This window comes from Gobio gobio, assembly GCF_949357685.1.
Source record: "Gobio gobio genome assembly, chromosome: 4".
NCBI lineage: Eukaryota > Metazoa > Chordata > Actinopteri > Cypriniformes > Gobionidae > Gobio > Gobio gobio.
The window spans coordinates 39156723-39285857 of record NC_137100.1 but is presented as its reverse complement, the minus strand read 5'-3'; the positions used below and the strand labels follow the sequence as shown (position 1 = coordinate 39285857).

General features: G+C 40.7%; 2 protein-coding genes across 3 annotated transcripts; one reads left to right on the top strand and one right to left on the bottom strand.

The window, feature by feature from the left end:
• Nucleotides 1-51748: 51748 nt before the first annotated feature.
• On the top strand, nucleotides 51749-66867 carry LOC307125700 (membrane-spanning 4-domains subfamily A member 8). Its single transcript, XM_079815766.1, has 7 exons — nucleotides 51749-51819; nucleotides 52102-52288; nucleotides 52428-52547; nucleotides 52633-52689; nucleotides 54276-54392; nucleotides 65666-65796; nucleotides 66133-66867. Exons 2-7 carry the CDS (start codon nucleotides 52130-52132, stop codon nucleotides 66149-66151), a joined length of 603 nt encoding a protein of 200 aa, XP_079671892.1. The 5' UTR covers nucleotides 51749-51819; nucleotides 52102-52129; the 3' UTR covers nucleotides 66152-66867.
• A 1379-nt stretch (nucleotides 66868-68246) lies between these two features.
• On the bottom strand, nucleotides 68247-128330 carry LOC307125697 (carboxyl-terminal PDZ ligand of neuronal nitric oxide synthase protein). Of its 2 annotated transcripts, XR_013816410.1 has the most exons (12): nucleotides 127795-128330; nucleotides 121142-121213; nucleotides 90633-90725; nucleotides 90415-90473; nucleotides 90210-90318; nucleotides 87632-87785; nucleotides 87306-87451; nucleotides 83911-84066; nucleotides 82523-82688; nucleotides 80219-80510; nucleotides 74668-74865; nucleotides 69045-70391 (listed from the first exon to the last, which is right to left on the bottom strand). XR_013816410.1 is itself a non-coding variant. In XM_079815762.1 (11 exons), the coding sequence occupies exons 1-11, from the start codon at nucleotides 127897-127899 to the stop codon at nucleotides 69851-69853; spliced, it is 1893 nt and encodes a 630-aa protein (XP_079671888.1). In that variant the 5' UTR covers nucleotides 127900-128330; the 3' UTR covers nucleotides 68247-69850. The 2 variants fall into 2 exon arrangements, 1 of the variants encoding a protein (XP_079671888.1); XM_079815762.1 differs by lacking the exon at nucleotides 74668-74865 and having other exon boundaries at nucleotides 68247-70391.
• Nucleotides 128331-129135: the final 805 nt, after the last annotated feature.

Sequence of the window (129135 nt, the reverse complement as noted above, 5' to 3'; positions counted from 1 at the left end):
ACGCGCAATGCTCCTCTGTGCGAGTCCTCCGTTCACTTTCAAAATAAGAGTCCCAATCTCATTTAGCAAAAAAAATATGAGTTATACTTGACAGTTTACATATAAAATATAAGCAACAATGTAAAATAGTATATGGAAAATAAACTTTTTCTCCCAAAATCACAATACCCAAAATACTTTAGGGTGTCACATCCTCCCTGACAAAATGAAACAGGCTCCAGTTTCAAAAACTCTCGATCCTTTTTATTTAACACATCACTTTTTTCAATATACTGGAATTGTAGATGTGAAAGGTCTAAATGTGTTTATGTCAGTGAAAGGTGTAATCTGAAAGGAATGTGGTGCAGGATAAGGTGTTGCCCACACAGGTAAGTATGGTAGTGTATAAGCTGCTACACTGTTGAGTGTGGTTTGGGGTTGTATTGAGGGTTGACCCAGTGACTCATATGTGAACATTCTCTTGGGTTGTCTTTCTCGTGCAGATCGTCTTAGTATAATCGGATCTTCTTCCTCAGGATATTCTCTTGCATCACTCATCCGAAGACTCTCGATTTCACAGTCTTCTTCACTCATTGGTGAGGATATGGAGCAGTGAACAGGTTCGTACACTGACTGATAACTGCTTTGGGAATCTCTCCCTTGTAGTGACACGCGTCTTTGATCTTGCTCTCCACTTGCAGGTGCTGGTGGTGCCACATCTACCTGAGGATTCTCCTGACTTGGTTCTGGACTTGACAGGTAAGTATTCTCTCTTCTAAGTTCGGCCCAACTTGAAGGGATCCTCAGCCAATACTCTCCAGTGTCATCCTCATCCGAATCAGCCTCTTCTCCTCCGTGGTAAGCAAGCTCCTTGATCTGTGTCTCTCTGTCCCTTTGTCCATTTTGCTTCTGTTTCAAAGGTTTCCCAGGATCCGATGGAGTTTCCACAGGTAAGTCATTTACCAACAACAGCAGGTTTCGATGTAGAGTGCGTGTTCCCTTCTTAACTCCGTTCTCAGGGCTCACCCTATACACTGGGTTGTAAGCCACTTGCTCTTTGACCACATAGATGCTTTTCTCCCAGTTGGTCTGAGTTTTCCTGGACCTCCACGCTCACTGAGATTTCTGACTAATACCCTGTCTCCGGGTCTTAGCACTACACCTTTGACTTTAAGGTCGTACTGGGCTTTGCCTCGTGCACTTGCCTGCTTGCTGTTCTCACTCGCTATTTGGTATGCCTCACCCATTCTCCCAGCCCACTGTTCAGCAAATCCATTGGGCGTTTGCCCCTCGTCTTCTTCAACTAGTCCAAATATCAAGTCAATAGGAAGGTGAGGATGTCGTCCAAACAACAGGTAGAATGGGGAATACCCAGTTGACTCGTGACGGGTGCAATTGTAGGCGTGTACAATCTGGGGCAGGTGATCTTTCCACTTTGCTTTTTCTTTCTCAGCCATTGTTCGGAGCATCTGCAGGAGAGTCCGGTTAAATCTCTCAGCTGGGTTCCCTTGAGGGTGGTATGGAGATGTTCTCGAGTGACGCACTCCAGCCAGTTGTCAGAGATTTCGAAAAAGCTCATTCTCAAACTCTCTGCCCTGGTCATGATGTAGCTTTCCTGGGTAGCCAAAGCGAGGGATGTAGTCGTTGAACAACCGCTCAGCCGCTGTCCGTCTGGACTTGTTTCTCGTAGGGTAAGCTTGAGCGAATCGTGTGAAATGATCAATGACAACTAGTATGTACTCATATCCTCCCTGACTCTGCTCCAGATGCAGATAATCGATGCAGACAAGTTCCAATGGCTGGAAGTTATGGAAGTTATACTCCCCATGGGTGCTCGGACATGAGTTACTGTTTTTTTTTGCTTTGATGCAAGGGCACCTTCTGATGATGTATTCTTCTACTTCTCTCTTCATATGCGGCCAGTAGAACCTCTCCCTCATTAAGTGGATTACTCTTTCTTGGCTTACATGTCCCATCCTATCATGCAATTGCTCCAGAGCAAGTTGTCTATACTTGGTTGGCAGAACCATCTGTTTCCTTCCAGCCACGCGCCTATACAGGCATCCATCTTCCAAAGACAGCTTGCTCCACTCTCGCAAGAGTTTCCTGGCAGGACCAATCACTCTTCTCCTACTGTCTTCATCCGGCACCTCATCGATCTCTTTCATCTCCATTATCTTAGAGGTCACTGGATCATCCCTTTGAGCTTTAGCGAGTTCGACCTTGCTTACGGGTGGCAACAAGGGGGCAGATGAGTATTGGTTTATGTCTCCGTTGGTCATTCTGAGTGCTGCAACCCAAGCCGCATCCTTCTTCCTGGCGGCTTGAGTCCCGCCCCAGACCGCTCGTACCACCTCTGGTGACAGGTCCTCTGTGCACTCTTTGACATATTTCTCCATGTCAAGAGGAAGGCGTGATAGCGTGTCTGCATCAATGTTCGCTTTGCCAGGTCGATGCTTAATCTCAAAGCGAAAATCTGACAGTTCTCCCACCCAGCGATGGCCTACCGCATTCAGTTTTGCAGTGCTCATAACATAGGTCAAGGGATTATTGTCAGTGTAAATGGTAAAGTGAGGGGCGTAGAACAAATAGTCTCTAAACTTCTCGCATACTGCCCACTTTAATGCCAGAAACTCCAGCTTTCTACTATGCAGTCGGTAGTTCTTTTCAGCTGGAGAAAGGGTCCTGGAGCCGTATGCAATGACCCGTAAACCTCCATCCTGGTGCTGATAAAGGATAGCCCCGAGGCCCTTTTCTGATGCATCAGTGTGTAGCACGAATGGGAGGTTAAAGTCTGGGTAAGCCAAGACCGGGGGATTCACCAGCATGTCAATCAGGAGGTTGTGCGTTTTCTGGTGCTCACTGGTCCATTCCACATGCGTCCGAGAGGGCATCTGGGGCCCCTTTCTCTTCCTTTGGCTGTGCTGATTCGTTGTTGCCCCTGGCTGAGTCTGGAGTAATTCATAGATTGGTTTAGCCACACGTGAAAAATCTTGTAAGAATGGGCGATAGTATCCGAGGAATCCAAGGAGTCTCCGCACCTCTCCTACTGTCTGGGGTCTGTTATTCTTGAGTGCTATCACTGCTTCAAGATCGTGAGGATCTATTCTTACTCCTTTAGCAGACACCAGGCGACCCACGTACCGGACTTCTTGGCGGAATAGTTCACACTTCTCAGGCCTAAGTTTTACTCCATAGCGCCAAAAGGTCTGAAGAACTTTTTGAATTACTCCTACATGTTCCTCAAATGACCGAGCATAACACAGCACATCATCAAGATATGGGGCACAGCACTCATCTCTAAGGTCATCCAGCATCCCCTCCATGCTGCGCTGGAACGCTGCAGGTGCATTGGACAGGCCAAATGGAATCCTCACCCACTTATATGGCCCCACGGAGTGATAAAGGCGTTCATGTGTCTCGACCCCTCGGCTATGAAGCCCTGGTGGTAGGCTTTTCCCTGGTCGAGGATGCTAAACCAAGAATACCCTCCCAGGGTGTCAATCAGGTCTTGAATCCTCGGCAAGGGGTGCCTGTCTGGTACGGCCTTCCGATTGAGGAGACGATAGTCCACACAAGCGCAGTGAGCTATCCTTTTTCCGAACACAGACTACTGGGGCAGAGTAAGGGGATTTAGATTTTACAATCCACCCTTTTGCCAGAAGGTCTTGGATATAGTCTTTGACCTCTTTGAACAATGGCTTGGGTATTGAGGAATAGGCACGTTGTACTGGAATGTCATCTTTAAGATTGATAGACATTTGGAGACCTGGGATGCAGCCAACATCATTTCCATCCCGGGCAAAGGATGCAGACTCCGCGTACAGCATTTGCCTAACCACTGCTTGCTGATCGTCATTCAGATGGTTGAGACTGACAGGTGGGTGCCACAAGGTTGGGCTTTCATCCATCGCTGCCACAGATGCACCATGAACCTTCCAACTGGCCGTTGTTTCCTTAGACCTATTCGCTTCCAACACCGTTTCAACAGGATGGACGTACCCTAGGATTGTGTTACGAGGCAGGGTAATGTCGCATGTAGAGTGATTGCCGATAGGTACCGCAACGTATGAGCCCTTTAATTCCAAAACTCCTTCACCTATATCCAACTGCTCCAGCTGCACATTGTCCTCATCTGGCTCAAACAGAGCTACTTTGCAAGACTGATCCATTTTTGGAGGTACCTTGCACTTTACCCATGCTACCTGACCTGCCGGTATCAAAACACTGTCTCGGTTTACCCTCAAACACCCCCACTGTCCACTGTGCTCGGGAGTCTGTACAAAACTAACCAGGGTCTGGGCTTCCTCACTTGATACTGCTATTGTACTGGAGAGCAATGAAACTAAGGTTGGAACTAAACGCTCTGGTTGGCCCTGAATTAGCTCTTCCACCACATTAAAACCAAGCAGCGGCCTCTCGATTGGAATGTGGCTTACCAGAAAAGGAACATTAATTGAGAGGTTGGGGTTGTCATTTCCTTGCAAGTTGACGGAAATGACAGCCCACCCATCAAAGGGTATTAGATCTCCATTGATGGCATAAACTTCTAACTTTTCTGTCATTCCCATTAGTTCCACAAGAGGCCTAACTTCTATAGTGGGTAAGTATTTGTCTTTCCAGACTCGATCGATCATGCTTACTTGAGCCCCGGTATCAAGTAAAGCAGTCACCGCATGGCCATTGAGATTACACTGGGCCAGTGCTTACTTCCCTATCAATTTAACAATATTTTCTTTTTTTGTTCCGGGTGGCGATGGGCTGTCAATTTGCTGATTCATTCCTGTGTCACTGTGGGTCTGGTTGTTACAGCGAGGAGGTGCTCTTGTGGATTTATAATTCACGAAATCAGATTTGACAGCTGAAATGGAGTCCTCAGAGTTTTGGGACATAGGAGACTCGGTCACTGGTTGTCCCTTAGCAGTGGCCGTTTTCCGTTTCCCTGCGGTCTTTGCCTCCGGAGACAACCTTGAGCCCGGTGCCCCTCTTCGCCACAGAAAAAACAATGAGTGCAGTTCTGATGTCCGGCTTCGACACACTTGGGGCAACCCCGGAGTTTTGCTCCTCGCTGTGGAGGGTGACCTCTCAAGAAACATTGACAGGTATGTTCAGGTTGTGGCCTTAGTGTTGACTGGTGCATGGAATCTACCATACCGGCAAGTGCGTCGATGCGAGCAGTGAGTTGTAATATTGGGTCGTTTTTAATTTTCTGACCAGGCACCTCTTTAACTCCTCTGTCAGGTTCACTTTCAAGTTGGGCAGAGCTTGCATTGCTTTGCTTGGGACGAGTTACTGGACCCAACCTTCTCACTCGCTCGTTTTCATCATTAGTGATTTTCATCACATTTCTCACGATTGCTTCATCTGTGATACTGTGGTCAGCCAGCAGAGGTTTAAGCTCACTTCTGACATCTTTATACTTGTGCCTCAGGCCCTGATATACATTATGAAGGAACACATCTTGGATTGTGGCTGGGCTGTACCTCACATCTGTGTTAGACTGTTTAATAGCAAAGAGTATTTTCTGCTTAAGGCCTATTACCCTGTACAGGAACTGTTGAGGAGTTTCGGTCTCCATCTGTTTTGCACACATAAGTTCCTGAAATAACATGAAATGCGCTGCTTTTGTCCCCTAGGTGTGACTGAAGGAATCTCTTAAGCTCTTCCACTGTCATATCTTCCTTATTCATAATCATTTCTTTGAAGTTACCTGGTTTGATTGCACGTAATATTCCCCTGACTAGTTCAGCTTCATTGAAATTCTCTTTGACTCCGTCGTCAATCTGTCGGCACACATTGGCGTATGTATCAGATGCATAGTCACCAATTTGCCCCCCTTGTATCTTAAATTTACGGCGTTGCAGGCAGGAGAGGTCTCGTAACGAGACTAATTTTTCAGTGGTTCCCTGTGAGGTACGTTCCACATTATTACTATTCATTGGTGTGTCACTGTTGTGTATCATGGGTGGGCTAGTGGTGGAGTATGTGGCTGTGTATGTGGTGTAAGGTACTGAATGAGTTTCCTGCTCAGCTCTTCGAAATCTGAATACCTGTCAGTAGGACTGATGCTGGGATCTGTATCTAACCCTCTAGCTTTCCCCAAGTCAGATGCAGTTTTAAGTGATTCTACATGTACAGTGTCTGTAGTGATCATGTGACCTGTAGAGGTGCGTGTTTATGAAGTAGGAACAGGGCATACATCAACAGCAACATCAACATTACTCTCAACCTCACCATGACGATGACAAGGTGCGGGAGCACCATGCTCTTGTACGACAGCCTCCACAGTCCCTTGTAAAACCAAAAGTTCAGTCATACCTCTGTCCTCTGATTCTAACAGGTGAGTGCTGTACATGAAGGCATTGATGTATTCAAGACAGCCCTCTTGGTCTTCAGCATCAAGTTCGGAGAAGTCCCTTTCTGGTATTGGACCGATGCTTTGGGCGACTTGGAACAGTTCAACAGCGGACAGGTTGAGTAGCCTTTTCCTGATGTCCCAGACCAGGCCTTTGCGAACTCGATCAGTCATGATGACCTCTTTTCCACAGTCCCTCGAGCCACTCGCGCAGTCACCAGCTTTCTAGACCCCTCTCCGCACTGATGTTCTTGCCTAATGGATCACTGCATCAGTGACACTCTGTTGGTCCTCAGGATCAGTTTTATGGATCGACTTCCGTTGGCATCAGGAGCCGATCCCGGACGAGCCCCCACAAATCTGTTACAGGCCCCGTGCAGAGGGCCGTGTTGGCAGATTAGAAAACTCCTGTGAAAACAGGAAGAGAAATAAGGAGACAGGAGCGAATGCGTGTGTGTCGCACATAATCCCCAGCAATTGTGAGGGCGCCGACGCGCAATGCTCCTATGTGCGAGTCCTCCGTTCACTTTCAAAATAAGAGTCCCAATCTCATTTAGCAAAAAAAATATTTTTAAACTTGACAGTTTATATATAAAATATAAGCAACAATGTAAAATAGTATATGGAAAATAAACTTTTTCTTCCAAAATCACAATACCCAAAATGTGTACATACTTTAGGGTGTCACAGAAGCATCAAGACTTTCCTTCACTGACAGTAAGGGGCCTAGCCCAACCCCTGAAAACAGTCCCATACCATTATCCCTCCTCCTCCATCAAACTTTACAGTTGGCATAATGCAGTCAGGCAGGTAACATTCTCATGGTGTTCACAAAATCCAGACTCGCCCATCAGACTGTCAAATAGATAAGCTTGATTTGTCCCTCCACAGAACACATTTCCACTGCTCCAGAGCCCAGTGCTTTACACTACTCCATCTGACGCTTGGGATTGTACTTGGTGATGTGAGACTTGCATACAGCTGCTCAGTCATGGAAACCCATTCCATGAAGCTCCCACTGCACAGTATTTGTGCTGATATTAATGCCAGTGGAAGTTTAGAACTCTTTAGCTATGTAATCTGCAGTGTGTTGGCGGCTTTTATGCACCATGTGCCTCAGCACTAGGGCTGTACGATTAATCAAAAAATAACCGAAACCGACATTCAGAACCTCTAACCGACGTATTTTTCCCATGTCGGTTATTTCGGTTTTCACATGACTCCGCCCCGTCAGTCACATCAAGTGCAGTTTGCAGGCACACAGAGATGCAAGAGCAGTTATCTGTGTTTACAGATGCCCAGAATCACTATAGTAACTGCATGTTTTACACAGTTTATATACAGGTCAGTTAATCACCGTTCTTATAGCCTATATGCGCTGCCGCCGACACACACACACACACACACACACACACAGATGGCGCGCGCAAGCCCTGAAGCCGCTTTTACTTTCGTGCTCATAAAGTTTGTCAAGTAAATGCGTTTAAAGGCGTGCCAGTTTCAACATTTAAAGCGATTGTGCACTATTCAAAAATAACAATACGTATCCGTTCAGTGCTCAGCTTCTTTCTGCGACACAGAGAGCCGAGCCGTGTCACGTCTCTGACAACGCGCGCGCGTCCTCAACTGCGTCCTCACAAAGCCATTTGTCATTTGTATGTGTTTTAAGCCCTGCCAGTTTAAACATTAAAGCGAGTTTAGACCATCAGATGTGATTATGTTGAACCAATGCCTGATATATTGTGACAAACGAACACTCAGACAGAAGCTTGCACATCACGTGAAGATCGAGCGCAAAGCAGCGCAGAAACGCAGTTTCAACACTGTCCTGTGACTAAAGTAAAGTCACTAAAGTAGCTTAGAAACTCAACCGTTATAGCATATAATACCTTTGAAGCATTTTAATACCTTTGAAGTAGGCTAAGTACAAACCACAGCTTCATAATGAATAGAGACGGTAATGAGTAATTCACACACAATCACTCTCTCATTAATGCATTCAAATAAATGTAATGTAGGCCTACTGTGTTAATGTATCTGTATCTGATGTACAACAAGCAGAAATCTGCCCCATAGATAATAACTGCTGAAAGTGAACTGTTTCCTTCAAGTGTTTTAAAATCACAAAGAAATGCACTTTTTCACTCAAAATTCCACCTTTAATAGTAGAAAATATTTACAGTAAAAACCTTATCAGAAAAATTACTCAAAAACCTTACGAGGGCAAAAAAAGCCCCCCCCAAAAAGCAAAATAATCGTTCATTAATCGTAATCGAGGTAAAATGTTCAATTAATCGAGGTTTTTATTTACGGTCAAATCGTTACAGCCCTACTCAGCACTCTGCTCTGTGTCTTTAGGCTATACTAGGTCGGCAATAGTTCCCTTTCAGTCAGTCACTACGCTTTACGTCAGTGACTGGCGGAATGGGGGTTACGCTTAGAAGCCAATTGCCTTCAAGTTCTACAAAACGAGCCAATGGAATGACGGATGACGCCATGTTGATCGCCTCATCACAAGGAGGGCTGGATTCCTCTGGAGATGAGGATTCGGCTGTGCTGCCTCCCACGGGAGTCCCAGCATTGCCCGAGTCTGATCCAGAGTTCACGGCCATGCTTGCCCAGGCAGCTGAGAGCATCGGACTTGGCATGCACAAAGGTAATGCTGACCCTGCTTTAATGCAGACAAGTCAGCAGTGACTGCGCTTGCTCGCTCGTAAGCTGCGTGTACATGGTGACTGTGTCGATTTTCATACAGATAAAAGAGATCCTCTGCATGGGGGAGAGTTTGCTCTTTTCAAAGTTGACCCGAAGGCCCAGACGGACACGATGCCGGAACACCAGATCCCTGTGTTTGCAAACCATCAAGAGAGTTCAGGATGCGAACCCCGTGCTGCCTGAGTGGCACAAGGGCTGCCTCGAAGACTTTCGTGAAGATGCAAGGTGACAGAGCTAACCCAATTGGAAGAACCGTGTACTGGTATGCCTACTCCTCAAATGCAAACCGTAGAAATGGTCTGTGTCGAGGAAGAATGGAGACATGAAAGTATGCATACAAGTGGACATCACCTGACCAAGAGAACGTGCAGTAACCTTCGTCGCCCATAGGGTGAGGTCGGTTGCTGCACGTTCTCTTGGTCAGGTGATGTCCACTTGTGTGGTCCAGGAATGTCATCTTTGGCTCAACCTGGCGGATATGCGAGAGGCTGACAGAAGGAAGTTCCTCAACTCTCCTATCTCCCAGGCTGGGCTCTTTGGCCTGCTCCCCGTCAAGGGCGCCCTCCTGCGGCTCCCACCCCTCCCGCCCGGCCTTCACCCGGGCCAGGGCACGCAGGAGGTTGCAGGAAGGTCGCAGGAAGGCGGCCCAGCCCGTCTCTGCTCCTAAGCCTGCTAAACTGCTAAGCGGCGATCCTGAGACGGGCAGCTCGGAGGTGAACACGGTCTTTCTCAGGGGAGGGTGACAGGATTTTACACAATTTTACATCTCCCGCCGCTGGCCTCACGGCCTGCACCACCCTATTCATGGTTAAAAAAAATCTGACATGTTCACCTCCGAGCCCCAAGAGGGCGCAGTTGACAGTATGCGCCGCAATGCCTCGCTGCTCCCATCCCTCTCTGTCACCAGACCCCTGTCAGAGCAGGCCGCAGTGGAACGCTGATCCTTTCCTGGCCCCCTATGTCAGGGCGCGTAATATGACCCCTCCCACACCTCGGGACGCTCCAATGCCTCCTATGTCTGGTTCGGTCACTCCGCTTCGCTGCCCCATCCTGGGTACGCCTGTGGTTCGTATGACATTTCTGGGAATCTGGCTAGAGCTTCTGAATCTGTCCGGCTGGCTCGCTCGTACGATCAGGCTTGGCTATGCGATTCAGTTCGCTTCGGGCCGTTCACATCCCGGGAATTGAATTGAATCGTGCAGCCGACAAGCTCTCACTGTTTCAGCCACTTTCAGGGGAATGGAGACTCCATCCCCAGTCGGTTCAGCTGATTTGGGAACAGTTTGGCGATGCACAGATCGATCTGTTTGCCTGCCATGACACTTCCCATTGCCGCTGGTTTTACTCCCTGACCGAGGGGACCCTCAGCACGGATGCACTAGCGCACAGTTGGCCGCGGGGCCTACGCAAGTATGCGTTTCCCGCAGTTAGCCTTCTCGCACTGGTCCTGTGCAAGATCAGGGAGGATGAGGAGCAGGTCCTTTTGGTCGCCCCATATTGGCCCAGCAGGACCTGGTTCTCCGAACTCATACTCCTTGCAACAGCCCCTCCCTGGTCAATCCCTCTGAGGAAGGACCTCCTTTCTGAGATCTGGTGACTGTGGGGGCCATTTTAGTACAGTGAACTCATTGTCATGTTCAAGAAACCAATTTGAAATGATTCGAGCTTTGTGACATGGTGCATTATCCTGCTGGAAGTAGCCATCAGAGGATGGGTACATGGTGGTCATAAAGGGATGGACATGGTCAGAAACAATGCTCAGGTAGGCTGTAGCATTTAAACGATGCCCAATTGGCACTAAAGGGCCTAAAGTGTGCCAAGAAAACATCCCCCACACCATTACACCACCACCACCAGCCTGCACAGTGGTAACAAGGCATGATGGATCCATGTTCTCATTCTGTTTACGCCAAATTCTGACTCTACCATCTGAATGTCTCAACAGAAATCGAGACTCATCAGACCAGGCAACATTTTTCCAGTCTTCAACTGTCCAATTTTGGTGAGCTTGTGCAAATTGTAGCCTCTTTTTCCTATTTGTAGTGGAGATGAGTGGTACCCGGTGGGGTCTTCTGCTGTTGTAGCCCATCCGCCTCAAAGTTGTGCGTGTTGTGGCTTCACAAATGCTTTGCTGCATACCTCGGTTGTAACGAGTGGTTATTTCAGTCAAAGTTGCTCTTCTATCAGTCGGCCCATTCTCCTCTGACCTCTAGCATCAACAAGGCATTTTCGCCCACAGGACTGCCGCATACTGGATGTTTTTCCCTTTTCACACCATTCTTTGTAAACCCTAGAAATGGTTGTGCGTGAAAATCCCAGTAACTGAGCAGATTGTGAAATTTGTCCTTTATGGACAAAAGTTTGGGAACCACTGCCTTAGAGGAGCCTCACCCTTTACAGATGCCCTCTTGGGACCTCGCAGTGGTTATTTTTTCCCTGCAGAGAGCTTCCGCTATTGAGCTTAAGTTCCCCTCTATAAAGACGGCGCTCTTGGTCTTTGGCCTCTATCAAGAGGGTAGGGGACCTGCAGGCATTTTCGGTTGACGAAGCGTGCCTGGAATTCGAGCCGGCTAACTCTCACGTTATCCTGAGACCCCCGCGGATACGTGCCCAAGGTTCCCACCACTCCTTTTAGGGACCAGGTGGTAAACCTGCAAGTGCTGCCCCTGGAAGAGGCAGACCCAGCCTTGGCACTACTCTGTCCAGTACGCGCCCTTCGCGTTTACGTAGATTAGACGCAGTGTTTCAGGACCTCAGACCAGCTCTTTGTCTGTTACGGAGGGCAGAAGAAAGGGAAGGCTCTCTCCATGCAGAAGTTGTCTCATTGAATCGTGTCCTGGCATACCAGGTTCAGGGACTGCCATGCCCCCTAGGGGTAAGAGCACACTCCCCGAGGAGTGTGGCTTCCTCTTGGGCTTTAGCGCATGGCGCCTCGCTGACAGACATATGCAGAGCTGCATGCTGGGCGACACCCAACACTTTTGATTCTATAATCTCTGTGTTGAGCCAGTGTTCTCTCGTGTACTCGCTCCAAATAGCCAGTAATGGACAGGCTCAGGTGTCATTGCTTGCTGCGCCATTCCACTCCACGCACTGGATGCCTGCGCTTATTCCCTCAGGTGAGTTTCTCAGTCCAGCACTGTTGACGCCGACACCAGAGTGCATGCCCGGTTGGTCAGCCCTCGTATTAGGCTAGGTGCCTCCATGTGCATGGTTCTCCCTTTGGGCAACCCCCACATGTGTATTTCCACGGTAAGTCTTTACGAGCATGTGTCTTCCTTGGCAAGACACCTTGCCAACCCTGGGGTTGAAACATTCCACCCTGCGGGATGGATACCTCAGTGTGCTCCATATGCAGCCCTTACTCGGGTCATATGTGTATTCTAAGTCCTCCCTGCGGGCAGGCATTGTGTTGCATGTTTCCACATGGGATATGCTTTCCAGTGTACCTTGTTATTGCCGTTGAGCCTAGCCCCTCATTTGTGTTAATTTCACGGCAGGGAGCTCAGGTCAGCGCAGGATGCTGGAAGACAGCCATTGTGGCAAGATTAGATTGGGGACCCCCATTCCATCAGTCACTGACGTAACATGTAGTCACTGACTGAAAGGGAACATCTCGGTTACGTATGTAAGCCTCGTTCCCTGAAGGAGGGAACGGAGACGTTACGTCCTCCTGCCACAACCGCTGTACCGCTGGTATGACCGGGGCGCTCAGCCTCGGCTCCTCAGCAGGTAACATAATGCGAGATTGCACGTGCAGCTCCTTATATACCCACGAGGTGGGGCGAAGTCGCGCTATGCATATTCTACAGACCCATGGCATTGTCTTGCCATTTGCTCGTTTTGTAGAACTCGAAGGTGAGTTCTGTCAGTGACTGACATAACGTCTCCGTTCCCTCCTTCAGGGAACGAAGGTTACATATGATACAGAGACGTTTTCATGGGTTTATTTTGATTGACAAGTGTTATGGTACCATGAGCAAAGATGGATTTCAAATCACATACTTCCAGGGCCCTTTGACAGCCATTGAGATGAATGGGAATGCTAGCAGATATCTTTCTCCAGGTGAGCTACTATAGATGTCCTTGGATGAATACCATAATATTTTTTTTTTATTGTTATTGTGAAATGTAGTTGTTGAGTCAGTGCTAAATGAGTCATGTAAGTCCAGCTGGAATGTGGAATTGTACATTCGATTATTGAGCTCAATTTATGTAGAAATGCAAGTATAGTCTCTGTGTTCTCTGCTAAATTCTCCTACTTCCATAAACATTCAGTGGTAATTATGCATTTTCTCAAAGATCAAGCGAGAACACACACGCGCACACACACACGTTGGGTTTTCATGCTTTATGGGCCCTTTCCATAGGCGTAATGGTTTTTATACCGTACATACCGTATATTCTATCCCCCTACACTGCCCCTACCCCTAAACCTACCCATCACATGCATTTTTACATTTTCAAAAAACATCACTTAGTCTGATTTATAAGATGTTTTCCTCATGGGGACCTAAAAATGTCCCCACAAGGATGAGGATTTCGGATATTGCCATCTTTGTGGGGACATTTTGTCCCCATAACGTAGGGATTCCCAGTCCACGCACACACACACACACACACACACACACACACACACACACACACACACACACACACACACACACACACACACACACACACACACACACACACACACACACACCTTCCAAAGTGAAATTTTTCCACTGACATGGGGTGCTTGTTTTGATGTTCCACCCAGGGTGCATTTCTGCTCAGACAGTCTTAAGGTTAATCCTTGAACCAAAACACACACACACACACACACACACACACACACACACACACACACACACACACACACACACACTCACACACACACACCCACACACACATATGAACACACATACTGGGTACATTGTGTCCCTGGGGCATCTGGAGGAAAGATGAGAGCTACTAAGAGATTAATTAGACTCACTTCAATAAGTCATTGAGATTCGCATGCACTCACGCTCTGCTTCCCTCTTTTTCTCTCCCACTCTCCTTTTCACCTCCTACCCACTCCTGGCAGTACCATTTGCATGAGTTTCATCTTTACCAGAACTTTTTGTCATGTCTTCATCGCTGACCTCTTTAAGAACACTGCCATAGCAACCGTGAGTACATTTGGTGCACTTGACCCCTCCAGCTGGTCACTATGTGCCCGCCATAGGCCCTAAACTAGAGCTGGTATTACTGAGTACTTCATTATAAGATTATTACTGGAGGAGAATACATGAATGTGGATGAAACGGTCATTCATTTTGATTGAACAAGGACAAATCTAATAAATGAATGCATTAGAGATGGAGACACTTTCCTGAATAAATGTGGCCAATGAGCCTTGACATGCTACAAACAATAACAATTTTAATGTGGGAAAACATTATGCATTTAACACATCTTTTATGTCAATTATCACAGGAATAACAAGTAGAGGTACATTTATATGAGAGTAAATGGGACAAATAGGTAGATTAGATTGGATTGAATTTACATGACTTTTTTTTTGTTAATCATGGTAACTGGATAACTATTTATTTAATCATTTTGTAAGGGAACATTTTGATTCAGCTGAACATTCTCATAAAATAAGATCCAACAGGTTGATCAGGGCCACAATGCCGATCTGTGTTTCACCAGAATATTATCTTAAATCTTCAGCCAAGAGGAAAAAAAAGTCCATTACATTGTATCAACCTAGCAAGAAGATACACTGAAAAGCATTACATTAAATGAAATAATAAATAATGATTAGAAATTGTTAGAAAATTAAGCACAAGTTTGAGGAAGTGCCGCAAAACAGGACAAAGCAATATTGATGATATCCACCTTTACACTAACTGTATCTATAGATTATGGAGCTCATTACAAATATGTTATGTTTTAATATTCTAAAAAGTTACTTTTACTATAGTTAATAATATATACATCAATCAGGCATTACATTATGACCATATTGTGTTGGTCCCCCTTTTGCTGCCAAAACAGCCCTGACCCGTCGAGGCATGAGGCGTTTCTCAATGTCAAGGAAGGATCCTCGGAAGCCAGAATAGACCACTGAAGGTATGCCAAGATGTTAGAAGCAGATCCTTTAAGTCCTGTAAGTTGCGAGGTGGGGCCTACATGGATCGGACTTGTTTGTTCAGCACATCCCACATCCTATCTGGGGAATTTGGAGGCCAAGTCAACCCCTCAAACTCGTTATTGTGCTCCTCAAATCATTCCTGAACCATTTTTGCTTTGTGGCAGGGCGCATTATCCTGCTGAAAGAGGCCACAGCCACCAGGGAATACAGTTTCCATGAAAGGCTGTACATGGTCTGCAACAATGCTTAGGTAGGTGGTACGTGTCAAAGTAACATCCACATGGATGGCAGGTCCCAAGGTTTCCCAGCAGAACATTCTCCAAAGCATCACACTGCCTCTGCCGGCTTGCCTTCTTCCATAGTGCATCCTGGTGCCATGTATTCCCCAGGTAAGTGACACACACGCACCCGGCCATCCATGTGATGTAAAACAAAACGTGATTTATCAGACCAGGCCACATTCTTCCATTGCTCCGTGGTCCAGTTCTGGTGCTCATGTGCCAACTGTTGGTGCTTTCGCCAGTGGACAGGGGTCAGCATGGTCACCTTGACTGGTCTGCGGCTATGCAGCCCCATACACAACAAACTGCGATGCACTGTGTATTCTGACACATTTCTATCAGAACCAGCAAAAACTTGAGCAATTTGGACCTTTTTTGATAGATACTGACCACTGCAGACTGGGAACACCCCACAAGAGCTGCAGTTTTGGAGATGCTCCGACCCAGTCGTCTAGCCATCACAATTTGTCCCTTGTCAAACTCGCTCAAATCCTTACGCCTGCCCATTTGTCCTGCTTCTAACACATCAACTTTGAGGAAAAAATGTTCACTTGCTGCCTAATATATCCCACTCATTAACAGGTGTCTTGATGAAGAGATAATCAGTGTTATTCACTTCACCTGTCATAATATTATGCCTGATTGGCGTATATCCATTCCTCTCGTTTTCATCCATGTCTGAAATTTGTACATATCTCCTTTCTTACCTTACAAACCCTTGCAAGACAAAGTCAGCCTGCCCAGCTCTCCTCTCTGTTTTGGTATTAATGTCTCAGTTAGCAGATGGGATGTTATGTGTACTTTCTATCATATTCATAATATCATTCCAATGTTGCATTTCTTCATAATTTGCCGAGCCAATCCCAAAACTCATCCACATAAAAACTCTCTCACACACATACACCCACACTGAGCCAAGCCGAACACTGACTCCTCAATTGGGAACTCAGATTAATGCAAATTCTTTTGGCTACAATTGGCCAAAGTGCTGAGAAATCAATCTCATTTTCATCATTTACCATGCAAGGAAAGACATCCAGTACATTAAAAGGCAGCTGGCTTTAATACAGACATGCAGAAGATATTTCTGTGCACCTTTCTGTTTGGGATCACAAGTGTGGTCATCCAATCTCAAAGGTCACACTAAATCATCTATGACAGATTTGAGGAATGTAACCACTTGCTTTCCATAATGGATGGGCTCAAGAATGAAGTCCAGGATAACGGAGGAGATAAAGTGGTGAATTCTGCTTTTTTCCTCCATTTATAAATCAAAGGTCAATTAAAGGTTTGGACACACTTACTCATTATTTAATATTGGTATTCCACGTTAAGACATCAAAGCAATCAAATTACAAAAATGCTTCCAATCATAAACTAATAAAGAGCAGTAAAATAGTACAAAATGCATTTAAAACATCTAAGCAGAAACCTTTGGATCAAAAGGGCTTTGAAGTTCATGAGAAGCAAAATTCAGTCAAAACTGTCTGTCTTTTGACTGGTACTGAGTATGTCTACAATTATAATATTGTGGCACTGCTGGTTACCCAGCATGCTTTGAAGCTGGGGTCAAATTAAATTGAGTTTGAGATGATTACTTGCAAGGACTATAAACGTTTTAGGAAGGTATTCATAGTTGGATGAAGATTTACGTTTTGCTGTAATATTGCGTTTTTATGTGTGTTTATGTGTTACCATTGTTGAGATTTATAGTCCAAAATCTGAAGTTCAAGTTAGTTTTCAGATTTAATTGAATTACTTGAATTCTAATTCTGATAACAATTAAAGAATTTTATTAAGTTTCATATCTGGCCTCTGAGGTGAGTTTATTCTGTTCACGTCCAGATGTGTTTTTGGCTCTAACAAACTAACGCATTTAGAAGAAATGAGCAGGAAAAGAAAGGAGGGTGAGAGAGAAATAAAGGAGACAAGCAGGTAGAATGAATGATAGATCGTGACGCATTCAGTTTTGTGCCATCTGCTACATTCAGACAACCATGCCATGAGGTTAAACTAAGGTCGTAGTAGAGTCTGGCTCTCCATCTCTGATAATGCACACACTCACATTCATGTGCTGTTCCTTCACACATTATGCATTTCATCTCTGTGCAGTATGATGGAGGCTGAACTATTGTCCTGTGTGTATTGTTTTGCTTTAGTCTATAATGGCTGTAATTTTCCCATGGGAAGATCACCATAGCAACATGAACTTGTAAGTGAAATGTGTGTGTGTGATTTTGACTTTTGATGTAGGGCTTATTGTATGTGACATTAACACCAGGCGCGTGTGATCTGTAAAGAAACCAAAGAGAAACAATGTACAACTGAACATGAAGTTGAGTGCCCTTCATGCTGAAAGTAGTTAGATTCAATATATAATTCTGTCAAATGAATTTGACTGTCATATGACGGTCCTTGTGAAGAGTCTTTGTATTTGGGGAAAAAAATGGAACAACTTTTTTTTGAACAATAATAATCTAACAGCATGTGATTGCCTGAAAGAACATAGACCTGATGAATGTTTATTTTATGTTAAAACCCTCTATGGTACGCTAAATGATTTCAATGAGGAAAAAAATATTTGTGGTGTTTTTCCTGCTTAAAATAGGACACTATAACAATAGCAATACAAATTTTCATATTTTTTTTTTTTTTTTTAAGTTTGTTGCCTCAAGGCAACATTGTAGGCTACTACAACAGACAAATTGAAACACTTGACATTTTCATGTAGAAAAAAGAAATATATTTATTGAAAACATCAATTTCTTTAACCAGACACCTGAACAAACATATCTATCCAGTTTATAATGTATTACAAATGTAATATTTAATGAAAATTAACATTTCAAATTCAGCTGTTGCTCTCAGGCTACATTGTATTACCAAACCATCACATCAAGTTATCATGTCAAATTATCATATCAAGTTATCATATCCATCTTCATCCTTATCTCCATCTTCAATCTCACCCTCACTCTCTCCCTTCCGGATTGTCACTATGACCTCATCTTCCTCATCACATGACACCTCATCCTCATCCTCATCCTCATCAGTTGTCTTTTATACCTTTTTTTAAGTGCTATAGAAAATGTGCAGATCATAATATGTGCAGTTTTAGTATGGGAATTACTATTCTTATACGTGCATTACAAAACCATGCACAAATTCAAATATATTTCCAGAATTCTAACTCTTTTCCTTACAAATATACAATATTTGTATCCAACCTATGTGTCTGGTATGGCCTTATGCGATTCCATTATGGTACAATGTTGCCTTGAGGCAACATACAGTTTTTTGTTACTTACTCTAAAACATTTGATGATATATAATGTAAAGTTCTTGAAAATACTACAATACTACAATTCAAAATATGGAGCCATGTGACCTGTGCACATGTGCTGAAACAGGACACAAAATGGACCCCACATGTGGGTCTTTCATTGATTAGTATTTGACTTCTTCTTTCCTGAGATAGGTTTGAACAATAAATTGGTGTTTCATTTTATTAAAAATAAACTAAAATAGACTATATTGCCTGGAGGCAACACTGTACCATAGAGGGTTAAAAGAAGTAGTTTCTTTCTTTCTTCAGTCGAAAAGAATCCCAGACGAGGAATAAGGGTCTTATCTAGCGAAAAAAGATTGGCCAATTTCTAAAAAATATTAAAATATATATACTTTTTAACCATAAATCCAGCGTATAGCGTTAGTTCTGGCAGGGCACGTTAGTCAAGCTTGCATCAGCTGACTGTCAGCTGATCACGTCTACCTAGGAATAGGATGCCTATCACAGCATGCATATATAAGCTCCTTCAGTATTATCAGCTGCTATCGCATTCTCCGGAGCTAATTACCCTCCTCCATCCCCAGCTCTTCCACTCGTCAGTCAGGATTTGGCTTTCTGATTCCCCCTGAATCAGACTAAATTCCCGAATTAGGTTGTACATTTTAATATTGACATTAATGCTATCTGCAATACATCGTTGCTTCTGTTCTGTTTACCCTAATGGGGGTTTATCACTGCTCTCCCTGCTCTTATCCATGCTAGGCTGCATGGATGCGCAGGGAGTTCTTGCCCAGAACAGAACCATACCGCCAATCTAAACTATATGCAAATTGTCTATCACTTTGACGATAGTGATCCTGACAGAAGTGCTCTTTTTGCTCTAATCTGAGATTCGCCATGCATTACGTCATCACGTTGAAAAGGCCACACGGGACATATACAAAAGTACTGATCAATTGTTTACAAAGAGAATGTGCAAAGACTAAGTCAAACACCCTTCACAAAAAAGGTAAAACAACGATGTTGGGCGATTTTGAAGTTGGAGGAGAAAATTAGATTTTCAGTTTTTCACCCTACCGCAATATTTGTGAAGGTGAATTAAATGAATATTATGCATAATATGGAAAAATAGGTAATTGTGTTTCTAATAGCTAACTAAATCTTGAAAGGCAGAAAATTAACTTGAGTTTGGCTGTCTGTGTCAGAACTGGGCTATAATGTTCATTAAATAACTCGTATGGCAGGTTCAATCTCTCTTTTTGACACACACATTTTCACCAACATAAATATACTTTTCTTTACAGTATACCATGAACAGTGCTTTCTGGATGCCACATCAACCACCATTTGTAGAACCATTATGATGGGCAGAAATATGTGCACTTGATTGACCCCATTATATAACAACTGTTCAAGCTCAGAAGGTGCAGCATTTATAGTGTTCACTGTAAACAAATGACATTTTGCAAGGTTGTCATGCCTCTTCTTTGTAGTCTGGTGATGCTGAAATGTGCCGTATGTGAACTCAAGAGTCAATGCTGTCCTTTGCCCTCCCCTCTGTCATAAACAAGAGGAACTGTTTGCATTGTTCTCAATAATGGCACTAACACTATAAAACTTATAAAAGGTCATATACTGAAGATAACGTTTTATCAATCACTTATACTCATATGTGGGCAATGGGGTTTGAATCTTCTTTCTCGCCTTTCACCCTCTTGCCCTTTGTGGCGCGTGTGTATGTCCAACACCCTGACACAGCACACTCAAAGTGAGAAATTACATTTCTCATCCCCTTAAGAACTGCCGCATCTGCATTTTCACAGCATTGTATATTTATTTGCAAACACACACACACACACACACACACACACACACACACACACACACACACACACACACACACACACAGAGCGCTAAATAACATGCTATTAAGTGAAGCCATAGTTTTATGGGGAACAAGGGAGCCACTCTCCTCCAATTGTTAAAAATAGCCCGTGCGCGTGTGTTATTTGTGTGTGTGGTGCAGGTACTCAGTGTAAAGCCTCTCTTGCTTCTCTCTTTCCATTTGTTAACCTATAATGGACAAGGTTTACATCTAATGAGGTGTAATTTGCATGTAATTTCGACTATACGATCAACCAGCACAACAGAAAAACAACTTGCTCTCTCTAAAGGTTAAATGGTCCTATTACAAAAAAGCACTCCGGTGAAGAAACCCCTTTATTTTAGTTGGTGAATAATTAATTGATGCTAGAGTTCCTATAACAAATAAAAAATAAGAGAGCATGTGCAATGTTAGCTCACCATCATTTTGTATTGGGCAGTAACGCATTACTACTTAGTAACATGTTACTGTAATTAGATTTCGTTTTTAGTAACGGAGTAATTTAACGCGTTAAAATTTCCCAAATAGTAATTAGAGTAGTTCCAAGCCCAGGTCACTGTACGTTACAGCTGTGTTACATCATTGCCGACAGAATGCAGTGTTTTAACATCTAGATTATAAAAAAGAGAAATAGCTTTGTTCAAGTAAGTCTCGCACACGCAACGTCATCTAAAATCGAGGGAGCGAGGGTCTGTCCATATAAACTTCCCTTAACGAAGTGGAACACACTTCAAAATGGCGGTGGGGATTCCCCTGAGGGTAAGTGCTTAGGGAAGTTTGTAAGTGCGTGTCTAAAAGTAGAGTGGAATGCAGCTCTAAAGTTAATGCAGCAGGCTAAAGAGGTTATTATATTATTTTTTCTGAGGGGGCTAGTAACGTAAACAGTAATGTAACCAATTACTTTTGAAATAAAGTAATCAGAGCAGTAACACGATTACTTTTAAAAGGAGCAATCAGTAATTTAACTACATTTTCAGAGTAACTTGCCCAACACTGTTCACTATTGACTGTTCTCTCTGCCTCATTGTTGTCATTGTATTGATTGTGGTGAAAAGCTGGATCAACAAACACTCTCTTCCTCCTTCTAAGCAGGGTACTTGGAGATTGACAATGTGTTGATTTAAAAAATAATTATTTTATTGTCATAATAAGCCATTAATTGTCTTCACACTGCTATAGAGCTGTTAAAAAGGGTTGCTCGTCTGCCTCATTTCCCGTGCTGCTAAAATACACGCCACAGGGGGGTGCCAGGATATTAAATGCTGCTTAGATTAACAAACAAATCTGAAGAATCAAATCTACAATATTTTCTAAATGTTATACTTACAAGTGTTACATTCTTCATACATATTTGAGTAAAATACGCCTTCATTTTGAATCTATCAGCTAGCCAAAATCTAAAATGTCAAAAATGTCCTAATGATTTTTGAAAGTGAATGGGCTATACCCATACTTTCAAAATGTTCTATGATAGAAATATTAGAACATCTCTGTCACTGTCTGCTTATTTGGTCTTCCTGTTGTTTTTTTAATTCTGTCACCTTTTCCCGCCACTTGTCTGTTTCCTAGGTAACCCTCATTAGTTTAGTTCTGTTCAGCTGTTTAGTTAATTATCTCGTTTCTGTCTGCTATTTAAGTTCCTCTTGTTCACTCAGTCTTTGTCTAATCACTGTTATGTAAGGTTGTGTTTCTGTTGTCTGCAGGTTCCTATGAAGTTAAGATTTAAGTTTATGTTTATTATGATCTTATGAGTCTTCAGCCTGTTCCTGGGTCACCAACCGTGACAACCTCCAAATAACTGACACAGTTTTATTTAATTCTGTAGGATATATGATATCACAAAACATATTTACAGTATGTATATTAAATACTATATTTAATTTTTTTTGGGAAAATTACAAAAATGCAATATCAGGCGTACATATGGAATTTCACAAAATATTAGTTGCAATCCAAATTATTCAACCCCTTGACCTACAAGGCATTTTGCTGCCAAGAACACAATTTGATGAAAACAAATCAACAAACAAAGGCATCAATAAACTATTTAAAGTTTATTAACACACATTTGAGTGATTCTGAGAGCTTAAAGATGATGAGAAATGAAAAAAATCAAATTGGCTTTAAACATTCATGTTCAAAATTAGTGAACCCCCAAAAGTCAAATTTTGTGCAGAATCTTTTATTCTTTATAACCTCTGTCCGTAAGTGCTTAGAAGCTTCTGCCACATCTCTACTACTATCTTGGCCCATTCCTCGCTTGCCATCCATGGGTCCAAAAAGTTCCAGTTTGGTCACAAAACATTCTAACATTCTTCCATCATGAAGGCCATGCTTGTCTAGTGTTCTTCTTATTCTCTGCATTGAATGTTTTTTTCTTCCTTTCATTATGTCATCTTGCAAGTCTCAGTTAGCCTAGAAATCTAGACGCACCCTAGCAGCAGAACATTTATTTTTCCGTGAGTGTAGTCTTGCAACTCTCGGTAGACCTGAAAGCTGGAAAAACCAAACTCTGGTCAGGCCAATCACAGCGTGTGTAGAGTCGATGGGCGGGCTTAACATAATGACGGCACGTCACGGCAGAGTTGTGGAGGTTCTGCATGCTACTCGTAAACAAAGAAGCTGATGAACAGCTGTCTTTTGAATCGGCTTTGTCCGCGACTCTGGAAGACTTGGAGTTAAGCTTTTCTTTGAGAAAAGAACAAAGAACAGCTCTGACGTCATTCTTAAAGAGGTGGTAAACCACGATTTCACTATTCTAACTTTAGCTAGCGTGTAATTTGCTTTTAAAGAAATCAATTTCTAAGGACTACAGTAAACGGCCGGTAAACTAAGTAGGCGACTACAGACATTCCTCCAGGGTTGGTGACATCACCAGCCCCAATATTTACATAAACCCCTCCTCCGAGAATAGTAAATAAGGGGGGGCGTGTCCATTTTGTATCGCTGCCTTGTTGTGGTTAGGCTGGAGTGGTGTTGCTGCAATGCCGACGAAACGCTGTTATTTTCATCCGGATTGCAGGTCTGGGGTACTTGCTTTGTTCAGCCTTGCTAGGGACGGGGGTGCGTTGCAGTGCGTTTAACATACAGTATATGCACGTGTGTATGAGACAGAGGGGAACAGGTCGCAGATATATGCTGCCCATCATAAATCAAAGCATGAGACAGACAGGGGTCGGAGGAGAAAACTGGAAAATGTGACATAATGGACAATATTCGGTAACGCTTTAGATTACGGCCCGGAAAGTACTGTGTAATTAAAACGAATTTACAGCCTAACTTTCTGTAATTATACTGTTACTATAAAATATGTACATGTAGGTATAAGGGAACAATATGTAATATTTGGGTAATAAATGGGTAACTACCTAGCCTGGGAAAACCCAGATAACTTCCGGCAAATTTAGATTTGCTCTGCAAGTAGTCTGGCAAAGACCCCATTCAAACCCATTTCTAAACCCTAGAAATCGCGGCACCAATTAGAAACGTTGGGGCGGGCTTTAGACGATGACGACAGCGCAGCGCCATTGAAGTAGATTTGCCGCTGTGGAGCATCACTCGTTCGAATCAGCTATCGCGTCTGTTTTAAGCGATTTAAACTTTTCCTTTTCGTTAAAACCCGAGCAAAGAACAACACTCGAAGCCTTCATATCTAAAAAAGATGTTATCGCTGTCTTACCGACTGGATTCGGCAAAAGTCTGATACCAGCTTGGCCCTTTGGTGGCTAAACGAATGGGTCTTAGCGAGAGCCCTCTGGTAGTGTTAATGTTTTACAAAATATAGTTTTAAGTCCTTTTCAGGCGTGAATATAGTTGTTTAAAGCTCAAATATGTGGTTTATTTATAAAGAGAGCGCCTTTTTTTATTTTATCTGCCGTTTTCGGAGTTGTGAGCGCCAGTGGTTCAGCGGCGCTCAATTGATCATTGAGCCCGCCGAGAGGCGCCTTTCCTCGGCCAGTCCTTCTGCCGTCTGCCGCTGGCTCTGATGTCTCTGTAGTGGTTAAACCGTCTCGTCTTGTGTAGATCTAACGGCTGATCTTTGCTCTCATTAATCTATAATTTGTTCCTAGACAGATCGTTTTGTCTGTGGGCAAAGTGAAGTTTCATAACTTAATATTTTTAAGATATTAAACTTTACCGTTGTAGTCTCCTAGCGCTGACTTTGACTGAATTGCTTTATTTATTGTATAGCTTCTTATACCTTTTACTTATACTTTTATGATTGCTATGGATGATCACACATAAACTGACATTTAACAAAAAGAGACTGGGTTGTGTTTTGTGTCATATTTAATTTATTACAGTGATAATCATAGCCTATATTGTGTGTGTGTGTGTGTGTGTGTGTGTGTGTGTGTGTGTGTGTGTGTGTGTGTGTGTGTGTGTGTGTGTGTGTGTGTGTGTGTGTGTGTGTGTGTGTGTGTGTGTGTGTGTGTGTGTGTGTGTGTGTGTGTGTGTGTGTGTGTGTGTGTGTGTGTGTGTGTGTGTGTGTGTGTGTGTGTGTGTGTGTGTGTGTGTGTGTGTGTGTGTGTTTAAATGTAAACGAAAAGAGGCTGGGTTTTTTTATATTTCGTTTTGTTATAAACATGCATTGAAGATAATATGCATTGCCTGCACTACATATACAAATATATACTGAGTTATACTGTCAAGAACGCTGCTTGTCCATTAGCAGACTAGGCGGACTAGTTTCCTCCCGTCCTCGGGAGTTCATTCTCCGGAGTCAAACTTGGTAAGTCACGGAAGCAAGTCAGAAGTTCGCGTACGAAATATGTCATAAAAAACACCACTGCCTCATTTCATAATTTTTTTTTATAATAATTAAACATAATAATAGCCACACGAATGTGGTTCAGGCAACGCATAGCTAGGCCTACATTGATTATCTTATATATTTATAATAAAACGAAGTATAAAACACCATGCCTCTTTTCGTTTACATTTTAAAAATAATATATTAAACATTAATATGTGGTTTAGGTAAAGTGACCAGATTTCTGAAATGGAAACCGGGGACATTTCCTATTTGAGAACACAAGTACAGACAAGAACGCATATTGAGAAACGGCCAGAGTCTCAGGTGTTTCTTCGTCGCTCTGCATACGTCATCTCCCTCATCGCTCTGATTGGTTTGAGGTCTATCCAATTCCGCCGAGAGGCATTTGAGCGACGCCCGTTGGTGACGCCCCTTTGGAAATGATTTGTCTATGAAGCTTTGCCAGACCATAACTCAGTTACTACTGAGAATGGTCTGGTTTTAAAAAGGCTAGTAACTACCAGGAAAATTAACAAATTATTTATACTGTAAGTATTTTTTAATTAAGGGTTAATTATCCATGTAGTTACAGGGTAAGTGTGAATCTGCGGCTGTAAATTAAAGTGGTGCTTGTTCCCCTCTTGTTTCAAAACACGTACACAATTTGATATCACTCTGAAATCTTTATTTGAAAAACAACTTTCAAAACAGATTTACAACACCAGAAATATCCACGCCGTTTACTCGTCTTTTACCCTCATGCCATCCGAGATGTATACGACTTTCTTTCTTCAGATGAACACAGAAAAATAAATAATCTCTGCTAATGAAAACTCATTTGGGATCCTAAAAGTTGAAAGCTTGAAGCTTCACGTTACTCATGTTGCACGAGCTGGTAACAGTTGGTCAGAAGCGAAAATATAAGTCAATTATGAGAGCATTTCTGGGTGTACTTTTTATTTAAATAAATATTAATACACAATAGTAAAAGACATGGGATTCCTTCAGTGGAAATAATGAAAATGAAGGAGAACAAGAAGAGGAGAAGCCAAGCAAGAGAAACAAAAAAGGGACAAAACATGCTTTTTTCTTTAAGGACGTTAGTATTTGAAATGAAACTTTTTTTTTTATTTTGTTTTATGAATAAGAAGTGTCATAAATCTGTTTTCAAATAAAAAAACACGTACACAATCTGATATCACTCAGAAACATTTATGGTATTTACCCTGTAACTACACAAATAATTACCCCTTAATTAAAAAAATACTTACAGTATAAATAATTTGTTAATTTTCCTGGTAGTTATCCCTTTAGTCCCCAAATATTACATATTGTTCCCTTATTCCTACACATACATAATTTATAATTACCGGAAGTTACACTGTAACATTGTTTTACTTACACAGTACTTTCCGGGCCATAATCTAAAGCGTTACCCAATATTCTTCTGTATTTGCAATTCATGAGCCGTGGTTCAGCTGCGCGAGATAAACACTGCCAGTGTGAATCATGCACGACTCAGTGTTCAGGACTGAACAGGTTCTGCTCGATCATCTTCACTAAAATGTTCTGGGTCTGATTCGGGCTCAGATTGGTATGGTTTTATTGACACCATTGTTTCTAATACTACCCAAAGCACAGTCTACCGGTAAAGGTAAGGGGCGTGATGTTTCCGACAAACGTGCACTGCGGTTAGCGAATCACAACACACTGGGCCAGCTAACCAATCTGAGCCCATTGCGTATTTTTGAGGGACCGTCTTCATACTACCCGGAAACCATCAGACCGTTTTTACAAGGAGGGACAGAGCAGTGTAGAATAAAGGTCAAATATATGAAAAATAATGCAATTTTTTAAAACCGAAGCATGAACACATATTACAGTGCACCCCACAAACACAATCAAGCCTTCAAAAGAATGTGTTTTACCACCCCTTTAAGAAAAGAAGATATGTTCGAAGTTTTGCCTACTGGATACGGCGAAAGTCTATCAACTAACGTTAGCTCGGCTTCACCATCTTTGCTCTGGTTGGTTGTGGCATTCATGACGCTATCCAATTGCGTGCAGAGGGAATTTGAAAGACAACCGTTTATCCCGCCCCTCGGATTGAGCCCTGTCAATGGTGAGTTTCCAGACCCAACATCTTGATGTGGGTCTGGCTTGTCAGGCTAAGTCTCAGTTGCTCTGATCAAACATTTTGTTCCCCTTAAAGGGGTCATAGAATGGTACATGCACTTTTACAAGTTGATTATACGGAAATGTGTGTTGGCAGTGCCTGTACACAACCATCCTATAATGATAAAAATACATCCAGTGTTTTTTTTTAATCTCCTTATATATTTTCCCCTGTCTCAAATCAGCAAATCAGACAGCAGCGTTTCAACACAGACCCGCCCTGAGCGAGCTGTCATCAGTCCGCCATTGTTGATACTCTGGAGCAGAATGGCGTCTAAGCGATTGTGGTGTTGTGTTGTTGGGTGTAATAACGAACACAGCAGTCATTTTGATGTTCCTAAATCCGAACTGCTGAAGACCCAGTGGCTGCTGAGTTTTGTTTTAGAAGGGAATATTCCCCCCGATCAACGTCAATGTTTGCGCGAATCATTTCTCAGCAGACTGCTCTATAAACGAGCGTCAGTATAAAGCAGGTTTTGCTAATAAGCTGCTCTTGAAAAAAGGATCGTGTTCCTGCTGCACCTCAGGAAGATGTGAGTGTAACGTTTTATTAACCTTTATATTAATCTTTGCAAATCGCTTGCATGCTTCACGATGAATGAGGCTAAAGTTTACAGGGTAAGTTACATTACGGCATGCTTTCTGTGTATGATGTTCTCAATATAATTCATAATCCCACGTTTATAATTAACAACGCGTTATGTTTGTTATTACAAACTGTGTACTCGGGTGATAAAGTTAACGTGGTAACACTACACTAAGCTTACTTTTGTACATGGTTTATAACGGTGTCTGTTACTGATTAAGAAGTAATGTAAAAAAAAAAAATCTTATAACATAACATCAATCTGTCAATGAACTAACACATCAGTAAACACATAGCAACTACACAACTCTGCCAGTACAAAGATAGATCAAAGTGACATGACGTTAACCAACCATTCAGAAACGTCCTGTTCGAACTTCGATGGGTTCGTCATCTTGTTCCTAGTCCGACTCCGGTTCAAAATGATAAGGTTGCTCAGATGTGTCCTCAGAGACTCCCGTTGCCATTATTTCTCGAAAATATACCATCAAATGTTGTCAAGGCAACACTCCACGTGTGTTGTGGTGTTGTGTCGGGTCGAACCGAACGCCCCACAGAGCAGAGGGGGCGGGGTGAGCAAAGCTCATTATCATTTAAAGTCACATGCACTGAAATGACTTGCTGAAAACTGAGCTGGTTTTGACCAGGTAAAATGAGTGTTTTCTTACAATACTAATGAGAATTTTTAATTAAAGTATATTACAAACTTTTCATTTAGACACTAAAGAATCATATTAACTTGTACAAAAATGTCATTCTATGACCCCTTTAATGATATTGTGCTTTTTCTTCAGCACCCTCAAAGGTTTTCTGCTACAACACATTTTAAACTTATAAGGCTGCTAGCTGTGTCTCTAGGAACTTTTAGTGTTTTGTAAATGTTCATGTAGCCATAGACTTTCTAATGTAATAAAACATTTTGTTCTCTTTAGCTTTTGTGAGAGCTCTTTTGACTTGTGTCACGGGTGATGAATTTCGAAAACGGGGAGGAACTTAAAATGGAGCCTGAGTTTCTGTGGGGAGCGCTTCCGGAGGGGGACCGAGGAGGCTGCCGGGTTCCGGTTGTATGGGCAAATGACGGGATTGATGACTGGAATTACAATCAGGTGCAGGAGCAAGAAGAACAGAGCGACGATTGGGGCGCGTGCTGTAGGAGAGTATAAAAGGGCATTGTGATTGAGTTCAGGCAAGAAGAGTTATTCGTGTGGAAGAGGAAGAGAGATTTGGACCCGGGCAAGAAGGAGGACGGGCTGGAGGAAAAAGTGAGAAACTGAACTGCGTTCCATCTAACCTAACATCAGCGAGTGGTGGACGAGACCCCATGCCTACGCCTTCTCTTTGCAGAAGACACTAAAAGCTGTGAAAGCCCGTTGATGTGGTTGAAAATATTCATCTTTTCTCTCTGTTTGCATCCAGTTGCATAAGACACTAAAAGCTGTGAAAGCCCGTTGATGTGGTCGAAAACACTCATCTCTTTCTCTGTTTGCATATAGTTGCTGAAAACGCTAAAAGCTGTGAAAGCCCGTTGATGTGGTTGAAAATACTCATCTTTCTCTCTGTTTGAACCCAGTTGTAGGAAACATTAAAAGCAGTGAAAGTCTGTTGATGTGGTTGAAAATACTAATCTTTCTCTGTTTGAGTTCAGTGAAGAGTGTGTTAAAGCTGTGAAGTACACGTACCCTCCTCTCTGTCTTGAGTCCAGTGAAGAGTCTGCTAAAGCTGTGAAGTACACGTACCCTCCTCTCTGTCTTGAGTCCAGTGAAGAGTCTGTTAAAGCTGTGAAGTACACGTACCCTCCTCTCCATCTGAGTCCAGTGAAGAGTCTGTTAAAGCTGTGAAGTACACGTACCCTCCTCTCTGTCTGAACCCAGTGAAGAGCCTGCTAAAGCGGTGAAGTATACGTACCCTCCTCTCCGTCTGAGCCCAACAAAGAGTCTGCTAAAGCTGTGAAGTACACATACCCTCCTTTCCGTCTGAGTCCAGTGAAGAGCCTGCTAAAGCTGTGAAGTACACGTACCCTCCTCTCCATCTGAGCCCAACAAAGAGTCTGCTAAAGCTGTGAAGTATACGTACCCTCCTCTCCGTCTGAGTCCAGTGAAGAGTCTGCTAAAGCTGTGAAGTACACGTACCCTCCTCTCCATCTGAGCCCAACAAAGAGTCTGTTAAAGCTGTTAAGTATACGTACCCTCCTCTCTGCCTGAGCCCAACAAAGAGTCTGCTAAAGCTGTGAAGTACACGTACCCTCCTCTCCGTCTGAGTCCAGTGAAGAGTCTGCTAAAGCTGTGAAGTACACGTACCCTCCTTTCCGTCTGAGTCCAGTGAAGAGCCTGCTAAAGCTGTGAAGTACACGTACCCTCCTCTCCATCTGAGCCCAACAAAGAGTCTGTTAAAGCTGTTAAGTATACGTACCCTCCTCTCCGTCTGAGTCCATTGAAGAGTCTGCTAAAGCTGTGAAGTAAACATACCCTCCGCTCCGTCTGAGTCCAGTGAAGAGCCTGCTAAAGCTGTGAAGAATATGTACCCTCCTCTCCGTCTGAGCCCAACAAAAAGTCTGCTAAAGCTGTGAAGTACACGTACCCTCCTTTCTGTCTGAGTCCAGTGAAGAGTCTGCTAAAGCTGTGAAGTACACGTACCCTCCTTTCTGTCTGAGTCCAGTGAAGAGTCTGCTAAAGCTGTGAAGTACACGTACCCTCCTTTCCATCAGAGTCCAGTGAAAAGTCTGCTAAAGCCGTGAAGTACACTTACCCTCCTCTCCGTCTGAGCCCAACAAAGAGTCTGCTAAAGCTGTGAAGTACACGTACCTTCCTTTCCGTCTGAGTCCAGTGAAGAGTCTGCTAAAGCGGTGAAGACCACGTACCCTCCTCTCCGTCTGAGTCCAGTGAAGAGCCTGCTAAAGCGGTGAAGTACACGTACCCTCCTCTCCATCTGAGCCCAACAAAGAGTCTGCTAAAGCGGTGAAGTACACGCACCCTCCTCTCCGTCTGAGCCCAGTGAAGAGCCTGCTAAAGCGGTGATGAATACGTACCCTCCTCTCCATCTGAGTCCAGTGAAGAGTCTGTTAAAGCTGTGAAGTACACGTACCCTCCTTTCCGTCTGAGTCCAGTGAAGAGTCTGCTAAAGTGGTGAAGTATACGTACCCTCCTCTCCGTCTGAGCCCAACAAAGAGTCTGCTAATGCTGTGAAGTACACGTACCTTCCTCTTTGTCCTAGTCCCGTGAAGAGCCTGCTAAAGGTGTGAAACATATTCACCTCCATTCGGATCCTATTGAAGAGAATGTTAAAGCCACTACAGTAATTGGTCTAAAGAGATGTTTTAAAGTAAATAAAGAGATTTTTATACTTACCTTCTGTTGTCCCGTCTGCTGTGTCCTGTGGTGCAGCTCCTCACGGTGGTGTGCAAGTTAGGGGTGACGGCCGGTCGTTTACAGTTTTTCTCGATCGCTAAGACACATTTCTTGAAAGCTGCTCTCCTTTTTTCTAAACTGTGAACACAAAACCCAATTTTCAAGCTACATTCACAAAACCTCAGACTCTTCTTGCAAAACCAAACTTTCACCTCAAAACAGTTCAATCTGTGCTCAAAACTGAACTATGTTGTCAAATCGTGCCCCGTGTCAATCAAAATTAAAAACACTACTGAACAGTCACTAAACACTACGTAGAAAAATAGAAAACGCAATGCTCAGGACATGAAGCTGGAGAAATAAATGTTTATTGTTCACTGTAGGCTAAATGCATGTTGCAAAACAAAACAAAAAACCTGTTCATTTAGCACTTGTACAAAAAGACAAAACAGAAATCTTATGCATTTGCCACTTGTGTACAGTAAGCCCATGTGAAAATAAAGTACAAAAATATACATGGAATACTTGGCCTACGAACAGTTAGACCAACCCTCCATTACAATACTACAGTATATGGTACAGTGATGTACTGAAACATATATTTACTTACAGTATACTGTAGTACAGTATATAGTATGGCATACAGTAATTGCTATCAACATTTACATACTGTACTATAATGTCAAAAAAAGGTAATTACCTGTTCTCTTGGACACAGTGGACACAGTGAATCTACTGATGTTTGGTTGTACCCTTTGTCCAGCCTCCCTCATGCTCATACCATGGACAAGAACATGGTCAATTACAGTAGCTCTAATTTCATCAGGAATTACTGTTCTTTGTCTTCGCTGATCACCTCGACCACCTTGACCTCCTCTCACACGAACTCTTCCTCTCAGATTTCTATCCATTGTAGGGCCTCACAAACCAGTGCTCTCTGAACTGGCTTACTGTATATAGCCGCGTTTCCACCGAAATTACCCGGAACTATTTGTACCAGGAACTTTTTTCCCAGGAACTTTTTCTCCCCCAGACGTGCTACTTTCTGCGTTTCCACCGCGGTCTAAAGTACCGGGGAGATTTAGCAAATTAGCCCGGTGACGCGAGAATGCGCGCGGCTGCTCCTCCCAGTCACCGACGGACATAAATCACTTTTGCGCGATACTGTCTGCAACAATAACAAGTGGAGAAGATGCAAGCAGCGCTGCTTTTGCATACACATTACCAACACTGCTTATTTAAACGTGCACTTTCACCTGGTTTGACCATTTTAATGCAAAATGGGATGATGGGCAATCCAAAATCTGAATGTGTTGTAATAGCTCAATTCCAAAATATTTTCTATAAAAGGATAATGAGGTCAGTCATTCATGACAGATGTGTGAAAAGTTAATTGAATGAAAACAATAGACTGAATTAAGCGGTTGAAAGATTAGGTACTAGACTGCAAGTATTTATTTATCACAATAACATCTCAGCATTCACTAAAAAAAAAAAAAATCACATGACTAGTATTACAATATGCTTCATTAAATGCATAATTTTAGAGACTTCTTCCTCAAATTTGAAATGAAGCAGGACCACACGTATGGCTTCACTTAAGTTGTGGTTATAAGTTATTATACTACATTCACATAGTTATACATTTAAAAATATAATATTTGGGTTTTCTAGATATGTTTATGTGCATATTCAGAAAGACTTGCGAGCAGCAGCCCTTTTATTTGCTTCCAACACTACAATTAGAAAGTGGTTATATAGTTAGAATGTGGAAATTAAAAAGACACAGTGACATTTTACACATTTGACTTTATTTTAGACAGATTAGTTCTTACAAAATTAAAATAAGTGTGCAAAGACAAATAAATTACTAGAACAATAAAATGAAATTATAAAATGTGAAAACAACAATATAAAAAAAGTGTATTTTTCAGTAACCTGTCCAAGAGCTGTGCCAACACGTACAATATATAAAGTACAAATGTGGTAGAGCAAATGCTTCATTCAAGCGGCTGGTCATTGTGGCTACTTCTTGAACAACTGGACAAACTGTCCAAGAACAGACAGAAACCCGGTCTGAAAGTCCCTCTGCTGCCGTCAGCTTTCTTCCGCTTCTGACTGGTGGAATGCCAGCTCTTGCCTCCTCATCTCTCCTCGGCCTGGCTCTCCAGTAACAGCTGAATATATTGGTCTCGCTGTTCTTGTCCATGCTGCAGGACGGCCCGGTTAGCATCCTCCATGTCCCTCAGTGCATCAAGAAAAGTCAGTCCCTTTTCCTTTTCCCTAAGTAGAAAAATTGCACAGAAACACATGGAAATTAATACACAAGGCAACCATGAAACAATAGAAACCATCAATTAATTATTTAGTGTTTTCACTACAAATAATGAACAATTGCTTGCCCAGCTTGAACAATGCCCAGTGTGCAATTTCTATCATTGGCAATTTAAGTTTACAATTAAAAACAACAAAACTACTCAAAACCATTATGGATTACACATCAGTTTTTAAATATATACACATTTTGTCAGCTTTATACCTCTGGCATGTGTGTGTTTCGGCAGGAGACACGGGACGAGGGCTAACGTGTACTGGTGACCGCGGGGGAAAACACGCTGGTCTCCGTTGCCTGCAATTCATCAGGGCCACCCGTTACGTCTGGAAAAGCACGTTGAAAAAAGTTACTGCAACGTTACACTGCAACGAGTTTAATAGATGATACCAAGATGAGATATTTACCTTCAACCCACTCGGATTCCGGGATGGTTTCCAACAACGCATTAGCCGAGTCTCTCGTTACCGCTGCCCTAGAAAAGGACGGTCTGTCCCAACAACGCGTCCAGGCGGTCATGCCACTTGTTGATACGCCGGTTGGAACCGCTCCGGTTGTTATGATCCTTTAATTTCTTGTAATCTTGTCTTAATTTCTTTAACTTCTCTCTGCACTGTTTTCCAGTGTGACTGGAACCGAGTCGATATCTTCAGGTAACGTTATACCTTTTCATTGCGGGTCGCCGTTTCCAGTTCCCGCTGGATTTCCTCCTCCGCATATATGCTCAAAGCCTGAACCTAGTCGTCGGTCGAATTTTTTTGTTGAACTCCATTGTTGCAAAGAAAATATTTACTGAACGCAGAACCCACCTCGCAAAAAACTTGTAAAAATGGCGGTGGGGAAAAGAATGCTGCAAGAGCTCAACCAATCAGCATGTTCAGCGCCCAAGTCCCACCCCCGAAAGTTCCCGACCTTTTCAAAAGTACCACCTCGCAAGCAGGGCCGTTTGGAGGGGGAAATATTGACCCGGAACTTCATTTAGACCCTAGTTCCTGCGGTCGAAACACACAGAGGCTGTGTTCGAAATCGCCCCCTATACCCTTAAATAGGGCACTATTTGAGTGAACATCCATTTTTAGGGGCGTCCGAAACAATAGTGGACGTTTTTGAGTGCACTCATTCAATCCCACCATGCACCGCAATAACGAGTGTACATTAGATGTACGCGCTGGAGAATATGCTTGTTCGTTGCCCGATCGGCGTATGACAGCAAAGTCCCGCGAGAGCATTTCGAGAGCAAACGAGAAACAACTCCTTATGCTTTTGAAACGTTCTCTCACTCAACCAGACGGTGTACTCTCAACGCACTGTGAGAGCCGCGCCCTGGTGAATGAACTTACCGCTGTCCGATTCGCCCTATGTACCCTCATTCTCCATTACTCCACTACTCCAAAAACGAGCCAACAAGCTTAAAGTTAACCCTATAACTCTTTACTTGTGTGGCACTGAACTTACTTGGAAAGGGGAATAATAAAGTAACGAATAAGCATTTAATTATAAAAATAACAATAATATTTGTATATACCGTAGTAGGCCTATATATGTCATACTTTATAGTAGGCTACTATTTATATTATGGGCGTCAGAAGCAAAAAAAAATGTCGGTGGGTCCTTTAACAGAAACATTTTACTGGAGTAGATGCAATTTACAAAAAATATACTTAAATATATCGGCTTGTTTAAACGTCTGGTTGACGAAGACACACCTACGGAATACACAATCTTCATCAGCAGCAATAGTGTAGAGGTAAGACGCATGGCATTAAAATTTGACGCAAATTGATCAGAGGTTCGAATCCGTCTTTTACCAAACTCGCACTGATCCTTTTTTCCATCATATATCAGATCGGAAAGGAATTTATTTTCTATGAATATGAAGAAAATATTAGAAAAGTGAAAATAAAGCTACTAACGCGTTTAATCAGTGTTTATCAGGGTATGTAAATAGACGTGCTCAATTAGAGACGATACAAGTGAGTGCGCCCAATATCATTGGTCTTAAAAAGTGTGTGAGTCGATGCCATCTCCTGGCGAAACGCGGGAATTCATTCAATGCACGGCGCGACTCTCGCAGTGCATTATGGGTATTCTCTAGCCGTCGAGCATACATCGGTTGCAAACTCGTTATTGTGGTGCATTGTGGGATTGTATGAGTGCACTTACAGTTTTTTCTGAATGCTTAAGCGCTAATCGTGATTCTTGTAGCACAATTTCTAAAACTATTAATACGTATAGCAAAACCACTCACTGAGTTTGCAAAACTAAAAGCACAAACACTGCTTTGCACTCAGTTTGCAATTTTGTAACACACACTTTGCAAAACTGTAGGCACAATTCACTGCACAACACTCTTTTTGCAGAACTTTAAACACAACTCACTGCTTACACTCAATTACCAAATTTCCAACTCACTCCTAGCAAAATTATACACATGTATGGCTATCATTAACACTATTTTGCCAACTGTCTGGCACACTTTCACATGTGAAAACTGTTTTAGATAATTAGTTCACTTTGCAATCAGCCCATCAACAGGTAGCCCTTTTACAGGCAATGGAGGAGGCATGTGGAGATATTGACCAGGCATCATGTCAGGCCTGGATACAGCATTCAAGGAAATATTTTCACCGGTGCCTTGGACTGGAGGATATCGCATGCGATGTGGACGAAATTTTGTGGCCGGACCCAGAAAGACGACATGATGTAGGCTGATTGTTTTTTTGTTGTTGTTTTTTTTTTGTGAAATTACTATTTTGTGTTCTGACTTTGTCTTGGTTTTGATGATTGTGAATAAACTGCAATACTTGAAGTTTGGATCCTTGTATGTTTACATGACACTATGACAAAAGTATGTCCTCAAATTGACATCTGTACACAGAGAAAGCAAAAGCCAGATGTGTTTTGTATTCATACCATCAGTGTGTAGTTGGCACATTGTGTGCTTAGTAGATGATGGCTTGTGTTTACTGTTTGATACGAAAACACCATTTTTACGAAGGTGTGAAGAGTTAATCTAGCTGTGTTTGCTTTTGCAAGAGAACTACAATGTTTTGATAATTGGGTGAAAGGTTTTCTTATTTGTGTGTAGAGTTTTGCAAAAATAGCCAATAGTTACAAAAAAATTGCTTAAGCATTTAGAAAAAACTGTAATAACGTCCACTATGGTTTCGGACACCACTAAATGGCTGTTCCCTCAAATAGTGCCCACAGCTGAATCAATCATCCATCCATCTTCCGAACCGCACTGGTCCAGCCCAATATCATACATACAGGTATAAATGATCCTTTTTAAGATGATTATTATATTGTTTGATTAAGGTTACATGCTAGTTTCCGTAGCAGAGTTCAGGATAAATCTTTTCATTATTACTGGAGCTGCCAAACAGCAAGCACAAACTGCAAAAACGGCAGCCTTTCCGGCGCACTGTCCGAAATCACTCACTCGTTTTCGAAGTGGACTACATCAGTGGACTAATGTAGGGAATAGTGAATGAGGGTATAGGGGGCGATTTCGGAAACAGCCCGAGTTCCCCCCCAAAGTTCCTGGTTCCGGGGGAAAGTTCCTGCGGTGGAAACGCGGCTTATGTTCCCTCACAGCATTAGCCACAAGTGTGATAAATTTTGAGTTGTTGTGTTCAAGTGGTGACATCTGTGCTTTAATTGTGTTTGACTTTTGTCACCTGTGCTCACCATTTTGCAGCACGGGTGCATCACAATGAAAATGTGTTGGCAAGTTGTGTCTAAACAGGTGAAAAGTGCTTATGGTTTTGCCAAAAGAGTGATTGATTCAATCAGTGGGTTCAGGCAACTGAGCATTTGGTTCAGACAATAGGGTTTAGTGTTTTAGCAATTGAGAAAAACTGTAAGTGCCCACCCCGACCTGTGACACTTGGCCATACTTGCTGCTCAGCTTTAGCAAATGCATTAGTTAAATGTACGTTATGTAGGCCTATGTGTTACAACACAAACTAATTCAGTTTTATTATAGTTTCCATAATACAAACTATACAAGTACCATACCATACAAACAACTTAAAAACGGCAGGGTTGAATATAGGGGTTGAATAATTATGACATAGCTGTATTACAAAAAATATATATATAACTCAAAAGCATTAGCCTACTTTATATATTGACATAATCATGTTTAATTTACCACTAAACTGTTATACATGTAATTAAAAATATGAATCATTTTGTATAAAACTGTATTTGATAAAAATGTATCAAAAAATGTCCTAATCATTTTGAAAATAATCACTACTTTAAAGGGGTGGTAAAACACATTCTTTTGAAGGCTTGGCTGTGTTTGTGGGGTGCACTGTAACATGTGTTCATGCTTCGTTTAAAAAAAAAATTGCCTTATTTTTCATATATTTGACCTTTATTCTACACTGCTCTGTCCCTCCTTGTAAAACGGTCTGATGCTTTCCGGGTTGTATGAATCCAGTCCCTCAAAAATACGCAATGGGCTCAGATTGGTTAGCTGGCCCAGTGTGTTGTGATTCGCTAACCGCAGTGCACGTCGGAAACGTCACGCCCCTTACCGGAGGCTGTTCAGTATTAGAAACAACGGCGTCAATAAAATCATATGAGCTCGAATCAGACCCAGAACATTTGAGTGAAGATGATCGAGCAGAACCTGTTCAGTCCTCAAGAGTAAAGACTGCGGATCTATAATGATCGCTACTGAATGGCACTTTGACTTTTGTATTTTTAGAACGATTATAGCCAAATATCTGTCGCAAGAACTAACGTTAACCCAAAACGAACACTAAGCACTGGCTTTAACTAGTAAGTTAGCCAAATCACACACAGAACCATGTTTAGCAAGCCTGTAGATAAACAATACATAAAAGCTCTTATCAAAGAATCATTTACACTAATGCCAGGTTCGCTGTTGAGATTTTAACGTTAATGTTTATACACGTTACGTTAGGTGTTCGTCGGATAACGTTAAGTATGAATGAGCATTTAACAGACTGCAGAACAGTGCTGTCATCTGTTTACTTCCTTGCTACAACCTATTACAGGAAAACACATCGATGAAAAATAAATCAGACTTACATGTTGTGGCCCGTAAACAGCTTCTGTTTGTAAATCCAGCTTTCAGGACAAGCCGTTGTGCATATCCTGTATTGAACTCGCGAAGTTTGTGGAAGTTTGTGTTGTCCTCCGTGAAATGTGCAGCGTGCGCGTCGTGCATCCACGCACCGGCAGTGTTTTTTTCACGCAGCTGACGTTGTGCAAATCTGGCATTGAAATCGCGAAGACGGTGGATGTTTCCCTCTGTTAGATGTGCTGCAGGGAGCCCTGCGCGCGCCTGATTCCCCGCTGACTCAAACACACGTGCATATAACATGCTGTATGTTAAACGCTCAGCAACGCACCCCCGTCCCAAGGAAGGCTGAACAGAGCAAGTACCCCAGACCTGCAATCCGGATGAAAATAACAGCGTTTCCTCTGCATCGCGGCAACAACACTCCAGCCTACTAACCACAACAGCGCCGCGATACAAAATGGCCTCATCCCCCCCCTTATTTAATATTCTCGGAGGAGGGGTTTATGTAAATATTGAGCCTGTTGATGTCACCAACCCTGGAGGAATGTGTGTAGTCGCCTACTGGCCGTTTGCTGTAGTTCTTAGAAACTGATTTCTTTAAAAGCAAATATCTCCCTTTGCTTTAAACTTTGAACGTTGTAACTTTGCAGATGTTGTTTATGCTCAAGCAGCAACATTACACGCTAGCTAAAGTTAGAATAGTGAAATCGTTGTTTACCACCCCTTTAAGACAAAATAATCATTTATATTACAGTAGCCCTTTTAAGAAAATCCAGGTTCATTTTAGGTGCACAAAACAAGTTGAAAGTGTTCTACAGCTAGACACAGGCATACAATTTTCCTCTTTTAGAAATAGGGTTAAATGCTGGGACAAATCCATTACATCTTCTCTGGGAGTAAGCTGAGAATTGATTGTGAGGAGAGCCTCTTTGTGGGTGGTATTGATCTGCTCAACTTCTTAACAAAAACAAGTTCAGCTTTTGGTCCAGACATTAGTTCTTGCATTTTCTGACCCAGAAACATATCTGGGGTGGTCAGTGCTTGGCTATTATGAAAACAAGATTGCAAAGCCTTAGAAAAGCAAAGACTGTCATCTTAAAAGGGAGACACAGTTAGGCACAGCGGACACCCATATCCAGATCAATGCTCCTAAGAGAGAGAGAGAGAGAGAGAGAGAGAGAGAGAGAGCAATCAATCATTGGAGAGAGGTCAGCAGGTCCCAATATAGTAGATGCCTGTTTGATTTTTACAGGACTATGGGCCAGATTTACTAACATTTTGCACCAGCGTAAAAAAAAAATACTGTCAGGATTTACTAAAGGCATGCAGTGAAAAATTAGCGCTGAAAAGGCATGGACAGTTATTTTTACGGCTGAACTTATTGCATATGCATTTGTAGGAATTTCCTTTTCAGGCGCAAAATTTATGGGAGGAGAGTATTTAAATTAATCATGAAAAGTGATTTACTAAGATTTGTGCTCGCCAATTTAAGTCCTCAATTTGTGTTTGCGCCTTTTTTACCATCCAAAAAAAGCAAGTCTTAAACCAGACAACAACTGGTAGATTGCATTGGTCATCATGGCAATGATCCGGCTGCGTCTGTGTTCATTAATTAATTCAGAATTGTCCACTTCCACCAACGCTTTTATGGAATTGCACTCTCACGCTAATTTGCCCTGTTTAGTAAATCTGGCCCTATGTGAGATATTTAAAAAGAGGCTGTGCTTATTTACGGCAGCGGGTACCAAAACTTAGACAAGGGTGAAACAATGTGCGCTTCAGTGTACACAAAAAAGGCTTTTTTATTTGTTATATATATATATATATATATATATATATATATATATATATATATATATATATATATATATATATATATATATATATATATATATATATATATATATATATATATATATATATATTATATAAATGTATATTATATATATTATATAAATGTATAATCTTCCCAACTCAAAATTTTCTAGTGACTGGTCACATCTAAAATTTTCAATTGGCCTAATTGAATTTCTGTGAATTTAATTTTATCCATTGTGGCAACAGTCTGTTAACATGGGCTCAATTAGAAATCATATGTTGAGCCAATGGAAAAATGTAACTTACCAAAACTGTAAAAAATGTCAGGCCTCTCCAATTTAAAATTTTCTATGACCGATCACATAAAAATTTTTCTCACTGTACCAAAAGACAAAAATGACTAAAAACATAAATATATTAAGCAAAATACAGAAACAGACAACAGGGTTGACATTTTATCACATTACTTTATTAACAAGTAAATTCCATCACAGGATATTTGGGTGAAAATACCTTATTTTCAATAAGGAAAAACTCTGAATACATTTAAAAAGTCTTCTGCATAACAGGATGTCTTAATGTGGTGAAGAAAATGCGGCACTGCAGGCTAAAAACCTCCAAATAAAAATAAAGACTAACATTAATGACAAAGCTCCCCTGCATCACATCTGGCAAGAGACAGAACAGAAGTTTCTTCATTATATAGTGAGGATGAGACGAATGAATGGACATAAGAAAATCACGAGCTTGACGTGTTTAATATTAAAAGGCAATAACTCAAGCCCTGAAAGAGGCCGACGCCAAACGCACCGTGTTCAACAGTCGCATGCCGCGCATATCACACAAATGACTTAATTTCCTTATTACCTATTGTTTTAGACATATAAGACATGAGGAAAATAAAGCTATTGGCTACAGGCTACCATTAGATAATTATGTGGTAAACGAGAACACACTCATGAAACCAATGAATGCATGAACTCGTGATTCTACAAAATGTCTTTTAAACTTCATACCCGGTCATAAAGCAAAACTTTGGAGAATAATTTCAGTGCAAAATACTCTTTGTGAGATGAATATCTCTATTCTCTTGGGAATGTCTGTTTCGGTCTTCAGCACCTGCTGGTTCGGCTCCGCTTGCGCTGCCGCTCCCGCGCTCCGCATTTGAAATCTCCACACGAACGGTTCCCTTTCGAAAGGGAACTCTCGCTGCGTCTAGCTGACGCTATGGGGAACGCCCTCGGCGTGACTGGTGTCTGAAGCTACTATCGAATCACGGCAAAGTCTTTGACCGACGTCAGCCCATGACGTCATCAACGTGCGACCCGGAAGTATAAAAGGGCGCCATGCCAACACATACACATCTTTTTCGTCTGAAGGGACTGTTTGTTTGAAGCGGTATCTGCAGATCTGGTAAAGTATTACTAAACTAGGAAAAGGATGAAACGCACAGAGAAGAGGCAGAGCTTTAGAAAGTGTGTTGACCCGTGTCAGAGATTTCTGACACCGGGAGACACACATTCTCTGTGCGTTTATTGCCTGGGCGAAGAGCATGCACAGGCAGTTCTCGAGGGAGCTGCCTGTGCAAACTGTGAGCAATTTCCAGTTAGAACGCTCCGTTCTCGTCTGGCCCTCTTCTCGAGGGAAGAGGGTGCAACATCTGGGGCTGCTGATGTGAGTTCCGCTCGCGCTGAGGCGGAGCGGCGGCGCACTTCATGGGGTTCCCAGATGGAGCTCGCTGATCGTCTGGAGAGAGGTGTGGTACTCTCGGACGATCAAACGGCTGACGAGAGCGACCTGCAGGTCGATGTGGAGAACGATGGTTCTCCGCCGAGACCTGCAGCGGGTGCTCTTCGGGACGGGCAGGAGATGCCTGAGGAGAATGATGAGAGCGACCAGGACCTGCCTGGACCCTCTCAGCCACCCTGTCCCGCGTATGCCGAGTTGCTGGATGCTATGGAGCGCGCCACGGACAGGCTGAGGCTGCCCTGGCGGCGCGCTGGGGGAGAGGTCGCTCGTGGACGGCTCGACGATCGATTTCTCCCCGGTCATACACCAGCACCTCAGATGAGCCTTCCATTCCTACCGGACCTCCATACTGAGGTCCAGGCGGCATGGAAGAACCCGTTCTCTGCCCGCATTCACCGACATCAGCGGGCAAGCTTTGCTGATGTCGAGGGAGTGGGTAAGCACGGGTATGTGTCGATGCCTCCCATAGACGAGACGTTTGCGAACTATCTCGTCTCTGGGCAGGTGTCGACACTGAGAGCTCCATCTCTGCCATCCAAACCGCTGAAAACTACCTCGCGGTTAGGGCATACGCGGCAGCAGGTCAGGCTGGTGCGACCCTGCACACGATGGCGGTGTTGCAGGCGTACCAGGCGGACCTGCTGGAGGATCTCGACCAGGGGGCCGGGCTGTCCCCTGAGGCGGTTGCTGAGCTGCGCCGCACCACAGATCTGTCTCTCCGGGCCACCAAGCAGACTGCTGCTGCTATCGGCCGCTCTATGGCGGCTATGGTGGTTACGGAGAGGCATCTGTGGTTGGGCCTGGCTGATATCGGGGAGAAAGAAAAGGGTTTTCTCCTCGATTCACCGGTTTCGCCTACTGAGCTTTTCGGCACCTCCGTGGAGGCGGTGGTTGGAAAGTTCAGGGAGGCGAAGGCGCGCTCAGCGGCATTTAAAACATGCATACCGCTGAGATCCGCGCCCCCACCCAGGCAGGCGGGACCTGGTCCTTCACGGTCTGAGGACCGTAGGCAGGACCAGAGGGCTAGCGTCTCCTCTCGTGCCCCCCCTCCTTGGAGGAGCAGGGCACAGAGGAGACGGGACTCCCGCGGGGGGAAAAAGGATTTAAGGGAGGTGATCCAGGACAAACGTTCCCAACGAAGGCGTTGGTAATGGGTCACTTCCCTTGAGGGCGGTTACATCATAGCCCTCTCCTTTTTCCTTTCTATGTCTTTTTATGACTTTTTACCCAGGCGCTTCTTACATCAGGCCTGAGGCGGGCCTATGATGAGTAGTACTATGTTCTGATGGCCCGCCCGGAAAGTGAGAACGCCCCTTTCAGGCATTCATGGGCGGTAGAACATGGTGGTGAGAACTGCACAATGAGTCTTCGCTCAGCATGCCGCAGGTGAGAGTGGTCTTTTTTGTATGTTATACTAAAAATATGTATTTCTTACAGACCCCAGGTTCCTGTATAGAGTTGGGTATTCATCAGAGAGAACTGTCTTTCCCCTGCTTAGTTAGGCTTCAACACAGCACCATTATCTGGGCTATGTGTGTGAGCGTGTGTTGGCTTTCCCTGGTTGGTCAAGATGGCGCCAGATAGGCCACCGCTTATGGTTATCAGAAGATGGGCCTCCTCTCATTTGAGAGTATTGTTAGGCCGCCGCTCTTTTCTTTGAAATGTTTGCGGATTACTAGGCGGTAGCACACTTTTCTGTTAGAATGTAGTGGTTGTCTACCGCCTAGGGTTATTATGTGTCTTCGGTCCCCTAAGCCACTGCAGGTTGGATTAGTTTGTCTCTGTTACGACTGAGCGCTCCGGCGTCAGTTGGTATGTGGGTAAAGGAGGCGCGTTGCTGAGGCACCGTCACCTTTTGTGTTGTACTTAGATCAGAGGCCTCCTCTCATTGAGAGTCGTTGGGTTTAATAGCAGTCAGTTTGTTTGTCTGGCAGTTATTTCTCGTTTTTGCGAAACTCGTACAGCTTGTAGGTTTCTACAAGCCTCCCTGGAACGGGTCCCCATTGTAATGGGTAGCTATCATGTGTTAGGCCTCAGCAGGCCTCCATGAAAACGAGCCGTTGGGTCTAATATTACTACAACCCACATTTTTCAAACATGGCTGTCCCAGTTAGCAGGAAGGATTGCACCGTTCTCAAGAATAACGGTGATAGTGGTAGGCCTTATCAGGCCTCTAGTAAGGCAGGTGACAATGCTTAAGCATCAAGGTACTACTAGCCTAGCTGGCTATCAGGTTAAATAGGGGTGAATACGCTCTCCTGAAGGTCGGCTGTCAATTGTAGGCCTCAGTAGGCCTCTTGAACAAGGCGCATTATCAGTTGGAAGGCCTCAAACAGGCCTCACTGGAGGTATGTACCGATGTGCGCATCAGGACAGCTAGCCTGGAGGCTATCAGGTTGTAGGCCCCATCAGGCCTCCCCGAAGGCCCGCTGGTAGGTGTAAGGCCTTACTAGGCCTCCTTGAGGGTGAGCTCTCAGGTTGTGATCACTACCAGAAGCAGGTTGTAGGCCTCATCAGGCCTCCCTGAAAGGCCTGCTGTTAACTCTAAGACCTTACTAGGCTTTCCTGAGGGTGAGTTCCCGGATTGTGGTCACTCTCAGAGGCAGGTTGTAGGCCTCATCAGGCCTCCCTGAGAGCCTGCTGTTAATTCTAGGCCTTAATAGGCCTCCCTGACTCGAACAAGGTAGTAGGCCCCATCAGGCCTCCCTAAGGTGTTCCTGGGGTCCAGTCATCTGAAAACAGTTAGCACGCATTGCATACAGGTAGCAGGCCTCTCCAGGCCTCCCTGAAGGCTGCTTATCAGGTAGTAGGCCTTAATAGGCCTCCCTTGAGGGCGAGTTCCTTAATCAGGATGCTCGAAAAGCCTGCGTAGCTTGACTGTCGAGTCCCAGATGGTGGTCACTCGAACGAGGTAGTAGGCCCCATCAGGCCTCCCTGAGGTGTTCCTGGGACCCAGTCATTTGGCACGTATTGCAATCAGGTAGTAGGCCTCTCCAGGCCTCCCTAAAGGCTGGTTATCAGGTAGTAGGCCTTAATAGGCCTCCCTTGAGGACGGGTTCCTTAAACAGGATGCCCGACTAGCCTGCGTAGCTTGACTGTCAAGTAGTAGGCCTCCATTAGGCCTCCTTGAGAAAACAAGGGTAACCTCAGCAGGCGGTATTGCTGTCAGGTAGTAGGCCTCACTAAGGCCTCCCTAAGGACGGAGTCCCGAGCCTGGATGCTTGGGTTTCCAGCATGGCTTGCGGTTAGGTAGTAGGCCTCTATAGGCCTCCCTGGAATACCCGCTATCAAGTAGTAGGCCCACAGGGCCTCCTTGAAGTTGAAGTTCCTGAGCTAGGCACTTTGATTACCAGTTCTCTGTGAGAACTTGTGGTAGTTGGGCCTACAGCTGGAGGTTACTCGCCAGGCAGGCTCAGCTGCTCCCCTCAATGAGGGTCGTCTATGAGTGCTCAGCCGCCTGAGCCTGGTCAGACGGTCGTAGGCCTCTCATGAGGCCTCCCTGTTAGATCAGTCATTAAGGCCCTTTCGGCCTCCCTACTGCTTTGAAACACAAGCACCTGGTAGATCCTTGATTTGAGCAGGCAGACTCCCCTCGATAGCAAGGTTTGAAAAGCACTACGCTGAGTGTTGCTCTCTTGGATAACCCGTCTCTGAGTTCCGGGCTAAGTAAGACTGCCTGTGTTTCAGTCCCTTAGCTTGGACGCCCCTTGGGCACCATCCAGAGGCTCTGTTTGAACAGACAGGGTTGGCTAAACCGAAGTGTCCATAACACTTAGGGCACCAGGTCAGGCCTCCCTGGTGGCACTCGGGAGAACATTTCCCGAGTAGTGACTGGCTGGGGTTCCTTCGGGTCCCCTAGCCACATTCCCTTGAAGGGACCCCTTCTTTGGAAGTAGTGGTCCCGGGCCTTCGAGCTGTCTAGATGGAACTCCACGCAGTGCGTTAGGGTTCCGTTTAGTTGTATAGCTTGGGCTATGACCGTAGGGAGTGCTGTCACTGTCAGCCCAGGACCTGAGGGGGAATCGCTCAGGTTTTTTCTATGAATTACTTGAGTTGACAGTTGTCACTGCCAATGGCAGACACTCCCCTCAGCATGGCGGCGTTGGTATATCGTTCCCCATAGCGTCAGCTAGACGCAGCGAGAGTTCCCTTTCGAAAGGGAACGTCTAAGGTTACGTATGTAACCTCTGTTCCCTGAGAACAGGGAACGAGCGCTGCGTCGCGTTGCCATGCTTCAGGGCCTATCTGCCATACAGTCCCTTCAGACGAGAAGATGTGTATGTGTTGGCACGGCGCCCTTTTATACTTCCGGGTCGCACGTTGATGACGTCATGGGCTGACGTCGGTCAAAGACTTTGCCGTGATTCGATAGTAGCTTCAGACACCAGTCACGCCGAGGGCGTTCCCCATAGCGTCAGCTAGACGCAGCGCTCGTTCCCTGTTCTCAGGGAACAGAGGTTACATACGTAACCTTAGACGTTTTCTTCAAGTGCATTTTGCGCATGCGTATACCGTTTTTTGGACGTAGGACTTGTTCAGCCAACATGGATTTTTCACTTCGACTTCATAGATTGAGTGAGCACAATTAAATATGTTCGGTGAATATACAATTTTAATTTTGAGTGAAGACCTTAAGTTATGATTAGTACAATGCATTTTTTTGCATGGCGATAATTATTTGGAAGTCATTTATTGGGCCAATGTAAAGATCAATTTGCAAAATTTCCCCCCCCAATTTTTTTTTACAGTGAACTGATTAAAGGATCATACAAATGATCAGCTGCTTTGGAAAAAATATAAAGAAATGCATTTACAAAAATGTATGGCTAAAATGTTATTTGGAGAAGATGTTTAATTTCTACCACTGCAAAAACAATTCAGTGAATGTATGTATGTGTGTGTGTGTGTGTGTGTGTGTGTGTGTGTGTGTGTGTGTGTGTGTGTGTGTGTGTGCGTGCGTGCGTGCGTGCGTGCGTGCGTGCGTGCGTGCGTGCGTGTGTGTGTGTGTGTGTGTGTGTGTGTTTACAATTGACTGGATCAATGATGAAAGTCTGCAGGTCTATAGAGCTTATGAAGAAAGCCAGACTATCAGTCTTCATTTAAATTGATTTGTGTTGCAGAAAGGGAAAAGGCTTGTACAGTAAATTAAATCAGAAATAAATAACAATAATACACTATTACACAAACACTGAGTAATTTGTTACAGGCACATTTATAACTATAACACTGAATGCCACATATGACAGAATCTACTTTCAACAGAGTGTGCTTGTCCTATAAAATGAAAACCTCAGCAAGAGTAAACAAAACATTTGTGTTATCTATGATGTGCCATCTGGGGGCAGTAGCTCTAAGCTTGAGCTTTAATGTGTAACAACATTCACACGTTTGTTTGACTAAATTAGTGAGGAGGACAGTGTATATAGTTCAATTGATTTTATACAAGGTTAATGATATTTTATCCCTAAAACCTACCCATATCCCTAAACCTACCCATCACAGAAATGTGTGCAAAACACTAGATTTAAATAAAAACATGTTTTTGCCAATTCATACGCCTTTTTAACTAGGACACACACACACACACACACACACACACACACACACACACACACACACACACACACACACACACACACACACACACACACACACACACACACACACACACACACACACATACACACACAAACACACACATACACTTCTGTTCTGAGACCAGTATACCGCCTGATGTATTTTGAGAATTGAAAGTGCATCAAATGACTTGACAATAATTTTTTGGGTAACATTTAAAACGCCACAATGAAGACATGCTAAGTTTAATTGTTAGTTTTGCACTTGATTTCTTTTCTTTTCTTTTCTTTTCTTTTCTTTTTTTGAAGTCCAGGTATGTTTGAAATGTCTGGAATAAGAATTCTAATGTTTATTGAACAAGAAGCTGTTCCTGTGTATGACAAGATAACGTTATTGGTATGTCTTTGTGGTGAGTTCATCTTCTGCATCCGTTCTCAATGATTCTGACCAATGTTTCTGTAAACAGAGTAATGTGATACCTCAAAAGTGTTGCTGACATGTTCTTATGCTCAAGTTAAGCTTGATAAATATCTCACATTACTTAAAACAGCAAAAGCTAGCAGACTGGAAAGGAAATATAAGGCAAACCACAGATTTACCATGATAAAATGCCTTTAACTTGATTGGTGTGAACTTAGGGCATTATTTTGTAGTTGTCTAAACTTGCAAAAAGTGACATAATATCAAAGTAGAAATAATGTCAGTCCCCGTATTCCCAGGGAATTGAACCCATGACTTTAACATGGATAGTGCTATGCTCTACTGTTTGATATGTATTTTAGATATTAGATTACTGTTCAGAGATGAACCTTTCCTTAAAGGGATAGTTCTCCCAAAAAATGAAAATTCTGTCATATCTTTCCTCAAAAATGCATATGCACTACTGGTTGTGCATGTATAAATGGCAAATAAACTTCAAACTCATTCAAACTCAAACCCATAGTACTTTTATCCCTACTGTAAGTCGATGGTTACCATTAACTGTCTACCAACATTCTTTAAAATATCTTCTTTTTAGTTCAGCAGAAGAAAGAAACTAATACAGGTTTGGAACAACATTTTTGGGTAAACTAACCCTTTGAGAGCTTTGTCCCTTTTGTTTATTGTTATATGGTGTATTAAATAGTCTTTATATGGCTTGTAGCTGTTGTTGATAGAATTAAAAGTAACAATGAGGAGTGTCCTGTGGACTAAGTAACTCTTTGTGCCTAAAATCTAAATAGTAAAATAGCAAATAATGTATAATGTTTTAACCAATAAAACAATTATTTAAAGGGATAGTTCAGTGCTGGAAAGATGAATGTGTATTTAAATTGGGTAATTTATGTAGTAGAAATGTGAAATTATTTGGTAATAATTTGGTAATTATTATGGTACCTTCTAGACTGAGAAAAGCCAGAAAATGTATTTTTGGCTCATGTGGATGAAAGACAACAACTCCCACGAAGTCGTAAATACCAGAGAAACATAGCAGAATCAATGGATGCAACGTTTGTAGCTGAATATAATGGGTATTTAGCAGTGACACTGTCAGGCTTTGTAATTTACAACAAATTAAGCTAGCATTGTAATATAACAATTAGCCTAATATATAACAATACCGTTTACAGTGGCTTCATAGATTAATAAAAAATGTAAAAGATTATAACTCACCTGATGTGCATTCTTTTCTATAAACTGAGTTAAACCTTGCTGTATTTTCATGAAATTCGTTAAAAGAAGGTCATTCGCCATCTTACTCCGACCAAAGAGACTTGAACGCACATGATGTGATTACTTCTCACCTCGTAAACACGAACATCCCAGGAGGACTTGAACGCACCACCAGATTTCATTCATCACGAGAACGAAGAGCTGACAGACAAGATGATCGCAGAAGATTTGATTTCAAAGCAAAATGTAAAAGTGCCTATTTAAGTGAGTTTGTCATTGTACCGTTTTGTTGTTGTGTTTTTCATTAAGAATAATAGGCTAATGAACCCACAATTCAAGCAAACCGCCCCCGAATTGGCGCTAACTCTAAACCAAAACTAAAATGAGCATGGCCGTACGGGCATTCATTCACGGTTGCACTGTCATTCATTCACGGTTTGTTGCACTGTCATTCATTCACGGCCGCACAGTCATTCATTCATGGTGTGTGTCCAGTCTGGCACGTTTTCAGTTCATGCCTATATGAAAGATTAACTTTCATAGGAATTCATTGAAAACACTTGCTTTGCTCCGCACCACTCCGTTATGAATGCCAGAGCGGCCATGTGCATTTTACTTTCGGTTTAAAATTAGCGATTTGAAAAGCCCCCGTTGCTGATACCGGTTTTATAGGTGTTGTCACATGTCGGTCAACCGGTAGGACAATTTCCTCACCGTCACATCCCTATTCTCCACAGAACAAGAGTCTGTTATCTTAGCTTAAAAAAAAAACGATGGCTGACACTATTTGTACATTCTGTGAGTGATATTCCATCCCCTATGGGCGGGTTGAAAACATGCAGCACTAGCTCCTTTTACTGGCTGTACTCTCTAGCCTCTGGCCAAAAAAGCCTCCGATGATGCAAAATCTGATTTTTTTTTTTCAGAAACAAAATACAGAAATCTCTCGTCTCAGGGGGACATGAGGGAGGGAAGCACAGTCATTCGAATATACTACCAGGTTTCTACTGATACAAAGATTAATGCTAATCGGTGAAGTATCCCTTTTAATTAGATTTCACTTAGAATTTACTTTACTTGAACACAAAGATAAGATAATGCAGAAGTGTCAGGGCTCTGTCACAAAACCAAGAATAAACCAGACCAAAGTGACAAAACCGTGTGATCCCAGAGGAACTAAAATGTGAAATTCAACATAGTTAATTGTTTTGCGGCCCTAGTTCTTCAAACTATTATTATTTGTAAGGGATGATAGGCTTGTTTGTTTTACACGTTCTAGTTGTTTCCCATCTTTGAGTTAGTTTCTAAGGTTTTCATTGATTTGACTCTCAGCTGCACTTGTCATTCATTTCATTTTGTCTTTTGTTTTTAAGCCCTGTGTTTTTTTCTTCTTCTTCAGTTCATTTGTCTGTTCTCGTCAGGTTTAAACAGTTGTTCTGTTCAAGGATTTCATGTCAAATGCAGGGGCGCTGCAGCAATATTTAATTAACACTTTAAGTGGGCCATTAAAAAAGTGTTAGGCCTATTTACATGATAAATTATGTTTTTTAAAACATACGTGCTGAGTGTGACGTCATACTGGGACTGTTGCTGTGTGCGTAGAAAGAATTCATCTGCTCCTGAGTGCAAGTCCACCTTCGGTGTTGTGTAAGGTAGGCAGTTTTTGTGTTTTGTGTTGTTGTGAAGGCTCTTTTATTGTATATGACAGTGTAAACAGCTCAATTACCCTTTTAGGCTTAATTTAAGTCCGTAGACAGGTCCTTTGCATTACGTTTATAAGCAGTGTCAATAATGTAAAATATCTGATGTGCAGTAAAATGTCCCGGTGTGTATGCTTTTTAAACTAGTGCCCATTATTAATATTATTGTCCATTATTATTACTGCAAAATGCATAAAGGCATATCTCTTTATACTGCATTCTTTAATATTTAGCTTAGAAAACACAGATCTTTTTGTCCTTCGCCAATGGCCATAAGTTATTCTTCATCTATGTGTAAAGTGCTTTGTATTTTAAGAGGAAGGCAGCCATCAACAGAAACTTTTTAGCCCCTCCTTAACTGTTCCACACAGTTAAGATTCCACACACACAAAGATACATCAAAAGAACTACTAGACATCAAAAAATCTCATTACAGGTACATTTTTTATTAACGTTATTTACTTAACATCTATGTTCTTTTTTTTAGATTGTCTGTTTACATACAATTTCCTAATTCTAGGAATCTTTCACACCAGTGATTTTAAGTTTGCTCTTTTATTGTTTAATAGTAAAAAAAACTCATTTTTAAATGTTTTTGTTTGGACAAAGGCTTGTCCTTGCCAAAAAGGTATTTTTTGTCTTCTGTTAAATAGCTTTCATTGCTCCTTTATGCAAAGTACTTTGCTCACATTTAGTGATATGAACATGCTTATTGCAGGTGAAATCCAAAAGAAATACCAAAGAAAATGGAAACCAGCAAGGTCATCTCAAGTGACAAAGCAACAGTTGTCAGATTAAAAGTGACACAAGAAAACGTTATTTTTGTTGATGGACAGGAGACCGGAGGAACAAATCACAATACAGTTCTTAAAGGATTTTTGACATTACAACCAAAGGCATTGGGGGTAATGCATTTACTCATAAATTATAATGATACATGGTTTTGGTAATTTTCTGAGTATTTAATTTCTTCTAAATCAGTCTATCCAAACACGCATGTTATGCCATCACAAATAAAACAACTGACCTATATCTGCCCTTTAGACTGTCCAGGTAATGATTGGAGTGATAATCTTCTTTTTTGGCTTTCTACTCACCATCACTGACTACAATTATGATGCTATACTTGTCTATAGTGGCATAACCTATTGGGGATCGCTTATTGTAAGTTTAATTTAATGGTTTTGCTTTATTGCCTCTCATTAATTAAAACAGAATGAATTTGACATGTCCTGTGTTTCTCTCTCAGTACATCAGTGCTGGATCGCTGTCTGTTGCTGCGCAGAATAAACTTCATCCATATGTGGTATGTAGCCTACATAACACCCACCAATGTCAGCACATTAGGGCCTGGTTTCACAGACAGGGCATAGATTAAGCCAGGATTAGGCCTTAGTTTAATTTTTATAAACATACATTAGAAACAAACATTACTGGTGTGCATCTTGAGACAAAACAATGGCACTGACATACTTTAAGATATGCAGAGATGGCAAAAATACACACATCCTTCACTCAAGTAGAAGTACAGATACTCATGTTTAAAAAGACTCTGGTAAAGTTCAAGAGGGCACAAATGGCTGCATAAACTGCTATACTGTGATGGTACACAATACTCCATACAATATCAAAACTCATACCTGAACTTGTTGGTCTTTCACTCTGTCAGAGTTTCGTTCGAAAGGGACGCGGTACGCCTGTTTCATCCGAAACCGGTGCTTTCAGAGGATGCGATCAATTGTGGAGAGGCTGATGGAATTTATCCCTCAAAAATGATGATTATCCTCAATCACTCTCCTTTGAATTTCTTGCAGGCGAAGTACATTATTGGCAATGGCCATGTTTACAAGCTCCCTCTCTTGCTCCTCCGACAAAAGCCTTAGCCTGCCTCCACCAGGTGGTCGTCTCAGTAACCTACAAAAATAGAAGCAATCATTACTGTAACTGTCATACATCCTTTTTTATGGGAAAAATGGAAACATACTAAAACTCTCTGTATGCAAGGCAATTTTATGCATTTCTTTATTACAGTAGCATATGTGCAATAGTGTGTTGTCAGAGCACAGAGTACAGCACTCAAAAGTTACTGTACAGAGCAGTCTTACTGTATATACACCTACCTGTTTTCCTCCCTGAAACTTCTGATGATGGAGGCGACGATGAAGCGCCTCAAATTTGGCTGTACGCATTGCCCAGCCTCCCTCATGGTCATACCATGGACAAGGACATGGTCAACTAAAGTGGCTCGAATTTCATCAGAGACCACTTGTCTCCTCGCCCTTGCCCTTGCCCTTCCCCTTCCTTGTTCTTGTCCTCCTCCTCCACCTCTACCTCCTCTTCCTCTCCCTCCACCTCCTCATCTCCCTCCACCTCCTCATCTCCCTCCACCTCCTCCTCTCCTTCCACCTCCTCCCCCTCCCCCTCCACCTTCTCCTCTCCCTCCACCTCCTCCTCTCCCTCTCTTTCCATCTCCTCCTCTTCCTCTCTCTCCACCTCCTCTCCCTCTCTCTCCACCTCCTTCTCTCCCTCTCCTTCCACTTCCTCCACCTCTCCATCGTCCTCCAACTCCTCCTCCACCTCTCCCTCATCCTACACCATGTCCTTCTCCTCCTCCTCGTCCTCCTCCTTGACCTATTCCTTCATTTTTCCGTGAATCCATTGTTCCAAAACTCAATGAGCTCAATGACGTCATTTTGTTCTTGCAGCCCTGAGAGCGATAATTTTTTTCTCTGTTCTTGCTGAGTATGTAGTGGCCTCAACTTGGCAATTGTTCTTGTTGCTTTCTGCCTTGCTCTGTGGTAGCTTCGTAGATTGGCAGGAAATTATACACTATGTTGCCCCCCCCCCCCCCCCCCCCCGGTGATGTGATGCTAACACTTTCTGTTATTGTAGGTGAAATCATCTTTTGGTATGAATTTGTTCAGTGCCATAACTGCAGGACTCTCCATTATTCTGATGTTTGAACAATTAAGATTAACAGCAATGAAGGAACCAAGTTTATATGATGAGGTATTACAAAACATATTTTACGTTGCATTCATGTGTAATGTGTATTTATTTGTTTTTGTTTTTTAAGTATTTATTTAAAGGGATAGTTTCAGTCATTATCATTTACTTACAGTCATGTGGCTCCAAACCTGTATGACATTATTTCTTCCATAGAACACAATTGGAGAAATTCTGAAGACTGTACTGGTCACTCTTTTACATACAATTACAATGAGAACAAGACATTTAAAAGTATCATAAAAACAGTCAATAGGATCTGTGATCTGTGAATTGTGATCTTCAAATTTGTCATGTTTCACAGAAGAAAAAAAGGAATGCAGGTTTGGAATGATGACAAAATTGTTTCTTAATGGGCTAGTTGCATAAGGCTGCCATGTTGCATTTCCGATCTTGCGAGTGTGTGCATACACACTTCCGGTTGCACCTGTCATCAGTGCAGAGAGTCGAAGAAAGCCAAAAATTATCTTTTATAGTTGTTTATAAAATCTATTATATAATTTAATATACTACTAAGATCTACATTACTATTACATGACATGATGACTGATTAAGTCAGGTGAATAAATAACATTTGTTAAATTAAGTAATTTAGTCTGGTATATATTCTCCCTATTAGGTGCAATTCTTTGTCCTTTGTGAAATAACAGTGATTAATTATGTTATGTTATGGTAAAGAAAGCCCGGGGGAAACGTGATCAGGTGTTGATTTTTATGGTAACAATCACCATGTAGGGACCTGAATCAATTATTTCAGTCACAGTATCTGTTTATGTGGGTGATGTATCAATTTTACATTATAGATTAAAACCGCCCTGTGACTTTACAGAGACTTTGCACAAACAGGATTGCAATATTTTCTCAGTAAAAATATACAAAATGGAGCTTTGAACATTACAAAGCAAGGTACTAAAATGTCATACCAAAAACAGCAAAAATAACAGAAATTGGTGCACCCAGAATGCATTGCAGCATAGTTTTTTATTGTCACCATTGTTGAGATTCATACGCTGATTCCTGATGTTTTATTAGTGTAAGTGAAAGATTATCTGAGCAAAACAACTTTTGAAAATCTTTTAGCTTCACTCTAACAGGGCTGTTGTAATCAATAAAATTGAAAAAAGTGCTGAAAAAAGTTTTAATTAGGCTAACCATAACCACCAACACCTGACCTTTTTGTAAAATTTTGGATAGTAATGAGTTTTACAATATCCTTCTAAAGGAATTACTAATTATTCAGATCAGAAGTGAAGATCGTGGTAACCCACTAGTAATGATGCAAGTTTTGCCAAATCCATCAGAAGGAATTACTATATCTTAAACCTTTCAAAAACCTCAAAAGTTTACAATGGGAGTTAGGCATAAGTAACTGTTTTAGTGTGTCCATTTTCTTGTCTTTAAAGTAGTATAGCCCCGAGGCCTACAGGGCTAGCATTGCTAATCACATATATTGGTGCATTAAGTTGAAAATAAGCAAGACTAAGGTCTATACTTTCATGCTGTTGAATGATTGTTCAGTCTGAGTTGTCCATTCCCACTGAACATCCTTTCTTGTTAGCCATCTGATACCCCTTTTCCACCAAGGCAGTGCTGGTGCTGGTTTGGAGCCAGAGCCTAGTTGTCTTTCATCACCCAAAGCACCAGCTCTGAACCAGGAAAAGTGGTTCCCATTCAGTCGGTCACTCTCAACGCCACGTCGGAGTACCGACGAATAGGAATTTCGCTCGCGAGAGCCAATCTACTTCGAGTGTAACTAAATGAGCCAATGTACATTGGCATGCAATGATTGCACCAGGTGCTCCTGCCATGCCGTGCGGGTATAAATGAGACAGGTGATTGCATCAAATCAACCTTTTGCTTCAGAGCCGGGTGGTAGATGGTAACGCCAGATATCACTCACTACTTCGCAGTCCTGACTGAAGACGGAAGCCACCTTTTGGAAGCGATTTCTTCAGTCGGTGCTGGTGTGACGGCACAGCAGCGAGTTGTGTGGTTTTCAGATCATCTCTCTGTGTTGTTTGTTAGAGCAATCACAAAGGCTAATCTCACAGTTGGTTCGGTGCGCTAGGTGGAGAGTGCTGAAAAGCCGTTCTTACGGCTGGTAAGAGAGCGCCTTCGTGTGAGAGAGCGCGCACGTCAGGCTGCACCCACCCCCTGACTGTGTCGCCGCGCCCCCGCCCCCTGTGTGCTTCAGCACCAAGGAGAGCGTCCTTCTGAAAGAGCAAACACAGATAGAGCTTGCGTCTTTTTCAAGATGACATTATATCTGTGTGTTTCTGGATGCAGTGGTTACCTGTCACCGAGGGATGGTCACCAGCGCTGTATCTCGTGTTTGGGCGTTCAGCACGCTGAGGCAGCGCTGGTGGATGACTCATGTTCTCACTGCGGGAACATGACCATCTCGTTGCGGTCTAGACTCCATCTCGCAAGGGGTGGAGTCCCCGTGCCTCTGCCTCGATCTAACCCTCCACAGAGGGTTACTTCAGGCAGCAGCGTGGGGGATCTGAGGGTTACGGTGAGCACGCTTCCCCCAGGGAACCAACCCCCGGGGAACCCTCATCCCTCTCGCACTCCGCAGCCAGTAGAGCTGCCGTTGGAACGTGGTGGGCCATCCATGAGGTGTGCACCATCCGTATCCTCTCGAGTACCAGATGTCCATCGCTGCATCGGAGGGAGGGTCAGATATTTCGGGAGATGACGTGTCGGCGCAGGGGACTCCTTCGGGAAGATTCGCTGTGCCCGATACTGATCCAGAAATGATGGCTCCCGGGTCACCAAGAGAGTTGGGCTCGTGTGGAACCATCCACGTGTCCCGAGCCCTCAAGGTTGGACGATTGGTTTCTCGGGGTGGCCCATGCTGGTTCTCAGCGCTCCACCCCGGTTCCTTTCTTCCCGAAGGTGCACGAGGAGCTCACTAGGTTGTGGACGGCACCTTTTACTGCCCGAAACCGGCCCAGTGGATCCTCCTCCCTCACCACCCTCGATGGCGGACCTGCAAAGGGATACACGCAGGTTCCTCCCGTGGAATGGGCCATTGCTATGCAACTGTGCCCAAACTCCACATCCAGGGGGAACCCGTGTCTCCCCTCCCGGGCCTGTAGGTACTCGTCCGATCTGATCGGAAAGGCCTACCAGGCTTGTGGAGAGGCAAGCTCTGCCTTACACTCTATGGCGTTGTTGCAGGTTCATCAGGCCCAGGCACTAAAGAACCTGAACAAGGGTGGTCACTGCAGTGGATCCTGCAGTTCTCCAAGAACTGAGAACCGCAACGGACCTCGCGCTTCGTGCGACGAAGGTTACGGCATGGGCCGTGGGTCGTGCAATGTCCACTATGATGGTCCAGGAACGCCATCTCTGGCTGTGTCTGGCAGACATGAGGGAGACCGACAAGATCAGATTCCTTAACTCCCCCGTCTCCCAGACCGGCCTCTTTGGCGACACGGTCCAGAACTTCGCCCAGCAGTTCTCGGACGCACAGAAGCAGACATAGGCCATCGGTCACATCCTGCCATGGCGGTCAGCTGCTGTCTCCACCCAGCACCTCAGTCTGCTCGTCGCCGAGGGCGGCCGCCTGTGTCTGCCTCCGCTCCAGCGTCGCAGCAGTAGCCTCCACCCAAGCGTCATCGTGGAGCCGGGCGCAAGCAGGCCGCCCCGCCCGTCCAGGCTCCTGCCAAGAGGGGTGGCAAGGGCAAACGGCCCTGAGACGGGCGACCCGGAGATGGGGAGGACTGCTCTTCTGGAGACGGTGGCTGCACCACTCCATCCCCCGGAGGAGGGCCGGGAGGAGAATCTTGTGTTCCGTTTCGCCCAAATTTTCAATTAAAGAGCAGTTTCCTCCATCTCCGGGTCCTCAGGGGGCTCGGAGAGTTGAGGCTGGTCAAACACCAGACCACACTCATCCTCCCCCTTCACCAGCGGGCCGCAGTGGACAGCCTCCTCACGTTCCTCCTGCCCACCTGTGGAATCAGGTAAGTGTTGCACAGCACACTCACACCTCGCTGCAGGCCGCCTACACAAGACAGCCGCCCCAGCCCGGTACCCGGTTCACGAGCTGCGCTCCCAGGCGAGTGGCAACTCCACCTCCAGGTGGTTCAGCTGATTTGGAGACAGTTCGGGGTGGCACAGGTCGACCTGTTTGCCTCCCCAGAAACGTCCTACTGCCAGTGGTTCTATTCGCTGACCGAGGGTACACTCGGCACGGATGCCCTGGCGCACAGCTGGGCCCAGGGGCTGCGCAAATATGCGTTTCCCCCAGTGAGCCTACTTGCACTGACTCTGTCAGGGTCAGGGAGGACGAGCAGGTCCTGCTGGTGGCGCGGTACTGGCCCAACCGGACCTGGTTCCCAGAACTTATGCTCCTCATGACAGCCCCTCCTTGGCCAATTCCTCTGAGGAAGGACCTTCTGACTCAGAGACAGGGCACCCTTTGGCACCTGCGTCCAGACCTGTGGAAGCTTCATGTCTGGCCCCTGGACGGGACACGGAGGTTCTAGGTGACTTACCCCAAGAGGTAATTAACACCATCACTTCGGCACGAGCACCGTCTACAAGACAGGCTAACGCCTTGAAGTGGAACCTGTTCGTCGAGTGGTGTTCTTCTCGCCGAGAAGACCCCAGAAGATTTTCGATCGCGTCTGTGCTTTCCTTCCTGCAACAGGGGTTGGAGCGTAGGCTGTCGCCCTCCACCCTCAAGGTTTATGTTGCTGCAATATCCGCCTTTTACAACCATGTAGAAGGTAAGACGGTTGGGAAGCACGACCTGGTCGTCAGGTTCCTTAGGGGGGCGAGACGGTTAAATCCTCCTCGCCCCCCCTCCATACCCTCTTGGGATCTTGCTCTGGTGCTCTGAGCACTTCAGAATGCCCATTTGAGCCTTTGCAGTCAGCAGAGCTAAAGATTCGTTCTATGAAGACTTTGCTGTTGGCTGCATTGGCCTCCATCAAGAGGGTAGGGGACCTGCAGGCATTTTCGGTCAACGTTTGGGCTGGGTGATACCCACGTGGTACTAAGACCCCGGCCTGGCTATGTGTCCAAGGTTCCTACCACTCCCTTCAGGGACCAGGTGGTGAACCTGCAAGCGCTGCCCCCGGAGGAGGCAGACCCAGCCCTAGCATTGCTCTGTCCCGTCCGCGCTCTGCGGATTTACGTGGATAGAACTCAAAGCTTCAGAACCTCAGATCAGCTCTTTGTCTGTCATGGAGGCCAGCAGAAGGGAAAGGCTGTCTCCAAGCAGAGGATGGCCCACTGGATAGTGGATGCCATCACCTTGGCTTACCAAGCACAAGGTGTGCCCAGTCCGCTCAGGGTGCGAGCACATTATTCTCCAGAAGCAAACTTTGTGAGTCCTCCATCACCCTCGGTGCCGGACGTGGCGAAACGTCTGGCATCAGGCCCCTTGCCGCTGAATCCTTGAGAACCGGTATTGGGCTCGGGTTAAATGAGTGACCCTGCGGGGATCCCATATTTCTTTCCATGGTCGCTCCTACGGGTCTTTCCCTTGGGAGAGAGTCCCGTCAGTGGGACTGAGCCCCCTCCTCCGTTGCGGGCTACGGCTCAGCATTGTACTCCACATAACTCCTTCAGGGTACGATGTGGGCTCTGCATCGTTCCCTTCTCTAGGGCACGCTTTCCCAGTGTTATCCAATAATCACTGAGCGGGTCATGCAGAACAGCAGTGATGGAATTCCCGGTGTGAGCCCCATCTCATCAGGTAAGAGAGCTCAGGTGGCTCACTGAGGCCACTGGATGGGGGCAGAGGCCATGGCGCTTTGGTAGGGATTCCTATTCGTCGGTACTCTGACGTGGCGTCGAGAGTGACCGACTGAATGGGAACGTCTCGGTTATGTATGTAACCCTCGTTCCCTGAAGGAGGGAATGGAGACACCACGTCCCATTGCCATGTCCTCTGTACCCTGCTGGGGTGCCTGTCTACCTACTTGGCTCCTCAGCAAAAGGCCGATTTGATGCAATCACCTGTGTCTCATTTAGCAATCATTGCATGCCAATGTGCATTGGCTCGTTTAGTTACACTCGAAGTAGATTGGCTCTCCCGAGCGAGATTCCTATTTGTCGGTACTCCGACGTGGCGTCTCCGTTCCCTCCTTCAGGGAACGAGGGCTACATACGTAACCGAGACGTATTAAGTAGCACCAAACGTTGCTGGTCTAGAAGTAAGAACCGCTTGCGTCAGGGGCTGGGGGCAGGGTTACCGTGACCAACAAGATGAACACAAACTTGTGACCACCATTTTTGAAATAGCAGCTAATCGAGCTAATAGCTGCTTGATTGTAATCTCCCTCTATACAAATTACAGCAAGCTGCACGAATGCGTTGGATTCGCTGTGTTTTGATGCCGATGTAGGATCGTAAAGCCATGAGCATCTATAGTAACGCAACGTTCACCATTGTTGATGGAAGCCTTGTTCGAGATGCATCGGTGCTGCGCAGACTGATCGCCATATGACATCAAAGTACAGCGAGAGCATACTACTCCTTATGCTTTTGAATCGCTCTTGCGGTACTTTGATGTCATACACTAATCGGTCTGCGCAACGCTGATGCATCTTGAACAAGCCTGGTGTGTGTGTGTGTGTTTCCCGCTGCCTTGCGAGCGTTGCTGAGAAAGATGAGACATATACAGTGACGTAAGACTGGCTCTGTGGCGGCTCTCTAGCTCCTGGAAAAGCAAACCGGTTCTTTGAAGGCTTGTCAGTCGAACCAACTCCGAACCGGCACTAGCACTAGCTCTGAACTTGCACCTGGTTCATGCTGGTGGAAAAGGGGTATGAGTGGTTCTGAGATGTTTGCAAATTTAGGAATACATTTCATTAGGCCTGCTTTTTGCGGATGATGTTGTCGTGTTGGCCTCCTCGAGCCAGGACCTTCAGCGTGCACTGGGACGGTTTGCGGCCGAGTGTGAAGCGGCTGGGATGAGAATCAGCACCTCCAAGTCCGAGGCCATGGTTCTCAGTCGGAAAAGGGTGGCTTGCCCACTTCAGGTTGGTGGAGAGTTCCTGCCTCAAGTGGAGGAGTTCAGGTATCTTGGGGTCTTGTTCACGAGTGAGGGAAGGATGGAACGGGAGATTGACAGACGGATCGGTGCAGCTTCTGCAGTAATGCGGTCGATGTACCGGTCTGTCGTGGTGAAGAAGGAGCTGAGCTGCAAGGCAAAGCTCTCGATTTACCAGTCAATCTACGTTCCTACTCTCATCTATGGTCATGAGCTGTGGGTCATGACCGAAAGGACAAGATCCCGGATACAGGCGGCCGAAATGAGCTTTCTCCGTAGGGTGGCTGGGCGCTCCCTCAGAGATAGGGTGAGGAGCTCAGTCACTCGGGAGGAACTCGGAGTAGAGCCGCTGCTCCTCCACATCGAGAGGAGCCAGCTGAGGTGGCTCGGGCATCTATTTCGGATGCCTCCTGGACGCCTTCCCAGGGAGGTGTTCCAGGCACGTCCCACCGGGAGGAGGCCCCGGGGAAGACCTAGGACACGCTGGAGGGACTATGTCTCCCGGCTGGCCTGGGAACGCCTCGGGGTTCCCCCGGAAGAGCTGGAGGAAGTGGCTAGGGAGAGGGAAGTCTGGGCGTCTCTACTTAGACTGTTGCCCCCGCGACCCGGCCCCGGATAAGCGGAAGATGATGGATGGATGGATGGCATTTCATTAGGTATTCACATGTTCCCAGAAAAAAAGATCTCAGCCTACTTATATTTTGTGGTCTGGGTACCCCAAACACATCCTCCACTTTCCTGGGATCAGGTTTAAAATGACCCAGAACCTCTACTTGCTTTAGTCCAAAGAAACACTTGTCTTTGTTCAGTTTGTTCAAGTCCTCTTTCTTTGAATCTTTCAAACACTGCTCTTAATTTTCCTCCAGCTTGCTGTCAGTGTTAGCATACACCACTACACCATCCAAACTATACCTGGCAATTCTCAAAGTAATTTGGCTTTTTTTCCCATGACTTTTTTGTAAGCCTCTGGTGTACTAGAAATGCCAAAAGGAACTTTTCCAAGCAGTAGCACCCTCTACGCGTAATTAAAGTAGATTTATTGAACTAAGCTCTTCATATCAATCACTCATATTTATTTATGAGGACTGATACTTCGAATGGTAATTATAGCAAACATTAGATCTTGATGAGGGTTCAGTGATGTTACACAGAAAGAGAAACCCGTTTTGAACCATTTAGTCCCCCAGCAGTTAAAGCAAAATCATGACATGTATATTATACACAAGTTTTTTTTTTTTTTTTTTTTTTATGAATGAAGAGATCCCTGCGGATTTTCCCCAACCCCTGAACCAACTGCACTCTCAAAATAAAAAAAGAATACAAAATTGTACCTTTTAAGGTACAAGTGGCCGTCACTGGGGTGGTACCCTTAAGGGTACATTTTTGTACCTCTAAGTCAGGGGTAGACAAGTTCGGTCTTATAGAGCTGCTGTCCTGCAGAGTTTAGATCCAACCCTACTAAGCCACCACAGTATAAAACAGCATGCATTGCAGCATTAAGTATCACCATTGTTGAGATTCATATACTGATTCTTGATATCTGTGTGCATTGTGCAAAAACCACAAACTCACAAAAAAAAAGCAAAGTCCAATTTCCCAACTTAAATGGACTGCATCTATATAGCGCTTTTAACAGACCTATGGCCATCCAAAGCGCTTTACATTTGCCTCATCGGGAGCAGCTGGGGTTAGGTGTCTTGCTCATGTACACCTCGGCACTTGGTCAGGTGGAACTGGGGATCGAACCACCAACCTTCCGGTTTGTAGACAACCTACATGAACCACTGAGCCACTGCCGCCCCTTAAAGGGTTAAACTTAAAAGGTAACTTTAGTGATTTAGCATTAGGCTTTGTATCAGTAGAAACCCGGTAGTATATTCAAATTATGGTACTTTCCCCCCTCATATCCCCCTGAGACGAGAGAATTATGCATTTTATTTCTGGAAAAAATCCTCTGATGACACAAAAATCGTCATTTGCGTCATCTGAGGATTTTTTGGCCAGAGGCTAAAGACTACAGCCACTAGATAGAGCTGTTCCGCATGTTATCAACCCGCCCACAGGGGAGAGATCTCACGCACAGAATGTAAGACACAGACGGCCGCACTGACAATCATAACGGGGCGCGCTGCAGAGTAAAGTGAGTGTTTCAACTTTTCAATGAATTCCTGTGATAGTTTAGCTTCCAATATGCGATCTGAAAACGTGCCAGACTGGTGCTTAACGTTACCTCAGCTCTGCTCAGCTCTTACTTCCCTCTCGTGCTCCTGCTGCGTCTGTGCCGTGACTTTCGTTCGGCTCTCACTCACACTTTATTGAAAAGACACGTTCAGTTTTTAATTGTAGTGTTTATTCTCTAACTGAACGAAATGATTGTATTACTATGAAGATCAAAACGACGGTGTACGGAGTGGCCTCGTAGGGCAGCGAAGCAAGTGCATTCTGGGAGTTGTTGTCTTTCATCCACATGAGACAAAAATACATTTTCTGTCTTTTCTCAGTCTAGAAGGCACCAAATTCAAAAATAATTTCACATTTCTACTGCATAAATGACCCAGTTTAAATACAAAGCATAGTGCTAAATCACTGAAACACTGATTTTTTCAATGAAACATCAACATCTAAACCTCTGTTAAAGGTCCTGTTCTTCGGGATCCCATTTTTCAAACTTTAGTTAGTGTGTAATGTTGCTGTTAGAGCATATATAATACCTGTCAAATTATAAAGCTCAAAGTTCAATGCCAAGCGAGATATTTTATTTAACAGAAGTTCCCTTTCAAAGCCTACAGCGAACGGCCGGTTGGGACTACATCCTGGTACATCCTGCTTTAATTACGTCAGTAGAGCAGTTTGTCGACTAACCTCCGCCCACACGAGTGCGCGAAAAAGGGGGCGTGGTCTTGTTGCTCCCGCGTGGATAAGAGGAAGTGTTGCGTTCGGTTGCGTTTGTATAGTTTGTTTGTCGCCAAGTCGTCGAGATGCTGTTATTTTCATCCCGGAGTCAAGTCACCTTTGTTTGGCTTTCCCAGGGACGCTGTACTTAGAGATCATTGAGCGCATGCATCCCCGTTATGGTGAGAGGCGTGACCTTTCCGGTAACGTGCGCTCTGCGTGCCCTAAGCTGCTGTCGAATCACAACACGGGAACCGCTGGCACAATCAGAACTCGTTACGTGTTTCTGAAGGAGGGACTTCATAGAACAGGGAAATCTTTCAAGCCGTTTTGAGGACAGTGAAAACAGCAGGATACAGATAAGTAAATTGTGTGAAAAATTCTGTGTTTTTTTACACGCGAAACATGAACACGTTATATTGCACACTGTAAACACAATCAAAGCTTAAAAAAAACACGAAAAACGGGACCTTTAATTCTCAATAAGAGCTTCTATAGATGTCTTTCAGGGTTGGAGCCAAACTCTACAGGACAGAGGCTCTCTAGGATCGAACTTGCCTACCCCTGCTCTAAGTAGAGGAAAACAATAGTATAATTGTACTATTGAAAAAAAAGAACCAATTGTGTACATTTTAAGGGTTCAGTTATACGTTTTGTTCCCCAAGGAACAATATTTTACGTCCACTGTACCTTTTTCTCTCAGAGTTTGTGTCTGAACCACAGAATCAAAGGGAGAAAGAATGAAAGAAAATATCTGGATAATCTCAATGACTTACTGCACGGAGGTTATAAGAATGATGTTTACTTTCATCTCTGATAGACCACCATCTTCTCTTTAATTTTGATAAACATTCATTATATCTAGAAAAGGCAAAGAAGTCCAGGGTCCTCAGGGAGTTCAATAAGACGTTTGAAGGTGCTCTTTTTGGGGTCGGGAATTCAAATGAATGTGGAAAAAAGAAAATACAAGGCACTCTTCTTCAAATTATTAAAAAGCTTTTATTTTAATGGCTATTTCATTATAGAAAATTTAAAAGACATGGGGGAAAAAAACAACATTGCTTTTTTCCCCATATCTTTTACATTTTCTATAATGAAATAGCCAATAAAGGCTTTTTAATAATTTGAAGAAGAGTGCCTTGGATTTTCTTTTTTCCACATTCATTATATCTAGTTTCATATTTAAGCTTCTCCTTACATCACATGCGAATGTCGTTAAGACCGGAAGTAAACATGCTCACACTCGCATCGCCGAAGCTCTCAGGTGCCATGTGTGCACCTAGCCCATTATACTTAAATGTATATCATGATAGTTAAGATGCTCTCATAATTAGTTCAAAATTATGCTTGATTCATTATACATTTTGTTTTGCAGTATTTTATTTTGCGGGTCGTTGGAATAATGCTGGTGTTCACCATTTCTCAGTTCCTCATCTCCATCTGTATCTCAGCATTTGCCTGCAAAGCCACCTGCAACAGAGACACAGTGGTCAATGTTTTATTAAAGTAGGTAAATTAATTAGTGGTGGCTTTATCCCAACAATCAATAGTTATTTGTGTTGAAGTCAATGTTTTTAGGGAATGATGCAAATCCACTAAACAAACCACAACAAAATGTCAAGTTAGTAGAATGAAAAGGAAATATAAAGTGACCAGGATGTTTCATGGTAAACTGCCTTTAACTTTAGTGCACGACATAGATATAGTCAATCATAACTTTCACAAATTTCTCTTGATCAAAAACAGTACTAAAAGTCTGTATGGTGTGTGGTTCTTGTTAGCAGAATTAAAACTGATAATTAGTTTTTATTGTACTAACATATCGTATCTGTTACTTTCCAGAGATACTGAATCACAGTGAGGAGGTCCTACCAGCCAAAGGTTGCGAGGAATTCATATATTGTTGCTCCTGATTTTTCTAGTGTTGCCGACAAGAATATTTATGCATTTTTGCTATACATTAGAAAATTGGCCTTATACGTTTGCATCAGGCAAGGCCCAAAGTTTTTCATTTCATGTTTGATTTGGACCAAAGATTGTATCCAAGTTTCTGAATTAGTATATTCTGGATGCAAATATGATATGTTTAGTCTTTTGTGATACAGTGGAACACACACACACACGCGCACACACACCTATTATGAGGACATTCCATTGATGTAATGGTTTTTATACTGTACAAACTGTATATTCTATCTGCCCACTAAACCTACACCTAAATATACTATCACAGAAAACTTCCTGCATTTTTATTTTTTTTAATAAAACATTGTTTAGTGTGTTTTAAAGCCATTTTAATTGCAAGGGCTCAGGAAATGACCTCATAAACCACATTTACATTGTAATTGGAGCTACTTCAATGCATTCAAATGGACCAACCGTCACTGAAATGACTATCATTTGAAATCTTACACTCAAAAAAAAGAGTACAAAACAAGTGGCTATCACTGGGGTGGTACCCTTAAGGGTGTAATGGAACTAAACCGACCGTCATTGAGAACTCGTAACCGAACAAAGCCAACTGCCATTCAAATATCATACTGTTATGAAACTGGCCATCATTAAAAACTTGTAACCAAACAAAACTGTCCATCATTGAAATCTCATAACCAAATAAAACCAACCGTCACTGAAATGACCATCATTGAAATCTTATAATGGAACAAAACTGACCGTCATTGAGATCTCGTAACCGAATAAAACTGACTGTCATGGAAATCTTGCAACCAAACAAAACCGACCAACATTGAAATCTCGAAATTGAACAAAATTGACTGATACTGACAAACCTACTGTCATTGAAATCTTATAACAGAACAAAACCAACCGTCACTAAAATCTCATAACGGATGACCGTTATTCAAATCTAAAATGAATCTGACCGTCATTGAAATCTCGTAACCGAACAAAACTGTCCATCATTGAAATTTCATAACCGAATAAAACCAACCGTCACTGAAATGATCATCATTGAAATCTTATTAAGGAACAAAACCGACCGTCATTTAAAACTCGTAACCGAACAAAGCCAACGCCATTGAAATCTCATAACTTAATGAAACTTTCTGTCATTAAAAACTCGTAACCAAACAATAATGTCCATCATTGAAATCCCAAATGGGACAAAACACTAAAAGCTACACTTCAATTGCAACATATAGTTCTATCCATTTCATTTGCTTATTTTCTCAGGTATTGTAGAATGTCTAAAAGATTAAACTAGATAGAGATGAGAGATTAAATACTTCTAATAATCAGGAAATATCATAAGTGCAGCCATTTCTTCTCTTCTTTCCCCTTATTCTTGTTTATCTAAATCCATCCTAGCAGGTAGATAGAATGTGGTTCAGTGAGAGTATCTAGACTATAGTATCCCTAGTGCAGAAGGGCCCACAATTGCATATAATTGCAATAGTGAGAGGCTCACATGAGCTTAAATATCGACTGGACTGAAGAGTCTCCCTCTCCTTCACGCATTTATCCATTATTATCATTTCCTCTGCTCACTTACTCTCTCAAGGAGGATGAAGTAAGGAATATCCTGTGCCCCTTGTGCATCCTGTAAGAAAACGCATCCCTTCTCTCTGCTGTAAGTAGAATGGGAAAGAGGGAGATTTTTATTCTCTATTTTTTCCCCTTCATTTCTAAGCAATTTCAGAACACAGTATAGATAAGAGCCTAAGATCATGTTTTTAAAGAGTAAACTGGTGGAAGCTGCCAGGATCCAAATGCTTGATAAATCATGCACTGAAATATAGGCTTAAATGTCTTGAGCTCATAAATTAGGTCAAAATAGGTCAACCCTTATGTCAAACATGAATGTGAAAACAGTTAATGTCCAGAATATCACATTGTTGAAAAAATAGGTTTTGGTCTTTGTCAAATATTTAAATATTAAAAAACAAAACAAAAAAAAACCTTAACTTATTAAAAATATAAATGAAGATTTACATTTTAGTCCAAAAACAAAATTGCCAGTTTATTCATATATTTTTCTGCCATAACAGCAATGACAATGTATTTATTTGAACAATACATTTAAAACACCATTTATTTTCTCTTTTCCATCTCCTTTACTGACATCTTTTCCCTTTCTCTTCCCTTCCCCTCTCTTCTCGAGGTGTCATGCTAACCCATATCAGCAAAAAGCACCTGCTCACCATTGCTTTCATAATGACATGAATCCCTCCTGTTCATCCTTCTGTCCAACCTTCCCATAATCTGCCTCTTTTCATTATTATTCACCCTGATACATTATAGTTTTGTGTGATCCACAGATCCACAGCTCTGTGCGTTCTTCTCATTACAAAACACTAAAATACTGTTTGTTTTTCATTAAGTGGCACACTTCTTTCACAGTTTATGGTCATAGAAGTCTCGAGTGTTCCAGTCTGTTTAAAATAAAGCTGACCATGATCTGGATATCAATATTTATAGTACTTTTTCTGTTTGAATTCGATGAGATACTGTTTCAATAAGAAGAAAAAAGCATTCAGAGTTGAACTGACTCACACAAGTGGGAATGATCAGAAACACTTGCTTTACTAAGCCTCAGTTTTGTTTTAAGTTCCTAAGCAGATGATCTGATGGTTTATTTGAAGAAGGGATCATGAGGAAAAAAGTATGACACTAGTTAACTGACAAAAGCAGTGAGATGTGTAGTGAGTACACATTCATAGGATGTGAAAATTATTTAATCTATTGCAAATGCAACACCTCTATTCTCTCCCTCTGTTTTTTTTTTTTTTTTTTTTACTTTGCAGCCTTTCCACATGGAAAAAGTGATGATGATGGTCCCTCATTTTACCTTGATTTGTGAAGCCCTTCAAGATGTCTAGACATAATCATGTCCTTTTTTTATCTGCAGCAATCTATCCACACAAGCTGTCTTAGTTATTAATCCACACAACTTACAGCATGAAACAAAATGCACAATCTGTGAATTCCTGCAACAAAATACATTTTCCACCTCAATTTCTTCCTATTTAAATATCCCTTAACTATTTTAACACACCAGCTAACATACTTTCGAGTTGCTTTGCTACATAACTGCTTTTAAACATCCAAATAACATTCAAACAATATATAAATCAATTTGCGCTAAAAAAAAATTGGATCTGAACTTAATAAAACACACACACACACACATTGGCAGCAAAAACTGAAACAGTTCCTATTCATCCTATTCAGGGAGACAATGCACTTCATTCATTTCTTGTTTATAGGCTAAAAATAACTATTCATTTTCAGTCTAAAAAAATACACTATCCATCTGTTAATAGTAGTCTACACTGTTTCATACTACATATTCTTTAGGCAAATTGTATAGATTGAATCATTTTAGGGCATTGTAGATAAAGAAAGGTGTGATATTAGGATACTAAAGAGGAGTCATTTGATCAAAACACGGATTTGCAAGGATGCAGTATGAGAACAGTATGAGCTTGTGGCTCAGTTGACAAAAACAATCCGCCTTTCTTCATTCTGTTTTGTTCTGTGGAGTTTCTCAACACTGCAAAGTCGTTATTATTGTGATTTCTCTCGGATTTTGTGGGGGACTCTAACTCCTGCACGGCGTGGTGACATAGGTGCCGTCCTCCAGAAACTCATCTTCGCTCAGACTTATATGAAGGCAGGTGTCATTCATAGGTGAAGAGAATGGGATGGTTTGCTCATAGCCCAGCGGTGTGGTAGAATGCGGTGGAGTCCCACCATCCACAGCTGGATGATCCTCAGGTAAGCTGCTGCAGGTACTGGATGTGGAGATGAACGCAGAGCTCTGGTCATCAGAGGGGTCGTCTCTGGATTGTGAGGATATAAGGGATTTGTCATTCGAGCGCACACCAGAATCCTCGCTGGCTGAACATGACACGCTGTTGCCGTTGGTGTGAGAATAGAAATCCCCCGGGGAAACGGAACATAGTGTGATGTCAGGAAACGAGGAGCTACCGCTCACGTTTGTGAATACATTCCCATTTACGGGTGTGGCTTCAGCTGAAGATCTTGACACCGCCTCTACACCCGGAGAGAGAGTCCTGTTTGACCGCTTGCGGTTCAGGGGCTGAGGAGGTGGGTCCAGTTTAGGGATGGCTTGTTTATACCTGCGGACACAAAAAGGTAGCAAATTTTGTAGGTCTTTTTTTTTTTTAGTACATTTGTACTAACCAAGCACAATGAAGCAGTCCGATTTGACAACAACGTGCTTTTTAACAAATCTTTGTTTTCATTCAGTCTGCTTCCTGATTGAACGTGTTGCTAGTTCATTTCGACGTGTTTCACAAGGAAAAAAGAAGCAGAAGAATTGAAAGCGAAGTTATTGCTAATTAAAGTTAAAACTATTAAAACATAGCTTTTGTTAATTACAATAGAGCTGAGATAAAAATGCTGCCTTGGCAACTAAATAAAAAAATAAGTACCAAAATTACTTAAACTAAAACTGAAATGATTATAAAGCAAAACAAAAAATTAAAAGCTATATGAAAACATAAATAAATACTAAAAGCAATCTAAGAATGTTATGAAAACTATAAATATATAATAATATTTTTAGGCTTTTGTTGTCTTTTTTCTATAGACAAATGTCATGACCAGAAATATGACAGATATGCTTGTCATTTGTGGGTTAAACATTTATGATTCTTAAATACATGATGCTTTCTAGAGTCTCTTACTAGATGCTGTAAGAGCATGCACATTTTAATAAATTATGACATTTGAATCAGCTGAGTAAATGTTTCAGTGACTTAACTAATGACTTTGCTGAACAAATAAGTGAACAAATCTTTTTAGTGAACCAATACAAATAATTGTAATCACTGGGATGAATAAAAATCCCCATTGTTACTACTATGCGTTGTGACACACACACACACATCCAATCAAAAAATATTGATTTGAATTGATCATTGATTTTTAAATGCACAGTTATAGGGAAACCACAGCGGGGAGAAGGGCTTGTGTAGTGCACAATGCTGAATCATCAAAAAGAGCTCATACACAATTCTTCAAGACAGTCTACATTCTGCATATATGTGTGTGTGCGTGTGCACTTATCTCTGTCCCACAGTTCCCCTGCTGGGTGAATTAAGTAGAGAAAGAGAGGGGAGAGAGAAAATGGGAGACCAAGCTGCAGGTTCTTGTTTTGATGGCTCTACTAAAAATACCTGCAATGCAGTCACTCAGCATGAGAAAGAGAAAGCACAACATAAGACTCTGTGTCTCTCACTCATACATATCAAACACACGCAAAAGAAACCCAAATCATATGATGAATCATAAGGCTACTTAAGTTGAATTCAAACTTTTTCTTAGTGGCACTTCCCTTGCAAAAAAGTCGCCACAATGTCCGTGGGTGGTTGTCAGGGTTTGTGCTGTGCAGCTTGTAAGGTGTATGGAGTGTTTTTTGATGTGTTGCTATGCAGTTGCTAGGTGGCTGGTCAGTGATTGGTTATTGTTTCAAGTTTAAAGAGCCCACCCCCAAGTCTCTATGATGTTTGGCTCCCTAGATACAACTTGGGAGCTGCCTTCATTGTATGTCTTTGGGATTTTTTTTAATCCGTTTTATCATAATTTTGAGTTTGATCTGTTAGACTAGGTAATAACATACTTTCCCCCAATCAGCCACACAAGGTGATCAAATTTCTAATCCTACGTATAAACAATAGTACAATGATAGACTAATAAATACACATACAATCCAACATATCCAGTGTAACTTCACCAGCAAAGCTTCTGCCATTTGACCTTGGACTTTGGCTGCTAGTGGAAGAATTTTCAGTTTCTTTTACATTTTCTCTCCTTCCCCTAATTAGCATACGATCACATCAGCAATCCTGTCTAGCCCCCGACCAACCGCTGTCACATCTCCTCCCCCACATCTTTCCAGAGAGCACTCATCTCCTCATCTCAGGGTCCTCACATTGACTCATCTTCCTGTGGGTGTCCAAAGCAAGACATTTCATTTTCAATATTTTTTTGTATGCCTCTCCTGTCTAGTATTCCAGTGAATTTCAGTGTACATGTACAGTACTGGTATATGTGTCTGTGTTTGTAAATGTAAAGAGCCTGATAAATCTTGTGAATATTAGATCTTGAGTAGCAGTGGCTCTTGTAGAATTGTGATGAAATGCGGCACTAGCCATTTAATAAGCCTAATAATATAACCTTAAGTCATGTGTAAAATGCCATAGCATCAATAAAGAATGAGCTTAATTTACAAAATCTCATTATTCAATGTTGCACTTGTTAAGCCATCGCAGCACAGGAGATATTGTGTTCATCAGATGAAATATTAAAAGCTCCCTGAGGGTGAACATTAGACTTGCTCCTGATCATGTTAATGAGTGTGCATGTGTAGATAGATCCTATTTAATTCTTCAAGGGGAATTTAGTGTGTGTGAAGTCCACATACAGTATGTGCATAGTTAAGTATTTTAATCCTGATTTATTCCCTTTAAAAACCTGTTGATATTTGACACCAAGAGAAGCACAAACACAACAAACTTCAGTTGATGAATTCATTTTGATAATGAGAATGTATGCCAGTGTGGTGCATGATTCAAGCCATAACATGACATACCGCATGCTCACACATAGACCAATATTAGTGAGGTCTCATAGACGCAATGGTTTTCATACTAAGATAATGATATTTACTACACCCTACCCTTAAACCGGGTTCCTGCCTTTATGATGTTTCCTCAAATGACTACCACGAAAGAGTGGTATTAGCATTAAGCTAAAACGCTGCTTCGGTAGCCATTGTTTGTTTAAGCTCTTGTTTCCGGAAGTCAGTTGCTAGTTCTGCCAAAGACTTTATATAGAAAGACGGTGCATTCATAATCCTAGAATAGAATAAGTCTCACCTTCTAAATAAGAGCCATTCGCAGATTGGTAAAGTGCCGTTAGAGGCTCCGGTTCCTATAGAAACAGTCAGACGCGCACTTAAGACTGCGCAATAGCTTGGTCCAGCCTTTTTTTGTCATGATTCGAGCGTTTAGAAACTAAATTTATAAGACAGTTGTCACATTTCATTGGTGATTTCAAATTTAATCGTAAACTTTGCGAATAGTTTTGGTGAATTAAAAAAAACTCAGAATGCATGAAATAGCATGATACCCCCCCTTTAAGACAGTATTTAGTATGGTACATCCAGTATGGACAACCTCCCCCAGTTTCTCTTGAAGCCAATACAAAAGTGACTTAAACTGCAATTCATCGACTGGCCGCTAGAGACAGGCTCCAGAAGGGAGCAGAATCTCTCTTGAGCCCATGTTAAAATGCCCAACTTTACAGCAGAAAAAAACATGTTTACAGCCTGGTACAAACTGTGGTTTTGGTCTATACGGCAAATTTTGCCCTTCATGACAACTCTGGGGGGGGGGGGGGGGGGGATTTTGGGGAGGAGATTTGAGCTTTAGCTTTAAATTCTACATTTCTATAACTGTTTATTTCACACCAACATAATGAATTGTTCTGCATCTGTGAGAGTGTGGGCGGACTTTTGATAATCGCGCCTCAACTTCCTGCTCTCTACTGCGCAACTCCGGTCCCGAGATCGCTACTGCGCAGACTCGGTCCCAAGATGTCAGCGCCGTGTGCGGGCCTACGAAAGCTTCAACTCTGTTCAGCGGAAGTCAATGAATTATATTTTTATGAATAATATAATTTAGCATGTTTATTTAGTTTGTAATTACAAGAACTTTGGGCCCACATAATGAAGGTCCAATCAGTACTGTTTTCCTTGTGGGAGTAATCACACACACACACACACACACACACACACACACACACACACACACACACACACACACACACACACACACACACACACACACACGCACACACACACACACACACACACACACATGTTGGGTTTTCATGTTTTATGGGGACTTTCCATAGGCGTAATGGTTTTTATACCGTACATACCGTATATTCTATCCCCCTACACTGCCCCTGCCCCTAAACCATTTTTACATTATCAAAAAACATCATTTAGTCTGATTTATAAGATGTTTTCCTCATGGGGACCTAAAAATGTCCCCACAAGGATGAGGATTTCGGATATTGCCATCTTTGTGGGGACATTTTGTCCCCATAACGTAGGGATTACCAGTCCACACACACACGCACACACACGCTGTGTTCCTCATGGGGACAAAAGAAAAAGTCCACATAATGTCGAAAATTGTCTGCCATTACTATCTTGGAGGGGAACATTTGGTCCTCACAACATAAGGTGTACCAGGACAAACACACGCAAAGTAAATCCATCATTCTGGACATCTAAGTACACGTGCACCCCTGTACTCATAATTCATCATCCGTTCAGCATGCCAATGTAATTAAAGAAAGTACAATTACAGTTATACTCACAGGAGGTTGGTAAAGTGGAGAAGAGAAGAGAGGAGTGGAAACAGAAATCAGCAATTTCAGACAAAGGAAGAGAGGTCAGGTAAGGGTATGAGATGGATAGAGGGTATCAGAGAGGGTTAGAAGGATATTAGAGAGAAGGAAGAAGGCTGTTACAGGAGGAAGTGGATAATCAGAAGGGGAGGCTCCTCACACGTGCACCTGAGCAGAGAAAAACAAAAATAAGTCTCTCTCCCTTTCACGCACACACGAAAAAAACCTCTTCACCTAACACCTTAGAAAATCATCTAGAAAATCATCCGATCTGACTCCCACTGCAACATTGCAATGACTTTCACTGTATAAGGCCCAATTCCCTTACCATTAACGTCTACTACTTTTATAATGAGCTAATGACTTAATCTATTCAGTAGCCAATGAATTAACTCTTACATCGTCTTTCTGTATCTCTACATTTTCAGGAAGACATTTAGTAGAGTTATTCTTGTTTTTCTTGAGGGGATGTTCCCCAATGTAGACACACACACACACACACACACACACACACACACACACACACACACACACACACACACACACACACACACACACACACACACACACACACACACACACACACACACACACACACACACACACACACACACACACACACACACACACACACACACACACACACACACACACACACACACACACACACACACACACACACACACACACACACACACACACACACAGAAGCCCGTGTTTATCCTATACATAACCCTAACACAAAAACAAACACATTATTTGCTTTCTAAACTGAAGACTTCCACAAATGTCCCTAAAGAGCGACTTTGCCTTATCTAGCTCAGACAATTTTTTTACCTAAAGGCTGGAATACAGTACATGACTTTTAAAATCTGAACAGATTTTAAGACACTAGGCATCATATACTTGCCAACTTTGTGAATGGTTACAGAGGAAAAACTGGGTGGGCATCATACAGCAAATGACTGAAGATCACACCAGACATTCAAGTTATTCCAAACACAACAAACCTCACTGCTAGGAGATGCATGACAAATGAAAACTATATGTATTCTAAAACTGGCCCCTCCTACTGAATGGAATCAAAGCCTGAAGCTGTCTGTGCCCTTCATACATTATGTGATCTGTCAGCTCTGACTGCTGAAAATCTGCAGACTGGCTCTGACTTTCGCCAACTAACATTGACTTGTCCAGGCTGAAAATTGGGGCAAAAGTCATTTAGCGTATTCCAGCCTTGAGCCCCCCCCCCCCCACAACACACTTGTGAATAGTCTCAGTAGCAGTAACCAAGCAGCGAGTGGAGATTATAAACGATCAATACAACAGCAGATAAACTAATCCATGACATTAAATCCATCCATGCATTCATCCCTCCTCGCATTAACACAGACACACAAATAGACACACAAACAAGCTCAAGATCACAAGGCCATGAAAACTGACTTAGTGTGCACTGCAGTGGCCCACAGCGCTGAATTCATCTAAAAAATCAGCAGAGACAGTTTTTGGATGGACAGATAATAAATAAGCAACGACACATGTAGAGAGGGATGAAAGAACAGCACAGACATGAACAGAGGGGAGCAAGACGAAAGGGGTTTCAAAGCAATAAAGAAATAAAAGACATGGCACTTATGACTGGCACTGGAGGGATGGACAGATTCTAACTCCAGCAGAGGAGTTCACACGGACATTAACACCAGGAGTGACAGATAAATGAACAAATGATGGGCAGGTGCATAAAACCACAGTCATAGTGAGGAGTCACTGCTGGACACACACTGAGCTCCAGCAGACGCACACTTGACATGACACACTGAAGTCCTGTCTGACAGATTCTATAGTGTGGCTCTAGTTCCTCGTTATTTGTGACTTTGATGCAGCAGAGTTTTAGAGTATACTCTAAATAAAACTCAAAGACTGAATACTGTCCAGCAAATTAAATGAACTGAATACTCTGCTCTCATATTTAAGTCATTCATTCATCTCTCTCTGTCTATATGTAATATAGTTTAATTCAAACGTTTTTAATGTTAATGGTGACATAATATTATAATTAAAAAATAAGTTTTTAAAATGTAATATTCCTATGATGGTAAAGCTGAATTTTCAGGAGCCATTACTTCAGTGTCACAAATCATTGCAACATGCTGATTTTGTGTTTTTTTTTGTTCGTTTTTTTTGGAAACCACGATAAATTTTTTTCAGGATTTCATGATGAACCGAAAGAGAAAAGACCAGCATTTATTAAAACAGAAAGCCTTTGTAACATTATAAATGTCTTTACTGTCACTTTTGATCAAATTAATGTCATTGCTGAATAAACGTAAAAAGTTTTACTAAATAAAATCTTAAAAACCCCAAAAACTGGACAGCATTCATTTTCTAATTATGAAAGTGGCATGTTAAAGCTACACTATGTAACTTTTCCGTCCACTAGAGGTCGCCTGTTCAAAACAAAGGCGTAGTTTGATGACGCAGAATCTCGGGACATGTGGTCTTCACCTCACAGCCGGTGGAAAACAGTCAGGATAGGACTCGGGCAGAAATCATGTTCATGGATGCGATTATTAACATTACTGTAGTCTGAAGCAGAGCAGGACCGAGTGTTGTGGAGCTGAGCAAGGCCGCAGGAGCGATTGAAGAGCGGGACTGTTATTATGGCATAGTCGCCGGCAGGACTTTTATTATGACACGGTTGCCGGCGCCACTTCCTCTTTTCCAGTCATGAGTATGATGTAACGCAACTCTGTTTATCGTATTAGATATATCTGAGTGTGTTGAAAAGGAAGTTATGACGTTTGCTCGGCGGCTGCTATGACACTTAGTTCACACTGCAGTGAGAGTAAAGTGTTTCACTGAATAAAACCGGAAACCGAGGGTGACGCAGATATGACGCAATCGACAGGCGACTCCCTCACACCCATAGCTCACACGTCCCGGTTCCTTGTTTAAAATAGCAATTTCTCACGATTTACAAATAGTTGGAAACATTTGGGATATTCTAAGTACCCAACTGAACAAAATATATAACACTGGCCTAGTGGTTTCTGGATATTTTACTGCAAAAATCCTACATAGTTCACCTTTAACATATTAACCTGATTGCTACAACCACACTCTAAAAAATGCTGGGTTAAAAATAACCCAAGTTGGGTTGAAAATGGACTAACCAAGCAATTGGGTTGTTTTAACACAGCAATTGGGTTGTTTTAAGCAAACATTTAACCCAACCGCTGGGTTAAAACAACCCAAATGCTGGGTTAGTCCATTTTCAACCCAACTTGGGTTATTTTTAACCCAGCATTGTTTAGACTGTAGCCACAATGGGATTAAGCCAATATTTCAGTTTAGAAATCAGAGACTAAATCAAAGACAGCTTGCATTTGTCTGCATTAATTTTGTCGCCTTAACCTGAATATCTACAATAACTTAATGTTTATTTACTGTATATCTACAAAGTAATTCTGGGAGATATTAGAAAGAGACAGTAGTAAATATAAGTAGTATATATTTTTCAAAGTAAAAGATTAACCAGTAAAGAGAATGTTTTTTTTTCATTGAGCTCATTTGACAATGATGTAGCGTTTTACATTGAAAGATTTATGGTAGTTGCATATACTGCACAGTATATATAGTAAGCAGTACATTAGCATTCCTTTCTGAACACAGCCACAAGTATTTCCTGCATATGCCCTGATTAAATCCACCTGTGTCTTGCTAGTTCATTTGTGAATATAAGGTACAGCCCACGTCTAGTGTTGCCTGTCTGTATCCAAGCTCATTTTGGTAAATGCTATGAGTCTTGTCTTTCAAAACAAGTTTAGCCAGAGGCCATTATTCTTTGCTTTAATAAAATGCAGTTGGATTCAGTGCTTGGCAGGCTGAACAAGAAAACAGAAGTCACCCAGAACTTTCCTTAGCCATGCTAATTTATGTATTTTCACATCAAATCGTTCACGATGTGAGTGTGTGTCAGAGTGACTGTGTGCATCATTTCGAGTCTTTCCCTGGAACTGCGAGTGTGTTGTCAGTGAGTGTATATAAACAAATCAGTAGGTGTGTGTATTGTGTGTGTGGTTTTCTGCAAGCTCTAAATTGCTCTAATAAAGTGTGAAAATTAATGTTTTATGTGTGAGAGAGACTGTAGCTATCCACAGGGGCACTGATAATTGTGAAATAAATCACTCTCCCAGACAGACGCACACATACTCTTGAATAAATTTATAGACACACACACACAAATTGACAAGCAAGCGTATACAAGCACAAAAAGGCACATTCACACTCTTTCATTCATTTTGCTATGGAAAATAGAGACATCTAAGACAAACAACTAACCAAGACAGCTAATCAAAGCAGCAAAACATCTCTAAGAAGCGATAGAGAAGAAATGTGTTTGAGTGTAAGTGTGTGCTGCAGAGCTCAACAACTGTTTACCGTATGTGCTAACCACGCACAGAGAGCAATGAATGTGCAGTACCCAAACAAAGGTCAGAAATTTTCCATTACTGTTCAAGGAAACCTGTCTGCCAGAAGTCAGAGTGGAAAGATTGCTAATGCACTTTCATTAGATTTGTTTACATTGCTCACAACCAATATCCATTCCAACAGGTCTGCTGTCTGTGTATGGAGTGAGGAGAGGGAGGAGACAGGAAAGGAGGAGGTCAGAGAGGAGGTGGGATTATGTGAACTAGTTTTAGAAAACCCAAACACCAGCCAAATGTGGTAAAAAGTCAAATCTTCACAAACATAAACATCTGCTTAATCGTTTTCAACTTTTTGGAGAGTCTGAGACCCATATTGCCTGAATCTCACTGACTTTTTCTGTTGTATTTCTGGGTTTGTTTTGGTGCTGCTCTACTCTGTTCCAAAAACTGACACACTGTCTGATTATTTTGTCCAGATGTTGCAGCTCAAATTTCAGATCTAACCAACAGTATGTTTAAATTACAGATCGGAAAGGAGCAATTGGACTGGCTAACAAAAAGGAAACTTTCAACACAATCAAAAGTGCTCTAACATTGCCTTTCTGGTTATGCTTTTGAAAGAAATCTCCTATTCTCACCATCTTGCATATATATATATATATTATATATATATATATATATATATATATATATATATATATATATATATATATATATATATATATATATATATATATATATATATATATATATATATATATATATATATATATATATATATATATTAGCAAATTTTTCTATGCCAGACTAAAACTAATTAATCCACATGTGTGTGTCCATTTATGCTTATACTCACCATTTGACCAAAATACAGTAAAAACTGTAATATTGTGAAATATTAGTAAAATGTTAAAGTGTAATTTATTCCTGTGATGTCAAAGCTAAATTTTTAAATAAAAGTTATTCATTCTTTCAAAAAATTCAAACTTTTGAACTGAATATATATATTTTTTTGTATGCCAGACTAAAACTAATCATTCCATATGTGTGTGTCCATTTAAATTTGAAACGCTACGGTCTTGTGTCTTTACCTCTCATCAAGTGCCGTTGAATTCCGAGTTTCTAGCTTAGCAACGTCCTTTCTCGCTGCATCCACTCCAGCGTCACTTCTTGCACTTTCTGGATTCCTATTGGCTGTAATGGTGGGAGCACCATGCAGGTTGAGCAGATTGAGGTAGGACTCAGCATGGGAGGAGACGGGAGGGTTTTCTGGCTGTCCTGCTGGAGTGGAGGTGACGGGCTGGTCTGAGTGAGGAGTGTAGAGGTTCTTTAGGTTGAGAGAGAGAGAACGAGTGGCGACACTACTCCATGTTGATTCTTCTTCTAGAAGAGAGAAATTCAAATTTGAGGCAAAAAGAAAACATCTAAATAGCCAACCTGAAATAGTCAAAAATAAGAGGGGATGTAATACTGAATGTTTTGAACCCTTGTAAATGAAGCTTATTACTGGAAAATCTGCTTTTGGGAGACTGGCTGTACAGTAGCCCTTTAATGGCAGACACTCAGGGGCACAATTGTGACTCTCTAAATGAGAGGACAGCAACTAGCCAGTACACCACCACCACCACTGCACCAAGCATAAGCTTATGCATAGTTGCATACACACACTCTCTTTCCCTCTCTCAAAGTGAAAGTCGGCAAGGAGCCCAGTGCTGAAGAATCAAACCAAATAAACTCCTGCACTAAACTCTGAAATAGTTTAGTGCAGTGGTTCTCAAAGTGTGGTACGAGTACCACTAATGGCACTCAGGCTGCCTCCAGTGGTACGCAGAGGACTCACTAATTAAATGTAATTAATAATCTTTATTTAATTATTTTATTTACCTGTATGTAAGCACAGTGCAGTGTTAATGTACAAACTGTGTATTTACAATGTTAAAGTGGCTGACAACAATACAGATTCTTTAGGAATTAGGAATAAACTGCCTAGTTTTTTAACTGCAGAGCTGGGGCTGAAAAGTTAGGCCTACTACGCCACTGTATTTTAATATTGGTAATTAAGGTGGTACTTGGAGAGCCAAATATTTTCTGAGGTGGTACTTGGTATAACAAGTTTGAGAACCACTGGCTTAGTGTACACCAACCAACTCAATAACATTCCAGCCTGTCAAAAACATAAAAAAACATGTATTTAATTTCTCATTAATTTACACTTCCCTTCAAATATTTGGGGTAGATAAGCTAGTAACACATTATTTTACAGTGTCCATGTTACATCATGTTACATGTACTTGCCATAGTAATAAAAGTAAATTATGCATAATTACATGCAACTAACCCTCAACCAAACCCTATTCCTACCCTAACCTTATAGTAAGTACATGCTGTTAATTAATAATACTCAATACTTAAATATATAATTACACTGTAACTACGACACCTTATAATAAAGTGTAACCGATAAGCTTTATTCATGATTTTAAGAGAAGTCTCTTAAAAACTACAGTAATAATATGAAATATGAAATAATAAAAAATTAAATAAAAAAAATATTATATATATATATTGTGTTGGTCCCCCTTTTGCTGCCAAAAGAGCCCTGACCAGTCGAAGCATGGACTCCACTAGAGCAATACTTTGTGCTCCTCAAACCATTCCTGATAAATTTTTGCTTTGTGGCAGGGCGCATTATCCTGCTGAAAGAGGCCACAGCCACCAGGGAATACCGTTTCCATGAAAGGGTGAACATGGTCTGCAACAATGCTTAGGTAGGTGGTACGTGTCAAAGTAACATCCACATGGATGGCTGGACCCAATGTTTCCCAGCAGAACATTGCCCAAAGCATCACACTTGCCTTCTTCGCATAGTGCATCCTGGGGCCATGTATTCCCCACCCAGGTAAGCGACACACACGCACCGGCCATCCACATGGAAAACATGATTCATCAGACCAGGCCACCTTCTTCCATTGCTCTGTGGTCCAGTTCTGATGATCACTTCCCCATTGTTAGTACTTTCGGCGGTGGACAGGGGTCAGCATGGGCACCCTGACTGGTCTGCGGCTATGCAGCCCCATACACAACAAACTGCGATGCACTGTGTATTCTGACACCTTTCTATCAGAACCAGCATTAACTTCTTGAGCAATTTGAGCTACAGAAGCTCATCTGTTTGATCGGACCACACGGGCCAGCCTTCTCTCCCCACGTGCATCAATGAGCCTTGGCCGTTGATAAAATTAACAATTTAAAACACAGTATATTTTTTGTTTATTGCAAAATATTCAAAAATGTCATTTGATTTAGAGTGTAGCAAGACATAATTTGCAGGGCTTTATGGAAGTGACTCCTTTCAGGATTATGAGAAGTGTTGTGTTTGCACATGTGTGTCTTACTCTGTGTGGCTTCACTGACTCTGATCTCCAGTTGGCTGAGGTGTTTCACCAGTAGGGCTGTATGTTGCAGTAGGTCTCGGTTCTGCAGCAGCAGCTGGTGAGTTCTGGCCTGTGCCTCCATGCGGGCAGCTGTCTCCGCGGCCAGCTGATCCTTTAGGAGCTGCACCTAGAGCAGGGACACACTCGGTCAAGGCTATAGGAAATCACGACAGTCTTACTGAAAGATATGATGACTTACAAGTAGGATATGATCTGAGGATTATGGTGAGTGAAACAAATCTTAAATCAGGTAATCCCAGTCCTATAGAGTTGATTCTATACTTCTAATTTGTGTTGTCAACTAAACACTATTAATCAATCATTTTTTGATTTGATAAGGAATCTAAAGTGGTTTCCTGTATAATGAAAGAGACCTTTATTTTGTTGGCGTCATCGTTTGTGTAGATGTTTGGGAGGTTCAGCTCATAGAAAAGAAAACAAGATCTCTTTAATATCTCAGTTTCCCCTAATAGCAACGAGATAAATGGAGAGCAAACAGACTTTTTATTAATTATTAATTATTAATTTTCAAGACTTTTTCAGGTCTGGACATCACACTTCCATTATGCAGTTTGTCCAAGAACACGAGTAGCCTGATTCTTAAATAAAAATGGCATTTGTAAAGGTAATTAATTAAAATAAGAAATATTTTTATTATGTTTTAGATTAAGATTTTTAGTTAAGATTTAATTAAGATTTAAAAATAAACTGCTATTCACATTCATTTAGTCTCAGTTGTTAAGACATTTTCTAAGGAATTTCAGGAGAAACATTGGAGACAAGGCTGATACCTATAAAAGAGGAACCTCTGAGCAATTTAATTTTTCTCTGGGTGGGCGGTGAATGTATATCAATCTCCTTTTCCAAGCTATTGCTATGCAGTAGCATGACTGTGCTAAATCAGAGCTGAGAGCACATCAGCTTCCTCTCTCTCTCTCACAGTACATCATGACTATAACATCATCTGAACCTTATACAGTATCCCAAATGAGAACAAATATCATTAGTCGGGGACAGAATGACAAAAATGACTCAATAAATGAACACGTGAAAGCATAAAGACGGTGATTGCCTCTATCAGCTTTGTGTTCTGTCTCCTTCTCTATATTTATCTTTGCTTCCTCTGGTTATGGTGAATGATTTGGGCTTATAGGGTATGTAAGAGCTTTTTAACAAAGGCTATCAGAAATAATTTCAATAGAGAGAAATTAATAGGGTTGTGGAGAAAATCAGTTCTATGGGTGGAGAGCAAATGATTGTGAAACTACCTGAAAATATGAAATCAACTGCTGCATTTTCTATGGTGTTGTAGCGCCTTCTAGTGTAAAAGGGTAGAATCGACATCTTACCTGTGCTACAGCGATCTGTGTTTGTTGTTGCTGCTGTAGCAGCTGTTGTTGAAGTAACTGCAGGTGGTGTTGGGTGGCCAAAGGTGTGAGAGTAGGAGAGCGAGGGCTGCTGGGGGATAGCGTGTAGAGAGATACACCCTCCAGGTCTTGTAAAGACTGAGAGATGGAAAATAAGAATAAGACACATTATTTGCTTCCTGAATCATTTTTTCCAGGTGAAACATCAACTTTTGCATTTTGCATAAGTGTTAATTATGTCAGCTATTTTTAAACTTTGTTTAAGTAATCTGTTAAATGTATATATGTATATATGTATAATGTATATGTATATATATATATATATTTATTGTTTTTTTTTTTTTACCTTTAGTCAACCTATCCTGTTTTTGTTTAGTCACATTTTAGTTGACTAAAATATCTGGGATTTTAGTCTAGTTTTAGGTAACAAAAAAAAAACTAAAACAAAACTAACCCTAAAGGCCCATTCACACCAAGAACGATAACTATAAAGATTTTTACTGTTTATTCTAAGCGCTTTCTGCAGTTTTGTCGTCTGTCGTTTTAAATGCGCAAGCTCTTTAAAGCAGGATGAATTCTGATTGGCTGTCAATTTTTTTATCGCTCATCAGCTTTCTGCACTTTTACACTCTCAAAAAGCTGTATGATTTATACGCTTTTTCATCATGGGGACACAAAAATTAACCCTCAAGATCAAAAATTACTATTACCATCCTTGAAAAAACTCATTCTGTATGATTCATATGCTCGTTTCCTCATGGGGACCTCAATTTAGGTCCCCACAGTGACACAAGCCCCCATGAGTCTGTGTGCATTCAGGTTAAAGTCCCCACTGGGATGGACACACACACACACACACACACACACACACACACACACACACACAGAAAGTGTGTGAAAATTTTCTCAAAGGAGCTTTTACCCTGTCTGTCATAAAAGGGACTGAGGAAAAGACATGGCTCTAGGGATTTGAACATAAAAACTTTCTCAACTAATGATCCCCACCTGATCTGTCCCCACCCCTGATCCGTACCCTCACAGAAAACGTTATACATTATATAACACACATAATACATCTTAACTCAATTTGAAAGCAGCAAAGGAAACAACACAATTACTCTTTCTGTGCAACATCTAATGTTAACCACTAGAAGGAGCTGGAGGTTTAATTTCAGGGGTATATCAGTGGGATGAGAGACAGAGGATGGAGGTAGCAGCACATGTGCAAAAGTAAGCAAGACTGCCAATATGAAAAGGTCTTTTAATGTCAATCATCTCTTTGTGCACAGGAATATCTTCCATAAGCAGGATGGCAAAGTGATACCAGTTAGCTACTACATTAAAAAGAAAGAAAGAAAGAAAGAAAGAAAGAAAGAAAGAAAGAAAGAAAGAAAGAAAGAAAGAAAGAAAGAAAGAAAGAAAGAAAGAAAGAAAGAAAGAAAGAAAGAAAAAGAAAGAAAGAAAGAAAGAAAGAAGCTGCAACAATGAATGTTCCCATTCTGTCTTCATTCATCCTCCAGTAGATGAATTTGTCATGAACGTCAGCTACAAAGCTAATGGAACACCACTGGATCTTTGATGTTTGGTAGACAAGGAACATATGAATGCATTATGAATGGACTGCTGCTAAATGAATACATGTAAAATGTATGAATGCATTATCTGCTTTCAGGCTATCTGCACTGGGAACAGCAGAGAGTTATCAAACATCAAATAATTTTTAGTTTGATCTTATTTAATAAATAACTTTGACCTTATTTAATAATCCTTTTGGTTCTCTTGTATAATACACGGTATGAACTTCTGAACAGGAACTGCAGCCAAATCATCCTGAATGACCTTTTTTGTTGTTGTTTGTTTTTAACAACGATTAAACATCCCCTAACCCAAAATCTCATTACTATAGTAATGTACAAATAAAAACGCATTTACCCGCATTTGACAGGTTGGTGTTAATTTCAAATCAGAGTATCACAGAATATCTTTTGTGAGAAAAAGTACACAAAAAGCGTTTTTATTATGCCGTGGTTATGATAGTAAAGTTACATTCGTTGGCAAAATAGTAATGTTAGTAGTGAAAATAACACCAACAACTTTAAATCAAAATGAAAGTTGGTCATGTCAGGCTAATTATCAGTTCCAAGCTTGACATATTACTGAAATATTGAAAGTTTACCATAACATTTCTTTAAACGATAATGATAGGCTATTTATCATGATATGGTTATTTTTTCTTTAAATAAGGATTTTATGATATCAACATTTTTAAAACCATATAAACTTATAGCCTAAATAAATACAACTCAAGCTCACGGAAGACAAGTAAACAGTTAGCGATGAAATAAGAATAAGAAAGTAATTACAAGCAATTGGACAAAAAAAAAAGAGTCGTGTTTCACTGCTGACTGCGATTGAAAGGCTTAAAATCACTTGTTTTTTACACCGCAAGGCTTACAAACGCATGCAAATGAAACGTTTTTGTGAATGAGTAGTCTGTTGATGTCATTCACCATGACTCTGCCCTGGCAACCCCCCTCCATTTTTAAAAACTCAACAGATCTCTCGGATTGCCGAAAACAGCAAATTTCGCCGAAAGGTGACAAGTTGGCACCCCTGATTTAAAATTAAAAAAGTATTTATATATCATGGTAATCTGTGTTGTAATAATTTGTTTAAATGCCTTTAATTCATGTTGGTTTTGCTTTCATTTACTTTAAAAATACACAGAATACAGTTCAAAAGTGTGGGGTAAGCCAGATATTGTTTTGAAAGAAATTAATACTTAAGAATTCTGAAAAAAATGTATTGTAGTTTCCACAAAAATATTAAGCAGCACACCTGTTTTCAGCATTAATAATAAAAATAAATGTTTGTTGAGCACCAAATCAGCATATTGATTTCTGAAGGATCATGTGACACTGAAGACTGGAGTAATGATGACTGATGAAAATTCATCACATGAATTAATAAGAATAAAATAGAATGAGATTTGCTGAACGAGTGGGGTTTAAACCTAAATAATAGAGGATGTGTGTGCATTACTAGCTAATTTCACTCCAGCACACAAAATCCTTGTCTCACTAAGGCTGTATGTTATTATTTCCACTTCAAACAGTGATAAGTGGTTAGTCAGATAAAGATTTTGGAAATAGTATGCAGGCCTGGGGCACCATAACAGTATAACTCAATACCCCAAAGGAGGAGCAAGGTTTAGATAAAGAGCTAAAACAGAAGAGAGAGGAGGGGAAAGGGGTTTCTTCTTTATTTATAAACAGCTGACGAGCGATACTCGACAGACGTCTGCGGGTAGAAATGATGCAAGAGCTTCTCTTCTGCTAAAAATACTCAGTCGTGCTCACACTCCAAATCGATCTCACCTGATGGGCTTGTCCAGGTTTCACCATGCTGAGCTCTGACAGGTTCTGAAGAATGTCATCCATAGCCTCCTCAATGAGCTTTGTGGAATGAGACTCCATTTCAGTGACTTCATCCATTCCCTGCTCCATCCCTGTCAGCTGACGACCTGTAAACAACAGCAGCATTTTAAGAATATGATGAAATTAGTTATACAACAACGATCAACCTTTACACATCACATAAAATATATCACAGAGATGCTGTACTCACAGCTCCACAGATTTGATTTATTCTATGATGACGTGTTTAAAAGCATTAACGCTCTGATGCCATTGCATGGTCTCACCTTCAGGGCTGGTCTCTTCTCCAGACTGATCGCTTTGGCCGTCTGCAGGGCCGTCTGGCTGCTCATCTGCATTCTGCTCAGCATGCTGCAGACTCAGCTTATGGCAAACCTCAAACGCCTGACCGACCGTCCGCACTATCCGCATGGCCTGACTCTGAGAGGGGAGAGAGTTGAAAAAATAGAGATTTTCTAGAGAACATTATATGTACAAGATACAAGATATATACAGGATATATATATATATATATATATATATATATATATATATATATATATATATATATATATATATATATATATATATATATATATATATATATATATATATATATATATATATATATATATATATATATTAGTGCTGGGCATCGATTAAAAAAAATTAACTAATTAATCGCACTTTTTTCTGTAATTAATCGTGATTAAAGCTACACTGTGTAACTTTTTTAGTCTATTCTTAGCTAAAAACACTTAGTTCTTTCAAAAATATATGTGCTCATTAATGTATATTTACTTCTTTCAAGTAATAAAGTATTCTCGTAAGTTTATAATATGCCATTGAAAATACATAAGGTAATGGGATCTAACGGTGGTCGCCATGTTGCCCCTCCATCTTGAAAGTACATTAGCCAAAGAGGGACATACCCGTAAATTCAAGCTTCGCCTTTGGCGTTTTAACCGGTTTTAACACTGTGCGCGTCAACTTGTTCAGACTTGTCTGGTGCATGCGCAGAGAGTTTTCATCTCAGCAGCTCCAGTAACAGAGTTATACAGAGTTTTCCTGGCTTGTTTATTCCTCAAAAGTCTGTTTTTCCTTGTGTGGTATTTCTGTGCGTTAATAACTCCGTAAGTAATAATAGTTATTGTCATTGTGGATGTGTTTCAGAGTGTGTCATCATGTAATTCAGTTGATGTTACCTCAGAAGTATTTTTGTGTCAACATACAATAGCGTAATGCTCACCTATATTTGAATAGTCATTCAGTTATTAACAATGTTTATTCGTTTATAGAAAATATTTGCTTGTAATGTATGTTGATGGAAATATGTATCAGGTCTGATCGGCATATTAACACTTGTTATACAGAGCTAAACCTGCGCACACACTTTTGTAACCGGACACCGCTTGTTAGCAGCGGCAGCTCCGCTCCTTTTAATGCAGCTGCATTTAGCGCCTATATGTGGTACAATAAGCTCTGGTTTACGGTTACATTATACAAATGTAACTTATAAGTATAGTTATACAGTTCTTAACTTTGTATATTCTGTCATGTCATTATCATGTATATTTACCATCCTAATTTGTTCTCTCACAGAAACCACATTTATGTACATATCCATGCAAACCTGTTTATGCCTTGCAATTGGATGACTGAATAAACATTACTATCATCAAAGTTCACTCTGGATTAGCTGCAGTTCTTTCTAGCCGAATAATTAGGCCAGTTGAGTTCCAACCATCCCACTGCGCACAGAATATCCCACAGGCACCGTGTCGAATGTGGACGAGGTCGAACTGGAAGCCATGTTAATCTTGGACTAAATCGGCCACCGTAGGAGTTAAAACGAAATCGGAATTGAACAGAACAGAAACTAAAATTCACTGGATGGTCATATACAAGTTCACCACTAGATGGGGGAAAATATCACACAGTGTAGCTTTAAGTTCATTTAAGACGTTATTTAACTAATTTAAGACTCCTAACATGAGAATACTCAAAATTCTCTGTGTTATTGTTTGTTCAAGAGCAGAAGAGAACTCGATGTGAGCAGGAAACTGACGCGAGTCTATCTATCCGTCGAATGTGTGTGTGTGTCCCTTGATTAGCTGACATGAGACGCATCCACACAGACAGGACACTGACACACACACACACACACACAGACAGACAGACAGGACATTGGCATACAGCGCGCTCTCTTGTGTCTTGTCGCGCTTGGAAGCATTTACATGAATAAGAGCGTGATGATCATGTAACGCTAAGCAAAAATGGATATAAAAACGGACGCTGCGATATTTGCGTTAAATATTTTTAATGCGTTAAGCTGAAAAAATTAATCGCACGCGTTAACGCGTTAATTTGCCCAGCCCTAATATATATATATATATATATATATATATATATATATATATATATATATATATATATATATATATATATATTACTACAATACAATGACTGAACATATTTATAAAAATGTATATATATATATTTTTTCCCCTTAATATTTTGGTCTCTGTATTGCAGGATAGCTTTTTTGACATGTTGTTCTTGATTTTATCATATAAAATCCTTTTTTTGTGCTTTGTATTATTGTTCATACTGTCATTCTAGGGTATGTGCTACTTCAGTTCTATTAAACAAGCAAAGGGCAACACATAAGAGGAAGGCAGAAACAACAGAGACAAACAGGTGAAGAATATCATGTTTAACGCCCTCGCTCAAGGACAAGACGTACTGAAAAAAAAAATGGCATGCATGATATTAATCCTTGGCCTGGGCAGAGAAAAAGAGACAGAGAAAGAGAGTAACAGAAGACCATTTCTTTTCCTTCTAGGTGAAAGGAGACTGCTCTACCTTCTTTTTGGACTTGAACACATTGCATCTAAACGAGTTGCTGGATCCATCACGAGCAATGTAGCTGAAAATCTTCAGATCCTGAGAATCATGGGATACATAGAAGATCCTTAGAGGAAAAAGAGGAGCAAAAAAATAAAACATAGGCTAAACATTAATACACAAGGTCGAAATACAATTTATCCTGTTACATTTTCTGTCTCACCTGTATATGGGGTCGTGCATAACCAGCATCTTGCTCTCATCCCATGTCCACTCTTTCCTCTATAGGTCAAAACAAGAAAAATATCAGGGACTTTTGCTTTTCCAGATGCTCATTGTGCATGCGGACAAACATATAAGCTCCTAATTTCTAGGACTGTAATTCTGATTTCACATAAGGTCGATGTGTGGTGTCAGAGGTGTAAGGCTAGTGACACATGCCTTGGGTTTCTTGCGCAGCACCACTTTGACCCCGTCTACAGAGACCCCTATGCTCACTTTCTTCTTCTTCACGCTCTTTGCCTTGAACTCGTACTGCAAGGGGGAAAAAAACAGTGATTTACATGCATAGAGAGACTTTTTCAAAGATCAATCACAGGACCATAACACCTTTTCTAATGTTTTCCATTTAAAAAAAATTGCACCAAACATCCATTTTTCACACTTTAAGATGCAGACTGAAGACCTGGGACCAATTTTAAATCAGTTATTTCTCATTAGCACATAAACTGATTAAATTATGAACATAGAGGAATCAACAATCAGTCCTGCCATGAGAGCCTAATTAAAATTACATTATAATGAAGTATTTATCATAAACAACACATTTTTTAAGAGCAGAAATTGATGTAGGCGACTGGATTCATTTGGAGTCCTTAGTGAATAACAGTTAAAAGTGAATAAAATGTCTTTAAAATAAATAGATAGATAAATAAATAATTTTTAAATGTAGTGCATGTCAAGTTTCCTACCTTGACCTTTACTAGCATGTGACTCGCTCTTTGTTACTAACTCATACATTTTATAATACCCTTCATAATTTATATTTACATTTTGCTTTGTATGTACTGTATGTTTCCAGAAAGCACTACAATGGGCTTTGTGAAAAAATACATTCAAGATAACAGAAAATTAAGAGAAACGCATATACTTGTGTGTGCTTTGTATGTTTTGTTTATTAGAGCATCAATTTTTTAAGAGTGTTGCTGCCTATTCGTTGCTGTGTTTCAAATGAGTCTAAATTTATGAGGTTCCATAGATCATATGTATACTAGGGTTTGGAACAGAGCTCATACCCTTTCGAAATCTTTACTGTCATCATCCAGGCCTACAGGGTTTTAAAAAGGAAATAAAGCCCATTATTCCATATCTGTCAGTCATGTTTGACGTTATGTCGAAGCGCATTCAGCAGTATTTTGCCTTCAAGATCAGTGCAGAGTTAAGTGCAGGGATTCCCCCCTGGGTGCTTCGGCGCAAAATAACAGATTTCCCTAAAAGAGCAAGCACGGGCAGCAAGGATTTTTTTTAAGATGTCTTTCCGTCCGTGTGGTCCTGGACGCGGTCATTTCCTCTTCTCATCTGACGACCACAATCGCTGTCTCACAAGTCTGGTCTGCAAGCATGCTGAGATGGCGTTCGTGGATAGTTCATGCTCTCAGTCAAGCTTAAGATACTGTATCTAAAGACAGTGCTCCTGACTGCGCTCACTTCCATCAAGGGGGTGGGGGACTTGCAGGGATTTTCGTGCCATGAGTTTGGGCTGGATACGTTCCCCAAAGTTCACCTTGCATTGCTGTGTCCCGTTCACGCCCTGTGTGTTTACGTGGACCACATACAGCGCTTCAGATGCTCTGAGCAGCTCTTTGTCTGCTTTGGAGGTCAGCAGAAGAGAAAGGCTGTCTCCAAACAGAGGTTTGCCCACTGGATAGTGGATGCCATCGCCTTGGCATACCAGTCCCAAGGCTTGCCCTGCCCCCTTGGAGTGAGGGCTCACTCCACTCGAAGGGTTGCCTCCTCCTGGGAATTGGTGCACGGGGCCTCTTTTGCAGACATCATGGCTGAAAAAATGGGTGAAAAAATGGGAATAGAGAGCCGAAGCACTCTTCCCGTGAAGTAACATACAAAAGGAACAGCGGCTACGACCGTCTCCATAGTAAGACTTGTACCTTCCATCCCGAATTGCCAAAAGGGCACGCTACAGATTGCCAGCATCTGCATCGCCAACACGTAACACAGTTCAGTGGCTGTGGTGCTGAAATGACTGCTGAATGGCCGGGATCCCTGTCTAGGCATATACCTAAATGAGTGGATGCTTGCAGCCATCTTATATACCCGTACGGGGAGTTGCTTGCATGCAAATTCCATTGGCCGCTTTTCTACAACTCATAGGTGATTGGGGCTCCCAAGTAAGACCCCATTTTTAAGTCTTCAACATAACATCTCTGTTCCCTCCATCAGGGAATGAGGGTTACATCATTAACCAAGACGTTCTTCTGAAAGGTTGGGATGAAGACTTAGTGATTACTTTTTCAAAAACGAATTCTTGCAACTTGGCATGAAATGATTCCTAGAATTATGTCTAAATTATTCATTATATCCCTCGCACATTTTAGTCTTTGGGTTATTTAAAACTTGTTGAGGTGGAGATGAATCATTACTGCTGAAAGACATAGTATTTATTATTGAGGTCTAGTCCTGGACTGAACCGAGAGAGCTACACTCATTTGCAGAAACATTACGCTGATCTGTCCATCTCTTGTAGGCTAGAGGAAAACAAGGAACGACGGGGGAAGCATAAAGACTCTATGAGATGTACTACAGAAAAAGGACATGACAGGTCTGTCCACGTGTGCAGATTACAAACCTTTAGTCTTGCTGAAGAGCTTGAGTGTGTTGAAGTAGCTAAAACTTTAAACTACTTGTCAGGGTTAATCAGCATCTATATTAGAACCAGAAGAGATGTTTATTTTCGCTTAGGCCACTCGCGTTAAATTACTCATCTATTTGTAAGTCACTTTGGACTATAGCATCTGTTCAATGAGGAAATAGACATTTTTATTACAGCAATACATTTAGCCCTAAATTCATTCAAACATATATATAGTAGTAGATAATTTCCGCCTTTTGTTTTTGTACTTTAAAAATGTTATTCAGATGGTACTCAACTAGAATATGTTGTTTTGGCGCAGTGGTTGCCGCTGCCTTTTCTGTGGCAACATGCATTTGTGGCTTTGTACTTTTAAGTGGCGCTTGCTGATGGGCTAGATTTGACAGTGCAGTCGGCAGAAAATTCAAGAAAAAAAAAACATTATAGTTAACCCTCTGGAGTCTGAGGTGTTTTTAGGCCTCTGGGATGTTTTGACATGCCCTGACATTTGTGCTACTTATGAAAGTTTAATGGCTAAAGTCTGAATACACTATGGTCAGTACAAAATGTGCTACAATAATATGCTACTTTATGCATGGTTTGTAAAAATAAAACATGAATTCAAAGGATAATTTATTACATTCAAATTATACGTAGGCATTTTTTCAATTTAGAATGAATTCAAGGAGCACAGTAAATGTGAATGTACCTTAAGAAATTGTATTCAAATCTGTAAATCTCCCATCGACTAACATTGACTTAACATGTGCACCAATAATGTGATCATTTTCAATAATCAGAGTAAGGACTTAAAGGCACAATATGTAAGATTTTAGGATTAAAATATCCAAAAACCACTAGACCGATGTTATATATTTTGTTGACTTGTGTACTTACATGATCCTAAATGTTTCTAAGAATGTTTAAATCCAGAGAAATAAGCAATATTAACCAGGACACGGACCTTTTCCATGCGTTGCCTATCAATGACACATTACCGTCAATTAAAAAAAGAAGAAGTTATTTTGTAGAAACCATGGAAACACCAAATACACTTTAAAGGTCCCATGGCATGAAATTTTAATTTTATGAGGTTTTTCAACATTAATATGAGTTCCCCTAGCCTGAATATTGTCCCCAAGTGGATAGAAATGTTGATCAGTGTAAACCCGAGTTCTGGCTGTCTTTCTCTGCCTTTGAGAAAATGACAGGCCAGACTAGCCAATCCTGAAGTCTCCTGGTTTGACGTCCAAGCAGGAACGGTTACCTCCCTTTCCTCCGCCCAGAGAATCTGGCACGCCCATGCAAGCGCTCGAGAGATCATGGGTTGTGAACGAGTGAACGCTGGCAGTTTCTCAGTGTTTGGATGTACAAATGAAAACAGAAGTCTTTTTTCAGTTCCTTCTGATCTGTGATCAGTGATTTCTTATGTGTAGCTAATTATTTATTATTCGTGCACACGCTGCGGCTTCTCTCTCTCCCGACAGAACAGTGTTTTCGTGTTTTCTATCTTGTGAGTCAGTGTTTTTGTACGTCCTTGTCGCGTCTATCTGTTCTACAATGTGCATACAGTCGTTTCTGCTCAACATCAGCAGAGTAACATCTTTAGAGATAAACCTTACACACGCCGAGGCTCGGGCTGACCGGTCGGCCTTCAACATCCCCGACCCCCAGTACTGCATCTGGCTCACAGCGGAGGCACCAAACGCGGCGCGAGATTAAGCAGAAGGGGGGTAAGCGTGAGGGTATCTGGGCTAGGCTAGCCAGCTATTCCCACAATAAACTGGATTACATTCGATTACTGCTGTTGTGTCTTTGTTTGCGCTGTGTACTCAATGCGCGTCACTGACGCTTTCCATATGATAGGAACATATCTAAAAATAATGGTATTATCAACACTTACTCATAACTCGTTCATCTCGACAGCTGTAATGGTACTTTGCATGTGTTACAAAGTTGGTAATAATGATGAAGACAGACTCGGCGTGACTGGGACTCGTGTTTATTCAGAACTCTCAAATACAAACACAATAAACTCGCGCTGACTGACAGCGCTCTCATAACTCAGTAGTTACTATAAATAACTTTGTTAGCAATCGCTGAGCTCAGTCTCTGGTACATTAGTGATGTCTGGTTCGCGAACAATCTTTCTTTTGAACCGGTTCTTTTTAGTGAACCGAATCAGTTCACCAAATCGGACTGAATCGTTCTAAACGGTTCACGTCTCCAGTCAGCGCTGATCCATAATTTACTAAAGTTACTAACTTTCTGACATGAGTGACAGCCCCTCCGACTAGAAATAGACTAATAACCTGAAGTATATGCTGTAACTAAAACAGTTCACTGAACTGAGACTGACAGAACCGATGTGAAGTGAACTCCGGACCATCCGTCTCTCTGGCAGCAGCTCGTGCCTGCTCGTGCCTCACAGACCTCGTTAAACCACGCCCCCTTCGCTCATATCAAATGCAAAGATGTCAGCCAATCACAACAGTGGGCGTTTTTACTGAAGTCTCACAGCAGACACGCCTCTTGTAACAGGGCCTTCAGCCACAGGGCAAACAGCAGTATAGAAAAAATGCCTTTTATTTCTAAATTATGACATTTTATGATGTAAAAATACAATATAAGTACACCTCAGGAAACATTATAAAATAATAGAAAAATGCCATGCCATGGGACCTTTAATATATTATGCGTTTTATTAGACCAGTAAGCAAATGTTTGGATACATTCATTGACAGAAAACTGATCATTGTTATATAGCTCAACACAGTTAGTCTTATTGTTTAAATCTCGTTTTCTTGATTTACCACAAGTACCATGTTTTACCATGCCTAATATTGATCTAGCTTACTGCAGTGTGCAACAAGTGTCTCATAGTAGCCGCCGAGCAAACGCACAGAGTAGCATTATAACTAGGGGTGCACCGATCCGACTTTTTCAGTCCCGATACCGATACCGATGCCTGGGCTTTGTGTATCTGTCGATACCCGATACCGATCCGATACTATTGTTGAATTAATAATAAACTGTATATCTTCCACCTTATACCTTCCTTGAAGAGACTAAGGCACCAGACTTTACTAACTAAAAATAACTAAGACAAAATAACAGATGTATGTAAAGTGTTGAATTCTTATTTATTTAAAAAACAATTGTGCATTCAAATCTAAAATAGAATGTAATCAAACTTCTTTAAATAAATAAAATGTAGCAGTGGAAACAAAAAACAGTGTATTGGTCAAACATACAATAGTAATCTGACAGTTACCAAACATTTTTTACACTACAGATAATTGTTTTGGTATATAATCATATCAATATTAAAAAGTAGCATTCCAAATTAACAAATAGTCTTAATTTTCTGCCATATGCAATTTAATAAAAATGATCAGCTAGCTAATAACAACTTTGTTCTGGTTTCACCTCACTCCTGTCTAAATGATTGTAGGCTAGGCCTATTTATTTTACTACACATTGTCAACAGAAATAAGCTGAAATAGGCTACTGTTGATAATTAAAAATAATTCTTACTACCCACTCTTGCTTAATTGGGTAAGCACACTTGTGTTCTCATTTTAGATGCGTTCTGAGTAAATTAATAAACTGATTCATGAGTTCAGTGTTGGACAGATCAGTTGTTCTAATCTAACCAGTCGTTAAAATGATTCGGTTCAAATGAGTCATTAGGTCGCGAATCGGACATTAGCAGACGCGTTGTGTGCGAATCCCGTCTGTTAGAACATCGCGAAAGATGTCAACACACAGAAAACACTTCATAACTGAATATGATTTGTCTCCCGTTTATTGAAAGTATGCTTTATGTCAGCTGGTCAGAGAAGAGTCAACATTTTTTGAGCGCAATGCACACCCAGCGGTAATTCAAGGACAAAATTGTCCGAATGTGTCACGTGCAACATGGTTTCGGTCTTCCGACCTTTAGATTTGGAATTGGATTAATATGTGAAATATGAGAGAGCTAACGCTGATTATTTTGAAGACCCAGAGAGCGCGCGCGGGGGAGGAACTCTCTGGTCGGTCTCTCTGTCAATCAGTCACAAGCGCAGCATCTATTCCACATACAATAACTCGTCAAATTAGGCTTTGGCGGCCATCAAAAAATGTTCAATGCAGGAAAGACCCTGACTTTGCAGTAATACCACCTCCCCTCGAAACATTTAAGTTACTTTGCAGACATTGCAAACAGCCGACGAACTAGTTGGCGTGGCAAGCGTGAAATATCTCCTCCACACCGACTCTCTGGCTCGCTACATGTTGCTTCTAGCATGCGACACACACGTGAAGCTGACGAATGACGTAGGTTCTGCTGCGACGGAAAAAAAACACCTGGATCGGCTTGTGGATCTGTTCATTTTTCCGATCCCCGATCCAGCTATTTTGTCAGTATCGCGGCCGATATCCGATCCTAATATCGGATCGGTGCACCCCTAATTATAACATAATGCTTTCCGTTCCAACCGCTTTACAACAGTAACGTTTAATAAAGCTTTAATACATTAGCTCATCCATGGATATGAAGCTCTGTCGGATTCTTTTGAGGTGAAGACAACAACTCCCATGATCCCAAGAAATCAAGCTACGCCTTTGTTTTAAATAAGCGACCTCTAGCGGTGAAAATTACATATTGTGCCTTTCATAGCAGTAAAATGTTTACATGACACAAGCAAAACTCTTTACTCCCATTTACATGCAATTTTCATTATTTAATTTATTCACTAAGAATTGTGGTTATTTTTTACCACCATTATTCATCCCCATATGCACAGAATAAAGGATGAACTCACATGCAGTAGGTGTGTTACTGGCCTCTGTTTTAAAGGGGACATGAAATCAAACTTGGCTTGATCTTGTGACATACAAGCCCACAGGTGTTCAGTTGCTTAACGGCTGACACTTGCCTGCATTAGATGCGAGCGTTGCATCAAATTAAGCAAATAGAACTTGAATAATCACTGACGCTGTCTAAATTGTATACAGTTTACAGATGCCTGTTCACTTTCTGATGTATCCACGTGATTAAGGAGGACAAATGCAAGTGTAAATGGAAGCGTACCTGTTTAAACAGCTCATTTGCTCATTTTTGTAGAGATTTCAGAAGGATACCAGAATCAGGATGGTTTGTTTTTAATGGCGTCATGGATTGAGTTGGAGGGTTATATGTTTGTTCGGAGAATTTGACAGCAGATTGTTTGTAAATGAGGCACAGTGTAATGGAGAGTTCGCAAAAAAGCGTTTGATGACAGATGAAGCAGTCAGCTGTATTGGATCTGACATCAGCTGCATCACAAACTGTAAGTAAATGATTTCATAATGCTTGTGTAAATGACGGTTTTATATGGATAATGTTTTCAAAACACTTACTGCAATATCATACTCAATAATGAATGGGCGTTGATACTGTTTCCTATGCAATGAAGTTAGCCAATTCTAACAGTGTCCGTTTACTGACCAGCCTTAAAGGAGCCGCCCCTCAAAAACAGATCATTTCAGACAGAGGGTCAGAAATGGTTTACAATTCTGCGCATGACAATGCCATCTGTGTACGTCACATGCGCACTTTAGTCAGAGTGGAACAGATGTGATTAAAGTATTTACATGCCTTTTTACTGCAATTAAAATTGGCATACAACATTTTTTACTACGATTATGAATTAATCAAACCAATTTGATTTGCTGAAGATGAATTGCTGTATTGCCTAGGGTGGATGTAAACAGAGTCAGTGTTAAAACCACTTATGATTGGCCTTACATTTGCATACTAAATTGTGATTGGTCTTGTCTTTATTTATTCATATTTAATGGGGCATAACTAGACAAAGTTTCAAATATGAGCTTATCTAGGCTAAATACTATTCTTTTGCTGCCTTGCAGTTGATATTTCTGCACATAAACGGAAGTCACAACATAATGTCCCAAAGATAATGGGGACATTTCTTATAAGCTTAACCAGTTAATAACATGTGGCAAGTTAAGATTTTTTTATTTTTATTTTATATTAATAATTGAACTATAGGAAAACATAAGGTACAGTATAAGACTACACTACAGCTTTCTAAAGATTCACTACTGCGGCCAGAATTTCAAGAGCATTGAAATGAATGCCCTCTGACCAGAGATGCACACTGCTTGGTAGGCATGCAGCCATTTAGGACCAAGGACAGCTCAAGACCAAACAAAAAGGAAAAAAGGTGGGAGTCATGAGACAAGCCATGGCCAGAAGTAAACACAGAATAAGGATACTTGTCAAATGCTCCACACCAATTGACCATTCAGCCTTCAGGGTTTCTCGTTCATATCACTCATCACATAACACATTACCAGAGTCAAAAAGAACAAATCAATAAATAAAAAATAGAATAAATGTAACATTAACACCATAACACTAAAACTTTGCTCTTTCTTTAGTCCTTTGATACCACTTTAACCTGTCAGGTCTTGAAACAGCTCCTGACTATGTGACGTGACTGTATAATTAGCAGTGGTTGTCAGTATCCAAAGGCCACACTAAATATTAATGCACCCTTCTCGAGAGTTTATGTGAGACAGAATGAATAGGAACGCTTGCCTCAAGATCTCAACAAGGAAGAATGTAGTTATCCCCAAAATCATTTATTTTATATTTTCCAAAATATAAATGTCTATTATTGTGACATTTGGTGAATGAAATACTACTGTGGCAATGCTGATTATCACATAAAGTGTATACTTGATACTGAACATTATTTTTTAAATTGTAGCATGTGAAGTATGCGATATACACACAATTATTTTAATACATATAGCTTTTTTAATCCAGTAAATACAACTATTTTGCATTTTATCCAGTTTTGTAAAGCATTAAAAGGTACACTGTGTAAATTTTAGCAGCATCTAGCGGTAAGGTTGCGAATTGCAAACACCCACCATTCACCCCTCCCTTTGGGAGCACATAGAGAAGTTACGGTGGCCGACACAGAACAAAGATGTCATTTGAGACAGCAGAGAGTAGCTAGCGCTCTGTAGAGCAGTTTGTCTGTTTAGGGCTACTGTAGAAACATGACGGCACAAAATAGTGACTTCACCCTAAGGGGACCCGCTGTGTATGTAGAGAAATGGCTCATTCTAAGGTAATAAAAACATGACGGTTTATTATGTAAGGTAAAACTTTATACACCACTGAAAACATGGTTATGTATATTGCAATTATGTTAATAGATCCTCATAAATATTTCATACTGCACCTTTAACAATCCAATTAATGAGCAAAGAAGAAGATTAAAGAAGAAGATATCATGTTCATTTGTAACTTTAAAAAAATAAAATGTCAAATCTGTCTGTAGTCCTGAAGAGTTGGATTGTGAGAAATTATTTGAATTATGGGCAATAATTTAGCATTTTTAGACATATTAAAATACAAGCCAATATAACACCCACTTAGATACATCTCTACTAATAGCCTAACACCTATGAGGAAATGGGAATTCGGCCATCGAACTAAAATGACTACTTTATTTTATAATTCACGTTTTGTGTCAGCTTTCCTGACAGGACAAAAGGAGTCTGCAAGAATTCAATTTTAATCTTTCTTATTGCTCAAGTGCAAAGTGCATTGAAATATTTAAGATATACTGCATAGCCGTTGTTCTCTGTGCATAAACATTTTAGTGAAAAGTTTAAAAGCCGCAGCTGAATTCAGCAGAAAAAAATATTAAAATAAAACTAAATAAATCCCCCCCAAAACAAGGGGGTCAGACTTCAAATTCAGGATTAAGAGCCAAATCCAGACATCTGCTATAATCCTGTCTTGTGTCTATGTCTAATTTACATTTTATTAAGAAGCATCTGCATAGTGCCCATAGTACTGGGCTTAACGTTGACATGGCTGCCATACTCAGCACTTAATGACATTCCTTACTTCTCTCTCTCTCTCTCTCTCTCTCTCTCTCTCTCTCTCTCTCTCTCTCTCTCTCTCTCTCTCTCTCTCTCTCTCTCTCTCTCTCTCTCTCTCTCTCTCTCTCTCGGCTTGCAAGAGTACAAGTGAGATCATCATTTATTTTTTATGACAGTCATCAAAAGCATTTATTCAGCAACTCAATACTCGAGAATCCAGTGAACTTGTATTACTAAAACTATGCTGGAAACAATTTTAAAGCAATTTCCATAAATATAGTACAAAAGGGGCTCTGAAAATAAAAATACTTTTTCTTTAATGCACGACAGACAAATATTTGAAATAACTTTTTTTTTATGTAAAGTGCACAGATTTAATGGTTTTATGCCATTACCCAACATTAGGGAAAATCTCAAATGCAGAATGATCATGAACCACAAAACCCTCAAATACAGCCTTTCAAGAACGTCTTTGGAAAGTCTGAATGCAATCTGGGTCACAATTCATACAATCACAATCAATTAAAGGTTGTATCGTAGCAACACTCAATTAAATGTTAGATTTTGGGGGTAGATTCTTTTCAACAGTTTTTCCCAAGTCCTTACAAAACCCTTAGTGTTACTAAATGAAACAACAAAGACAGCAGGAGAAAAACAGGAAGAAAAGCTTAAGCCTGTAAGGTTGCCTGTCAAAGTTCGCTTAGAACCCTAAAAAAAGATAAAGGGCATCTAAGTAATGTCAAACAATTATACAAATTACACAAATAAAAAGTGTAAAAAGGTCAAGTCTAACAGTATTCAGGTACAGAAATGGAATAATCAAACGTAAAATAAAACTGCATAGTCTTCACTGCATAAATTAAAAATAAATTAATCCTTGTTAAGGCTACAAAAGTTGTTCAGTCAAGATCAGTGAGTTTCTCTATGTCTTTTGTTGTTTGATTAACACTAAATGACACAGACGGCAGCAGGAATGTTAGGCTGCTGTCACTTTAGGCTGTTTATTGTTCTGGACCGCTCCCTGTAAAAAGGAGTGATGAGATAGTTAGCAGACTATCATCACTCAATGGCTGGTTGTCTAAGTGGTGTCCGCAAAATAACATAGGGTTCATAGACAATTGGAAAAGTTTTAGGGGAAGACCTGACCTGTTGAAGAAGGATGGCATCCATCCCTCCTGGGGGGGTTCCGCTCTTCTCTCTAGTAATTTGGCACATAGTCTTAGAGCTAACCATGACTCACTAGGGCCCAGGTCAGGAAGCAGACAAACTGGCTAAACCAACCGTCTGCTAGCTGTCTCATGTCACCGGAGTCAGATAAATCACAGCACATAGAGACTCTTTCACCTAGATATTATAATATAGAGACTGTGTCTGTTCCCCGAATTAGTAAATACAAAAAATTATCAAAACCATTCAACAGTAAAAATTTAATTGATGTCCAAGAAATATACAACAGATATAATACAGATGAACAATTGATAAAGCTTGGGTTGCTGAATATTCGATCCCTTTACCCAAAAGCACTTTTTGTTAATGATATCATTACAGATAATAATTTAGATGTGCTGTGTTTTGACAGAAACCTGGCTAAAACCTGATGACTACATTACTTTAAATGAGTCCACCCCCCAAGATTATTGTTATAAACATGAGCCGCGTCTGAAAGGTAAAGGGGGAGGGGTTGCTGTAATTTATAATAATATCTTCAGTATTACTCAGAAGTCTAGTTTCAAATATAATTCCTTCGAAGTTTTGGTGCTTTATGTAACGTTACGTAGTGTACATGATAAAACCCGTTTAACATTTGTGTTAGCTACTGTATACAGGCCACCAGGGCACAATACAGACATTATCAAAGAATTTGCTGATTTTCTATCAGAGTTAGTACTGGCCGTAGATAAATTACTAATTGTTGGTGATTTTAATATCCATGTAGACAACGAAAAAGATGCATTGGGATTAGCATTTAAAGACATTCTAAACTCCATTGGAGTTAGGCAACACGTGTCAGGACCCACTCATCGTCATAATCATACTTTAGACCTAATATTGTCACATGGAATAAATGTTGATACCGTTGAAATTCTGCAGCAGAGCGATGACATCTCAGATCATTACCTAGTATCATGTATACTTAATTTAGTTAAGGCTGCAAAGCCGTCCCCTCGCTTCAAAAATGGCAGGACAATGATTGACAAGGACAATCACTGCCGCCACTAAAGATTGCTTTTTAAATAATCTTCCTCATCAGTATCATCTCCTCAGCATCCCAGATAGCTTAGAAGAACTCGATGTTGCAACAGAAACTATTGACTCTCTCTTTTCCAGTACTTTAGACACAGTTGCTCCCCTGCGCTTAAAGACGATTAAAGAAAATAGTCCAATGCCGTGGTACAACGAGCACACTCGGGCCCTTAAAACAGCAGCCAGAAAAATGGAGCGCAGCTGGAAGAAAACAAAACTAGAGGTCTTTCGTAATTCGTGGAAAGAGCACATGATCGCATACAGAAAGGCCGTAAAAACTGCTAGATCTGCTTATTTCTCGACTCTCTTGGAAGAAAACAAACACAACCCTAGGTATTTATTCGATACGGTGGCTAAATCAACCAAAAATAAAGCTTCAACTTCTGATGTTTGTAAACAGCACAGCAGTAATGACTTTATGAACTTCTTTATATGTAAGATTGATAATATTAGGAAGAAACTTTTAACCATGCAGCCGTCTACTACAGTATCACATCAGACAGAGCATTGTAGTGTCACTGAGGAAAAATTACACTCATTCACTGCTATAGGAGAAGAAGAATTGGCTAAACTCGTTAAATCATCAAAATCAACAACATGTATGCTCAACCCTATACCGACTAGGCTATTAAAAGAGATGCTACCAGAGGTCATAGATCCTCTTCTTAATATCATTAATTCATCTTTGTCATTAGGATATGTACCGAAAACTTTTAATTTGGCTATTATTAAACCACTTATTAAAAAAACGCAACTTGATCCTACAGAATTAGTCAATTATAGACCAATCTCAAATCTACCCTTTCTGTCAAAAATACTTGAAAAGGCAGTGTCTTCACAATTATGTTCCTTTTTAGAAAGAAATGGTATCTGTGAGGAATTCCAGTCAGGATTTAGACCGGATCATAGCACTGAGACTGCTCTCATCAGAGTTACAAATGATTTACTCTTATCATCTGATCGTGGCTGTATCTCTCTATTAGTGTTACTCGATCTTAGCGCTGCATTTGATACTATCGACCACAAAATTATTTTGAATAGACTCGAAAATGATGTAGGTATTAGTGGAATTGCTTTGTCATGGTTTAAATCATACCTATGTGACCGTTATCAGTTTGTAGCAGTAAATGAAGAGATGTCAACGATCACAAGTTCAGTATGGAGTACCGCAGGGCTCAGTGCTAGGACCGCTGCTCTTCACCCTGTACATGCTACCACTGGGAGATATCATTAGGAAGCATGGCTTTAGTTTTCATTGTTATGCTGACGATACTCAGCTCTATATTTCTTCACGCCCTGAAGAAACTTACCAATTCACAAGATTAACGGAATGCATAGCTGATATAAAACATTGGATGACCAGTAATTTCCTGCAACTCAATTCAGAAAAAAATGAATTTTTAATTATTGGACAAAAAAGTAGTAACCTAGAATACTGTCTAACACTTGATGGCTGCTCTGTCAAGTCCTCGTCGTCAGTGAGGAACCTGGGTGTGCTCTTTGATACCAATCTTTCGTTTGAAAGCCACGTTTCTAGCATCTGTAAAACTGCATTCTACCATCTTAAAAATATATCTAAATTACGGCACATGCTCTCAATGCAAAATGCTGAACAGTTAGTTCATGCGTTCATGACCTCAAGGTTAGATTATTGTAATGCTCTACTGGGTGGTTGCCCTGCTCGCTTAATAAATAAACTCCAGCTGGTCCAAAACGCAGCAGCTCGAGTTCTTACTAGAACCAGGAAGTATGACCATATTAGCCCAGTTCTGTCAACATTGCACTGGCTGCCTATTAAACATCGCATACATTTTAAAATCTTGCTTATTACTTACAAAGCACTAAATGGTTTAGCTCCTCAATACTTGAGCAAGCTCTTAACACATGATACTCCATCACGTCTACTGCGGTCTCAAAATTCTGGCCAGTTGATAATACCGAGAATATCCAAATCAACTGCAGGCGGTCGATCCTTTTCCTATTTAGCACCTAAACTCTGGAACAGTCTTCCTAACATTGTACGGGAAGCAGACACACTCTGTCAGTTTAAATCTAGACTAAAAACTAGTGGTGGGCATCGATGAAAAAAAATTAACTAATTAATCGCACTTTTTTCTGTAATTAATCGCGATTAATCGCAAGTTTTTAATATTTTACGTTTTTAATATTTTGATATTGTAATAATTTCAGTTACTCTCCAAATTAATGTATAAACAATTTAAAAACAGCATATTTTAAATATGTGTTGTATTGTCATATTTTTATGAATGAAGGCCAGTATCACTGATACTAAAGTGTCTATGAAACATTAATGACGTTACATTACAGTATAACTGAAAGCTCCCAATTTCAACATTTATTAGGCTTTAAAAAAAACAACTTTTAATTTAAGTGAACTTAAAACAATCTTTACATAAACCCAAAATAATACATGTTATATTTACCCATGGCCTTCCCTGTTATACATATACAGAAATGTAATAGTTATCTTTCTTAACTGCATAAATAATAAATTAAATATAGATGAATCATCATTAAAGCTAAAATTTTCTCTGTTCCCGTTGTTCTTTGATGAACATTAATGACAGGCATCATCAGTGCTCCTGTCACTTTAAGAACAGCCGCGGATCTCACGTGCTGTCCCGCGCATCTCATTTCCTCACAACTCTTTAAGTTCATTTAAGACGTTATTTAACTAATTTAAGACTCCTAACATGAGAATACTCAAAATCCTCTGTGTTATTGTTTGTTCAAGAGCAAAAGAGAACTCGATGTGAGCAGGAAACTGACGCGAGTCTATCTATGCGTCGAGTGTGTGTGTGTGTGTGTGTGTGTGTGTGTGTGTGTTCTGATTAGCTGACATGAGACGCATCCACACAGACAGGACACTGACACACACACACACACACACACACAGGACATTGGCATACAGCGCGTTCGCTTGTGTCTTGTTACGCTTGGAAGCATTTACATGAATAAGAGCGTGATGATCATGTAACGCTAAGCAAAAATGGATATAAAAATGGACGCTGCGTTATTTGCGTTAAATATTTTAATTGCGTTAAGCTGAAAAAATTAATCGCCCGCGTTAACGCGTTAATTTGCCCAGCCCTACTAAAAACACATCTCTTTACTATGGCATACACATAAAACACTTTTTCAATTAAATGATTGGTAGGCTGCATTAACTAGGTCAGCAGGAACCGGGAACACTTCCCATAACACCTGATGTACTTGTTACATCATCGGAAGAATGGCATCTACGCTAATGATAGTCTCTCTGTTTTATCCCGAGGTTTACTGCAGTCAGCCGGATCCAGGCCGTATCCAGATCAGATGGTGGACCTGCGCCCAGACATGACCAGCGCGCAGGACCCTGAAGTGTCTGCAGAGACCGTGTCAATTAGACTCCCCTGAAATTGCATCGTCGACACGGCATCCTCAATAAACCCGTCTCCGGCGTGATGACTCCGATTGTTCGAATATTACAATTTAATAATACTTAAATCGATATGTCTTCCTCAATAAACCCGTCTCCGGCGTGTTGCCTCCGATCCTTCGAATATTCCAATCTATTATGACCTCTGACCTGTAAAGTTTCCAGAATAATAATCATACGCTGTTTGTTAATTGGCCAGAGGAGAACTGGCACCCCGACTGAGCCTGGTTTCTCCCAAGGTTTATTTTTCTCCATTAGGTCACCTGATGGGGTTTTGGTTTCCTTGCCACTGTTGCCTCTGGCTTGGCGTGCTCAGTTGGGGACACTACATTTTTCAAAATTTTTCAACTAAATATCGAAATAAATCTAATTATTAAACCAAAATAACCATATAAACTAAATTACTGCTCTAATTACTAATCTAAAGCCCACACTGTCACTGTATGATAATTGAAATGAACTGATTATATTTTTTCTCCAGAATGGCTATACGGCTGAATAAAATTATGCTGCATTATTTTCCTGTTTAAAGGGGTGGTAAAACACATTATTTTGAAGGCTTGATTGTGTTTGTGGGGTGCACTGTAACATGAGTTCATGCTTTGTTTTAAAAAAAAATTCATTATTTTTCATATATTTTACCTTTATTCTACACTGCTCTGTCCCTCCTTGTAAAACGGTCTGATGCTTTCCGGGTTGTATGAAGCCAGTCCCTCAAAAATACGCAATGGGCTCAGATTGGTTAGCTGGCCCAGTGTGTTCTGATTCGCTAACCGCAGTGCACGTTTATCGGAAACGCCACGCCCCTTACCTGGAGGCTGTGCTCTGGTCAGTATTAGAAACAATGGTGTCAAAACCATACCAATCTGAGCCCGAATCAGACCAAGAACATTTTAGTGAAGATGATCGAGCAGAACCTGTTCATTCCTCAAGAGTAAAGACTGCGGGTCTATAGTGATCGCTACTGAATGGCACTGTTACTTTTGTATTTTTAGAACGATTATAGCAAAATATCTGTCGCAAGAACTATTAACCCAAAACAAACACTAAACATTGGCTTTACTAGTAAGTTAGCCAAATCACACACCGAACCATGTTTAGCATGCCTGTAGATAAACAATACATAAAAGCTCTAATCAAAGAATAATTTACTCTAATGCCAAGTTTGCTGTTGAGATTTTAACGTTAGTGTTTGTAACGTTAGGTGTTCGTCGGATAACGTTAAGTATGAATGAGCATTTAACAGACTGGTTTGCAGAACAGTGTTGTCATCTGTTTACTTCCTTGCTACAACGTACAAAGTATTACAGGAAAACACATTGATGAAAAATAAATCAGACTTACAGGTTGTGGCCCGTAAACAGCTTCTGTTTGTAAATCCAGCTTTCAGGACAAGCCGTTGTGCATATCCTGTATTGAACTCGCGAAGTTTGTGGAAGTTTTCCTCCGTGAAATCTGCTGCGGTAGCCCCGCACGCGTCGTGCATGATTCACACTGGCCGTGTTTCTCTCATGCAGCTGCCGTTGTGCATATCCTGTATTGAACTCGCGAAGTTTGTGGAAGTTTTCCTCCGTGAGATGTGCAGCGGAAGCCCCGCGCGCGCCTGTTCCCCTCCATCTCAAACACACATGTGCATAACATGCTGTATGTTAAACGCTCTGCAACGCACCCCCGTCCCTATGAAGGCTGAACAAAGCAAGTTGCAATCCTGATGAAAATAACAGCGTTTCGTCTGTATTGCTGCAACAACCCTCCAGCCTATTAGTTCTCTTTCACATACTTTTGCGCTTGAATATGAATGGCTAAATAATCACTAGAATGCTTAAATTGACCAGACTTAAAAACCTACAAAATGATAAACTTTCATGATGCATCACCGGCTCGATCTGGTAAGTAAAAATTGCATCTGTCCCGAACACTGCAACTTTGTGGTTGTGTATTTTATTCATATTCATTTATAATTATTGTATTCTAGTGGCCAGGTGTTTTGTATCTTTAGAATCCAATTTTACTTTTAAAGAATAATAATAATGTTTTACTTTTAAAGAATAATAATAACGTTTTACTTTTAAAGCAGAGCTGAAGACTTTTCTATTCAGAAAGGCTTTTTTGTGTTGATTGTTTTTATTATTCTGTAGTTTACTTTTTAGTCATTTTCCCGTGTAGCACTTTGAGATTCTTCGGAATGAAAAGTGAGTTATAAATAAAATCTATTATTATTATTATTATTATTATTATTATTATTATTATAAATAAATAAATAATAATAAAACATTTATTATTATTATTATTACTACACCGTGGTACTGGAAATGGTATATTTATATTTAAGGTATTGTATCGAAAAGGTATTGTATGAAATTCCAGTATCGTGACAACATTACTCTGGATAAATGAAAATGTAAGCTGAATATAGTAAACAAATAAACAATCATATAACTGTTATCTGAAAATAGTAGCTGTTTATTGACAACATTGCTTGTTGGTAAAGGGAGAAAGACAATTGAATGAAAAGCAGAAGAAGCCACGATCGAGATCAGTTATCAAATAAATGCAGTACGTGTACATTTTCTGCAGTTATGCAACTGCTTACTTCACACACATTAAAAAAAGATGCATTAGTAATGTTGTCTGTTCTTTCTCTTAGGAATTTCACCTTTGGCACTAGGGATGCAAAAAACGACTTCCATTTGACGCTGCCATTGGAAACGACCTTGACCTGCATGGGATGCTGAGAGCGAGTTAGTTTCTCTGCTTGATTGGGATTTCCGCTTGACTTCAGACCAATGGGGAGTGTGTGTCATTCTGACAGTGTGTGCACTTGAGGAATTGAGCGAGAGAGAGAGAGAGAGAGAGAGCGACAGACAGGAGAGAGGAAACAGTGAAAAGACTTCCGAACTCATTGGGAGTGGGACGAGGGCCAATCAGTTGATGTTACACACCCCATGGGCGGTATTTAATAACCTTTACTGCGCTGGTGCACCAAAATGGCTTGAAATTTCATTTGGAGTTCCAAAATAGAGTGTGTATGTGAGAAACAAAGAGAGAGAGAGACAGAATCAGACAGAAATGGGTTTTCTCTGACAAGCTTTTGTCAACAAGTCAACTTTTATATGTGTTACATGCATACTCGTTTATGTAAACACTCACACATCTGTCATACTGTGTGAAACTGGCCAAAAATCATGCAGGGAAAACATCACTCGGTTTCAAGTTTGCGCAAACATGTGGAGTCATTAAATATTTATAGATAGATATCTGATATTTATATTCATAAGATAAGACGTCCTTTCAGAGAATATTGTTTCTTAAGATTAAAGTTTATTTTTCTTACCGAATTGGTAGACTAAATCTATGAGGTTTTTAATTAAAAATGTACCAGTTTTCCATATAGATAAATTTACTGGAAAACAGGAGACTTTTTTTTTACTCACCAATGTAAGTTGCTTTGATGTTGAGGTTCATATATGGGCATGTGCTTGACTGAGTAGATGAGAAGACGTGTGTACTGACAGGAACTCCCTGTGGTACCATATCACTAACAACAACCTCAGCCATTAGACCCAGCCCACAAAAAAAGTGTTCTAAAAACGTTTTGCCAACGTTTCCATTAGGTGAAGAGAAATTTACTTCTGAATGTTCTCAGAATGTTAAAAACCTCCAGTTTTTGATTTGGTTATGTTAACGTTAAGGGAACATTTCATCATTATGCAAACATTATGGGAACGCTACATTTAAATGTTCTCTGAATCATCTGAAACAAGTCGTTTGTAATGTTTAATTTGTAAAAAAAAAAAAAATTGACCAACTAAAATGGTTTAAGTAGAAGAGAATGTTCCCTGTTAGCTCGGGAGGTGAGTTCATGAGTGCAAGTGTGTATGTGTGACAGAAACAAAGAGAAAGAGATTGTTGACTTTTTTGATTGGGTCTACTGTGTAGATATCAGAATTGGGCTTTGAAAAATCCATAGTCAACAACTAGTTTCTTGTCAGCATTTCCGACCCATTAGTGAATGACCTGGACTGCATGTGTATAAACAGCACAGAAACAGGTTTGCGCAGTTAAAAATGACTTGCTTCATTCTGTTAAATGTAGTGTGGTGTTTGGACATGTGTCCACACAGAAGGACAACTAAAAAAAAACAGGGTCAAAGTATGAGGGCACCATCTGTCTGCATTTGTGCTTGAATAACAAAGTCAAACCTCAAGTGTTTATGTCATATGTCCATTGTGCAAAGATTAAACATAAAGGATTATGATTTTGTAGATTAAAAGCAAATATTTGTTAAATAACAAAGTCAAGCACATGTTATATACACTACTGTTCAAAAGTTTGCCATCAGCAAGAGATTTTTTGGAAAGAAATCAATACTTTTATTCAGCAGGGCTGCATTAAATAAATCAAAAGTGACAGGAAAGACATTAACAATGTAATATAAAATGTCTATTTTTAAATGAAAGCTAGAGTGTACAGCTTCGTAGAGGTAAGTAATAGCAAGTTATCTCTAAAGAAATAAAAAAATAAAAAAGATCCCATCCTCCTTTCAGAGCGCGATCCAAAGCCACGCCTCCTTTAAAAACATGAACGCGCCAAACCAGAGCAGACTCTGCAAAGCGCCACAAGAGACAGCATTAATGGAGGGTGGAGCGCAACGCTTTCAAATTACCTTGTCTCATTTAACGGTGAGACATCGTTACAGTACAAAAACATAACATTATTAATATAAAAAAACGTAAAACAACTTATTTACAGATATTCTTAGAATATTTAAATTGGCAGGGCTGTGCGATTAATCGTATTTTCGATTTCAATTTCGGCTTCCAACGATTATGAAAACAAGATAATCGAGGCAAAACGATTATTGTGCTGCTAACGCATTCCGTCCAGTGCACTTTCCTTTCCTTCACAGTGATGCGTTTTCGTTCCTCCCTGAGCCAAACTTAACAATACAAAACACCTGAATAAGTGAAATGTAAAATGCAGTCTACTGTTGCTTGATATTAAACAGTGTTATTAAAAGCGCATTAAGCCTCGAAAGGGATTCTGTTCCCTAGGCGACCTCTTGTGCACGTGCACCCAGACGGAGCAGAATGCGCATAAGCAAAGTATATGTGGGCTTCAGGTACGTGCCTAAATGGCCAAATAGCCTAGTACACACAAATATGTTGAAATGTCGCTTTGCTAAGAATCCTCGTAAACACAGTCGGTTATGTCTTAAGTGAACGTAAACACTGAGAAAGAGCGCGTGTGTAACAATTTATTGGGTCCATGCAGTTCTTAAAGTGACAGTAGCCAACATTAATGACTGCTGTAGTCATTAATAAAACAAGAAAAGACAAAGATAAAATCACACACTGCTTTTGAATGAATAACTTTTTGTAGTTTTGAATAAGGTTTAGTCTATATTTAATGTATACAGCAGTGTTATTTTACATTTGACTTAATTACATTTCTGTCAGGACCACTATCGTCAAAAATGATTGATTGACTATTAGCATACAGTTCAGATTGGCGGTATGGTTCTGTTCTGGGCAAGAACTCCCTGCGCATACATGCAGCCTAGCATGGATAAGAGCAAGGAGGGCAGCAATAATATATGGCAGATATCATTAATGTAATATTAAATGTACAAAATAATTCGGGAATTTAGTCTGATTCAAGGAGAATCAGAATACCAAAACCTGAATGACGTGAGGAGGAGCTGGGGGTGGAGGAGGGTAAATGAGCTATGGAGAACACGATAGCTGCTGATAGCACTGAAGGAGCTTATATTTGCTGTGATAGACATTGTATTCCTATCAGTTGACAGTCAGCTGATACGAGCTTGACCTGTCAGAACTGACACTACGCTTGATTTCTGTTGTAGGCTATTACTTATCTGAATACCACTGTAAGTTCATCTTACTGAAAAACTTAAAGCCTTGTTTATTTCATTTGTATTTTTGTCGGTTTTGTTTGTTATTAATTTCTTTGTTCTTATTTTATTGCTGACTGTTTACTTGTCTTCTTTAGCTGTTTTGAGGACTTCTTACTTTCATTAATTAACCTAGTATTAGTTTTTGCTGAAGAATCGAATAATTTTTATTGATATTTATAATGAAATAAGACCCACCAATAATAGTGTAAAATAATCGTGATTTCAATATTGACCAAAATAATCGTAATTATGATTTTTGCCATAGTAGAACAGCCCTAACGTGCACATAATAAACTTCTGTGATGATTCAACACTGGCCCAATTGGGACAGTGATAATCCAGAGCATCTATCATGCTGGCACCGGCCATCAGGCAGTACTAGTGGTGCCCCGAAAAGTATAAATTAAATCTATTGATTTATGCACTCCCCTGTGGATCTTTCAACTCCTTGAACAAGTGTGGATGAGCAAGCGACAAATGCTTGGAAAGATTTGATGTGTTGCCTGGTCTGTTGTTTTTTTTTTAATCTGTTTTGTACTAATTTCACTTCTGCCCTCTATATTAATTAGTTTGGGGCATGTAGAGATGAATCATAAAAAATATTATATAAATTCTTAGCATCAAAACAAATGTCCATTGGTTTCCACATGCATATATAAATTAAGTAAGGGATAATTCACGGCTAAATGAATTATAGCATTTATTTGAATTAATTATTGAAGAGAGCGAAAGAGATGAAAGATGCGTGTGCAAATTATCTGCGTCTGTTCAGCATCTTATTAAAACATAACATCTAACAGAAATTTGCTTTAAAAATCACCTTTCCAAAATGAACAAGTCACCCATTTCATTAAATGACTCAAACACTTATGATGCCATTTTCAATTTACTCAGCAACGACATCTTAATAGACCATTACAGGCTCACGCACTTTCCCTCTGTCTCTCACTTATACACACACACACACACACACACACACACACACACACAAACAAAGGTCTCAGTTGGGCCAAATGGCTTTCCGTGACTAAGTAGAAATGAAAGAAAGAAGCAAAGAGAGCATAGATCAGGGAATAGAGGAGGAATGGAAGGAAACACAAGAAGAGGAGAAATAACAGGAGCAGAAACAGGGAATGAGAGAGAGAGAGGGAGCAAGAGAGAGAGAGAAACAATCTCCCTCAAGTAGAGCAACCATCTTACTCTTTATTTTTCTCAAGCCCTGAGGCAGTTTTCCCAATTACAAAACAAACTAAAACCCAACAGACAGAGAAGTTCACATCGGGTGTGTTTGTTTCAGCATGCCAGTGAATGCAGGTGAACGTCAAAAGTGTGGCATGTGTTGGTGGAGTTTGGCCAAATGTGTTTGCGGATCAAACACCCTTAAAGTTTCAGGACTCAGGACATGTTTCAGCAGAGTTGGGGGGTTGCCATGGTGATATAGGGGTACTGGTCTTGCGTAAGTGGTTAACACTGACAGAAATAGTCCTGAGAAGTGAAAGACAGTGAATGAGAGTAGAAGAAAAGCTGCAAAAGAGGGAGGAACCCTGCTGAGCGCACCGACTGAGAGCAGTGGGATGGAGGATTTACTCAGGGCTTCATTCCTTTCATGAAGACTTACAAAAATGACAACACAAACATTTTGAGACTGTTTATGTGTATTTATTAAGATGAAGAATTCAAATGCAGTGGAAAGCCTGTGTCTCAGAATATATTAATATATAATAACATTAAAAAGAATGTGAATGTCCTGACGATTACTCAATCATTTAGCTATATCACATCTAATGTGATTTAAATGTGAATCATGACAGCTTGTGGTTTGGTTTGGAGGAAGAGATGTTGAGCTCATGGATGCTAGTGCATGTAGGCCATTACACTGCATCTGTCCCTTGGCTACAGCACAACAATGAAGCCTTTCATTCTCTCTGTAGCCCCATATCAACCCCCTCCCCATTAGACACTCTCACACACACACACACACACACACACACACACACACACACACACACACACACACACACCATCTACTCCCTAACCGCTACCACCTCCTCTCCCTGTCCTCTCCTCTTGACCTCTTTATCACATTCTCTCACTGGTTTTGTAAGACGGCCATTGGCATTAGCTTCACAGTCGAACACAAACACAGGAAGATTTAAGATACATACAATATCAATGTATAGATAAATGCTACAACATAAATCCTTTTACATAAATTTTGTTTGAAGTCCAGATGGTATTTTTCATTAAGTAATGAGCAGTTTTTGTATGGTGGAAATGTGTAAAACACCATCATTCACTTTTAAATCCAAAGTATACTTCGGCTGTCTGCATTCCGTGATGGTCTGCGCACCATCTGTGTGATGTAATTTTCATCATAAGGAGGGTCTGCGTGTGTCCGCCCTGATCTGGTAACTCTTATTACTGTCCTGCAGAGACATATATTGGACTTGAGCGCTTGAAAACAAAGTTTCACGTTGGGCCGAACGTGTTTTTCCGCACTCATGGCTAAAGGAGTATACTTTGAAAGGCGTAGAACACGGAATATGATATGAACGTATACCTGGGCCTTTAAAAACAAAGATTTATTTATTAGCATTGATGGTACCATGAAGAACCTTTAACATCGAGGAAGAACCTTTAATCTCACTGAAACCTCTCGATTCCACAAAAGATTCTTTATATTGGAAAAAGTTTCGCTAGATTGTTAAAATGTTCTTTACACTAAGAAAGCATAGTATTAGTTCTTATAAGAACAGTTCACTGAAAGGTTCTTTGGGGAACCAAAAATTGTTATTTTATGGCATAACTGCAAAACCCCCAACCAACCCAAAAAATAACCTTTTATTTTTAAGTGTTAATATTAAATTAAGAAGTTATATTAGGGCGGATCACAACCTGGAACATTTAACTAATGATAATATGAATAACTTATATTTGCTTATCCATGCATTCATTCACTGACCTATAAAATCACGTGACTGACAGTGGCAGATGTACAAATTATACGTTTTCACAGGTTCATTTGAGCCCTTAAATTAAACAACATAACTCAATGTGCTATTGAAATGATTGTTAAAATGATTTTTTGTTTAAATGACATTTTAGTTTTGATTTGGAAATAGTCAATTACTACAGACCTGAATTCTGGATTATCACACTATTCATTTAAATCAAGATCACTGTTGATACACAAATGTCAATTGCTGCATAAACATACACTGTAGAAATTGTTAACCTGCCCATATAACATTAAAGAGCTGTTTTTTCTTAACTTAATTTTGTTGGTATACATTAATGTATTTAGGTTCATTCAGCAATATTAAATAATATATATGTATACTTGATAAGTTAATTTAATGTTATAATTTTTCGTTCTAATATTAAATTACTAACTAATACGTTATAATATTAAAACAAATTATAATATTATACAAAACTGTCCACATAAGTTAGCTAAACCTAACACAATTTCATGGTTAGCTACATCAAGCTGACATTCTCAATTAGAAAAATTATTCATAAATTGATTTATTCCATAAATCTTCATTACAAATATGAAAAAAGTTGTCTTTGAGGATCAGCAAATCGGGTTTGTTTGTAGTCATTATAATTAATTTAATGCCAATATAGTTACAGTCCTTTAATCTGATTTGACAAGCTGAGTTTAAGAGTTTGAATCACGCTGCCGGTATGTGTCCACAGTGTTTTGACCAGAGCATTTGAGTGGTGATGAGTGACAGCAGAGCTTATGTCATATTGCTTTATATAAAAACAAGAGACGTCTATGTTATGAACACATGTAGATAAATGTGTATGACAATGCTGTTGCTATAGTCATTTTACACATATAAAAAAATCTATATGCACTACAGGGGAAATGAATGACGTTTTTTCATTTGGCAGTTTGCCTGAATTGATTTGCTCTAGAGTCATAAATGCATCAGAACTAATACGGACAAAATCTGTCATTTCATCTTCTACAGGATTTTCCTTTACAGTACATGTTTGCTTTTCTCAATCGATCAACTATAAAATCTTGAAATACCTGCTAACTCCACTTTACACACCTAGGAATGAACTTCATAACAGAGACTTCTTAATACACACTATATATAATAACATTACTATTTATCTTTCAAAAGACACACTGCACAATGTTCTATGCATAGCTTCATTCTACAGATTAGAGCCTTTGAGAAATTAAGGCACAAAACAATTAAAGTCTTAATTACTTTAGACTACATTCCCTGGCTAGAATAGATGGGGTTTCCCAAAGGCAAGCGACAGAATGACGGAGTAAGCGTAAGAAAGAGGTCAAATAAAAAGGGACAGTGTCTCAAATGACTTGCAATAGTCAGTAACGTGGTTAAATGTTGTATCCTTCATTGGAAACCAACCTCTTACCAGTTATTTTTAGTTCTGATAACATAAGACCTAAGGAGCTGTCAATCACATACTGCTATTCCTAAGAGACATTCTGCAAGCAGGCCTTTCACCCAATCATCACAGGGGGACAGACAGAAAAAGAATGCTGTCAAATTTTGTATCTGCTGAATGATCTCCGAGAGGGTCACGGAGGATCCACACAATCTTCAACGTCAGCATTATACTCACACACACATACAGAAGATCTGGGTGTTATGACTCTTTTTACAGTTCAACAATAGAAAAGTGTGAATATGGTCCATGTGAATATACTGTATATCCACGTCTATGAGTGGGCAGGACTGCTTTACACGTATTTCAGTCAGCTCCACTTAAGTCAAAGACACCATAGACAAACATTTAGTCAACTTTTTATTGCATATTTTGCAAGATTTACATTTGGCGGTATGGCTCTGTTCTAAATTCCCCATCCTTTTCATGAGCTCCATGAAAAGCCAAGACATGGAACAGCAGCAGATTCTGGGGACAACCTCCCATTTCAAACTGGGAGGGCAGAGCAAATCCCCCATTTGGAACAGAGCATGCATCAATGACAACAGAATGACATGATTAGGTTAAGCAGTTTAAGGAGGAGCTGGGGAGGAGGTAGGTTGCAAAGCAGCGTGCAGCAGAAGCGTCCAAGCAGGCAGGTTGAAGTGAAGCTATGCTTAAGTAAGGCGCCCTGTTTGAGAGAAGCCAATTGAGTGCATAGGATCAGCTGAATCGGATCAGCTGAAAGGGGCGGAATTTCCCAATTATCTGATAGTGGAGCTTGACTACGTGGCCTGCCAGAACTAACGCTGGATGCTTGATTTGTGAAACTAATATATCAGATTGAGTCCCAAACAAGTCAAGCATATTAGAATGAAATCAGCATATTAGAATGATTTCTAAAGGATTGTATTTACAAGCCAACAGAAGGTCTTCTGTGGCACAAGACACACAACATTTTAATGATGTTATGGGAGGAATGTGTCACAACACATTGCTGTGTATGGGGCTGCGTAGCCGCAGACCAATCAGAGTGCCTATTATGACCCCTGTCATGCGGCGAAAGCGCCTACAATGGGCACGCGAGAATCGGAACTGGACCTTGGAGCAGTGGAAGAAGGTTGTCTGGTCCGATGAGTCCCGTTTTCTTTTACATCCAGGGTTTTTCCTGGGTCAAAATTGGTCTTCAGTGGTGACTGACAAACATAGCCCTCCACACACAAAGTATAAAGTACTCTTCCCATGTGAACTGCGAGCCCAGTCCTGACAATAAATACAAAATAAATACAAAGAAACAGTTTGTAATATTTATGTATTCTGTATTATGAAATAAAAATAATCACTGTCAGGATAGATCATAAAACAAAATGCTTAGAACAATTTTTTTTTTTTTACTGTAAATTTATATGTAAAAATCACTGATTTAAAAAGTTAGTCGCAAAATGAACAACAAAGTAACACATTACACAGAAAAAGTGGCAGGTCTATTATTTTGTATTTACACTCCAAGACTTAACTCTTTCCCTGCCAGTGTTTAAAAAAAAGAAAAAAAAAAGGTTGCCAGCCACCGCCAGGGTTTTTGATCATTTTCACAAAAATGTTATGGCCCATAGAATATTTTGTTGTATGAATATCTGCGCATGCAGTATATCAAAAGAAAGAGCAGACCCTCTTCTTTTAAAAAAACGGGAAAAAAAACCCATTGTATTCTAGCTTCATGCATTCCTTTTTTTATCAACACTTAAATATGGGTAAGTTTCATAAAAAAGTAACATTTTGAACAAAAAGCTGAGAAAATGTTTTTATCAAAGACTACATCCAGATCAGATTCAGAGCGATGATCAAACACAGATGGAGTAGATCGAGTCCATCAACACCCCTAATACTTGCACAGTCCTATAGCTTGTCCTGGGTCGACATTTCATTCAGTAACATTAGGCAGTTTTGATGTATATGATGTTTAATGTTGATGATTTGTTCACGTTATTTTACATATGCATCTGCTTACATACGATCGCTTGTTTTTTGCGACTTCTTCACTTGTGTTTTGATTAGGAGATTCATTACTCATTCAGAAGATGCGTAATAGCGCCCCCTAGCGTCTAACAGTGAAAACACGGAAACATTCCGTGTTTGGCGGGGAAGCGTTTTCTCACAAATAACGGAAAGAGTTAATGCACAGATCATTTAACATACAGTATCAGATTGTTTTTTTTCTGTATATTGCTATGATTACCACATTTAAATACAATCCAGTAAAAGTCAATCCAGAAACTTTGCAATGTGTAGTTAGCAGCATGAAAAATGTATATTATATGCTGAAAGCGAGCAAAGATCACTGCCATTATAATCTTGTGAAAACATCTGTTATAACCAATTAAAATGTGTACGCTTTGCAACAAATCTCTCTTGACAATGTGTTTATGCTTTGTTGGTTATAATGAAAAGATTTGCAAGTGTGCAGAACACCCGAACAAAAACAGTGTTGAGCAGTGTTGAGCAGATTCTGAATTAAACACATAACTTAAACACCTCTGATTGGCCATTGCGTTCAGATATGTCTGTGATTGGCTACAAAGCTTAACGCTGCAAAAACATGTTGTAAATAGAATCTTTTAATGCTTATCACAGAGTGCAAACACAAACACTCACAGGAGCATTTTGAAGCAGCTGTCTATCAGCAGGTACCGGTACCGTCACATTAAATAAACAAACAAAAACTCAAATCAACCTTGAGCTGTAACAACTGTTCATTCAGACATGCTTATTTGAAGCCCCATCATGGAAAACTCAATTGCATAAACTAAGCTATTTTTAAATATTGCTTTGTGGTTTCATGCACACATACTCGCACACATTAACAGCAGGTGCGCAAGGAAAGCTGCTCATCAGGGCTTGATATAATCTTGATATAACCTCAAAACCTTATCCAACAGTATTTATGAAAGCTCATTTACTCGCTAATAAGGGGGAAAATGTTATAGAGAGAAAAGAGAAAGAAATAGGCTGTATAAGAAGGTCAGTACACATTATTTACCTGTGTTTTCAGAATTTGACACAACAAAGGCATGAATTCTAGACTCCTCTCTGAGGGAACCCACTAACCTAGAAATTGTCAGCAGTGAAACACATTAAACAAACTGACGCTGACATTCCTAAAAAGTCCAACTCTATCACTGGGTCCTGTCTATAGAAGTATAATCCATGAGGCCTGATGCATGAAGCTAGAAGCATAAGTTTCAGAGAGGTTTAGTGTTGATAAAACCATACAAATCCAACCTGGTTAAGATCAGGTTCAGCGGGCTTTCAACGCTCGGTATAAACATTCTCTGGGTTTGATCCAGTGTTTGGGATTAACTCTAAACATAATCAATATATAGAGAAGAGAAGAGAAGAGAAGAGAAGAGAAGAGAAGAGAAGAGAAGAGAAGAGAAGAGAAGAGAAGAGAAGAGAAGAGAAGAGAAGAGAAGAGAAGAGAAGAGAAGAGAAGAGAAGAGAAGAGAAGAGAAGAGAAGAGAGAGAGAAGAGAAGAGAAGAGGAGGAGAAGAGAAGAGGAGGAGAAGAGACTAATACAGATAAGCAGGGTTTATATGAAAATCTTGGAGCTGAAGCACTTTGATCTCCTGGCAGGCCTGTCACAAACTCTAAGCGTAAAGAGTCATGCACACACACAAATTCCTGCTCCATGTGATCAAGCAACAAATCCAACTTAATTTGTCTTAGAAATGGCCTTCAGTCTGAACTACCAAGGTTCTGTGTGAGTACAAGGCAAGTATAGAAAACTAGCACGCCACACACGCACATACACAAACTGACCAATCAACCAAAATAAAGGCAGTCATCTCCAATTTCCGTTAGCTGTAGACCCCATGGGAAATAACAAGGCTTTCTGTGGCCCAGTCTCTCTGAGTCTGTGTGTGTGATCTCTCTTTTATCAATGTGCAGGGAATGAAATATGAAACCTCAGGTGCAAAAATACTATCAGGATACACCCTGCTCTAAGCACAGCCTGCAGAGTCTGTGATAAATATAGAGGAAGATGTTTTTTTTCCCTAGCTAATGAGTCTTACACTGCAAAAGACGTGTCTGAGAAAACAGCTGCTGTGGGCCAATCAGCAGTGATTACTCAGCACTAAGAGTCTGTGTCTGTGAGAGAAAGTGTCTGAAAGACTTACCCTGATTCGTCTCATAGCAGCGACAATCTCCATGCGACTGTTGGGTCTTGGGACATCCAGGCTGCCAACATACTGAAAAAAAACCATGCTTGAATGTTAGATGAAGAGTGTTGTGTAAACTGTGCAAACTCTGGTATCAAATGCAACAGAGAAATCACCCGGTCTAAACTTTGCACAAACACATATAAACACACTTTCTAGGTTAATGAGTGCCAAGTTACTTTTGCATCGGGTCTCATTTCTCAAACTCTATTTATGCTTAAATGCATCTTGGTTCTTGGTTCAAGGCCCATTTTTAGACTAGCGCTACGAAAAAAATCAAACACTAAAATATATCAATATTACTAAGAACTGCATAGGCAACAATATGCAAAACTATTAAAAAGACAAACTCAAAATATGCCTGTGCAAATTTATATTGCCTCAAGTTTGATTATTTGCATATGCAATATTATATTAAAAAAAGGGACTCAGGGTCAGAAATGAATGAGGACAAGGGCAAAAATGCCACCAAAAGTGACAAAAGTTATATTGAAACTCTAAATATTGGGGCAATAAAAAAATAATTGAAATGAATTCCTCTACTTTTATTTGTAAATCATCTGTTTTATACTCATTATACTCCACTTCTTCAACCTAAAACTCACAAAGACCATTACGGCAACCACCCTAGAAATCCCCCCGAAATAATTTTGCACAAGCACCACTTGTAATTTATACATAAAATGTAGTTATACATTTTACTGACTAAATTAAGTATTCAAAAGGATGAAGCACCAACTATTTTGTATGTTTAGAAGGAAACATGTTGGAAGGTTAGAAGACATGTCCTGGAAAGCTACAAGGTACAAAAAAGGTACTTCAGGGTACAAAAAATGGATTATCCTGTATCTATAGCAACCACTGACCCAGTTATAAATACAGTATATTTCTAAATGTGAAGTGTAGATCAGTGCCAGCTGCATACATCACGCTTAACCAAGTATAGGCACAGTGTTTACAAACAGAGGTGTCAAAAGTATTCGCATTCATTACTCAGGTAGAAGTATAGATACTGGGGTTTAAAAAGACTTCTGTAGAAGTTGAAGTATCAACTCAAGCTTTTTACTCAAGTAAAAGTGTAAAAGTACTGGTTTCAAAACTACTTAAAGTATAAAAGTAAAAGTAATGTAAGGGGAAAAAATGCTATTAAAGGGGTAGTTCACCCAAAAATGAAAATTCTGTCATCATTTACTCACCCTCAAGTTGTTCCAAACCTGTATGAGTTTCTTTGTTCTGAAGATTGAAGAATGTTTGTAACCAAGCAGATTATATGCAACCATTGACTGCCATAGTATTTTCCCCTACTATGGCAGTCAATGGTTGCTCTATCTTCTTGGTTACAAACATTCTTCAAAATATCTTCAGAACAAAGAAACTCATACAGGTCTGGAACAACTAGAGGGTGAGTAAAAGATGACAGAATTTTCATTGTTGGGTGAACAATCCCTTTAAGGACAAAAGATTAGGCCGCGCCACAGTGCATACCCCACCTCCTCAAAAAAACATTTTTCTAAAGGCCATAATGACTATAATGTTATATTAAAAAGTTAATGTTGAAAATTTTTAGATGCACTTGGCTACGCGTTTCAGCCGCATATATTCCCATTGAAAATGAACGCATTTTAGGACAATGCAAATACATTAAAGAACCATATGTTTACTACTGAGCATTAACGTGTTTCATGGAGCGGAAGATTTGATGACTAGTTGCCTATAAATATTGTAAAGGTGCAAAAAGTCCAAATTCAGAGGCATGTTATCAATAACCATTTTTTGAATGTGTGATTTGTGTGGTCAGATTTCCAGCCCAAAAACCTCACCAAATGTACATTTATATTTTTAAAAAATGGTTATTGATAACATGCCTGGTTATTGATAACAATTTTGACTTTTTGCACCTTTACAATACTTAGAGGCAACTAGTCACTCCAAGAAAACCCCCCCAAAACTTTAACTGCCAAAATAATATATTATTTTATTGCCATACCAATCAATGTTGATAAGTAAGTTACCATTTTATCTCCTTAAAACATAACATTGATGATAAAAAAAAAATCCCAGTAAAACGGATCAAATATGACTATAATGTCCAGGTAGAAACTGTCAAAACGGCTATCCCTCAAAAAAACACATACATCATTTTCAATGTCAACAGTAAGAAGCCAATTTACGTGCAAAAAGTGCCCAATATAGAGATTGGAAAAAGCAATGTAATAAACAGGCATTTCACACGTTAATGCATATACACCACTGCCAAAATGCGTAATTCATTGATACTGTACAATAATCCGTCAACAAATAAATAACAACAATGCGCTTACCTTTGTGTTACACTTTGCTTTGTCAAAACTACAGTATGTCTTTCGTGAAGTACATTGCACATGCACTTAGCACAGTCAAAATGGATTAATCGTTGATTTTAACATCTATCAGCAGCTGTCGGGGTTGCTAGTTGCAGTCAGATGTCCTAAGTGTGTATATGATGATGGACAGGAGTCATGGTTATATTTATAAAGAGTCTTCGAGTCACAGGTGTAATTCACGTTTGAGAGTTGAGTCACTCTCCCACTATTTACTGTAGATACAACTTACTGTATATTTATGCCACTGGCATAGCGATCACTGGAATATACAGCTAAAGTTATCGCGCTAAAAACCCGGCTAAAGTCATGAATGAGCACGTCTGCCTGCTGATCGCTGATTGGCTGAAAGTGCGTGCTCCTCGGCGAGAACCCGCCCTATCTGGCAACATGGTGTGTGATTTGTGCAGGTGCAGGCGTGATTGATCGCCTACAACCCAATAGGGTGTCGGAATGGTTTGAGTTTATCCTTCTCATCCAACCACAATCAAATTCCCTCTGTCCGGATGGCGCGATTTATCTGGATAGTTGTTTTTTATGACAGGCTGGAATGAAAACATGCCGAAATGGAATAGGAGTAACGAGGCTATTTTTAAAATGTAAGGAGTAGAAAGTACAGATAATTGCTTGAAAATGTACGGAGTAGAAGTAAAAAGTAGGCTGAAAAATAATTACTCCAGTAAAGTATAGATACTCAAAATTTCTACTTAAGTAAGGTAACGAAGTATTTGTACTTCGTTACTTGACACCTCTGTTTACAAACAACATCGTGTTAATTCATGGCTGTAATGTACGGTGGCCGAGAGAGCTCAACGTGCTGCAACTGAAGAAAACACATGCAAATAACTGACACGATTAGCGAACTCCTCATTTAAAAAAACAACCTAACACACAATATAGCCTACAACTCTTCTATTTTTTCTCTCTTACTAGCTTAGTATGGCCCACAAGAGAAATATTAAGAAAATGAATTAAAGTTGTATACCGTTATCAGAGTTTTTAGTTTCACTTTCTGCAGTGAATAATTGGCTGGGATTTCAGTTCTTCACCAGCATAACTAGCGCAAAGTTTGCACATTGCTTGTGTGATATCCATTGACTTGCCTTCATGGTTTAAAACGCAAACATTTCCTATTGTGACGTTACATTTGTCTTTATCAACAATTGCTCGCAAAATGATGAACAACAATTCACAGCGCACGTCATATCCCGTGATAATAAAAAACGTTAATTATTAAATACATTTTTATTTATTAATATTAATTTATTAATAGTACAATACATTTTCATTCAAGCCATGGTTAATAAAATGGCTGGGACCGCTTATTGTTCAGTGTTTACTCTTCAGTGGTGTGGTCGATAACCTGAAAGATGAGTTTTTTTGTTTATTTTAACATCCTGATCTTATGTGTACTGTTGTGCTGTGAGCATTTGCAGCGTGTTTCTGTATTTGGTTGTGTAGTGAATTTTTGCAGCGCGTTTCTGTATTTGGGTGCGTTGTGAACGTTTGCAAGGTGTTTCTGTATTTGGTTGTGTTGTGAACTTTTGCAGCACATGTGTTCTATGTTTTTTTTATTTGCTGGTGTTTCTTCTATTTGCATGTGTTTTCTTCAGTTGCAGCACGTTGAGCTCTCTCAGCCACCGTATAATGACCTGTTCTTATGCCGCGTTCCAGGCAACCCGTAAGCCGTAACCGTGTTTTTCCAACCTTCTACCCGTGAAAGTGCACCGGAACGGCAGTCAAACTCGTGACTTCCCACCCGTGAACTCGTACTAGATCGATGTACTTCCAGTTACGAGCTCTGACGTCACATAGCCTGCGAAACAACAATGGCAGCCCCTACAGGTGCGGTGTTGCATTTACATATACAAATAACGAAAAATAAAAGGTATAACAGCTTCTTTTGCCTTATGCACGTTTTTTCTCCTCCGTTTCCCTCAAATAAGCAAGGAGTAAGCACCTTTGGTGATAGAAATGATTGTAAATGAGCATAAGCCCCGTATGCCATGCTTTGTTTACATCTAGCTACCGCAATTTCTTGTGCTCAGGCAGTTTGGTGTAACTTTGCCTGGAACGCTACAAAGTCGTGAGTCGTGGTTTGAAGTCGTAACTTACGTGCTCAAAAACCTGCCTGGAACGTAGCATTAAGCTCTATGAAGATGTTGACCTTAAATACTTATCTCCAGCTTCCAAAGTCTAAATCCAGCTGAGAGGGACAACAATACTGACAACAGTTTTGGCAAAAATAGCAACTTATACAGCTGATTTAAGCTCTGAAAGACAAGACCGCAAGACTGCAGTCAGAATGTGTGATTGCAAATGTGAGTGGTTCTAGGTCTTGGCTTTCCAGCCAATAAAATTCCTGGAAGATAATTCTGCATGACAAATTGGAGCTAAAATTACTCAGCAATAGGCTTCTGAGTAGCTCAGTATACAAAGGCTTTAGGTTTCCTGGGACATTTAACTCTGCAGATTTGAAAAGCTGACAGATAAGCTCTCTGGGAAAACAACATCATGTATGACATATATAACAAAACGGACTATAATTTTAATGAAATATGCATGTGTCTGAATATGCAGATGCAGTTAAGAAACTACTACGATAAAAATAATAGAGTTATCTGGGACCTTAAAGCATGTGTATGTGGCTTTCATTAATGGGCACAACTTAAATATTTATCAAGAGGTCATAAGCTGGCAAGTCAAAAATGCTGACAGTATGCCAAACAGGTTGCTGGTTGGTGTATATGAATATAGGCAATAAATAAAACCTATTTATAATACTAAATAGGTTAAGATTTAATGTAATGAAATTAATTTTACAGCATAGGATTCAAAAATCTAGCAGATATTTGTTGCTTTCAGTGGTGGACAAAAAGCACTTACTGTCTCAAAACCTCAGCAATTGATTGGAAGTTCAATGTCTCACTAGGCAGCTCAATGTGTTTTGAGACACAGCCAAGAAGGGGTTTGTTAAATGAAATGTTAATTATCCAATGTCAAAGTCAAATCTAACCACAGCTTCTGAAGAAACCAAATACCCTCCAGAGTTTTAAAGACATCTCGGCTCAGTTAAAGTACCAGTGTAACCAGCCATGCAGCCATTAATGGGAAAGTTGAACCAGACACCAAAAATAGTGTCTGTGAAAAAACTATCTGCATACGAGTCAGTGACGTTTCTCATCTGGATTTATTAAGTTAATCAAAAATACATTAAAAAGCATGGTGAACATGTCTCAAGTTTCTGAATCAAAAGTAAATAAACAAATGTTGTGGCAAAAAAAATATAAAGTAAAATGTCTTGCTGGCATGATTGTATAAAAATAAATACATAAAAAGGCACATAAGTAAATTCAGCATGGTACAACCAACATGCAGAGAGCATTTGTTGTCATAACAAGAAAACCATTAAATTGTGTGATTTTGTTTTTTAATTCACAGACAAGGTTTAAGCTATAGTCTTAGACTAAAATGCATGTTTGAGCTGTTTTAACTGAAAGCAACTTGTACTGACATTATTAAAATATGTTAGTGCCATTGTTTTGTCTCAAGATTTTTCTAAGGCACATTTATAAAAGCTACTTAAATGCCCTGATTGAACAAAAGTCTAATCCTTACTTAATCTAAGCCCTGTCTGTGAAACCAGGTCTATTTTAATATTTTACCTTTTTATAAAAATGCTCTAAAATGGGTAAAAGCGTTAAAAAAAAAAGCTTTCTTGATATCCATGACTTAATTAAAAAACATTTGTAATGAAAATATTATAACCGTATTAGGCTATAACCTTAGGCTACAATTTTTATTAAAAAAAAAAAAAAAAAAAATATATATATATATATATATAGGCCTATATATATATATATATATATATATATATATATATATATATATATATATATATATATATATATATATATATATATATATATAAAATGAATTGTACAATGAATATAAACATTATTTTAAAAAAATTATGAACTTCAACTTGGCACGTGTGTTTTAAACTCGATTTAAATATTTCGGGCATACTTATTTATCCAAACGTTTGTTCAGTGGTATTTTGATGTGTTTTCGTGCAGCCTACATGGTGTCATCGCTGCTAAACATGATTCTGACTGTCTGATGTGTAAATTACCCCTGCTACAGCCAGTGACCCATTTGACGTAGATACTCCAAATGAAAAAGTATCGGTAAATATATAACTAGCAATAATGGCAATAGCTGCGTTACAGTAGAGATAGTCTGGTTCACCTTGGCTTGAAAGTGTATTCCATGTTGATACGCTTCCTCGTTGTGAAGCGGGACTCGCGAATCCGCCACATCGTCCACCAGGTTGTACCTGTTTCTCCCGTGCATATTTTCATTGGGACCCGTCCGGATGCTCGGAGAGAAATTTCTTCTGCCAGTCCCCAAGCTTCAAAACTACAGCCAACTAAAAAAAGATAGCTCTAGTTTAACCAGCAAAAACAAGTCGCGGATACAAGAGCGATTCAAATCGAGGGAGCCCATTATAGTAGCAGCCCGGGAAAAGCTCAATGAAATCGCAGGCTCTTCAGCACAAAAGAAATGGGTTGGGCGCCTCTTTCCCCCTCTCAGCCCTCTCAGACATCAGCTGCGTTTATACAAGTCTGGCTTCGGCTCAAGTTGTTGAAGTGCCTCAGCGAGGTGAAGTTTATTAAAAGATGTGCTATGGGTGTATTCTGCACGCCTCGTTTCCTAACGGCATGCTTTATTTGCGTTGCTCTCTTCTACCTCTGATGCAATCCTCATGGAGCAAAGTTCCGTCTGCTGAATAACATTCAAGTCTTTCAAACAAACACCACATTTAGCATAATAAAAGCAGTAGGCCTACTTCCTTATAGTTCATCATATATTAATTTTAACAGAACACAACCAGTTCTCATATTTAAAATATCTAATAAGAAAAAGACTAGTCCTAGAGGTGCACTGCCTAGCTAGAAGTTGTTGATATAGCTTTTAATATGCAAGTCATGTGTAGATTCTGCAGCTTTGAAAATAGAAAATGGTTTGCATTTAAAGAAAATCCAACTGGTCAGAATGGTTTGCATTTGCAAATAGGTGATATTAAATTGGTCTTATTGCTCCACAGAGGAGAGAACTTACTGAGATTACAGGCAATGTGGACTAAATATATATATATATATATATATTTAAATACAAAGATACATAGCCTGTATCATCACAAATCATCAGTCACAGAGCACTGCAAACAAACAGCAACAACCTTTTACAGTTCTTCCTGAACCAAAACAGCTATAGCGTGTTGCTTTAGCTTATAGGCTATGCTTATGCCGTAATTTCCATAATTAAGAGATGGCAACAGATGATGTCCGTACTTGGAGCTTGGAATTATGCATTTCTATGTCAAAACTATCAACGGCAAAATTCATCAGAAGCAGTCAGGTGGTTCAAGTCAGAGCTCTTGCCTACCCTAAAGAGCTAGTGGAGAGTTTTACTGGAGAGGTTATACACAGGGTGTGAATTACGGGGGTTGGGGAGGGGGTGTTTGGGGTGTTCTGACGCCCCTAAAGAACAACCACATGGATAGTTTGGATTTGGGCTGCCAAACTA

Excerpts from the sequence above, each read along its gene's own strand:
- LOC307125697 (XM_079815762.1), bottom strand. The coding sequence starts at position 127,899 with ATGCACGGGAGAAACAGGTACAACCTGGTGGACGATGTGGCGGATTCG. Across the intron at positions 87,786-90,209 it reads TGTTCAAGTCCAAAAAGAAG|AGTCAGGCCATGCGGATAGT; the intron begins GTAGAGCAGTCT and ends CTCCCCTCTCAG. Across the intron at positions 87,452-87,631 it reads AGAAGAGACCAGCCCTGAAG|GTCGTCAGCTGACAGGGATG; the intron begins GTGAGACCATGC and ends TGTTGTTTACAG.
- LOC307125700 (XM_079815766.1), top strand. The coding sequence starts at position 52,130 with ATGGAAACCAGCAAGGTCATCTCAAGTGACAAAGCAACAGTTGTCAGA. Across the intron at positions 52,289-52,427 it reads TACAACCAAAGGCATTGGGG|ACTGTCCAGGTAATGATTGG; the intron begins GTAATGCATTTA and ends TCTGCCCTTTAG. Across the intron at positions 54,393-65,665 it reads AACCAAGTTTATATGATGAG|TATTTTATTTTGCGGGTCGT; the intron begins GTATTACAAAAC and ends TTTGTTTTGCAG.